Raw genomic sequence first — 121,896 nt, 5'->3', positions numbered from 1 at the left:
GCACTTAATAGGGACACTGAAAGATTTCTCTCCCTTGTATCTAATCCTGTCTGCATCCCAGCTTGTGCCGGTGAATGTGTCTGAGTGGGCCGGCCGTGAGGTGGAGGGCTGGGGGCTTATGGGGCGGCTGCCGGCTGCTGTCAGTCTCTCTCGGACCCCCTCCAGCACATCCTGCACATAGTCATCCTGCCACTCCCACAGCAGCACTGACAGATCAACCCCGCACGTGTCCCTCTGGAAGCTCTGCCAGTCTTGTCCTGACAGGGTCCTCCATACCTCACAAATCTTCATCCTGATGGAGGGCACGGTCCTGCAGCAGGGGGTGCTGTCTTTAACCGGGCCGGTGGCCACGGTGCCCAGCTCTCCCACCGACAGGAAGAACCTGCATTTATGCTGCTCCAGGGCCATGTGGAACTGCAGCTGGTAGTCCCGGATGCACACGGTGGTGTTGACCAGGCTGGAGAAGCTCTCCCGGTCCTCCCGCTCCTGGAGCTGCTCCCAGGCCGACGCGGTGAGGACGGCGGGGAGCTGGAGCTGCCCGTCGGACAGTATGAGGAGACCGATGGGACCCACGGAGCCCTGGGCCTGGGACTGAGACATCTGACCCAGCCCGGTGACATGAGCATTCAGCCGGACAACGTTGCTGCTCTCCCTCTGCTGGACGTCGTAGCTGAGGATCAGTTTCTCGATCCAGGGAGACGGGTTGTTCCCACCGGTTCGCGGCATGTTGATGTTTTCAAACCGTGTGTGTGGGCAGTTTTGTTCCGTGGGGCAAACTTGTACGACGCTTTAAGGTTCCTCCATCACAACAACACCATGGGAGCTAGAAACAAAAAGACACGGGCCACCATAAAGTACGACTTGGTTGGTTTAAAATGACACGTTTTCTTTCAATAGCAAGAGAAAGTTTTCAAACCTTAAAAAAGGCGCGTTGACTGTCAAATGACTCCCGTCGCCACTGTAGACAGCTTTACACGTTGTAGCCTACATCTATGGTAACTTAGCCTATTTAATACTTTCGCTAGCTTAGCATGAAAGTTTACACAAGCTCTTACCTTTGTGTGACCCTGTGTACGTTTGTGAAATATATGCAGTCAACTACGTTTAACCAAAGTCATGGCGGCGATGGTCAATTTACCGGAAAGTAACAAAGTAGTAGTAGACGAGTTTTTTCAAATTAAAAGCACGAAAGTCCGTCTATGTACCTTTGTACGGACTGGAGTGGTCATTGATATAAGCGATTAAAAACAACAACATTTAGTTATTAATCATTAAATTCCTGTTGTATTGAGCTGGTGAATATAACACCAAGGTTAGTTAGTTGGTAAAGAAGGCGTTGCTCACAACGGAAGTATTGTTTGGTGGTATCCTCGATAGCTTTATTGTAGCGGTTTGTTTGAATGGCCGCGTTCCATCTCGTTTACACACTCTCTTGTTACGTCCATTTCAAACTGTAAGAAATGTGTATATGAACACATTTCATTACTGTAACATCTTAAAAGTAAACCAAACATCAGCTATTCATATGATGTAAAAACAAAAAATCTATTTAATATTAATGTATTCACAGGTTTGTTGGTACATACTTTGCTCTAAAAGTGTTGGAACGGTGTTTATTCACACAGGTTTCGAGGTTTCCGCCTAGTCGATGTTGCGTTCATGGCCAGTTTTTTTTTTTGACAATACAGTGCCATAATAATGTAGGCTACATCATGAAACTTGTTGACATTTATTTCACGAATTGGTAGTCTTGGAAATTGTGGAAGATCACCGAATGTTGTCTTGTGTACGCATATTTATTTATTGTTTGTTTTCATTTGTGTACAGCACACACAGTCATATGCTCGTGAATGGAATTCTATTCCAACTCAAATTAGAAATATTTCAAATTATGCCTCCTTTAAACACTTGTTAAAAAAGTGGCTAATTAGTGGTCAAGGCTGTGAACATTAAATTGCTTGTCATGTTGTCTGTCAGTGTATTAATTGTCTAGTATTGTTGCTTTTTGTGCATGGCTTCTAATGTGTCCAATGTGTATAATGTGATTGTGTCTTGTGTACTTTTTTTTTTTCTGTTGGTGTTGCTGTTTAATGTTGCTTCTGTTTTGTCTGTAGCGGCTGCTGTTTGAGTTCAGTTTTATGTTAGTTTGTGTGTGTCTGCATGGACCTTCACTGAGCTCTCTGTCTTTTGTCCTCTATTAAGCTTTTTAATCATTGAATGTATTATTTGTATGTTGACAACCCAAATTTTTTTATTATTTTTCTTTTAGGGTGACTTTAAACATCAGTCCAGGGACAACAGATGCAAAATAGCCTTTTGGCTAATTCTGGCATGTTTACATTTGTTTAAATGTTTTTATTAATGTGCAATGTCCCTGATCCTTAAACCTTTAAATAAAAAAAATAAAAAAATGATTTAACGTCCACTGCTGGTATTGGTCACTTTGATTATCTGTTCTTCTTTTTCTCGGATAAATTGTTATTATGACGACCACCTCAATGCATTTCCAAATGATAAAGGTTGAATGAATACAGGAACACCATTATTTACTACATTTTCTTTGACCGTGAATGCAGCACGTTACGCCTCTTCCCATGCATTTGCAACATTCGCCGCCCCGGTGCTTAAATGTTGTCTTAATTGTTGCTCACTAGGTGCAGCCTTCGCTTATAAAACAGAAAAACGCATTTCACAGTCTTAAGGTAAGACTCTTGAACGACTAAACTCGAATTGTTTAATGGTAAAAACGTGACATAACAACTTTGGACCATTGTAAACACGCAGGTAGGGCTCGCTCTCTCTCTCGTCTTAACATGATTTCAGCTCTCCCTGTTTGCCAGTCATTTTCCCAGGCAACATTAGCTTCCCCCTTCGACGATGACTTGTCAGTAACTTTTGCGGTGACATTTCACAGTGTTTGTCAGAGGAATGTCGTCAGGCCACATGTCGGTTGTTTTGCTACTTAGCCTAGCTCGTGTGCACACACCAGCCTCACCTGCAGCTCAAACGTAAACCACAGTTACAGTATCAGACAGCTGGATCGTCTGACGAGTCTAATGCACCGTGTTGTGTCAGAAACATGCGGTGGACACGGCTCTTCCTCCCACAGAGGTGTGGTGCGGATCTCGGTAAAGCCCAGGACTCTATGGGGACAGATCCTGGGGAAAGTGAAGTGCGTTTCCCCGTCCACTGCCCCTTAACCTGACACTCAGCCCAGCCCGTTGTGTTTACGGATGCTCAACCAAACCCCAATCTCGCTTTAACTCTAACCAGTCTGCTTCCAAGCCTTTGAATTAATATCTATTGTTAATGTAGGGTAGGAGCTAGCTAGATCAGTAGCCTGCCAACCAACCATGCATTCATCTTAAATAAATCATTAAATGCCTTCCGGTAATTTGTCCCAAATTGTGTTTTATTCTGACGTCATGACTGACCGGTGCTCTCTGTTACAGGAGTGAACTGTAGCTGTAGCTATACTGTTCAACACTGTTTCGGGCTGTCACAAGACGAGACATGCCCGACCCCAGATCGACTGAGCCTGGTTCACGGGTTTCAGACCCGCAGCACTCCCAGAAACTGCTCCGGGTCCTCCGCACCTTCTGGCAGGAGCAAAGTTTTCACGATGCGCTGCTGGTGGTGGATGGAGAGGAGCTTCCTGTCCAGAAAAACATCCTGGCTGCTGCTAGCCCTTATGTCAGGTCAGAAAACTTGTCAGTGCACTTGTGGTCTGGTCACAGCCCAGATACGAACATGCACTTGTGCAGTGTCACCAAAACAAGGATTTGTCCACTAGTGGCACTGTTACTAGAAAGCTGCAGGCTTCCAGTGTTTTTCTCCCAGCCCGTGTTTTGTCATATTTATGTTATTTCCTTCTAGGACCAAGCTGAACTACAATCCTCCAAAAGAAGATGGGTCTACATACAGAATTGAACTGCAAGGGGTCTCCATGGCGATTATGAAACAGATACTGGACTACATCTTCAGTGGTGAAGTGAGTTTGTGGGCTTATAAAAAGCATAATAGTTCAACAATTTGGCAAATTGGCCCATTGCCATAATCCCTATAGTCATAGCAGTAGGTTCTTTACCTTTAATTGTCGGTGCAAGCTGTTTTTAGAACGGCAGAGGAGAGCCGTGAGCTGCTCAGAGCTACGCTACAAAGGCTCAGGGGATTTCTTGGTTTCCCCTCATCAAACTACGGTAATCAAATACACAATCCAACAACTCCAAAACGCTCTGGTGGACAAGTTGTGACCTGCACATTCACCACGCTATGAGATAATAACAGAACGTTACGAGACAGAGTTGTTTTCAAGGTAAATTCATGCAAAACCACTGATGCGCATTCCTGTCAAGGGCAGTTTTTCTGCAAGCAGCCTGTACATTTGCCTAGAAAACAACAATCTCATAGTGAGGTAAATGTGCAGGTCGCAACTTGTCCATGAGAGCATTTTGGAGTTGTTGGATTGTGTATTTGATGAGGGAAACCAAGAAACCCCATTAGCCTCCGTAGCGTAGCTCTGAGCAGCTCGCGGCTCCGCTCTGCCGTTCTAAAAATAGCTTGCACCGAGAATTAAGGGTAACAAATTTACTGCTGTGACTATAGGGATTATGGCAATGGGCCAATTTGCCAGAGTATGATAAGCCAAGTATGATAAACGCACACTTTGTCTCACCTCCTACATGTCCTACTCACACAGATCACTTTGAGTGAAGACACCATCCAGGACATGGTGCAGGCGTCTGACTTGCTCCTCATGACAGACCTCAAGTCTCTGTGCTGTCAGTTCTTAGAGAGCTGCATCACTGCAGAAAACTGCATTGGCATTCGGCTCTTCTCTCTGCACTACTGCCTTTACCACGTCCACTATGTCGCTACCGAGTTCCTGCAGACGCATTTTCGTGATGTGGCCGTCACTGAGGAGTTCAGGGAGCTGCCCCTGGACCGGCTCTGTGAGCTGCTTGCCATGGAAAAGCTGAACGTGGGCAACGAAAAGCACGTGCTGGAGGCTGTGGTGCGATGGTTCGCACATGACCCAGAGGATCGCAGGGTGGGTAACGCTCACTGCATGTATGTAGAGGGATAACCTTTGCTGTCAAACATAATATAAAGACCGAATCATCAACAACTTTAAAGCAAACAGCAGAAAGGTATGCACATAGACTACTATATTCTACAAATAGAGGAAAACATGATCTAAAATAGAAGATATGGTAAGGATTTTGTGAACTAAAAGCTTCATATGATTAGCTGATTTGCATTTGTGAAAATTGTGAAATTAGTTTCAGCCTAAAAAAACCCACCAGATTACAGGAAGTATTTCTGGATCAACACCAGTGTTAAAATACAGTCACCACAGATAACGAGTTTGCAGACAAGCTGTGGAATTGTAGAGATGTGATTTTGTTCTTCTATCCAGTGGTTTCCATTGATCACTGCACAGTAGGAGATTGGGCTGATAGTTGGAAATATTGAATACTGCTGTTAAACGGCAATAGGGGTATACTTCAAAAACATGTTTTTTTGCTTTTATGAAATGAATTTATCAGGTTGTAATGTTTGTTTCACTCGTTTTATGGTGAAAGCTACACAAATCAACACTAACGTTAACACTGGATTGATTATTGTGATGTGAAAGTAGTTGCTCACAATGTAGAGCACACAGAACAATTACCAACTTTAGCTCTCTGCAACACTTTAGTGTCTTGAGTCCTGCTTTATGGTTTAATATTCACAGCTGTTATGTTTTGTTTCACTCACTGTTACTGCCCTGTTTCTGTCAGGCAGCTGTTTTTAGAGAAAATCTCAGCCTCCATCACCTGCTCAGCACTAAACAAACAAAGTTAGGCATAAGCTGGTGAACATGGTTGAGCTTTCAGCGGATACTTTTGTGCAGTAGGTGGAGACTAAAAGGTGGGTGAATATTAGATAGATAGTAGATTAGCTAAGTGGAGAAACATGACTCCAGTGTGTTCATGTCTGCTGGATGTGTAAATGGACAACCGGTTCACAAAATAGATTTTCTACGGTGGTGATTTATCAGTGTTGGGTTTATAGCTTGTTCCCTTGCTCCAAAAAAGTGAATAGATTATTCCCTAAGTGCTTCAGGCTTGTGTTTGTTCAATCAAACATTAATGTGCGCCTTGTTCTACCTGTGGTTGTGTGTAGGTACACATGAGGGAGGTGACGTCTGCTGTTTGGCTGCAGGGCCTGGACACCAGCTACCTGAGAGAGCAGGTAGCAGCCGGCCTCACATTTCCTTCTATTTCCTGTCATGTTTTCAGTGGTGTATCAACAGAACCCACGAAACGAAGAGAAGGTTGATGCATCTGACATTGCAGAAGAGGGTTTTTAAAGGGATAGTTCACCCAAAATTCAAATTTCACTCATTATCTACTCACCCTCATGTCGACTAAGAGCTGTGAGAATTTTCAGAGTCCTCCGTCCCTTCTCTGAGTTACGGGGGGGTCGGCGCAGCAGTATTTGTCCATATAATGGTTGTCAATGGATACCAACTTTCTTTGTCCAAAAAGACACACCAAAAAACATCCAAATACCTCCATGCTGCTCGTCTGTAATGTCCCTCTTGTATTGAAGCCCCGACAAGAGAAATTGTTTCGCCGGTCAAGAGCAGTGAACCGAGACACTGGGAGCTTCCGCTACAAACAAGCTTAAAATACAGACTTATTTAATTTTTTTCGGAACAATTTCTCATGTCGGGGCTTCAATACAAGAGGGACATTACAGATGAGCACTATGGAGGTATTTGGATGTTTTTTGGTGTGTCTTTTTGGATGAAGAAAGTTGGTATCCATTGACAACCATTATATGGACAAATACTGCTGCGCGGCCCCCCCCGTAACTCAGAGAAGGAACGGAGGACTCTGAAAATTCTCACAGCTCTTAGTCAACATGAGAGTGAGTAGATAATGAGTGAAATTTGAATTTTGGGTGAACTATCCTTTTAGGGTATAAAGACTTGTCTAACCTAGTTTGTCACAAATGAAGTTGTGTGCTATCCCATCAGGCCTTGGGTGAGCCGCTGATGAGAGAGGTGATCAGAGAGTACTGCCAGCCTGCGCTGGGGGATGGCCAGTTGCAGGGGGAGGCTTTGCTCGCCGCCTTCAAACCCAGAGGTTACTCTGAATGTATTGTCATCGCTGGGGGAGAGGATCGCAAGTAAGTCCTCCATCTTCATTATGATTGCTCATGTTTCTGTTTGTCCTGTTTTTTTTGTCCTCAGCCCTGCTATTGTCATAAAGATCATCGAAAGCTTTTATGAAGATCAAAACCATGACAAAAACTCCTCCCTTTGACTACAAAAGTTGTGGAAAAACATTTAAAGGGACAACGAGGAGTTTTGGAAAAGAGAAGCGTTTTCACACTACATTTATGAGCCTCCGTGCACCGTGAAATTCTTTGACTGTGTGACAAGTGTGGGTAACGTAGATTCATCCACATTAACGTGAGACTTTTTTATAACCAAATAGAAACTCCTCGTTGTCCCTTTAACAGTGTAAATATACAGATTTTTTTCCTAGGCGTGGAAAACATGTACATTGAAGATATCACAACACGCCTTTGAAACTGTAGTTTATTGTGCAATAATCTTTGTGAGAACGTGTGAGTAGGTCCTAGACAGTGTTGGAAATTCTGGTATTTTAGAGTGAAATGTGGTCACGCCCGAGGGAAGAGGTTAAAGATGTGCTGAGTTCACACAGTCGCCTCGCATCCTGTCTGATCTGCTGGTTTTTATCCCGTGCAGAAGCAGGAAACCATCTGCTGTGACGCGCTGCATGTGTCCGCTCTACGACGCCAACAGACAGGCCTGGATCGAGCTGCAGCCCATGAGCCTCGCCCGCCTCGGCCACGGGCTGGTCGCTGCCGGTCAGTGCTGAGCAGGAAGTTCATGTGACTCATGCCATGTATTAGATAAAACTTCTGTCCAGTTCCTCTTCAACGCAACAGCGCACATCTAGCGCCTATGCAGGTCAGCAGTAACACTGTGTTTCCTGTCTGTCAGAGGGCTTTCTGTTTGTGATGGGTGGAGCAGATGAACACAATGCAATCCTGGACAGTGGAGAGAAATACGACCCAGACTCCAACACCTGGAGCCCCATACCCTCCATGCTTCAGGTATACTCGCCTCTTTCCGTACCAAGAAGAATTACTCCTGTAATAAAAGTATGTAAACAGCTAAAACTGATATTTGCAATAATTCTCTTTGGAAATTTCGACTTTTTTCATTTTTTACCATATGGTTAAATATTTCCTTCAAATAGACAATGAAAAAGTTTAAAAAATGATTCATTATGAGGAGGCCTGAATTACCAGTTTATCACTAGAGGTGCTGGACTGCAGCCATGGTACAGTATACAGTAATACACTGCTCTCTGACTTTTTCACATTTTTACTTTATGACCACTAGATGTCAGCAGTGATGCAATGCAAGCTCAGATTAAACCCTCGATGTTAGTTTAAAACCAGTTCTCGGAGATCAAACCGGTGCAATTCTCATTGTATGTTTTTTTTTTTATATATTGTTGAGTAATGTAGTAAAAAAGATGTAGTAAAATCATACTTTGATATATTATTGACTCGGTCATCAGCTATTCCAGCTTGTGTGGAGGCTGATGCTGGGAGAGAAGCAGGTCGACAGTCACATAGAAACACACAACCAGTCACAACTATCACACCTGTGGGTTTTTTAAAGGCGCACTTTGACCTAACCTGCCGGCCACTCACCTGGTTTGAGCCTAGGATGAACAATTGATGGAAATATACAAGTTTTCTTGATGTTGCCATGTGTAATATATATCCTAAGTGCTGCTATTTTTTGATAAAGGTCAAATCTGTCACACAAACCATAAATGGAGCATTTTACTGCTAGTAAAACAAACATAGGGAAGCACAATCACAACATCTGTCACAAGCGGGACAGTGTCCTTCTAATCTTTACCAGCCCGACCTCGACACTGTCTCAGATGGCGCCTTGCAGAGATGGAGGAGGCCTGGACCCGACACAAGCGTTTGCCCCCAGACCTCATCTGTTATTTCTAGATGTAAATCAGCCTCACATAACATTTTATTACTTCGGAGCGAGATGGGATTGACCAAACTGGATGGGAAAGAAGTGTTGGAAAGATGGAAATGTAGTGATATACACAAGTCTTTAAATGGTTTTATACTGTAAATATGCAGAGAAGAAGATGTTCTAGCAAGGACAGAGGTGTGGGGTGATGGAGAAGGCTAAATATTTCACCTAAAGTGCTTCCAAATCACATTTATTGAATAGGGAGAGACTTGTTAGAGAGGCTGATGGGAGTGAGAGGACGATAGACAGAGGAAAACGTCTCAGGGTAGAAGTCTCCATCTTAATCCGTGGTGGTGGAGACTGAGCGTCCTGCAGATAAAATCAAAACTGGACCACTGTTAAGTTTGAGGCCGACTAGTAAAATCTCAAATCTGGCGGCACTACCCCACCTAGAGATTTTAGTCTGTGGAGAGACTAAAAGTCTTACAGAGTGTAAGAGTCTTTTTACTCCAGATTAAGTCAGACACTAATTTGTCACTGTTACAGAAAAAAGGATTGCGTCGAAACGAAGAAGAAAAGTAAGAAGAGGTTTGCATTTTTAATGAATAAATTCTGGCTGCTGGGGATAAAATGAATGAAGAGCAACTGTTTAAATCACCCTGTGTCTTAGCAGCTAAACAAGGGAAGAGTTTAATAATATGATAAGGCGATTAAGGATTTACCAGCCTGATTTCCTGTGTAGTTGAGTCCACAGATTTGGACTGAACTCCATCACGGTGTGTGTTGGTCAGGACATGTGTAACGACCCCTGATTATGTCGCTGAAAGGCCCCTGATGTATCTTGATGTCACACTTGTTGGGTGGTATTGTCTGGTAGATTTGAGCCTAGAGGTGGTGTGGTGGGACATGTGGATCATGATCATTGTGTGTCTGGTGAACACAGGCTCGTCAGAACTTTGGCGTGGTGGAGCTGGACGGTCTGATCTACGTCCTGGGAGGAGAGAACGACGTGACGGAGCTGATCACCGTGGAGGTGTTCGACCCTCACTTCAGCACCTGGAAGATGCAAACCAGTATGACCATGATCCGCAAGGTACAGCACACACACACGTACTGTACATCTTGTTGACAGGAGAGTAGAACACAGCAGGAGTCATACAGAGGCACTCCATATCTACTCCACTTCCACAAGTTCTTTGGTTAAATGTACAGTCTATAACTTCCTCTAGGGGTCTCCCAACCGAACAATATCAAAAAACACTGTTGAGGGATCGTGGGAGTCATCTTTACCACCATTACTGTAAGATTCCTTTTGTTTATTGTGTCATTGGCTCAGGAAGTCAAACAGACTCAGTGAATATAACCAGTAGAAGCAGTTTCACTCCACCCTTTCTCCTTCCTTGACCTTTCTGTCCTATCACTGTGGCTGACGCTCTTCATCATGGAATAAAACTTTAGACTCATTTTTTTCTCTCTTATAACTTGTGAGTAGGCAGCTGAATTATCAGCAGAGGTGTGGGGGGATTAAAACCAGTAGAAACACTAATAAAGCAGTTTCACTTGAATTCCTTCATCCACAAATGTTCTTTAGCAAACACAGCACATCTCAGAGCAGCTGGGAGCTGAGCTGTCCAACATTTCTCAACTTTTATTCTCCGATCAGCCATCCAGACATGTGATGATGAAGTTCTTAATCCGATCCAAATATAAAATGAAAATAATTGGTAGAAAAAGACCAGGGTGTATCCCAAGTAATGGGATAATAATAAGTACTAATCTAAAAAAAAAAAGTGTGTATCCCAAAGATGTCACTTAAAACTGGGGTAAAACTTCATTTTGCTGGACATAAGCCATCACCATGATTAAAACCACACTGATTAAAACATTTGGGAAAATGTAGGAACACAACTCAACACTTAACTACCAACTACGAAAATGATATTTACAGTAGTTGTAATAGTTGTAAAAAAAAAAAAAAAATGACACCAAGAAAAATCATTTCAGATTTTTAACCTTTAATATGCCCATTACCTGTACAATTCAACTTGAAAAACAAACCTTTCAAACAAAACAGATCTTTTAAGGGATGGGGGGGGGGGGGTTATTTGCCTACTCTTCATTGCAATAGCACCTCAAGTCTGTCAGATTGTGAAGGCATCTTCTGTGCACAGCCCTCTTCAGGCCACACCACAGATTTTAAATTGGATTCAGATCTGGACTCTGGCTGGGCCACTCCAAAATGTAAATCTTCTTCTGGTGAAGCCAGTCATCAGTTGATATGGATGTGTGCTTCGGGTCCTTCTCATGCTGAGAGCTGAAATTCCTCTTCATCTTCAGCTTTCTAACAGATGCCTGACATTTTTGTGCATGGTATTTGGAGATTCCAAAAGTCAGAAAATCAGACTCTGTATATGTTTTTGTAAAATGAAGCCCAGACATATAAAGAATATAGGAGATTGTCCACGACCAATTCTAACTTGACAGAAATTCCTGCTGCTCCTGTTATGTTGCTGGAGGCCTCTAGGCAGCCTCCCCAACAGGTTTTCATTTTTTTGGTGTTTAAATTTAGGCCGTATTTCCAGTTCTTGGAATGTCACTGTTGTGCTGCATTTTTTCAAATCATTCCCATGAGATGTTTAATGTCTTGGAAATTAATTTGTTCCCTTTTCCATTCAACAGTAAGCTCTCTTTGATGTTTTCATGTCCTTTGCAGTAAGATGTAACTAAGTAAATGATAGATAAGTCCCACTAGTTCAGCTGAACTTAATTTGGACTTAAATCAAGTCACTTTCATCGATGGCAGGTGTGAAACTATTTATCTAAGCACATTATTGAGAGGGTGTGCACGCTTGTGCAACTACATTTGAGTTTTCTTTTTTAGTTTTTCCCACCCCGTAAAAGATTTCACTTTGTTTGTCAATTGATTTGGACATGTTATAGGTCACATTAATGATTCAGAAATTATTTGTCTTGGTCTCGTTTTTTTCTTTACATCACAAAAACTTGGTATTTGAGACTTTTTATAGGTTTCATATACAGTGACAAACGTTTATCAAACACTGTGTCTTGAGTTTCGTCCTTCAGCTGCCAGACTGGTCAAGCGAGGCTGTAGCTATTCTCAACCTCTACATGACTGTTTTAAACAAATAACATGGACATCAACTATTGTGTGTCCCACAATTGGTAAAGATTTAGTCTAAGGAAACATCTCAAAATTGTTAGTTTGTTTGACTGACAGTACAAAAACAAAGACAGTGAATGTAGCATCAGTGATGAATGTGTTAATAAGCGGTTTCAGACTGTGGTGGTAGTGGTGGTTTGGAGCTCATGGTATAACACAGTGACCCTGCAGTGGCCTAAACTAAAGTTCAGCTGTGGACCCTCCCTGCATATATATACTTCCTCTTTCTCCCTGTGTCAAATAAAAGCCAAAATGTTTGAAAAAAAAAAATGTCTAAAAGAAGCTGTTGCTGAGCAATCCTGTCATTGAGTGGTTTTTTTTTTATGCTAAATAAAAATCATAAACGTCACATCTAATGGACTTCCTCTTCCTTGTTCTGTCACACCAGTGATGGCTCGGCAGGATGGTTTGAACACACGCACCCAACACTAAAAGCGATGAGAGCGTGCAGAATGGGGCCTGAGGCCATAACAACCGTTGCTCAGACCAAGTGATTCATGTGTCTTTTACAGTAGACCTTTTCCACATACTGTGGTTTTGTACAGCTGTGTTTGTCTTCTCCCTCAGGTCGGCTGCTACGCCTCCATGAACAAGAAAATCTATGCCATCGGCGGGGGCTCCTACGGGAAGCTGTTTGACTCAGTTGAAAGCTTTGACCCCAAAACCCAGCAGTGGACCGGCCTCTGTCCTCTGAAAGAGAGAAGGTGAACCCAGCAGCCAGTGATTGTGTGTGTGTGTGAGCAGGACAAAGGAAAGAGGATGTGTGATCTGATCAGCTGACACGCACGTCCCTGTTCCTTTTTCTCATCATGACATGGTTCTCATGGTCTCAGATGATCTGCACCTTGTTTTGCTGTCACATGACACAACTCACCTGCAGCATAGGTCAAATGCTCAACTTGGTTTTTGTTTGTGTTGCACAACAGGAAATGAAACATTGGTTATTGTCGCCCTCACAGAGCTGTCAGTTTTAGTTTCAGTTTGACTTATCTCGCCACACCTCAGTCAGCCTCACTGTCACATGGAAATGATCATTGTGAGTTATGATGAAAGGTATTCTGATTCATCACACTAGCTAGCCAGACACAGAATGTGTTCATTGTGTTTACGTGTTTAATCCAGTTATAGACGTTATGACTGTACAAAATGATACGACTGATTACAAAACGAACTGGCTACATGTAACTGGGGCGGTGATGCTATGTGTCGTACCAGAATGTCCACGTGTAAATGGAATATGTGAATGAAGTCTCCTTGTGAATTGAGTGTATTGTTATTCAACCATGCCGCACTATGCGCCTAAGACAAATTTCCCTTATGGGACGAATAAAGATTACCTTTCCTTAAAACAATGTATACAGGGCGGATGAGGGGGATTTAATCTCAATTACTCATTTTATCTCCCACATTTCGTCCTACGTTCCTGTCAGGTTTGGGTCTGTGGCATGTGGCGTGGGACAGGAGCTCTACGTATTTGGAGGAGTTAGAAGCCAAGAGCCAGACAACCCCGAGCAAAGGCAAATGACCACCTGCAAATCTGAGTTCTACCACGACGAGATGAGGAGGTCAGTGTGAATTGCTCAGTTACGCAGTGATAACATTTTTCTATTTGATTCTATAAATATTTTTCCTATTACTTATGTTTTTTTCATTTCTATATTTTATTGCCCCAGTGTGATTCAAAGGTTGAGTGTCAGCCCAGCTTTCATCTTGGGGACAGAACCTGAGTAAACAGACTCATCAGAGGGACATGTAGCAGCTGTTTTGGAGCTTTTGACCAAATGCCATGACCGTCATCAACAATTGATTGTTGTGTTTTGTTTTTGAATTCCAACTAGTAATAGTTGTAGTAGTAAATATGGACAGTATGACAGTGGAGCCAGATCATCTGAATCGTGGCTTGCTGCAGCATAGATCATCAATCATCTCTTCCCCAAAATGTTAGGATGAGGTTTATTGAGGTGGTTGGTTTTCTGAGAAGTGGCATTGTGATGTCATGATCACCGGCAGTGACTGACTCCTAATGGAGGCCCCACAGCCCCGCCCACGCCACAGTCACCACTGCACAGAGTCTGACTCCAGCTGACGTCAGCACAGTAAGATGGCAGCGCTCGTATCCATGATATGAGCTTATTGGGTATGTAGTTGGCTTCATTTTTGAGCTGTGGGAGGAAAACCATTGTACTTGTTTTTGTTGGTTCTGCATGACATGACGCGTTAGTGATGATCAGATCTTCAAGGAAGTTGTTGTATGGTGAGTTACCATATAGGGAACTTTTCCTCAACCTGTGACGTGTCAAAGTGAGACTCTCTCCTAACCCAAGCATTTGCAGCGATTCACAGCTGCCTGAAACTGCCCCCGGGAATTACTTCAGCACACGCCTACCTCATGATATGGCACTTCCACGTCTTCTAGAACAAGTATCTAACTAATTTTAAACATACGTACTATATCTATGAGTCTGAAAAGCTGGAAAAGCATAGTAGGTCCCCTTTAAAGAAAAAGATACCTGCTGAATCACTCACGGTTCGAATCCCGCATCAGGCAGCCCTTTACTGCATGTCATTCCCCCTCTCTCTGCCTCCCCATTTCCTGTCTCTCTCTACTATACTATCAAATAAAAAGGCAAAAAATATACTTAAAGGGACAACGAGGAGTTTCTATTTGGTTATAAAAAAGTCTCACGTTAATGTGGATGAATCTACGTTACCACTTGTTAATGGGCCCATTTTCGATAAATATATCGTTTTGTCTCTATGGTTATTTTGTTATTATTAGTGGTGGTGGAAATGCTGGTCAAGCCGACCAGCGTTTCTTTACTTTCGGTTTCGTGGCGAGTCATGAGAATAACGCCGCCGAATCGCTGTTTATGGTCGATGTGATCGTCTTTGAACCTCTGACTTTAATTCTTGATGAATGAAAACATGAGTCTGTCTTGCGCCGGTCAAAGAATTTCACGGTGCGCAGAGGCTCATAAATGTAGTGTGAAAACACTTCGCTTTTCCAAAACTCCTCTTTGTCCCTTTAAATAAAAAAAGAGACAAATTGTTGTGATATTATAGTGAAATGTTGCTCCTTTATCTTTGTTTTCCATCACCATGGCTAGGTGTATACAGGTGCTGTCACTTGTTGAAGTTCCTAGTATTATGACAATCAGCACTATCAGATCACTAGAACACTTGTTGATGAAGATGCAGACACTTTTTCTCGTCATAATCCTGACACCTGTGACATGTGCAGGTGGATGTTACTCGATGACCAAAATCTGTGCATCCAGACCAGCTCATCCTTCGTCTACGGAGCCGTTCCCATCGGAGCCAGCGTCTATGTGGTGGGAGACCTGGACACAGGTCAGTAAAACAGCAAACAGAGCTTTGATGGAGTTAAATGAAAGTCAGTGTTTTAAATGTGTGAGGTTGGGTGTTTCCTGCGCTCACAGGTACGAGCTTCGACTACATCCGGGAGTTTCGCCGCAGCAGTGGGACCTGGCAACGCACCAAGCCCATGTTATCCGGCGACCTCTCCAAGACAACCTGCGCCGCCCTGCGCTTCGCCAACTGTCGTCTGTTCCGCCTTCAGCTGAATCAGGGCATGTTCAGGATCCGAGTCTGACCGTCTGCTCCACGCTCCTCCACTTGTGCACACTGGTACTTTTATGAACACTAAAGAATTATAATCACTGGATGTTGAAGATGGTGAAATGTCCGTTCAGGGGTTTAGACTCGACTTTTTTGTGTGTCGCTTGACAGAACAAAAGTTACTGTAATTGAAACACATTTTTTAACATTATGGGTTTTATTTTTTATTTTTAACATGGATTAGATTGTTTTTTTAATTTCTATTTTATGGACATTTCTTATTTGTAATGTTTACTGGTGAAGTGTTGCTTGGTGACGGATTTAAACTGATGAACTTACTGCCACACATGAGGAATTATATTATATTTTAGAGAAAACACTTCAACTATGCTGCTGTGGTGCAATCTGCGTTTTAGGACTTATTATGTAGTTTGGTGTGTTGCTCGTTTATGGTCAAATTTAAATGCCATAAATGTTTGTCCAGATATTTTGCAGGAGCAGAACTCGCTAAAAAAGTGTTTTAGTCACATAAATGTAAAGAGGGAAATCAGACTCCCAAGGAGCACAGGGACATTTTTTGGCTAGTTTATACTGAATGCAACACAGCCTCAACACAAGACACCTTGATACACTGGCTCCAATACAATCTGAATGTTACACTGGACAGATGCAAGTGTTGGGGTTATCCAACTATGTGATGATGAGGGCTGAATCATGATGAAAATAAGGGGGAAAAAAGCTAATAGTGAAATATTGTCAGCTCCCATCATCAATCAGTTTTCTACTTTGGAAGGGCACTGAAACAAAACCCACTGTGAGCTGTGAGCATGGCATGGGCACGTTGGCCAGTGTGCTCTTCACTCCTTTGTGTCATGTTCGGTTCGTAGACTCTGGCCATACTAGAAGTCACATTGGGAGAGGTTTTTTTTTAAACTTTCAGACAGGCAGAATTTTCACCAAAGTAAAAGGACGGTATTGCGGAAAAAAGCTAATGCTTGAACGCACACTATATATTGAATATTTTCAACCATTAAAGGTCCCATATTATGCTGTTTTTGAACCATTTCTCATAGGTCTAACTAAATGGCCCAACCACATTGTATTCGTAGCGTATTGCCCCCAAATCAATCTGCGGTTCTAAATCTCAGCAATCTAAAAGTGGCTCACCAGAGCTCTCCTGAGAACGAACCGTTTCTGTGTCTTCGCCTTGACTCCAGCCATTACCTCGTGCGAGTCTTGGATGTAGGAAAATAAATGTTCATGCTGCTTGTTGCAGCCGATAACTTCGCACTTGGGCTCGCTTCTTACTGTCGCTGTTACAGAAATATCTCAGCGGGCGGAGCTCACCTTAAATAAAGTGTGCAGTTAACATAATGTAGAGTTTCACCACATTGTCTCCCAGACGTCACATTACTCATGGACAGCACAGTGACACAGAGTGTGAGGACCATGTCTTTAACTGGAAACTCTTTGTCCTGTAAAGAGTAAAAACCTGAGCTATGCAGTCAAAGATCGTGTTGAAACTCTACTTGATGAAAAATAGGTGCATCAAAAGTAAATCACACAATAATCCCAGAATCCACTGGACAGGCTAAAAATCTATGCATGGGATGGAACGTGGTCTGAGGATGGACTTCCCATTAAAATCCATTGATTCAGTGTCATTCACTGAGTAACTAGCGACAGTAATGGCAGCTTCACCCCTGTATGTGGCTTTGTGAATATCCCTGGTCACATGACTCCACATTTTCACTCATTAACCAAATGTTTGTGCATTCAGAGCACCAGCGCCTTACTTGACCCCCAGTTGTTATCATTGTCCAAACTGTCTGCGCTCAGCCTTTTCAGAAATAGACGTCACTGCAAGTGACATTCTCTGAGTAGCTGGATGTGTCACTGCCTCCGTGACCTCTGACCTGGCTTTCCAGTCAGTACAGTTTTGGCATCCCTTGACCCCATTTGTTCTGTGTGAGTTACAGCTGCTGCTGTCGGTCCTCAGCTCAGCGGTAGCACAGACAGCGTTGATACAAACACAGTACCAGGAAGGCCGTACACACACACATCAGAGACACTGTTCACACTGACCAGAAAAGACAGACAAAAAGTCTTTAAACTGTAAAAGTCCATGGTCATACTAGAATGGAAAAATATATCGACAATCATGTGGAGAAAAACCTGATCATATTCAAACAAATATTCTATCTTCATATGTTCTCACATAGATAATGTAATTATCATGTAACAAAATGCCTTTAAATGTATGCACAATTTTGGTTCCAAATTCAAAACACAAGATTCAGCAGCTCATTTAGTTGCATCAGCTGAACTGATGTTTGACCCTCAAAGTCAGTATGAACTGATACAGTGTGAGTTTAGAGAAGAAAGGAGACTGTTAGGACCCACAATGGACTGTTCACTTCAAATAGAGAAAGTACCAAATGCTGTCACACTTGTTTGCCCATGGAACGTCACTCGATGTTTAATTCAAAGATCATTTATTGATTACCTCTGTTTGCCAGGGTTTACCAAAGTGTAAAGGACTGAACCTGAACAGTTGAAGGGACCCGGTAGAGTTTTCTTATCCAAAGTAGTTCTTTGGAGAAAACATTTACAAGTAACTCCCAGGTTGGTTCACATTACAAAAAGAAGAGTAGTGATTATCCTGTGAAGGCGGGAAAGAAGTGAGGTCATTTATCCCAAAAAGAGAACTGAATAGCGCAGAACCAAGCCGAGTTAGTTATCATACATTTATACAAATGCAATCTGATCCTCAAAATGTATTTTCAATTCAAATGCAGAGACATTTTCCCTCTGGTTGTGTCTCTGTTGAACTTAGGAACTTCAACAGCTGGTGCAGCAGGCTGCAGGTCTTATAGTACACTAATAATACAGGATTTACATTTGGCAGCAACTGAAATTAAGTTCTGCATTTTTTTGCTGTTTCAGTTTTGTTAACGAGGAAAGATGGATGACATCATTCGGTCATAGGTCAGTGTTAAACCACAGCTCAAGTATATTATACGCAGCACAGCAGTTTGCATACAGTGTATTCACACAAGGACTTCCTGGAGCTCTCCATCACTCTGCACACCAGAAAGCAGCAGGACCAATATGCCGAGGCCTGACTGTGAATATTGCGCTTTCATATTTGTGCAGACACTTGACATTCCATAGTGTCTAATCATTTACAGTAAATACTACAGTAAGTTTCCGGGCTGCTCTGTATCCTAAACAGTTGTTCTCACATGTGACAACATCTTATGACCATGTTATGATACACTAGACAACACAATAAGGGAGACTAACAGCAGTCTAAACTGAAAGCGGGCGAGTTTGAACCAAAGTCATGTTGTGAAAGACAGGGAGTGAAACTCTGTCTCAGTTTGTACTTTTGTAACTGATGCATGAGGAAGTTTTGTAAGATGTTGTCTATGAGAGTCATTCATTTACGTCAAAGGAATTAAAACACCAAAATTGTCGCCTGAATGTCCCTTTTGTTTCTATTTTGTCTTTGCTTGCTGCTGATCACAAGGGCTAACTCAGCATTTTGTTATTCAGAGAACTAGTTAAAGAATTCACATGAACTCCTCCTGTAGACCTTGACCAATGATTTGGACAAAAATATAATTTGGATATCATCTGATATTCTTCCTCTCTGAAAAACATTTCAATTTGTAACGTTTTGTTTAATTTGACATTGTCAGTAGCTACATCAAAAGAAAGAATTCACGCAGTTGTGTTTGTGAACCTTGAGTGTCCTCGGTTGATAAAAAGCATACAAGCAATAACACACATGATCACACTATTGTTTAAGTGTCACAGGAGTGAGGCTAAAAAAGTTGTACCTGATGGTGGCACATGAGTTATAATCACAAGATCAGTTTTTTTGTATTTCCACACAGGTTACATTTATTCACATATTGTATCAAAACACTCTAACTTTTTACGATCAGATGAACAAGATCATTTGAAATGTTTCATTTAAATTAATTTTTTTCTTTTTCAATTTATTTAATACTTGCATGCATAAAACATTACAAATATATATTTCTTTTTTAATGAGGTTGATGTATAGGTGGGAAACCCATGTAGGTCCATGTTAAGTCTCTTAATTACTTAAAAGAATATATAATTTTAAAAAAAAAAGATGAATTAAGATTAATTTTGTGAAAACAGGCCCTGAAAATACAAAAACACATTCGTACAGGAACTTCAAATATAAGGTTCACTATACTACATTTTCCGAAATGTAAACAAACGTGGGCCAAAAAACCCTGACCTCAACAAGACGTAGCACAGTTAAAGTCACTGTATCCATGGCAACATGTTTCCTGTTTGTTGGAAATGTTAAGTAAAAGTCTGTTGTGATATCATAGGAAATGACATCTACAGTTGATCCGATGTAATCAATGAGTTTCTCATCTGACTGACACATGACCAATAATGATTTGGTGTTAAAGCAGAAGTAAGTGATCCGGTCGTTTTGGCCAACTTCCTGTCAGCCGATGGAGTTAGCAGTCCCCGCCCTCGCCCCACGCGCATCCCTTGGCTGCACACACAGAGAGGACCGCCCCTTTATGCCGTTCTCTCTCCTCATTGGATAAAGGTTGTAGGATACAAGGAAAGTTTTCTCCTCGGCTTACAGCAGAGCAGAGTGACTGACAGACCCGTGTTTCAGACCAAACACTCTATGTAAGTGATTGCTGTCGGAAGATAGAACTATTTAAGACTTATATTAACACAAACATTCTGCTTACTTCTGCTTTAAGAGAAAGGCGTTGATCCTGTGAATTTGATTTAGCGTTTGAAACCCCAGCTACATTATACAGTATTATAGCTATGTAACAGACTTCAGTCTGGTCCTGAATATACAGTTCACAATAGGCCACTAAATGTGTTTTACAACATCACGGTTTCAGTCTCTGTGTAGAAGACGACACGGGAAAAAAACAGCTGGAGGTCGACAGGTTAATTCAGAGCTGTGATGTCCATTCTTTGACTTTAGATTATTGCTTATGAGCCTTTTAAGCTTAAACAACAATAGAGGATGTAAAGACGAAATGTCATTTAAGTTATTTTCTAGGTCCCAAATCACAATAAAGTAGAAATTTAGGGCATTGGCAAACAGTGTGTATGTAAAGGTTGATTGTCTCCCCTCCGTTGGCGCTTGTTGTCAGGTGACATCCAGGTGGATTTAAAGTACTCATCAGAGTTTCATCACAAAGTAGCATTGTGATGGTGGGAAATGGCATCAGAACTGAGTGACAGTGTCAAACTGTTTTTCTAAGCAGGAAAGAGTTTCTTCACTTCAACTACAGCCAGATTAAAGGTCACTGAGGGGTTAGACTAGAGCATCAGTCTCTGAAACACTTTGTAGAAACTGCGTCAGGCCAACCACAGGTGAGCCCACCATCAGAAGATCAACACATCAGTTATTTGAGACATGTCAAACTAAGAGACTTCATCACACCTACTGACTAAACAAAGACACACCAGAAACACTCAATAAGCAGAACTCCAACCTACAGGGAAGCGACCGAGGATAAGGTTGTGGCTGTGTGTGTGTCCAGTGGGTTCCAAAAGTTTATCTATAAGAGCAAGTATTTAATTATTGTGTATGTGTGCTGGTCAGGGTCAGTCTAGACAAGGGATTAACAGAACAGGATTTACCTAGCGTGACCAGAGTGGAGTCACTTCAGTAACACTGAGCAGCTCTCATGACCCCCTCCCAGACTCCAGCAAACTGAAGTCCTGTGACTGGAGTGGGGGTGGGGAGGGGACTTTGGAAGTTTCTAGGTTAACTCTGAGTTAATGCATGTGGCTCTTATTTGCCAAAACTGACTGGTACTGTGTAGGGATCAGTCATCATTCAGTTCTTTCACTTTCCACATGTGTCATTGCCTCTAATGACGGTATTTGTTGGATGTGTTCTAAAAATTCTACCTAAAACATTTAAGCCAGAAGATAAAACATTTTAAAGAGCAAATAACACATTAAAAACTTGTCAATGTAAAATAATAAAACACTGGACTGAGCCTTACATAGTCCAGTATGACCGGTATCTAATATTGACTAATGTTAGTGTCTGTGAATGTTTTTAGCACTTTGGCCTCTGGAAACATTTTTAATTCTGATTCATTGAAAGCATTGTGTTTTAAACTGAACCAAGCTATAACAAGTTATCAACAAAGAAACAAAAATATCCTCCTTCATTACATTACATCAGCCTGAGCTTTCTTGAGAAACTGTATGATCAAGGATCTTTATATAATATTGTATTTCACTGTCAAATATTTTTTAAATAAAAATAAATTGGGGAAATATGTGGGACTATCAACATGTATAAAAAAAATTCAATAAAAACAAATCTTAAAGTAAAGGAAGTTCTGTCTATAAAAAAATACACACAAAAAATCAGAGTATTGTGTTTACAATATCTGAAAAATGTGCAACAGAGCACCATCAATGTAAACAAACAGAGAAACAGATGTTAGCTTGTATAGGTGTCTATCCACAACGCAGTGTGTCCATAAATCATAAAACTTGTATATAGTTGTAAACAGAGATTTCATCATCGTCATTAAATATGTTCTGATTTTCCAGCACTGATTTATAGTTGTCAGACATTTCATGAAATATTGTCCAGTATTGCCAAATCACTTCTTCGGTGTAACTCTGTAACACGCCACGTTCTTGCTGCTCTCTTTCCCCTCCGGCTCTCATTGACTGTTGACACAACAGCAGATGATCTGCTGGTGGGTTGGCCGGCGTGTTGGAACATGTGTCCAGACTCCAGACCAGTCCTGGCTGGAGCGCCGCTGGTGTTGAGGAAGGGAGGACTGACGGAGGGGGATTGGTAAAAAAAAAATCGAATAAAAATAAAAAAGGAGGCTTTGCGGGGCTTCCCACAGGAACGTGTGTTGGTGACACCAAGGTGGTTGTTGTTGTGAGCCGGGACCCTTGAGATGAGACTGTGAAGCCTCTGTTCCCTGGCAGTTCAACTCAGTACAGACTGTTGCACTGTGCTGCGGCTGCGCTGCCATAACACTCACCCATGTTCCTACAGCCTCGCTCCCTCCAGCTCATTCCTCTGGGAGCAACGTCATCACACCCCAGATCTTTTTCTGCCTCCATTGGACAGATGATGTTGCCCCCTATGTGTATAAAATATATATTCATAATGTTTGACTTAGGTGTTTGTACAGGCGGTGTATGAAAATGGGTATAGCCTCTTAAAGACCCCTGCCCTGCCCACCTGTCCACCCCCTCCTCCCTAGCCTGTTTTTCTATATATTTTCCCAATATATTTGAACCTGCAATAACTTGTTATACATGGGTTGTGTATATTTCATGTGTCCTAAATCAAAGTACATTCTGGTTTGCCTACATTGAACTTTAGACATTGTTTTTGCTATTTATTGTTTCCTGGTCTTAAAAATATGGCTGGGAAATCAAAATGAGACAGGGACCAAAATAATAGAAACTGTTATAACAGAGGGAAGCTGAAAAAGGAGAGGACTGAAGCATACAGTACAAAACATGAGCAGCCTGTTTTATGAAGATGTGCAGTAGCCTGGTATTACAGGCCATTGTCTTCTGTGTGTATTCCCTTTATTGCCAGATTTTACTGGCAAAAGGGATTATTGTTACACTTCAGAAAAACCACAGTTACCAATGTCAGTATAGCGGGCCACGTGTATATTTAAGCATTTCATTATTCGGTAACACTTTACTTGAATACGTGTTCATAAAACAGACATAACACTGTCATAAGAATGACATGACACCTGTCATAAACATCAATGAATACTTATGACAGCTGTCGTTAAGTGTCATTCGGTAAGTTATGTCACTTTTAATGCAAAGTTGACATTGTTTTAGATGTTTTTGTTCTGACAACTTGACATAAAGACAATTTAAACTGTCATAGCAGACCTAATTGCCAAACTTTAAAAATTATGTCAAGTTGTCATAACAAGGACATCTCAAATAATGTCAACTTTGCATTAAAAGTGACATAACTTACTGAATGACACTTACCGACAGCTGTCATAAGTATTCATTGATGTTTATGACAGGTGTTATGTCATTCTTATGACAGTGTTATGTCTGTTTTATGAACACGTATTCAAGTAAAGTGTTACCCATTATTCTTTTGTAAACGTTGACAGGAAACACAGTAAATAATTCCAATAGTGGCCAAAACGCTGGTCCAGTCAGTCAGACCGGTCAAAGCAACGACCACAGGAAGCCCTCCCATACTTGAGATGGAATAGATGGACTATCTGATTGGAAAGTGAAAGAGTATTAGCGGTGCGATGACTCTTGAAGTGGATGACTTCAGAGCCCTGTATTGTTCAACGTCATCCACCCTTCTGACAAAGGCAATACATCTCTACCAAGGTGTGTCAAGGTGTGCTTCTCAGTCATCATGCCTGAGTCCAGTCTTGATCCGCTGGATTTCATCATCCAAACAAGACTAGCAGCCTGAAGCCAGTTCAGCCTGCAATATACATTACACACTGAGTCAGATATGACTGAAAGATCAAATATGTAGATAATGCTGTTAGGTCTTGCTGCTGGGTGACAAATGCGTTTAGTGTTTAGTTTTGTTACAGATTTATTGATAAGGCACACAGAATCACTAAATTCAGGGATGCTTTCAACCTAATTATTAGTAATCAGTCTATATGTCCTACATATGTCTTGAAGTCCTGGGAGCACCACGATCACAAGGGCTCACGTTTAAATGTCATGGTGTCCCTCCTATTAAATCCAGCCTCTGCAGTGCACCTTTTCTCCTCTAAGAGGTCCTTCAACAAAATAAAAGGAAGAGAGAGCTCCTCGTGTGTTATACTATATTTACTTTTACCCATCCAAATAATAATAAAAAAACGCCAAACCAGCTGTATCAGCTGATTTTATGTGACCAGTTCTAAAATATCAATATATTACAATAAGTACTTTAAACTGCATTATAACACATTATATTATACAATATAATATATTTGAACCAAAACTGAATTTTACTTTTTGTAAGAAATGTAAGTTACATTAAAGAGTTGCCTGAAAATCATCATGTTTATTCAGTGTGTGAAAACTTCCTGAGAATAATAGAGAATGCATGATGGGAGATGGTGTGTGATGAAAAGTGAATGGGATTTTTCCCAAAGGCTTATGATACAGACTGGTTAAGGATCATCCTCACTAATGAACCACTGTATGACATTTGAATGCTTAATACAATCAACCTGCCAGAGCGCTACTACACAATATGGCTGTTGACTGGTGAGCAGATTCATTTTCATGTTCGGTGTGAACCAGCTTCTTTTTTTTTTCAGGAATGGGGTAATAACTGGTGTATTTTCTGTTGTACAATTAAACAAGAACATTTATTGAGCTTGTATTAACCACAGACCTCTTTCTGTCATTAAACCAAAAACACATCTCCAATGGGACAAAGGAACTGAGCTGCGCTGGGGCTAAGAACTCAGCAATCAGATGATAGGTAGCACAAAGATCCTGACTATCTTACAATAGCTTACCCTTTTTTTCAGTTTAAGTACCACTTGAGCCATTTATTTTATTTTTCATTAGATGGGTTGTTATTTGTCACTGTTTTGTCCTTGTTTTATGTATGTATCTTAAATTATTTTATAGATACAGCACTTTGTTTAAAAAAAGGTGCTATATAATGTTTATTATTATTATCATCACCATTATTGTATCCATGTAGTAACACCCTCAAGTCCAACCAATTCTTCACTAGAGCTGCAAGATTCTCCATCTTATTATCCACTGATCTCAGGTTATAGTTGGGACATATGCTCCTCTCCAGCAGTCAACTCTCTTCCTTCATCACTTCTGTCTTCCTTTCCACACCAGCCAGTTTCAACATAATCAGTTGGCCCCTGGTTAAACAGTGTGACCCTCCGTTGCAGTTAAGAAACAGAGCAGAAATCTCTCTCTGGCAGACAGAAATGGTACAACTTTGAGCAGTAAAAATTCAAAACAATATGAAAAAAGACAACAACAACAAAAACTCAATGATCATTTAAAATAATTGTGTGGTGGACACTAAAATCCCAGCTACGGCCCTGGTGGACAAACAGTTAAAAAAATTCCAGGTGGGTATTTATTTATTTATTTATTTATTTATTTATTTATTTATTTATTTATTAAGTAGGGTAAACTATAGGGAGCGGTAACATTTAACAATGCACCCCCGGAAATGCTTTAGTTTTATATCTTTTATATCTCTGTCTAATTTCATAACGATAATTTATGATACCACAAACCATAGGTCATGCAAGTTAATATCAGCCCTTGGGGTTGGTAAACTCTGACTGTAAATGACACGTTTCCTCTTCATTAACTCACCCTACACACACAGTTTCCCCCGCTCGCTCTCCGCGCGCACGGCATAACAACAGATTCCAGCAAACTTCATCATTTTCCAAAGAAAAGAAATCAGAGGAGGGTTCCTGCTCCCAATCGCTGCGCCGTCCTCCATGTTTCTGCGCACACGAGGGGGAGGAGGGCTGTGGGAGGTGGTGAGCGTGCGCCCTCGGCAGACAGTCAAGCGCAAAAGACACACGGCTCATCCGCTCGCCTCCCCATTGACGTCAGTCCGGTATCACATGAACGAGCAGGGACCAATCGGCGCGGCGCTGCCGAAGAGTGTTGGCTCTTGTACACCAAGATAGGGGAAAAGACTGAATAAAAGGAAACCGTGCCAGTCAGCTCGTAATGACCACAAAACCCCACGGAGGAGCCTAGAGCCGCCGCCATTGGATATCGGCACCGTGTTCTCCTCGTCCGCTGCCGTCCTCGCTGTGGATTATTTGTGTTTGGCATCGGGGCGGACGGAATGGATCAGGCCATGGCCCTAACATATTGAATAGCTCGCTGGTGGTGGAGGGGAGGCGAGACGCGCACAGTGGAGACAATTCATGGGGCATTGTGCGGGGTAGGAAAATGGTGGATTATTTGCACTGTATCGTGAAAACCTCCCCCCGCCTGGATATCCTGCCATAAGACAGTGTCTGGCCGCTGCTCTGCGCCTGTCCTGGCCTTGTCTACAGTAACTGAGGTCGTGTTATAGCGGTTGGTTGGTAGGTAGGTCCCCCCCCTCCCCATACCCCCCCACTACGGCTCGATCCCAACGACCTTATACATTTCTAATCTTTATATAGCCTACATGTAGGATCCTTGCATCGCTGCGACTCGTTCACCCCCCTCCTCCTCCTCCACCTCCACCTCCTCCTCCTCCTCCTCCCCTCTCTGATACTAACATTTGGAAACAATAAAAAAAAAAAAAAAACTGCTGGATTACTGAACCATGGATTTCAACAGCGGCAGCGGCGGCGGCGGAGGAAACGAGCTGCACAACAACCAGTTTTATCAGTGCGAGGAGAACAAGCCTCTGCTGGGGGAGATGTCGGAGGGGAATAACAACACCAAGCTGGGCGCAGGGCCGTGCAAGAGGTCCCTGCACCACTGCAGCAGCAGCGGGATGCGATACAAGCTGCTCCACGAGGGGGACATCCAGGTGTGCGTGGTCAAGCACCCCCGCACCTTCCTCAGCAAGATCCTCACCTCCAAGTTCCTGCGGAGGTGGGAGCCGCACCACCTGACGCTCACAGACAGCAGCCTGACCTCGGCCACCGTGAGTTGCTTTCTAGCCTCCCGTGTGTGTGTGTGTGTGTGTGTGTGTGTGTGTGTGTGTGTGTGTGTGTGTGAGGGAGATAGAGAGAGAGAGAGATAGGCCATATAATGAAACGTTTCACATTCCACAGGCAGCTTTGGTGTTTGTCTTTTCTTGTCTGGACGCAGCAGACGCGCACTGAGATTACGCACAGTCTGTTGTTGACGCAGTTTAGAAGGCAGCGTGTCGCCGCTTCCACGGGCCGCTGTATTGATATTATTACAGTCACATCTGTAGGCTACCCCCCCGCCATCCCATCACTTCCTGGTCCATCACATCCTCACCTGTGACCTGTGTGAAGAGGACGCACAAGATCCATGGATGGAGGAGGTGTGTGTGTGTATTTTGTGGGGCCATTGTTTGGCTCCAGGAGGATTTATTGTGATCTAAATAATGAACAACAAAGGTCCTCTCTCATTAGGACTAAAATCCATCAGAGGGGCATGGGGGGGGGGGGGGGGGGGGGGAGTTTGAGAGGCCAGTGACATGAAACCATGCAACCCTGCTGCAGCATCTCACATCAACCTGGTGATTATGTGCTTCCTGTCTATCAGGCTGAATTCAAAGGAAGGGTGCTGCTGTGATCATGCATCATCTTCAGTCATACCGGCATCATCATTATTCTAAATAATCTGACAACCCAGTGTAGCGTTGGTGGTGGATATTTCCTCTGTTGATGATGTGGCGGCCGAGGTCCTGTTGATGATGTTGTTGATCAGTCCGGAGCCAGCAGGCCTGTATGTCATCATAAACATTACGCATGGATATTTAAATACACTGTAGAGTGACAAATGAGTAGTGATATTGTATGTATGTGCATTAACCTAACCTTGCACAGACAATGTGATTGATAATACCATCAACCACAACAAGATACATGTTGTAGCGATTGATTGTAATTGTTGGTAATTCTGCAGAATAATGCAGAAATAATAAAAGCCTTTATTTCTCCTTCTGTTATCATCAACACGTGTGACATTTCCCAGAAAGCCAGGCCCATTGTTTTATCAACACACCATGTTAGAGGGTTTTTTGGATGTCTGCCTATCACACCCACACTACAGGAGTGTGCTGAATTGCTTACTGCAGTGTGCTGTGCAGCGTCTTGGAGACTGTTTTTATTGCAGATATGAGGATATAGTGAAGGGTGAACTCACCTCAACTCGGTTCGCTTGCTTGTTTACATCATGTCCACGTCTGTTAGTCCACTGCAAACTTGAGTAATATCACCTCAATTAATGGTACACGTGTCTACCTGCATGTGAACATTAGCTTGTTGTTGTGGATATAACATGATGATATAATCCAGCACTGAAATGATATTTCTTATCAATCAATGGCTGTATGAAAACATGCTTGGGTAGATAACATTCGATCATGAAGCATTCTATAATGGTTACTTCCTGATGGCGACCAGATAATAGTCAGAGATGTTCCGATACCGTTTTTTCCTTCCTGATTTAGATACCTGAACTTGTGTGTTAGCCAATAACTTGCACCAATCCCACATTGGTTCACTACAACCCATCAGTGGCTCACAATAAAAGTATTTGACTCTTTGCTTACAGTTCCTGTTTGTTGATACACATTACAGGCTCAGTTTTAGTGCTGGCTCTTTGGTGTCGCCACCCCTCAGATCAATCATATGCTGCTTGAGCAGGTCATTATAGCACACAGTCCACTGCTTATCTCATTATCAATGGGATAGCACCGACTGGCCATATGCTAACATTTTAGCAGTCCAACAAGAGCGCCGACTGAAAGCATAAGGTCATTCATTGCAACGTTGTGATATGAGGAGCTTTACATTTCCCTGTAAATTAATACATGAGATTCATTCAAATCTATTGCCTCATTATCAAGGACCATAACCTCAGCATCATTGACTTTCAGTGGAGAAATCTCCAGTGTAATGTTATGACTGGACCAATGAAAACAGTTTGATAGTGTCGCATTTCCAGGCAAAATGAGTCAACAGATCAGGACTGATAAAAAGAAATCACTGGAATTGGTTAAGTATGAGTAGATGCAAGCGTCAACTCCCATAAAGATTGCAGTTCCGACAGAACAGGTCTGCTTCTAAATGTGATATAAAAAAAAACACACAGAAAAGGTACAAAATTGACCTCATCACTGATTCCTTTAGATATACCCACAATGCATTGCTTTCTGGCCCTTTGTCTGTGAAGCTATTGGAGCTCTGTATACCGTCTCCTTTGTGGTAGCTGCACAAGTTCAGCTCATTCCAGTCGTCATGTTGGAGAGAAAATGGCAGTATGAAACCAATCAGCATCTGCATCAGTCCCACTCTACGTGTTGAGTCATGTGTGGTAAAGAGGAGGCTTTTTACATTTACTGTAAATTCGTTCCTCACCGCATTGCATTTAAAAAATAATAGCAGGGGTCATGCCTACACTTGAGCAACCATAATATGGACAGGTGATGCTCTAGGTGTGGGTCTGTCATAGGCATTTTGTAAAAAAAAAAAAAAAATCTTTAGAAAATCCCAGTTCCACTTAAGTCCAGTATAATTACTGTTTGCCGTTAAGGGACTTTTTGTGTTGCTCTGATCACGTTTCCTACATGTGGTTTTTATGGTGGGCTGTGAGCTCCATTTAGCATCTGTGAATCTTTATTGAGTGTGGTTTCAGTAAGAAACAGGTTCAGCTGTTGAACTTTCTCAACAGTCCTAACCGACTAGAACCTGTCTCTGTGGGGGCAACAATTTCACATCTCACAGAGGTTTCATGAAGTGGGTGTGAGTGGAATCACCTTTGTGTCCTATTAAAAGATCAAGTAACACCTGTACAGACAAACGCAGTTCAACACAGCTCTGCTTAGCTTCATAGTAGAATATGTTTATTCCCCCCCCCCCCCTCCCCCCCCCAATTTCAACACCGGTTGAAATCACACCTCTGACATTGTCAACAATAACTCAACATTATAGGATTAATAAAAGTAGAATACATGACAAAGCTGCTGGATTGCATTTGAATGCACGGATTTACCTATTAAAGGGACAACGAGGAGTTTTGGAAAAGCAAAGTGTTTTCACACTACATTTATGAGCCTCCGCGCGCACCGTAAAATTCTTTTGACCGGCGCAAGACGGACTCATGTTTTCATTCATCAAGAATTAAAGTCAGACGTTCAAAGAGGTTCACATACCGTCGTATAGTTCCGACCATAAACGGCGATTCAGCTGCGTTATTCTCATGATTCGTTGCGAAACCGAAAGTAAAAAATGCTGGTCGGCTCGACCAGCATTTCCGCCACCACTAATAATAACAAAATAACGATAGAGACAGAACGATATATTTATCGAAAATGGGCCCATTAACAAGTGTGGGTAGCGGAGATTCATCCACATTAACGTGAGACTTTTTTATAACCGAATAGAAACTCCTCGTTGTCCCTTTAAAGTGGCAATTGAGCGTAAACATTTACATTTGTTACTGTGTCAAAAAGCTGCCAGTCATTATCAGAATCAGAAAGCCTTTATTGTCATTGTATAGGGGCAAACAATGAAATTAGGGATGCAACCCCCTTGGTGCTTAGAAGACATCACCTGTGGTTAGTACTCAGTGACGCTCTGTGTGCTGTGTAGTGTAGTGTCCAGTGGAAGATGATCAGCAGCATCCAGAGGTGTTTTACTATCATCACCTGATGGTCAGACTGGTGATCTGCAGGAATGAGGTTCACACTGTATTAGAGGAGTAGTCACATCACAATTAGGTCCATTGTACAGACTGCAGCACGTCCTTAGATGACACGTCGTCATAGATCTGCAAGTGAGTTGCATTTGATTTTTGTTAAAATAATAACAAGTCTTTGCTCAACCATCATTTTCTGTTCAGTATGGATGGAGAGTTACGTCTGGCGGCTCAGGTGTGCGTGGGTCGGGAAGTTCTGCTATGTGGCATTTTGGCCTTTATTTGAACATCAGTGGTGAAAGATAGGAAAGACAAGGACACAGAGAGGACACATGAAAGGCTCGGGCTGGGTTTGAACCTAAAACCCGAACCTTAAAGTTTATTCTCGACTAAGGACAGTTTACAAGCTATTTCCAGTGGTTGTGCGTCAGAGTTCCAGTTTTCACCTTGAGGTAAGGCTCCATACTCGACACTTTCCTAGTGTTTTATTTGAAGCACTTTTCCATAAGAAGATACAGTACATTCATGTTTTGTTTTTTTAAATGTCAGTGTAGTTTTACATCTCCTCTCTTAGATTTCTCTCTGCAGTAACAACAGGTCAGCCAATCGGAGGAGAGGAGGCTCTGGGAGGTGTTGACCGATAAAGCGTATTTTTATTTTCATTTTTATTGTCGTTGCGATATGAACTTGCGCAATAAACACATTGTAAAAGTCTGACTGAAATGCAATGAAATGGGAAAAAAGTAATAGAGTTCACATGCACTTGCAGTTGCAGTCACACTTGGAATTTGTTTTTGTTTTTTTAAACCTATTGGGTTTTTAGTGAAACTACTGTATGTATGAGAAGCCCATAAGACATTTGGTAAATTCAACTTCTTTCAAGCAGCATGGCTGTAATGGTCTCTTGTGCTTCTTAAAGCTGCTTTATTGTTGTCCAGTGTATCAGTCACAGACTCCCCAGGACCAGCTGACCCTGTAAACCCTGTGACACCGTGTTTCATTCTTATTAAGGCTTCGATTCAATTCCTTCAGCACTGCTCATTTTGTTAACATACATCAAGGAAATACTAAAATGCTGTAATTTATCCTAAGCTGTCCTTTGGTGAACCTAGCCTGGTCTGAATTGATGGCAGGAAACTGAATCTGTGGTAGAAATCACGATGCTGGTGCTAATTCTTTTGTTTTCACGTGTGCGTGTGTGTGTGTGTGTGTGTGTGTGTGAATGGTGACACCCAGTATACAGCGATCATGTGTCTACAAGTCAGCTTTGTTGAGGCTATCACACATTCTTCTCTCTGTAAAGGCTGAAATATGAGGAAGAGGGTTTTATTCAGGGTGAAGCATGAATGTGCATTTCCTGAGTGGAGTTGTTGTGCTCGGTGTGGAGCGAGCGGTTATGTGGGCAGAGGAACAATGCTGACCCATTTGCTCTGCTCTCTCGCAGAGAGACTAACTTCCAACAAGGAGCCAAAGAGCGTTGACTCTGCGTCTCCACCATCCCCACGCACAGCGAATAACTCAGATGACTGTGAGAAAAGAGCTTTGTGAAAGTGAGCGAGGCTGCCAAGAGCGTTCATTTGTTTCAGTGACAAAAATCACATGAATCCCATTTAAGTCAAAGCACTGTTCGTTAAACAGCTTAAATCCTGCTCTGCCATTTGTCTTCTGTGGAAAGTTGTGCAGAAAATAACATTATTACTCATTTAGAGAGGAATTGGTATGATCTGTAATATATTAGTGTGTTCTGAGTGTGTTTTTATTTCTATACATGTAAGTATAGGTGTGTGTGTGAGAGAGACAGAGTGGGCAGGAGGAGAATTGTGACTCACTTGTCTTTCCTTTGACAGACCTGACTGCCACAACTGTAGTCAGAACCCTAACCTACATCACATTTGCGTAAGTACGGCGCCAGTGCAGCAAGCACTTCCTGTGTTGTGCCTTACTCACAAAAGGCCTGAGATGAAAGGAATCTGGTTGCGGCGTGAGCGTGAGGGGCTCATTACAGGTAGAAGGAGAGAGACCGGCTGTTTGGAAATCATCTGAAAGGGGGAGGGGGCTCACAGACATGAATCTGACTGACTGAATCGAAGTGACACCATTGGGCGAGTGTTGGGGTTTTCCCATTGGCTATTACTCTTTCATTATGAATAAGTAGGCTATGTTTCTCTTTGCAGTGGCAGTGTCGCTAAGCTCGCATTCTGGTTTTAGTGGCAAGGCAAGGCAAGGCAAGGCAATTTGATTTGTATAGCCCGTTTTTACAAACAGTTTGTCTCAAAGGGCTTTACATGGCATCGTAGCAACATCCTCTGTCCTTAGACCCTCACATCCACTGAGGAAAAACTCCATGGAAAACCCTTTTAACAGGGAAAACCAGGAGAAACCTCAGGGTGAGCAACAGAGGAGGGATCCCTCACCCAGGACGGACAGACGTGCAATAGATGTTGTTACAGACAAGAAAACAGTTTACAGTTTGTCACAGAATGTGCGAAATATGGAAATGTGTGACTTTTTTTAATTTTTTTTTTTTTTTTTTTAACAAATCTTAGCTTCTTCCAGTAGAAGAGAGTTGCCAGTAACTACTGCTCTGTTAGTGGCTCGGGAGCGGCTGCTGGTTAAATGAGAACAGAGTTGTTGGATTAAAATACAACACAGGAGGAGAGGAGGAAACAAAGATACAACATGATGACGTACTAAATATATATAGGACCTTCACTCATGCTGTAGTTGTTTACTGAGGTTACGCATCATTTCTCAACCTCAGTTTTGCACATTGACCACAGCCGCCAGGGTTAAGCTCAGGTTCATATGATCCTTGCTGTTTGTGTTGCTTTAACTAAGGGTCATTGGGTGTTTGACTTATTGAAAAATAGTCAAATTGCTCAGAAATGTTATTTGGTATTAAAATGATGTGTAGTATTTGGTTATCTGAAGTCTCATTTAGCTGTCCTCAAGTCCTATTAGTTAAACAAAACAGTGTGTCTGTTTGTGTGTGTACTTGAGTGTGTGTGTGTGTGTTTGAGCTCACTGTGGATTATAGGAAGGCACTGACTTTAATCTTTTCTCTCATGCCCACAGTGTTGCCCTTATGAACTCATGCCAAAACAATAAAATATGTTTCTGTTATTGCATACAGACACTGTGAGACTTTACACCACCTGTACACTGCGTCACTGCTGTATTTAAGTGTCACCAAGTCTCGTCTTCACTCCATAAAGGAGCCTTAAATAAAGTGGAGCCACTGATCATAGTTCAGCATCACACCCTTTAAAGCCACAGGTTGTTAAACACCGGCTGTGTGTGACATCAAGTGAGAAAGTGCTGAGTCTAAAGCAGTGATGTTTGTTGTAAAGTAAAGCAGGATGATTTGATGAATAGTTTCAGTTTGATAATATTAGCCACCAAAAGCTGCAGATCACACCCGACCAAGTAAAGCTGTAGCATTAAAGCAAAGGCGCAAGTTTCTGTTTATGAATTCAATGTTTCATTTTGTAAAGACAAGGAACGTGTTGGTCCTTTTCTCTGTGAAGTCTCAGTGTTACAGTAACTACATTCTGCTATATTTGAATGTGTGTTGGTTATAGCTCTGTTATCACAACTCCCCTGCTTCTTGAAAAAAAAAAGCATTGACAGTATATACAGCTTGGCTTCCTGATGCGGTTGGATAGTGCGTCATATGACCTTGTTCTCTTTTAAGAAGGCTTCAGCCCAAACTGTGGCCCTAGTTCTCATCTCAGCTATCTGAACTAGGCCTGAACACAGCCGTTTGATTGGTTAGGGGCTCTGCAAAGACAGGAAATGTTTCAAGGCACAAATGCATCTGATAAGCACAATATGTCAAAAACCAAAAACCAAAACATATATATATGTATTTATATAAACACAGCTCTGCACGGTCAGTGTGTGTCAGCTGCAGGATAGTCTGATCTTTTACAAGACGGCCTCCAAAAAACAATCCAATATTTGTCTAACTGTATGCTTCATGTGTGATATTTAAAGTGTTTTATCTTCCCATCAAAACAAAGTGATGTTTACTCTTATCTGATTGACTCAGTTGACCTGTGTCTGCAGCATGACACAGTGCCAGTTGTAGATTTGCTTGTGCGTAGGAATACAATACTTTAGAAAAATGTAAAGAAGAAGAGCACTGTTTGGATGGAAAGGTAACACATTGAAATATTCTACATGACACATTCATTAAAACAGATACTGAATTGTTTTGGTGGAGGCAACACATCACCGGTGTTCCCTGTTTCCCCGCTGTAGGTAACGCGCTGACTACCTCACACAGCCCACGTCAAATAACCACAACTAGCCCTTTATGGAACTGCGAGACAAAACCCTTCAAATATAGGTTTGGTTTGTGAGTTTATGATGTGGACGGAGGTGGTGGAAGAGGGGAAGTTTCCTCTGAACAATAAGGAGACTGTGCGTTGTCGTTGAAACAGAACCAGAAGATTATACATGTACTTCCAGGACGGGTCAGCTGATCACGCAGCACGTCACTGCTCGTCAAAGCAGAAGAACCACATGCAAAATAAAGGGAAGAGAAACAGCAGGCGAGGACTACGACCTGCAAGCTCTCTGTCACACACACACACACTCACACACACAGTTGGGCAGGCCTCCAGACTGACTGCAGTGCATGCATGCTCAGGCTCATATTCAAATATTGGATCCTCCCAGTTGTGTTTGAACATTGCAGCTATTACTAAGAGTTGAGTTCTAGTTGGGGATGATAATTCTCTCTGCCATATTGATATTGATTGTGAAAATCAGAATCGACTTAGTTCTGTATTTCTTCGGTGTCGTGCAGACTGCTGGCCTGACACGGTCATTCTGCATTGGTGATTGTTTTCACATCCATCAAGGGTTGTTTTTAACCCCACTCAAAAAAGCGGCATTCAGTGTGAGAGCAAATGAAGTGACATACACAATACTCCTATAGGTTTTTTCCCTTCAGTAACAATTTACATCCCCTATAATCTTCTTTGCATTTGAAATTTCATTGATGTCACACTGTGACACCTTGGCTACCAATTTGAATGACTTAGTGATTCATGCACAGCTGCTTTGTATTGCCTGATGGTGGAAAGATAACACACACACTGCCATGAATTAAATGTTTATATGACACCGGCACCTCCTTCTATGTGATAGCATGCTATGTTTATGTATCTTTGTTAATGTTACAATGTGTGTGATGGCTGCCTCCAGATTTCACTGATCAACATTTGATATTATGTTTTAACTCATGAAAAAAGGAAAAAAAAAAAGGAAGTTGTCATTAAAAAGGGAAGTTATGTGCTGGAAGTATTTCTTGTCATTGGAAAAAAAAGAAAGTTATTGCAACCAAGCCAAGAAATAGTCTGGCACATAACTTCCTATAAAACTCCATCACTGAAAACCACACAACTAAGCCACTGTTAGGGTTTCTCTAGCACATTTGGCCATTAAAGATTTTCTGAAACATATGCAAATAATGTGATATGTGTCATTATTCACAACCAACTGTTAGATTAAAAAACAATTCATGACTTTAGGATGTACAGTAGAGCAGTCAATTAATTTATTTAGCAGGCGATTGCAATAAAAATGAGTCCAATATAATAAATTTACCATGTCTTTTCAGTAGATGTCTACATAGTATACCCATCGGCACTGTGCACAGTATCATATTGATATTCACTTTCCTCTCTCCACCACTGAGTAAACCACTATGGAAGTAAATCGCAGTCTTGTTGGGGCTGTGTGTGTGTGTGTGTGTGTGTGTGGGAGTCGCCCCTGACATTTTTCATCCAGCAGCTGTGTTCACTTTGGAGCTCTGGAAGAGAGCGCAGCCAGGCCAGTAATATATGACATTAAAAAATATTTAAGGTTCTCTCATCTTTTCTGCTCCACGGTTCAGCATCAGGTTCAGGGTGTGAGCAGATGACGAGAGCCATGGGACACCTTCTCCTTGACTCCATTCAGCCATCACAGCTGCTCCACTGCAACACTTCTGACAGCACCGCAGCCCCAAATACAAGTTCTGATAGTATATTCATCTCCGATGGTGCCCCCCTGCCCTGGCTTTTACATTTATTATATACTGTAGGCAATGGCCATAACTATTGGCAACGGCCTTGTTGTTGACTGGATGGCAACAAAAATATTTGTCACATTCAGACAAAAATGAAAGAAGTGCTGGAGTGCATGGACTAGTTATTTGACTCCTTTCCCTCATCACGGCTCCTTAAGTGGAGGCCTTGTTTTTCCAGGAAAGACAACACATTTGATCTCCTCATTGTGCACGTCACTGCTCCTTCTTCTCTGCTGAAGGTCAGACTCTGCAGCCCACCCATACTCATCACTGAACCACCATGTCACCATGCATTTGTGTGGCGCTCCGTATCGTCTTTGCCTTCTCCTCAGACCGTCGATGGAAAAAATGTCATATAAATTCTAAACATCATCCATGGATTTCCCCACTTCAACCATATCCACTAGCAAAACAAGTGGAGAAGCTGTAATAAATTAGTTTGGATTAATCTGTATATTTCTTTGGCCATGATGATGTAATATTTAAAAATGAACACAGAAGAAGAAAGAAGAAAGAGTTAGTAAGAAACTCATATTGAGGCAAAACAACACGCAGAATAAACTTGTTATAACAGGATGCCGTGTTTTCATCCTCGGCTGCAACTGTAGCTGTCGTTTCTTTGCCTGAGAACCAACATGAGATAAAGTTGAGTCATTTAAGAAGTCATTTAAAGCCCAGAGAAGCTAAATTTTCCATGACACGCTATTTTATTTCTTTGTGTTGTTTTGGACTGCAACCACTGGAAACAAGCATTTGACATTCAGACAGGGGTCAGAGGTCAAGTTGTGTTTTTAGCTTGTTTGCGATTCCACAGATTGTCTCCTTAATCCAACAAGCTGTTCTTCAGAGGCACAACTGACGGGCGAAGAAGATTTTAAACAAGAAAATGAAACGGAGACATCAAGGCGGAGGCAGAGCTGAGTTAGAAACAAGAGGGTGAGGATATGAAAAACGGTTAGGGAGAGGTTACACCATGTTCAGCCCGTGGCGTCATGTGGGAACCGTAACTAGTTTATTTGAACCTTCAGTTTATGATACAGTATGTGACAGATAAAAACTTAACACATGTCAACGCAGGTCTCCTCTGATTGGCCGCCTCTTGGAACAAGTCTGTCATTACCTTTGGTAGAGGTTTCAAATTCCTCATTGGCACCCACTTCAGAAGGGCCTGTCTACATCCTGGACCAATCTGAGAGCCCTGAGTGTGTTTACATGATGATCTGTCACCACACTTACTGCCAGTTACCATTTTTGATCCAGTTTTTCTACATTTGAAAGTTTTGTATGTTTAACAAATCAGTTTTTGATGTCTGATGGAAACTGAAACCGTCAGTGATGATGAACAACAGCCCGCGTTATGTCACACTGACCGAATTTACACTCTCAGAGGTTCTCAGAGGTGTCCAAGTTAAAGCAGAAGTAAGCAGAATATTTGTGTTAATATAAGTGTTAAATAATTATATCTTCCGACAGCAATCACTTCTATAGAGTGCTTGGTCTGAAACACGTGTCTGTCAGTCACTCTGCTCTGCTGTAAGCCGAGGAGAAAACTTTCCTTGTATCCTACAACCTTTATCCAATGAGGAGAGAGAACGGCATAAAGGGGCGGTCCTCTGTGTGTGCAGCCATGGGATGCGCGTGAATGTGGTGACGTAGGGACGAGGGCGGGGACTGCTAACTTCATTGGCTGACAAAAAGTTAGCCAAAACCACCGGATCGCTTAAGTCCAAGTCTTTACTTTCTGTTATTTCATTCAGGTTAAACTGTTAAACTAACCCTAATGCAAACACACAAGTCTGCATGATTGAAAAGACATGCATATGAGACCAATGCAAAACAAAAAGTTCTGGACTCACTCCTTAGTTTCTCTGTTTTTCTTTTTCTTTTTTTTTGTCTGGTGGTTGTATTTGATTTGAAACCAGACAGCTGGGATAAGGTAACCTCTTTTCGTTTCCATAAGATAACTGATGTTCACCATGATCTTCCACATCCAACTTGTTGTTGTTTTGTTTTATCTTACGCCAACAAGAGGTGAGACAGCAACGCCCAGGTCTCCTCTGAGAAACACTTACCTTCTCAACTGCTGCCCATACAGAGCCTTATGTTTTTCACTGTGAGAACAAACCAACCTATCAATTCTATATATTTTTTTCAAATACGATTCAAAACAGAATCGAATAATCACATCTTGCTGTATTTGATATCACCTTGTTTTCATTTGATCCAGACAATGATTGATTATGATTGGATTTAAAGCACATAATCAGTTCCAGCGTTCTTCCCCCGGCTCACAGACGGATCTCATTGTCCAACCTTTAGTGGTGCCAGTGCTGTTGTCACGCATGTTCAGTAGTCAGCAGTGCGGGTGCATGTGGAACCACTGTGGGGTTGTAGGTGTGTAGTTTTGTACATTGAGAACTGAAGCTGAGAGGGTTTACTCACCGAGTCCTGCTCCTTCGAGACATTTTTGTTTAAATAAGTGAAGAACGACTGACGTGCTTCTCAGATGTGTTTGTGTGTTTGTCTGTGCACATCTGCCATGCTGTGTCATAGCACTGAGCGTTGACCGGCTATTGCAGAGAATAAACCCAGCAGTACAATTTACAGGCCTATTTTCCACTGTAACTTGATAATCAGAGGTGCACACGTGAGATTCATCTCGATCTGATTTATAGTTTTGTTTGGGTTAATGTTACATTTGGAATGACGTGCGCAGCTACTTTCAATTTTCCAGCTGTTACACTCCCCCTCGCTGTGCTGGTGGACAGAGTGAAGCCTATACTCCCTCTACACCCGTTAGCATTGTAGTGATGGTTTTGCTGTCACTGGTGTATACTCTATGTGTATATATATATATTTTTTGCTTGTTTTATTGTTGATGTGGTTTTAGTTTAATGTTGCACTTGTTGTAGCAGTTGCTGTTTAGTTTTTCTTTTGGTCTCTGACCTTTTAGGCTGTTTGTTTATTGTGATTTTTTAGTACCCGTTGAAGTGTGCAGTTGTCCTCTCTCCACTCAAGGCCTGTAATAGTTCACTTATCAACACATGTATTGATCATAGTCCAGCACCGGCATAGATTTGGGTACAGATGAGATCATCTTAACATTGTGACTCCTCTTGTAACTCCGCTTCGGTTGGATGGTCTAGCCAGGGTTAATGCAGCACCCAGTGTGTTACAATGGGAGTTTTACACAACATTTAAAAAGTAAAGCATAACCCATGAAAATCTGGAAACATTTAAAACAAGGGAGGGCTCCTCTCATAATACATATTTGATCATGCTCATATGCTGTGAGGCAGGAGAATAGTAGAGACAGGCTGTCTGGATCTTGCACGGCTCACTTGTCTCTCTCTGGAAGATCCTCTATGCCTCATACCAGGATCCAGTCCCGGCTGAGTGGAGTGTAGTAGCACGTGAGGCCTCTTCACTCCACCATAGTACATCAGCAAACACAAATTCAATTCAAGTAAACTTTCTGCAGAGTCAGGCTTGTGTTTGTGTGTGTGTGTGTGTGTGTGCGCGCGCATGTGAATGAGGAAAGAGTAAGAGGAAACTTGAGCATATTACTTTGGCTGCATGACAAAAAAGATAAAACCAAACCAACACCCTGGCATAAGGAAGAAGAAAACAATATATTTTAATCATTCCTTTTTAAAACCTGTTGCTGGACAGGAGCGGAGTAAATAATTGCTATCATCATCATCAGTGATCCATCATTTATATCAAACCAATGTGTGTTATTGATCAAATAGTCATTTAGTCTTCAAAAGTCAACAGACGCCCATCACCAGACCAGAGCCTTAAGTCACATCTGCATCTCTGCAGAAATGTGCCAAAGGCATTTCCCTCCTGAAAAACACTTGTCCTAACTATATTTTACCTGCATGTTTGCTAGCTTGTGGTATTTTGCTTCATTAGTTTTGTTAGTACATTGCTGCATTACTTTAAAATATACATGGTGAATTTGGTTTAACTAAAGAGGCTCTAAAAAATTGAAAATTAAGACCGAGCGTCAAAGAATTGCAAATTCTCACATTGGAGCAGAAACCACTGTATTTTACTTGAACAGTTGATGAACCATAACCATCTACTGTAAGTCTCATGTTGAACATTAGGGAGCTGCTGGATTACTACATAGTTTTTCTCCACTGCTCTAAAATGTACATTCCCACATGCATCATCATCTTGTTCCATCGTCATCTAGTGGTGACTGGAGACATCATCACTCTCTTCATTTGAGTGACTCAAAACAAACATTTTGGGCTTGAATTCTACTTGGAGCTTAATATTCTTAGAAAGTAACTGTGTCAAACCACGAAGCTCCATCGGCTCAGAGGTGCTAGAACCCCACAGAGGAGCTCCTCCAGTTCACATGCAACATTTGACTTGTTCCTAAGCTATTAGAGAAGTAGAGTAGCTTATCATTCAGGGAAGTGACTCTATGCAACGTCACAACTTCGCACACAAGTTCCACATTGTGACTAAGTCCCTCAACGGAGCGGCTGAGTTGTTTACATTACTGTGTGATCAATCTGTTGGTTCCAGTGAGGGTCAGCAAACAAACAGGGCGATCACATCACCCATCACCCTTCAAATCTGGGTCACTGCTCAGTGTGCCTTTGTTTGGGAGCTACTGTCGTGTGATTATTGGTAAATATGAGAGCGGGGGAACACAGGATGTGAGATGATAATGTTGGCCCGATGACGGGAACAGGAAGAATTGTGTGCTCTGATTCCCTCTTATCCTCTCACTATCTGTCCTCAGCAGGAGCGTTGTGGTTGTGACTGGTTGTGTGATGTGAGCAAACACAGTTTCTGCAGAAGACCAGGAGGATTCAGCATCCACATCTGATTTTTTTGCATATACAGATGCTTATGCATATGTTTGTGTTACGTGTTTTGCGACTTTTCACAGCTTTATCGTGTGAATCATCATTTTATGATAATAATTAAGAGAAAAAAATGGAACAACATGAACAAAGAAAGGAAAAAAAATGTAGCGGGGAAAAGCTGAGGAAGGAGAGGAAAAAGAAGATGAGATGAAGAGGAAGGAAGAGTCATGGGAGAAGGGAGATAGAGAATTATATAGAAGGAAGGGAGATAGCAGAGGTGCGTGGGAGGATGGAGGAAGGGGAAAGAAACAAGTGCGGAAGTTAATGCAGATGAGTATAAAGGGAGGCAAGAAAAAAGAGAGGGAAGGAGAGAGGAGAAGAGGAAAATGATCTGTAAAACAAGAGGATGGAAGGATGAATGAAGTGAAAAAGTAAAAAAGGATGATTATACAGGGCAGAGCTGAGGCATGGTTTGAAGGGAGGGGGCGGATGAAACGGAGGAAATGAGCTGATAAGAATGGTAAGAGGGAGTTAAAAGAGAAGGGGAGGATGGAGCAGATCAGCAGAAGAAGAAAGGAAAATGTAAGTTAAAGAAGTGGAGAAAAGAAGTAGTTGAAGAGGAAAGGGAAGAAGGGAAGAAGGGGGAGTAGGAAAAAAAGAAGGATCAAAGGAAAGAAGGACGGACCTTTCAGATGAAGTTCGGTGCCCTAGATCTCTCATTATTAAATAAAGCACAGTTCACTTCTTCCACACCACAATAGACACTGATGTGTGTGTTACTCTGAGTGTGTATGTGGCGGCCTGACCTTTAAAATGGCTGCTTGACCTTTTCAGAGCACTGACCCCGGCAGCAGGAGCTGAGCACCTGACAGGTGTCTCCTCAGACTCACACTCAGCTGTGTCCCCCCCCCCCCCTCATCGTCCTCTCTCTCTGTCTCTGTCTCTCTCTCTCCACCTGTTGGTGTTTCCTGCAGCACTCGGTCAACATCATCAGGCAGCTGATTGGCTTGTTGATGAGTGACTCAGCATTTACACGTGCCGGCGCTTGTGGCTTTTCAAAGTCACGTCTCTCCTCCCCCCTTATATTTGTCTTATTGAGAAGTTGGTCTTTGTTTCTCTTGTGACCTGGTGCTGGTGTGATTGTGGCCTTAAAAAAACCCACTGTTTTCCTTCTGAAGCTGCGCAGGAAATGGTCACAAACGTCATCGAAGAAAGGCAGAGTAAGCTGATGAAGCAGCTGGGAACTGTGTTTAGTGCAGCTGCTGCCGATTGTTTTCAGGCATGGATGTATTACAGAGCTCTAGTGGGTATTTCTGGCAGCAGGACTGTGTATGTTGGACTGAGTCAAAATAAACTACGGTGTGTGCTCATGCTAATGAAGGAACATGTCACCCAGTGGATCCGCGTGGCTCATCGATTTGTAGCACTGGTTCGTCTTCATTGCTCTTAGAAGTGTTATTTCAAACATGATATCACCAACCTTGGCCTTTAACTTGTCCAAAATTGTGTTGCTTGTTGTGTTTGTTATTCAGATAGCCTAATTGTTGATTGTCTGGTTATATCTACTGCAAATAATTAATTATATGAAAAGTTGCATTCATAGTACTCATCGTGTTGCTTGCTAGTGCTTAATAATAATAATAATAATAATAATAATAATAATAATAATAATAATAATAATAATAATCGGTCATTAATAGGCCATTAGTTAATGATAACTAATCCCCAGCACAACAGTGTAAAAAATGAGTGTGAATGATCAGCAATAACTAGACATGACTTACCAAGCAGAATTTCTAATAAATAACTGGAAGAGACTATATTAATATTGATATTAATTTCAGGGCATTTTCATAAAATGTATTTGTTTAAGCAAATAAAAATAAAGAAATGTAAACATCTTACACGCTGCCACTCAAAAGTCTTACAACAGTTTCACCAGTTTTTGTCAAAAATTCAACTCAAGTCCAATGAAAAACCATAATAGAGTTATTTGTAATCTGTTTTCTCATTTAGCCAATGTTAGCATCAACAGTTGTATATATTTACCAGATTAGAAGAATTAATGGGATTCAGCTCAATATTTCCTCCTTTTACATTCTGAGAACTGGAAACATTGCTCTGTTTTACTTCTATTTTTATCACTTCTACTTTTCTACTGCTGATGTTAACAATGCTAACACTTAGCTCCAGCCCAATCATCCTGTGTCCGAGTCACTGGAGCCTCCAGTCGGCTCTGAAACAGGGGCGCATGACGTCTGTCCGACTACCCATTTCTCCGACCACCCATTTCTCCGACTCCGACCATACATTTCTTTATTTTTGCGTCATCAGTCCGACCTCCCACTTCTCCGACTTAAGTAGCCCTAACCCTTAACCTTACCCTAAACCTAACCATAACACTGTAGAATGGGTAGTCGGAGAAATGAGCCGTCGGACTTGTGGGCAGTCGGACTGACGTATGCTCCCCCTGTTTTATAACAGAGATGTTATATTGTACCTGGAAGTGCACCAGTGGATGAAGCTTTTAACAAGTCAAGTCAGAGCTGCTCAAAATATGTAGCAATAGAAATGCTTAAAAATGCAGGTACATAATCTAATGGATTTCATGGAGATCAGGCTTTTCAGGTTTCAAGAAGAAATGTGTTCAATCAATTTGCATGCATCGATGGACGTCAGTAAAGGCTAAATGCAAACAATTCCTGCAGGTCGATGACTGTGACACCCTCTCTGTGTTGGGAAAGTCACACCCTCTCTTACACTATGAGGAGAATGTGCTGCAGGAAGGACGTTGCTGCAGAATGGTGAGAATAAGACAAGACTTCCAACACAGTCTCCAGACCCAAACCCCATGGAGCAGCCTGCAGTTATAAATTACATTTAGATCAACAATTCAATTCAAGAAGATTCTATGTTTTTAAAAACATAAAGAGTTTGTTCTGAGTGGTAGTGCGATTTATAGTAAATGGTTTAAAGCATTTTCACATCAGCTAAAGGATGAAACCCTGAAACAAATGTCAAGTCTTTAATGCTGAAATGTGAAATGTGAAAACAGCTGCATCTGTCCACATGCAGACAATATTATGCACAGCTCTACTACTTCCTGAATTAAGCCAGCTCCTTTATTTCCTGTTTTACATTATTGGACCAACTGATTAATCCAGGTGTGTCTGACCTGCCAACAATGGTCAGACACACCTGGATTAATCAGTTGGTCCAATAATGTAAAACAGGAAATAAAGGAGCTGGCTTAATTCAGGAAGTAGTAGAGCTGTGCATAAAGCCCATTCCACCTCATAGTTGCTTGCAGTGATGCGATATGATCAGTAGGCCTACTGGTGTACTGAAAATTACAGTGCTTACTCTCTATTTCTTCTTCTTCTTCTTCTTCTTCTTCTTCTTCTTCTTCTTCTTCTTCTTCTTCTTCTTCTTCTTCTTCTTCTTCTTCTTCTTCTTCTTCTTCTTCCTCCTCCTCCTCCTCCTCCTGTCATTTCACTCTGCTTCTCCCTGGAAACAAAAAACATAACATACATCTTCATCCTCTTGTTTCTATGGCAACACAGCAGTGAAGAGAAGAGACAAGAGGAGCTGTAGCCTCCTCCAACCTTCCTCCATGATGAGAAGCAGAACAGAAAGAGACAGAATGAGAGAAAAAGACAAGTACAGGCAGCAGGAAAATCGAGGAGAGGAGAAAGAAAGAAAGAATGAAGGAAAGGAAGATGGAGTCAGAGTGAATAAAGGCGAGATGGAGAGTAAGGTTGAGGGAGGCAAGCAATCGCTGTATGCTCTTGTGCAGGATGGAGTATCTATGGTAACCTCGGCTGGTTATCAGAAAATTGAAGTTCCTTCTGTTTGTCTCCATCCTGTGTTGTCTCTGTGCGTTCAAATACATAACACCATCCACACACACTTTCTTATATATTTGCTCTTTATTTTGCAGTTTTGTTTCATTTGTGTGGTATGTTCATTCAAGTCAAGCAACAACACTATTTGGCTGCAGACACACACACTGAGACAGACAGAGACAGAGGTTGACGTTTGCTCTTCCAAGGAAATGAGACATCTCGCCCAGAACCAATATTTGCCATGGATGTTGTCCGTAATGAAAATCCTGTATGCCTGCAGTTTCACAACAGGGATTGTGTGTCTGTGTGTGTGTGTGTGTGTGTGTGTGTAGGGGGGGTAAGACAGAAGAGCCAGCTTGCTGTATCAGCCGCGGAGGGAGGTGTAAATAAAGGAACAGCATGTTTGTTCTTCAGTGGAAGGAGGAGGGAGGGGAGGAGCAGAGCGCTGCCTGTTTGCTCTATAGCGACTGACATGGATGCAAATAAAGAGAACCACCTGTCTGCTCCACTCTGCTGCAGAGGGACGCCAGGCTACAGCAGGCCTTCGCTGCTGCCGCTGCTTCCATGTAACTACTTAGATGTGTTTGTGTTGAGAGGAGCCGTGCCTCAGTGTGTGTGTGTGTGTGTGTGTGTGTGTGAGGCCAGAGACAGGCTGTTTATCTGTCTGGAAGCAGCAGCAGCAGAGGCAGTGGAGTGATACCAGAGCAGCCTGTGGGAGCCTGTTTTCCTCAGACACTGACTGTAGCTTGACACTCCTAGTTTATATTATAATGAGAGTAATTATCTGGATGTGATGGATACTATATATTTACATTTATATAAACAAGCGACAGTGTGATGTTTAGGTCAGATTTTCCACAGGTAAAAAAAAAACAAAAAAACATAATTAATTACCATTATCAGTGATTATTCTTCTCATTAGACAATATTATAATTATCCAGGTGCAGTTTTCTCCAAGTCTGTTTGACTCTCAGTATTGAAAACATTGGCCTCAGTTAAACAGCATGTCTGTTTTAGTACACGCTGCTGGGATCAGCAGGTCGGCAGCAGCTTCACTGTCCATTTTGGACAAATCATCATCTCATTGTAAATCTGGACTTTTTTTTATCTAATCCCTTGATTGCTGTTTGGATTTGCATATCCATGGTTACAGCAAACAGAAGGAGTCTTCAAGCCTTCAGACGTGTTGTAATGGGCAACAGTGGGTGACACGGCAGGATTACCACCTTTTCAGCAGAGTCTTTGTGCGTCTTTGTCTTGACGCGGTGAGTTTGTGCGGATCTTTGGAGGTGTTTGTGGTGTTCAGTGGGATGTTGTGTGAAGAATTAAAGAAGGCTGTGGTCTAACCTGCGCACATCTGGCCAGTTGTTGTGTGAAATGGGTGTGAATGTCACAACCACAACTTGGTATTTAATGTTTTATTTGTCTATGCACAGATGAAGCTTATTTAATAAAGTGTTGGACGATATTTGATATTTAAGGATATTTGACTTGACCATTTTAGCAGGTGTGGCTCTGTACACACAATGTGACTGACTGACTGACTGACTGACTGACTGACTGACTGACTGAGTCATGAAGTTACACCACTGGTCAGACTCAGTGGAGTTTCCCTGACGGAAGTTCCTTTTTCAGAATGAAATGTTGCCAACTTAATGCATTTGTTGCTATATCAACCACATTTTCGGGCATGTACTGCAGTTTCACTTGAGCCAGTGTGCTGGCTTTGCGGACTTTGTCACATGACGCCACTGTTAATAAAATCAGGAGTTCAGCTGCACTTTGGAAGTTCACATGTTGGGTCAACATCACCTTCAGGCTCCGTTTCAAACGGCCCCCCTGCCTGTCTGATAACAAAAACAGAAAAACATGTCAGATGACAGATGAAACCAGATGACACTTGGCAGAAAGCAAACACAAGGCGGTGATGTCCTCAATCACTGACCCCACACTGTCTGTTTCCAGTCCCTATGTTAAATTAATCTCTCATCTAACAGTCAGTGGAGAAACAGACCTGTTCATTTACAATTTTCAGTTTTTTTCCCCCAATATTTCAAGACTATTTCTATAGTAAAACTGCTGCTTCATGTCATTAGCAGCACTTTGCTCAGTTCTCTGCTCTTTTTATTGTGGTGACAGAAACCTGGCACGTCCCAGTCATGTTCCCATACTAGATAACAGTTAGTACTGTTAATAACTGTTTGCAGGCCCAAAAAGACCAGTTTAAATATTTTAATGCTTAGTGTGTTCACTCAGAGTCAAAGCCATTGGTAGGATGTCGACCTGCTTCTATTGTCTCTGTGCCATACTTCATTGAGAAGAGTGAAGCACACAAACTCTGCAAATAACAAAAAAAAAAACATTGCGATAATCAACATTTCGTTAAACATGACATTTACACATAAAAGTAAAAACCAAACCTGGTGGCTCCAGGGTGTCAGGTACTCATTCAAGGCGTTGGCTGAATATTTGTCTCTTTTATATTATATCAACATTACATAGATGGTAACAAGGTGAAACTGTTGATATACAGAAGCTCTTTAAAATCTGTGATTGTCCGCTGATAACAAGAAACACAAGTATGCAATAAGCTTTCAAACGTCTCTTTTTTCTTTTCTACATTACTGTGGTTGGCCACATCCAGCTGAAACATTCTACATGCACTCAGCCACTGAGAAAGTTTATTTTACTCCTCTATAAAAAAAAAAGTCAGAGACACATAAGCCAGCGTAGCTTCCTCTGAGTGACGAAAGCAGAGTTTTCTAAATGAAAATGGCCTCCGAAAAATAGAAAGTAAAAGGGAAAAAAAAAAAAAATGCTGATGAATTCCAGAAAGCACTGCTTCCTAATTCGGGTGCAGCGACAGCCACTTCAGATGACGTCTGCAAGGCCCATTTGTGTGGATATACAGTTAGTCTCCCATCAACAATAATTGCTACTAAGTCATGCAGTGACGCTAATGTCTGGGAAATCAGCTGGTGATTCATTTACTGCCATTTCTGCCTTTTCTGACAGACACATGTCCCAGTGGACACACACCGTGGCATTAAACATCTCTCTGCTGCTAACTGCTCCCAGGGGTTAGAAGACACACAGGCTCGCTTTCCTTGTGGCTTCGTTATTTTTATCTGTTTAGGTTCTTTTTTTTTTTTCTTCCCCCTCTTTCTCTCTAAAGACTCTTCTGTTCCTGAGTCCGGAAACTTGTGGTAATTTGTCAGCCTTTCTGTAATCATTTTGAGACTAGCAAACAGGTTGTGGCCTGTAACTCAGTTGCATCTGCGTCCAGCTCTCACAATGGTGAGACTGGGATCACACAGCAGACTGCTCGCTCTCTCTCTCTCTCTCTCTCTGTGTGTATGTGTGTGTGTGTGTGTGTGTGTGTGTTGACCCAAAGCAACACGAGCAATGTCCTTCTAGGTGATGTTTGTGTAATTGTGTGATTAATGGCTTTTGCTAAATTGATTTTCCACTTTGTTTCAGCATTCAGTGACTATTCACTTGGAGCGACATCAAATGTATCCACAGCTGATAAAGACAGCTACTGTATGTGTAGTGTATAATCTGCTGTATGTGGAGGTGTTGTGTGGCCTTGTGTTTACCCAGGGCAGGTTAGCCCAGGATATGTTTCTTTTTGTCTTTCCAGCTGACTGCCAGTAAAAATAATGGCCTTTTTAATCCTGCAGCTCTGTTTAAATATACAGTATGTACTCTAAATGTTAGACAGCGGCAGACTAATATCCTCTTGCTTTCTTTCTCTCACAGCCCACCGGTTACATGGAGACGTCATTGTCATACAGCTCCATAGAAGACCTGCAGCTCCTGTCATGGGACAATGCTCCAAAGTACTGTGTGCAGCTGAGCTTTCCTGGTGGCACCGTTCTGCTGCAGGTAATACACAGGTCCCAGTTCATGTTGATGTTGATGTTGATGTTGATTTCATTAAAAAAAACAAAAACAGGACAGATACAGTCAGCTGTCTATACAGATAGGAATAACACAGGCTATAAAATAAGTACTGACAATAGAACAATACCATAAAATGTAGGCTAGCCAGGCGGCTACTACAGTTAACATACACTGCAAAAACTCAAATATCTTACCAAGAATATTTGTCTTATTTCTAGTCAAAATGTCATTTTTAGTCAAAACTAATCTCATTCTACTTAAAATAAGACTCATCACATTAAAAGTAGCTTGTTTTTAGACACTTTTTTAACTTCTTTCAAGGATATTTTCACTTGAAATAAGTAGAAAAATCTGACAGTGGATCAAGTTTTTCTTTCTTATTACAAGCTCAAAAAACTTGCTTTCACTGGCAAATTTTTCTACTTATTTCAAGTGAAAATTTGTTTGAAACAAGTGAAAATGATCTAAAAACAAGTTAATTTTTAGGTGATGAGTCTTATTTTAAGTGGAAAGAGATTAGTTTTGACTAGAAATGAGACATTTTGACAAGAAATAAGACAAATATTCTTGGAAAGATTTTGAGTTTTTGCAGTGTACAGTTATGTTTTGTTTATAAATGTAGTGAAATGTGAAAGTTTAATGACTAAAAACACTGAGACCTACTGTATATCATCTATGTTGTTGAGTTGTTTCAGTTGTTCAATCAGTTCTCAAACCAGAGAATTCTGTGACTGTCAATGACATCATATCCTCTATGATTATGTGTCAGTGTTTGTCTGTGTTTTTTTTAACCACAAACACTTTTTAGACCTTTAACTCCATGTTGTAACCAGGGCTGACTTCATCGCAATATTAACATGCACGATAAACACATCGCAGAAGGTTGCCTAGAATGCTCAAAAAGTATGCTCGAAATATATGTATTTTTATTTTATTCTATTCAGTGTTTGAGGTACCTATTAAAGCAGCAAGACACAGGGGCTGTATGGTTAATGCATACTTAAATATTTGCTTATTTATCTCAAGTCATATTGTCATCACAGTATTGACCAGTGTCATTGCAAATCGCACAATTTGCTCATATCGTGCAGGCCTAGCTATGACCAGAGGAAGGATTTTAGTGGCCAGACGTCTTGGTCTGAAGTTATCAGAGAAACGAGCTGAGTAACTGTTTGCCAGCTCAGCTCCCAGCTGATAAAGACATCCTGTGTCTGCTAGAAAAGCATCTTTGAAATACATTTTTTTCTGTCTGTTCCTGGATGTATCAGCAGCAGAGCAAAGGACACAAACACAATGATTACATCAATGCAGAGGCATCAGTTCAAACTGTAAGCTTTGATGCAGTCATCGTATCGATCTACCATATATCTTAAAAACTATAAGCGAATGTAAAGTCTGAGGCACGGCCTGTTAACAGAGCAGCTGAAGGATTAGAGCAGTGAAGCGGGAACCGTGGCCCTGATTGGTCCCTGGTGAGATGTATTTATTTGGTTGATGTTAATCGTCCATGATGGTCTTACACCGTCAAAAAAGAGCTTGAGCGGGCTGTCTGGTTTGGTGGCTCAGGACAATAGCAGATCCTGTAGCAGATCCTGTACCAGACACTTCCACCGTGTACCCAGTCAACTCTCAGAGACTGTCCTGAATTCCTGGGAAAAATTAATCTCCACATTCACCAGAGCGATTCAGTGAGAACATTCGGTTCTGTTACCCACTGGCCCAATTAACTCTGATACACAATTCAACCCATTATAGGCACTGGGGGTCAACACTGTATACCCACCTCCTCCGTGGTGTTTGCTTATGCCTGCTGCCAGCTGTTTGGACCACTGCCAGACAGAGTCAGTTTGAGCTCCGAAGGAAGGAAAAGCTTCTCTAGTTTCTAGTGACCGGCCTATAGGGATCATGTGTAAAACTAGAGAAACTGGTGTAGTTCTCCAGTGATTGGAAGAAGCTGGAAAACTAGAAACTTAGAAAAATGTAACTGAAACTTCAATCTGCAGACATTCTGGGCTTGGCTACGGCTATGCTCATCAGCGCCAACTATAATGTAAACTAGAACGATGAGAATCCACAATTAAAAAGACGATTTAACTGCAGCACATGACAATAACATCCTCCAAACACACACCACGGACTGAACGCCTTGTTTGGTAGTGATCATTTATTTTACTGTGAACAAACACTGGCACAGGTAGTAAAAAGTGCAAACACAGAGGAAGCAGATGGGAAGAATGGCAGCGTTATTACTGAGCCTGGTTCTTTGCTTTAAAATCCATCTGCAGATGTTGTCATGTCAGTTTGCAGTGGACTGTGGCATCACAGAGGTCACAAGATCATTTTTCAGTGATATCAGGGAATTTTTTCACCTTGGCTCTACTCTACTTTGTAACCCTTATCTTGTTTGAATCTGCTTGTCCCTTGCTCCAAATATGATAATGATATTAATGATTGGCTAACAATAAGGACACACCAGCGTAGGCTTGGGCTGATATGTAATAACATTTGAAGATCGCACTATATCCAACCTCATGTGATATCCTCTTATATTTCTTCCTGCCCTGCTGCTCCAGCCCTCATTTCTTTAATTACTGTACTACATTAAACCTTGAACTGCAGTTTAATGACTGCATCACTTGCATAATGAAACATAAAATGCAATAATGTGTGTGTGTATGTATGTATATATATATATATATATATATATATATATATATATATATATATATATATATATATATATATATATATATATATATAAAAATAAAAAAAGCACCTGAAACAAAAATCCCCCTGTTCTGTTTGCATATCGCCCAGTGTATCACACAGCCTGTAAGAAAAGTTACACAGTGATCCACCAGGGGACTTGATATAAATGTGTTCCTAATGTGTGAGTCGACAAAAATAAAACCTCAGTTAATGAAACGTGAGATGAGCTGCATTCAGGTATCTGAGGGATGTGTCAGGTTTGGCTGAGAATGAATGGATGATCATGTTATGAGATGAACACACCACTACAAGAGGAAGCTCGGGATGAAGCTCTTGTTTACTTTAAAGTGACAATTACTTCTACACTGTGTTCTTTTAAGGGGCTGCTGCAGACTGTTTGCTTTTTCACCTTCTTACGCTCAGCCATGATCACTGGGGTCGAGTTGTATTCAAGCACCGTCAGACTGCTTGTTAATCATGCCAATAATAGGTGTATTAGAGTTATTAATAATAACGGAAACAATTATAGTGGCACCAATTACAGTAATCAAAGAGGACATGAGGCTCTGCCTTCTTAGAAAGTCTAAGAACCACAAGTAGAGCTGCATTTAGAGAGCTGCTGAGAAGAGGAAGCAGAGGACAGACTCAGTCTTCTACTGAGGGCTGATACGTCACTGTGTGTGTTCCCTGACACTGTGTAGAGATGACTGTAAACCAACCAGTTAATAGACTACAAGCAAATGTGTGTCTGGTATGTGAAATCACCATTTAACAAAGTGTGTGTGTGTGTGTCTGTGTGTGTGCATTCATTTCTTTAGGCTGCAAACAGCTACTTAAGAGACCAGTGGTTTCACTCCCTGCAGTGGAAGGTAAGGTTACACTTTGTCTTTAACTATTAATTGATTTATTTCAGCAGCTCCATCAAAGCATTGTGGTGCAGAGACCTTTAACCCCCATCCCCCACATTCACACACACACACACACACACACACACACACACACACACACACACACACACACACACACACACACACACACACACACACACACACACACACACACACACACACACACACACACACACACACACACACACACACACACACACTCTCTCCCTCTTTTCCACTGTATATTGTCGCTTCTCTTTAAATGTTATAAAGCTCACCCCACACTTTGAAGTTTATTGCAACACGATGATGCTGAAACACTGACAATAGATTTTAGTTGTGTTACTAAACTCTGACACACAACTTTATGGCATTTTCACAGACATTTATGAGGTTCAGACCTCCAAAGGTGTCATTGTCATTTGCACTCACTGAGCTAAATAAAGCAATGCAAAGATGTATTCCTGTAGTGGCTCAGAGTTCACAGTCACTTCCTGTCAATGAAAGAAAAAAAAATCCTCCTGTGTTTATAATTTCCTCCACTCAGCATTGTTTCTCAAGCAGCAATGAAAACGCCGTCACACAGAGAGCACTGGTGTCATGATAGGTGCTTTACTTTACCCAGCTCTGATTCTTACACAAACATTTCCTGTTTGTGTGTTTTCACTGCACCATGGTGAATGAAAAGTTTCCAAGGCAACGCAACAAGCATACAAGAAATTGTGACAATTGTGAAGGAGCGCAGGTTTCACAGTCTAAAAACACTGATGTGTTGGTTAGTGACCGAGGAGGAAACTCAACCTGTGTTTCCTGCAGAAAAAGATCTACAAGTACCGGAAGGTCCTGAACAACCCGAGCCGCTGGGACGTGGTGCTGAAGGAGATCAGAGCGCTGGTGGACATGGCTCTGACCTCGCCGCTGCAGGACGAGTCCATCCATCAGGCCCCGCTGCACATCATCTCCACCCTGCTGGCCGAGGTACAGTACACTCACACTCACACACATCTCACCCAGAAATGGCTTTACTCAGCCCATACCATTCCCAGCTGAGGCCTGATATTAGTGTGTCGACTAATCTAAACCTAATCCTAAAAGGGTTTTTTTCTCCAGTGTCTTTCCAATGTTTCCATTTTTCTTTTTTTTTGTAATTTTAACAAAAACGAGATTAATTTCTTGTGGTTAAACATGAATTATATTTATTAACGCTTTTCAGTTCAGTTCTGCAATGAATTAAAGTTTAAAGGCCCACATGTTGATAATAATAATAATAATAATAATAATAATAATAATAATAATAATAATAATAATAATAATAATAATAATAATAATAATAATAATAATAAATGATAAATAATTAACAAAAACTTTATGAAAGTTCATTTCTTTTCATGGTTAAAATGTTTTAGTATTTGTTCTCTGTGCTCTCCGTTTGTTTTTAATTCATGAATTCTTCTTTTTATGTTTTCTAGTAACTGTAGTTGATATTTTGGTTGTATGCTACTTTATATCTCTGCTTCAGCACTGTAATGTACTGTATGTATGATGCAGCCTAGCAAATTGAATGGTTTATAAATAGGTACAGTTTGCTTCAACTTTTATAATGCAGGACTTGTTATGTTCTTTCTACAGTGTTGTGTTTATCTTATATACAGTATGTCATAAATACTGCATATATACTGTATATATAGAACGAACACTGACATATTCTGTAGGAGGAACACAGGACACGCAGTTAAACAATAAGGTCCCAGAGGCTGCATCCAAAGTTTTTACAGTCAGTCCACTGACTGCATTGTTATTTTTAGATCTTCAGTAAGTTTCTAGTGCAGTGCTGGAAGAAAGGTCAAGATGTCACCAAAATCATTAAAGGAACAGCGACTTTTTGGGCAATACTAAAATAAATCTAAACACTATTTTCTCTTTCTCCTTTTACAGAACTCTAATCTAAGCACTCAGGACCATGAGAACATCATTGTGGTCAGTATGAAGTTCACTGTTAATATGAACTCTGTGAAATCAGGCTGAAGTTAATAATTGACTCCAGAGTCCAGCCTCTTGTAGTTTTGATCTTGAAACTGAAGACAAATATAGATTCCCCTCATGTATGTTACTCTTGTGTATTGCTATGGATAGGAATGATACAATAGACACTCATATGGCCCTGTCTGTGCAGAGCAGAGGGCTGGATGCTGAGAGAGGCTGTGGTGCAGGTGTAATTCACCTGATAACCCAGATCTACACTTCTGGCTCCCAGCCGGGGTGAATGACAGATAGGATATTATGGAAATATTCATCTTTGTGTTTGTGTGTGTGTGTGTGTGTGTGTGTAGGCCATTGCTCCTCTGCTGGAAAACAACCACCCACCACCTGACCTGTGTGAGTTCTTCTGTAAGGTAAGATCATGTGCTCCAGTCGTGAGCTCAACCTGTGTGGAGAACTGAAATAGCTGTGTGTATTTAGAAGTGTCCTCTTGCTGATGCTCGTTGTTGTGTGTTGCAGCACTGTCGGGAGCGGCCGCGTTCAATGGTCGTGATCGAAGTTTTCACTCCAGTGGTCCAGAGAATCCTTAAACATAACATGGTGAGGAAGGCAGCACTCAGGAGACAACCAGAGCGCGCACTAGTACCGATGTCTGTTTGGTGCATCCTGTTTTTCATACAAATGAGTGTGGCTGAAAAATACGATCTAAAAAGCTACAAATCCTAAAGGCCATAAGAGAGGCCTTGGTCAACCCAGTGTAGTGCTAACATACTCAGCAATTAATCATATAATGATTGAAAAGGGAAACTGGCAACAGATCAAATATTGGATTTCAAATATTAAGTAGAAGAGACTTTAATAAATAAATATATCGCAGGATAAATTCCATAAGACATTTCATCCAGATGAAATATTTCACTTTTATTTTTCATGAACGGCTGTTTAAGAAGTGACATAAGCAGAATAAAACATTAATGATGCTCCAGAATCTTTTGATTGTTGACATTGCAGATACATTACCACAATCTAAACCAAATGGACATGGAAAAATAGTTTCAAACATGTATATATTTCTAGCTGACTGCTTGTTTTTGTGTGTCCATGTTTCAGGATTTTGGGAAATGCCCTCGACTGCGTCTCTTCACTCAGGAGTACATCCTGGCTCTCAATGAGCTGAATGCCGGGATGGAGGTGGTGAAAAAATTCGTCCACAGGTGAGAAAGTGCTGCCTGTCAGGAGGCCATTAGCGTTAGACAGAACTCCTCATACTTTGCTCTACATACTAACAAACAGTGTGTGCGGTGACGGACACTGGACCTTCAGTAAATAGCCGGGGCCGAGGTATCTGACCTGTGTCTGTGTGTTGCAGCATGCATGGGCCGACCGGGCAGTGCCCTCACCCACGTGTGCTGCCAAACCTGGTGGCGGTGTGCCTCGCCGCCATTTATTCCTGTTATGAGGAGTTCATCAACAGGTTAGTACCATGCACACACACACACACACACACACACACACACACTGAAGCTTCTCTTGTCTGAGCCTGAAGGTTTTACAACAGCTCCACTGCCTGTACAGTATCTTGGCTATCTGAGTGCACTCCCCATCAGCTCACCTACTTACAGTGCTGATGTGCTCATCTATCAGCTCACTGTCCCTTCTCTTTGACAAGTGTGTATCTTAATGAATAAATGCTTGCCTGACTGGAAACCTTAATGCTGAACACATCTTGTCACACAAAAAACCCCTATCACAAGCCTGAGAGAGAAGCTTCACCACAGCAGCCATTGTTTTTAAGGTCGACTCCTTCCTCACACCCCACCTGTTTATTCAGCTGTTGTCTCCGTTCTTTTGTTTGCTTCTGTCCATTTTTTTCATCGATTAGACAAACACACAGCCTGTAATTTCCCCACATCTTGAACGAAACAGCACAAACGGCAATTTACAGATGTTACCGGGAAAGCAGAACCATGACTGTACGGTCAGACCACATGATGCCAGTTAGAGCTCTAAACTGATTAGCAATGTCCCAACATTTACAATGCAAAACAAACACACAGGCTAATATATAAGGGTCAGCCAATAAAATACATTATAATATCTAACATGATTATATTGTATCTGGATTTCCCCATCAGGTTTATTACACCACAGTACGGGTTTGTTGCTATATGTCATATGTAATCATCTTTACATTTAGTCTTTCCATATTTATTGATTAATTAAGTCACGGGTTAAGTGGCCTCTATCAATCATACCTTTAAATGAATTAGGAAAAACCAAAAACATTTCAATGAACAGCAATGAAACCAGCTGCAACTGTGAATTCATTCATGGCAGCAGGTGCTCTTCCTGGGTGATACTGCAAGAAAGATGTGTAAATAAAGAAAAAAGAGATAGGAACAGAAGCCAAAGAGTAAAACCACTGATAATGACAAAACCCCCACATTGTATTGGTCAGTAAAGCATTTGACACAGCTCAGAAATAGTACTAACACCACTATAAACTCAGTATACAGTGATTAAAGACAAAAAGGAATAAAAAGCATTTAAAAAATGAAGAAATTCCCCTTTATTGAGTCAGTTATTATATAGAAACAAATGTTTCTTTTAAACCATTTTTTCTTGTTAAATGTAAAATCATTCCATGTTTTCATTCCTCGACATGTCGTTGTGCATTAGAGAAAACAAAACATTTCACAGATAAGGTGTTTTTTTTTCCACTGTTGCTTTCTGACTTACCTCACTCCAGTGATTTCTAGTTCAGTGGTCATGTTTCCCTCTGGTGCTCCACAGGGCCTTTTTGTTGACTCCATATGTGTAGCAGAGGCTATCTCCACTCATTAGCACCATCTCTTCAGCCTCACTCACCCCAGAGAGGTGACACTTCTTACCTCATTTTTCCAAAGCTCCAGCTCACAGAGGAGCCATCGCTCTGGTGGCCTTCTCTCCTGGCCCTCACCTCTCCTCTCTCCCCTCCGTCATCACACGCTTATTTTTAGGCCTCTTGTTATATTTTAATAACCGTTGTGCTTTGACAGGGCCGTTGTATAGGGGAGAAAGGTGATGATAATTCTAGGGGCCCAGCGCCCAGTGGGGCCCACAAAAAACCCCAGTAGACTAATCTTTGTATGACTGAATTATTCTGCATAAGACCCTGACTAATATTATAGTAATGCTGCATTAGTGTCAAAACAAAGTAGGCTAAATAAAAAATGATAATACATAGTCTAAGAAAAAAAACTGGAAAAGTCAAGGGGTTGGGGCCCACTTTAGTATTCTTTAAAGGTCCCATATTATGAAAAACAGTTTTTTTCTGGTCTCTACCTATATAAACTGATCCTCCCTGAGCCTACCAACTCCTAGAATGAGGAAAGCAAACGGGTCCTGCATCGACTCTGCAGCCCACCGACTGGTAAAACGGCGCTCATACAGGCTGTTCAGACTCAGCTCCTGTGGTGATGTCACGACGGGAGTGAGGCCGGCCCCTCAGCGCGATAAAACGCCTACCACGTCTATTTCTATGGCTGCAGTGCACAGCAAGAAACTCCTGAGCTAAATTGATGAAATACTGACCAATTTTAAGTCATAAAGTGGTAATAATCTTTGCTATGTACAGTAACCATGTTACTTAAAGGTGCAGGCACAGAAACAGCTTGTTCTCAGTAGAGCAACTTTTAGACAGCCGACATTCAGGACCACGGATCAGTTTGGGGCAATACATTTACAATACAGTTTAGTTGGACGTCTGACAGCTGAGTGAAATTGAGTAAAAAGAGTATAATATGGGACCTTTAAGGGGACACAGAATTCCTAGCAACGGCCCTGTGCTTTGGTAAGTAATGCCTGTGTTGTGTATAGGTTTTGTTTGTGGGTCCAGTCATCTCACTCTCCCCCTCCCCTCCCCCCTGCAGCCGGGACAACTCCCCCAGCCTGAAGGAGATCAGGAACGGCTGCCAGCAACAGAACGAGCGTAAACCCCCGATGCCACTGCGTCTGCTGCGCCCCGAGCCTCCCACGCCACCCCCCCTCTCCACCAGCCCCAACCCCCCTCAGCCGCTGCCCTCCTCCCCCTCAAACACCAACCCCTCCATCCCCATCACCTCCCCGACACCCTCCCTGCCCCTCTCCCCTCCTCCCTCAGTGGTCAACTCCAGCGAGATCCTGGTGGAGCTGGAGCGGAACAACTCGGCCAACACCAGGCGGAAGAGCGGGCCGTCGGGGGGGGACAGCGAGCCCAACCTCATCGACTGTCTGCTGGTCAGCCCGGCCGTCAACACCCTGTCCATCCAGCTGCCGGCACAGGCTGACCGGGTGCTGGGCTGCTTCGCTCTCATCCTCAAGATGCTGTGAGTTTGGTTTTCTCCTACTTTTTTTTTTTCTTCTTTTTTTTTCTTTTTTACTTTTTTTATTGGTGAAGTGATAGACAAGGTGACATGAGGGACAAATACCACATAGACAAACATACAAACAATCGACATAAGTACAGACAACAACAGGAAATGACATGCCACGATGATACATGAATGTAGTGTTAAGTGCGTGTGTGTGTGTGTGCGTGTGCGTGGATGAGAGGTAAGTGGAGTGCTATTACTTGTATACAATATGGTATAGAATACGGTAATAGTGACAGTAATAATAATAAATAAAATAAAATAAAATAAACAAATAATAATAATATTAGGGATAATGAATAGGTAATAAGAGAAAGGAGCAATACATGTATATAATAATGAAATAAAACTTTGAAAATAAAGGGATATTAAAGGAGCAGAGCGACATTTTGAATGAACTTTTTTTTCCCCATAGTCAGACAAAAAAACACCAATATCAGCGTCAGCTCTCAGAGATGAAGGGATGCTGCTGGTAGTTCAGCTAGTTTCAGTGTGCTGGACCCTCACACATGGTGTCATATCAGTCTTTTCATCTCACTCATCAGAATGGACCTGTTGTATCATGTTTCACTGTTTATCTCATGTACTATAACTACCTGAATATAGGCCACATGTGATACGACAGAGTAAAGCAGGAATCCAACAGTAACATCTAGTGAGGATGCAGTGGAAGCTGCATGAAAGCCGTAAGTGGCGGTGCTTCAACAGGCATCATGTATGAGCACTAAAGAACTAGAATTAGAGTGATCATCAGCAACATCAAAAAGTAAACGCAGGTTTTGCAGACTGCAGATGGCTCCTGCAGGTAAAAAGAAACTAACAGTTTTTTTTCATCAATCAGCAAGAACAGTCAAACAGAAACTGATGAAAGCCCGATGTCTTACATTAGTCCATAAATACATGTTAGATGTAGTGTGTAGAGAATTTCAGTATTCATAAAATAACCTTTATTAATAATTAATAATAATAAAATAACCTCTATCTATCTATCTATCTATCTATCTATCTATCTATCTATCTATCTATCTATCTATCTATCTATCTATCTATCTATCTATCTATCTATCTATCTATCTATCTATCTATCTATCTATCTATCTATCTATCTGTCTATCTGTCTATCTGTCTATAAATATATGGCGTAGTCACCTACATGTAAGGTACACACACACACACAATTAGACCGAGACTGAACTGAAATGTATTACTGATTATGTTTTTGCTTGATGTGTGTGTCTGCATGTGCATTTGTGTGCAAGACAGCATAAATGAATGAAGGTCTGCCCCAGTGTTGAGTGCATCGTGTGAAAGTAGAGCAGCAGTTATATAGAGGTGTGTGTGTGTGTGTGTGTGTGTGTAGGTCCATTAAACTGATCAGTGTGGCCTAAAAAGCGACAGTGTCTGTGTGTTTGTAACAAAGCCTGTGTTACTTAACTCACAGTAATGTGATGCCGCTCCGGCTCCTGTTAGATTGACGCTGCAGCTTTGCGTCATCTCTGTGCTGCTCATGTTTCAGCCGTCCCTCTGTCTCTTTGTCCTGCAGTCACATTTAGCCGGGCTACGTCCCCGTCTTTACGTCCTTCCATTGACTGATGTCTCTCTGTTTCTTTTCACGACCGTCTACCTCCGTCAGGTCGGACTACGATGACTGGAGACCTGCTCTGGCCAGTCTGCTGCAGCCCATCCCCTTCCCTAAAGAGTGAGTATTCACACACACACACACACACACACACACACACACACACACACACACACACACACACACACACACACACACACACACACACACACACTGAATTGTATGTAATTAATCAGAGTATTCTATCGTGGTAGAGCAGGTTGGCCACCGATTCCCAAGGTTGGCAGTTCAATTGATGGCTTCCCCATACCCAGGTTCTGTCAAATATCAAATGACATCAACAGATCCGCTGAGCCCTCACAGGAGCAGCAGAAAAACAACCACAACAACAAATCAACAAACCCTAAGATAAACAAAAACATCTTCAACTCTTCGTTGATTTACTCCTCATCCTCTTATTGTCTTGCAATTCAAGCCAAAGCAGAGAGGTTAGTGAGAATATAGATACCTGCAGTGGTTACATCAATTCAGAATCAGCTGTTTAATGTATACGTGTATTTAGACATATGGTCTCATTAAATGTACCGTGCTCCATTAAGCACAAGTACCACAAAACCTTTCTGGGCTAAATATACTCGTTTATTTTCCACCAAAGTGAAAAGTGAAATGCTTCCACTTCTTATATTTCCTTCCTTGATATAAGAAGCTAACTTGTGAAACTAAGCGTGGCCTGCCACAGTATGGAGGTCTCAGCTGCTCCTTATCTCTCCTGTGAAGATGTAGTTTGTCATTGAGCTGCACAGTGTCTTTGCAGCCTGTGCAGTGAAAGCATCACAACAACACAGCGGCTTCACTTCTCCGTCTGTGTCAAACACAGGATGCGGTGAGGCGCTGTATCTGGTGTAGGTCACTTGTGTTTTAGCAACCCAATACAAACTCAACACAGGCTCGCTGTAGCTCTGCAAGGAACATGGAAGAAAAGACAGTGGGAGAGAGTGAGGTGGTGTTTTTTTTTCTTTTGGTAGATGGAAATGTCCAATATGTCACTGGTTCTGCTGTTGGAGGAAGTTGCAAAAGTACCTTTTAAAGTTGGAAGCAGCAGTGGTTTTAGTAATGGAGGGTTTTTGTGACAGTGTAAAAGCAAAACCAGACCTTTTGGTCCCACAGCAGCCAAAACCAGAATGCTACCCACAACCCCCCTGCACACTCTTCCCACCTTTCTCTTTTTCCGTCACTCTTTCATGTCACTGTCTCTGGGGAGGTGTTCATGTTTCTACAGGGTCCTAATGGAGCCGGGCTGCTGACGTAGATGAGGCACCTCACCACAGCTCCTCGGGGGGTCTAGAGCTCTCTGCCCCCACAGGGCCTGTTGTAATTGGCTATAAGCAGCCGTGGGCCTTGGGTGTAATTGTCTGGCCATACTGTAGCAGAGCTTCATTAGCATGGACTGGTTGTTTGTCCCGACGCGGGGACGCACCTGTTGCTCACCTGAGCCGCTGTTGCCGTGGTTGATGTCTTCCGGCGTCATTAGGAAAAGCAACAATACTCCCAAGCAGTCTGTTTCTGAGGGTATAATGAGTCACATCACACGCTCAGATTACTTCATGTACATGCACACACAACACTAATTAACACATTACACCTTCTCTGCTTAATCCAAAAGATAAACTATGTTTAAAAAGACATTTCAGCCTTTTACAGGGGCTAGATGCCAGACTGTGCGCTCTCATCTAACACTCAGCATGACAGTGAATTTGTTTTTTGTATCAAATATTCCTTTAATGAATAGATTTATATAATGACAAATGGTTTATTTTTTTGTTGTTTTTTAATAAAAAAAACATTTGTCACAGAGCTTAATGGGTATTTCACCATCCTCATGTAGCAGCTCACACAACTTAAATCCTCAGAGTGGATTTCTTCTAACCTTCTTCATTCCTTTTCTTTATAATCACAAACACATTTTATGAAGCTGAACTTTGTGTAAACTCCAAAAATGTCTTTAAAAATCCAACTGGAGACACTGAAGTTCCCACAAACACCAAAAATGGCAGATTGAGCCACAAGTTAACTTGTAAAACCATGAGCTCTTCTCAAGCGCAGCTTCAATTTTGATTTGTTATTGTGAACAACCATATAAATGATGGCGTAGTAAATATTTCACACCACATGATCCACAGTGTTGGAAAAGACTGACGCAGAAAACAACATGAGAAGGAAATTGAGGAAACGATTTCATTGAAATTATTGATCATTTCATTTCTCACGTCACAGCGTCCACCTCTTACAACTCCCACTGAAACATAATTGTGATGATTCTCCACAGGGATCATTAACATGTCTTCCTATGAGACAAACAATCCCTGGAAGTCCACGTGCAGATGTCTTGTGTACATGTGCTGAAGAGGTCATAATGAGCTGTGCACTCCCTCAGAAACATGTTGACAGCGTCCGCCGCTGTAAAGTAACATTGTGATGCCGTGTCATCAGCCTAACATGGGTGTAAGAGGAGGCGTGAAGTGGAACTCCGACCAAAACATGATCATCTGAGGCTCCAGAAATACTTAGACTCACAATAAACATAACATGTGTGCTGTGCTGCTGCAGAAGCAAACATGGTGCTTCTGAGCTGTAATGTCTAACATCTCCCTTTGTCTTTCCTCTCAGGGCTCTTGCACACGCCAAATTCACAAAGTAAGTAAGTCACACATCACAATCTGTCCTTCACACACTTTGTTAGATTCCAGTTTGAAAACAATCTGACATTTGTGCCTCGATGTTTCTCTGTCTAAATAGGGAACTGAAATATGTTATTCAGAGGTTTGCGGAGGACCCGAGGCAGGAGGTGAGTGTGTGTTTGGGCATGTTAACCACTGTTTAAGCAGCTCCAAAGCTTAAATAAAGTCTAAATGTCCTAGGACTGATCAACAGGAACATCTTGTGAATGTGTGTGTGTGTTTTCCAGGTTCATTCCTGCCTCCTCAGTGTGCGCTCGGGTAAGGATGGCTGGTTCCAGCTCTACAGTCCTGGGGGTGTTGCCTGTGATGACGATGGAGAGCTGTTTGCCAGTATGGTGAGTGTAGACACACACACACACACACACGCACGCACACAAACACACACACACACACATACACATACTGTAGAAAAACACACACCCTGACCCCTTCTCCTCCTCTCATGCAGGTTCACATCCTGATGGGCTCCTGCTACAAGACCAAGAAGTTCCTCCTGTCTCTGGCTGAAAACAAGCTGGGGCCCTGCATGCTGCTGGCCCTGCGTGGAAACCAGACCATGGTGGAGGTTTGTTCATGTTCATAATACACATCTTTTTGATTTTTTTTTTTTTTTGATCCCTTGGCGCATTAAATGTGGCCGACGACTTGTTGAAACAAACGGTTTTATTCATGAACACTTTTCATATACAGTTCACAGCATCAGCAGCAGAAACAGACATATATTAACTGAAGTAAACTAAATCACATTTATCATTCATGTGTGTAGTATGTGAACATGTATGAGTAAAAATAAGTCAACCAAAAGTCCAACCAAACCAAATCCCCTAAGAGAAAGGCAGACTGCTCAGGCACCCACAGTATTAATAGGTGAGCCGTCACTAGGTGTCTGTTATCACTCCCAATGATATTTTTGAAACAGTGATAGAAGTAAGAATTGAAATACCGTTGGGGTTGTGCTTACATTTATTTCAAATCGATGTCGATTTGAAAGTTATTTCTTCAATTAAAGAGTAGTTTATGTCAGGATATAGAAACAAACTGTCACAAATGACCAGGACTGATGTTTTGTCCGATTAAAAATCCAAATACACTCAGAGCAGAGTCACATTATGTTACATGTTGAATGATTTAACAAATCAGACCTAACTGAGGGACTAGTCCCCAGAACAGTGGATCCAACATTAAGGGTTAAATTGACTGAATTAAAACTATTCTAATGAGCCAGTTTTACATGGGAAGACATATTTTGAAGAACTGGTCAGAATCAAAGCAGCAGAGGCCAAAGTATGTGCTTCTGGTAGGAGTCCAGCCACAAAAATGCTGGACCTTACATTTCCCACAATGCAACCAACAGCATTTTCACTGCTTCCCCCCCCCCCCTCCTCCTCCTCCACAACCACAGCAGTACGACTGGCTCTCTGCATAATATGTAAACTGATGCTCGTATGTAACATCCCTGCTGTGGCTCGTTACAGTTCTCTGTATGTGTGTGTTGGTGTGTGTCCAGATTCTGTGTCTAATGCTGGAGTACAACATCATCGACAACAAAGACACGCAGCTTCAAATCATCTCCACCCTGGAGAGCACCCAGGTGGGGCTGCGCATGTACGAGCAGCTCTGTGATCGACAGAGAGAACTCAAAGAGCTGGTGAGTAACAGCTCCAACACACACACACACACACACACACACACACACACACACACACACATACACATGCTCATGCTATTACAACCGCTGGTCACGGGTAGTGATGTCATGAATACTTGTTTTCACAATTAATCGCGGTAACGCCACAATTAATTGATCGTAAAGATTCCTAAATACCGTCACTTTCCGAAAAAGATTATGTCGGAACTATATCAGCAGATGTGGCGCCAAAGTAAAGGAAAATGCACAGATACTGGTCCATTTACCTAATGTAACATTGAATTTATAGGAATTTAAATGTTAGCATATTATTTGTAATTAAAAAAAAAAAAGATTAAAATGAACTGAAGTATTTGGTATAGATGACAATTAATGACTTAAATATTTCAAACACTTCCCCTGGGGGTTAATAACTTGTCCTATATTGAGAGATTAGTGATGTAATTATATTTTGACTATATTTGATTTTACACATTCATAGTGTTAAGAAATCAATTGATGCATAATAATCGTGATAATCGTAATACTGTACCGTGATTATTTTTCTGACAATAATCATACCAAGAAAATCTATAATGGTGACATCCCTAGTCACAGGTCCCAGTAGTTAAACCAATGGACATCATGGGATGAGAGAACAAAGGGTCATGTGTTATCGACCCCTGCTCCTCCTGCCACATGTTGTAGTGGCCTTTAAAAAAGGCATCAAACCTCAAACAAATCTAATATGTGTGAGCTAAAAATGTGTCTCTGTACAGACATATGAACCGAATGACTGTCATGCAACATACTCTTTGAGACACGTAACATGAACCACAAGTACAGAGGCTTTGTTGCTGATTCAGACTTTTGATTTTACTTTAAACTTGACTTGACTTTATAGTAAATACATTTCAACACGCAAAGCTCCTGACATGAAGAAAGCAACTGTATTTAGCTTTTTTTTTCAAGCACAGAGTCCCATGATTTACTCTGAATTGGGCCTGACCCCGTTCAGCAGGAAGTGTGTGAGATCTAACATCATCATACGATTTAAAATGTTCATACACAACACATCTGGATCCTGTCTCAAATCAAGCGTACAGGTTTCACATGTGATCGGTTTCACACTAATCCTTTACCGATTAACAGTTGAAGGATCTGAGCAACAAACAGGCAACATTTGTCTTTCAACTGTCTTCTATCATCACATCCAACACAGCGGGACAGTTGACACAACTCTATTCTGCCCTCTTAGTGTCACATTCACACCTGTCCCGCTGTAAACATCACTTCACGATGCAGAGGGTTGTAAATGATCAAATTAGATCTGTCACATACAATATGTTATGTATAAAATGATACAGTGCTGCATCTGATATTATATAATAGACTTTATGAAGAAATCATAATACTAAACTCAAATTGTATTGCACCACTTAATGACACAGATTAAAATGGTAAACTCACTGACAGTCCTGTATTTTTTCCACCAGTTTATTGGTGTTGGTACTTGTGAACTTTAAAACTAAATGTGGTAGTCATGTTACTGGATGTATTTTTTGGCATTTACTGTACATGTAATAATAGATAACAATTATTATATTATTACAATAATAAATCTGTCTGAGAAATGAGGATTTATAACCTAATCTCTCTAATGAGTCTGTGATTACTGGTAGTGGTTATTTGAATTATTAATTGATGTTAGTGCAGCACAAATATCCTCTGGCAAAAAAAATTTCCTTCAAAGACATTGGTGTCATGTAGGAAAATAAAGAATAAACCTTCCTGGATTTTCTCTCCCAATCCACAGTGAGGGATAAAACATGTGACATCATGTTTAAAACTGTTATTCTATCAGAAATAGGTAAATGAGACATGAGACTGCTCACACACTCCATCTACTGTCTGAAAAGCTTCCTGCAAGGCCTTCAGCTAAGACGCCATCTTTTTTTTTTTGTCTTCTCCTCAGCAAAGAAAAGGAGGCCCCACCCGGCTGACTCTGCCCTCAAAGTCCACGGTGAGGTCACGCTGACGCCTTCTCTGCCACACACAAACACACTGTTAACCTTTTCTGCCCTGACTGACCAACATCCGTTAGAAGACAGCGCACCAAAAACACTTTGAGTGTTTCAATAATGAATGTTCCTCCTCACCGTGCCACAGGATGCAGATCTGGCCCGCCTGTTGAGTTCAGGATCTTTTGGGAATTTGGAGAACCTGAGCTTGGCCTTCACCAACGTCACCAGTGCCTGTGCCGAGCAGCTCATCAAGCTGCCGTCGCTCAAACAGCTCAACCTCTGGTCCACACAGGTAGAAACACAACACACAACAAAAAGTCAAGTAGCCACAGGAAGATACACATAACAACCACTGGGTTAGAAGATGTAAATGTTCAGTGTTCACCCTTTATCCCTCTCCGTCTTTGTTCAGTTTGGGGATGCAGGGTTGAGGTTGCTGTCGGAGCATCTGGCCTGTCTTCAGGTTCTGAACCTGTGTGAGACTCCAGTCACTGATGCTGGTCTGCTGGCTCTCAGCTGTAAGAAAACACACACACATCAAATAACAAATCAATTGCATGAAATGCTGAAGTATAATCTGTGAGAAAACAATAGAAAATAAGCCTCAGACTTGAGTTGAAGTGAAGTTAACTGTAGCTGATTGTAAGTGTCTGCCTGTTTCAGCTATGAAGAGTCTTTGCAGTCTGAACATGAACAGCACCAAGCTCACAGCGGACACATACGAGGACCTCAAGGTAACAACAAGGCGACTCGCACCAACTTTAAATAGGTCGTTGAAATGAAAATAGACATTGAATCTCTATTGTGGCTCTCAAGCTGGACCCAAAGACTGCAGTCTGTAGGCTATTCACATAGTTGAAATCTGCATATTGTTTTAATGAAATTAATTAATTAACTTGATTTATAAAGTAGGATTTAGACACGGTGTGTTTTTATGGGTCTGTAATTTCTGAATGACTCTCCTCTCACCCCAAAAGAACAAAGTGCATTATTTTGGCTCTCATAACAGAAAACTAGAGACAATTAACTGAGTTCTCATTAATTTATTCCATGTATCTTTATGTAAACTGTACATGCAATTTATACACAGTTCAGTTTCTTCTTCTTCATTTTTTTTTTAAGGCAGTGGCTGTGGTATTGATCGATGGTTTTGTTCCCAGCACCTCTCGTCCACATTTCAAAGCATTCCTTGATAAGTGTGTGTTAGAAAAGCAGTACATTAATGGGCCATTGTTTGTTAATACAGTATGTTACGATGTGTGGTTTACATCTTGTAAAACGTCCCCATGAGACCTGTAATTCTGACCAGATGGCATAAATCTTTCTGAAGAAGTATGTTTAAAATGATCAGGAAGTTTTTTTGCTCTCAGATGAGAAGAGTGATGTAACTTTTTCTAGGCTAACCAGAGCTGTGTGCATGACTGTGCACAGCATCTTTAAAGTGCTGTCCAGTACATCTTGGGTACCATCAGCACACAAGGTTACATCATTTTAACTTTTCCACCTGCTGGCAGTCTGAGAAAGGTCTTAGAAATAAGTGACACTCTTGATGAGAGGAAAGAAGCTTATTTTTGTTAAATGTCCATGTTTCAAGGTGTTGATGCAGTTTCCCTTTGTGTTTTGTTTTTTCCTGCAGGCCAAACTGCCCAACTTGAAAGATGTTGATGTTCGGTACACAGAGGCCTGGTGATCAACCAAAACTCACACACCCATCATGCATAACCAGACACACACACAAACATTATGCACACATAACATGAAACATACATAACATGAAAATTGTGCGGTGATGTCATCTCCATCATCACTATCATTAAACGAGGAACTCTGACATCATCCCAGCGCGAGGATCACCTGATGTAACCGGAACAGCTCTGACAAATTTGAACGTTGTCGTGGTCGGAGGAGGAGACTTCGTCACCTTCAGGTGACATCACCACCTCCCGTAGTGATGTCATCACCAGGAAGGAACTGTCTATGTCAGCATCGCTTTTTTCTAAGTGGAAAATCTTTATGGACCTCATCGCTCCCCTTAACTTCTGTCCCCAATGTTCCAAGGACCTTGTTTTTATCAATGTGATCAGAGGACATGCAAGGACCCACTATGTTGTGGCTGTACTGGGACCCTTTACTCTCTCTGCCTTTATCCTTCGCCCTGTCCTTTGATATCTGGTCTCTCAGTTTCCATATTCGGTCTAAATCCAGCCCCCCAGCTGCCGACCCCCATCTCTGTGTGTCCGTGTCATGAGGAAACCCTGAATCCACCCCACTGCCCTCAGAGCCCCCACTCCCCCATGCGACGAAGGCTGGATACAGCAGGTCACGTTCCAGTTCTTCTCCGACCTTGTCCACAATGTAGCTCTCCAGAAAGACGTGTTGAACTGTTGAACACTTCAGTCCTCACTCTTGTGCTCTTTGGCTTCAGTTTTTAGGGTCAAAATTCTTGCTTTTTCAAAGTCTTTCATTGGGAAAATGAGGTGCTACCTCCAAGAAAAGAAGAGTTGCAAGACTGTGCCTATTCCTCATATATAACACACTCACACACAAAAAGAAAAAAAAAAAAGGTTTTTATCAACTTGAATGAACATATTTTTCCAAACATCTGTGCTTTCATATACTGTGTGTTTCTATATAAAACATGAAGAAAATCCCCAATACTGACATTTCAGAGATGTGTCTGTCGGAAAGTTCAACAGTGATGGCAACATTTTTCATTTGTTTTCAGTGTACATACATGAAGATCTCCCATGACTATTTAATTGGACAGTTGTGTAGCTGTAGCTGGGTGGTCTGGGACTGCCTCATATTTATAAGTTGTATCCTTAAAGCCTCCTTAACTGTGTCTCTCCTGGATTTTGTCCTGACTAATGAAGTACATTCACAGGCCCTGTTGTTTTGCAACATATAACACGAGAAGCCAACGAAGAGGGTGCCCAGACATGGATCTCTCTGCACCATGCCATGGTGGTAACGTAAACCTGTAGATTGGACTGCAGTAAATCTAAAGTGGACCTTTAAAATGAGACCCATCACCAGCTGAGAGTTGTATATTTTCATATCCTCTGCTATTTTTGGCTCTTTTGTACAGACGGTTGAATTGAAGACGGTTTTGAAAAGAAGAAAGGACACTTGCCAAACATCATCAGATTTTGTCTTTGTTTTGTGATCTAGTTTCATCAAGCCAACATGTGCATTGGTTTTAGGACTGACTGTTGTTGTAACCTGCCTGTGGAGAGACACTGACACCGTCTGTGTTCACGTCTCTGCCCCCCCCCCTCCCCCCTCCGTGCTGAGGTCTGAATGAAGGATCACAGTGCCTCTAGTGGAGCTGTGGGCTGCCTATTGTTGTCTTTTTTTTATCTTTTTGTCACACCTCATGTTTTAAATGGTTCTGCTGTAATGATATTACACCATACGTGGGTGACATTTTTAGGCTGTACGGATAAATACTTCTCATCAAAAGATGAGACAAAATTATTGTACATACTTTGACACAATGGGCTATAAGGGACAAACGTTTGGAAAAAAAAAAAAAAAAAAAAGGCACCTTTCAGCCATATCTGCCCATCTACATTCCCTCAAAGTGTTGCCTGTTTATTGTGGCAATATTTCACATGATGTGGTAACTGCCCTGACACTGCAAATGTCAGAATTTCTTTCCTCTCTTTATGTGGTTTGGGTTGGATTGTCCTGTGTCGTGGCCCCGTAAAACACAGGACAGGTCAGATTTCTCCCCCTCATTTCAGTCGGCCTCGCTCTGACTGCATCCATCCATTTTATTTATTTGTATTAACCTCCAGAATCCTCCAGATGTTTGTTGATCAAGGCAGAGGCTGCAGCAGAAGACAGATGCCGTCCACTATAAGATGCTTTGTTACCTATTTATTGAGTGCCATGACAGTTTTCTGTTTGGCCTGTAGACTTGGTTTGTGTACGGCCATCTTTGGGTCTGGCTTTAGGACCTTGTGCTCTCTTTCATATCCTGTATGATGTATATACAGTGTATATAGTCGTCTCCTCCTTTCCTCTTTGAACCATTTTTGAATCCCTCCCATTTTTCTTATTCTTCATCTCTTTTCTGGATATTTCTCGGCCTCCCATCATGGGCAGGCTGCTGTTGCCTTCATCTTAATGTGTGTGGTTGTTTTTTTCACACAAAGTGCACTGTAATCTAAAAAATGATGTTTTCAATGCATAATATCTTTTAAGTTTCTGACATCTATGATTTGATTACTTTAATCAAACATTTGTTTCCTGTGTTCTTGTTTCGTTGTTTTTGTTGTTGTTTTTTTGTTTTTGTTTTTTGCATGTATATGTTGCTGCATCATCTGGTATTTTTATTTTGTAATTTTGTTTTATAAAAGGTTTGAAATATAATAAAGGGTCTGATCACTATCTCACTGAGGTTAAGGACTGAAATGGAGAGAGGCCATCTAACTGTTTTCTGATTGGTTGTTGCCAGGTCTACCCATGCCTGACACAGCCTGTTGGTCGAGGCATCTGGGGTTTGATTGATATTGATTTTTTTTTTTTAAAGCCAATACCATACCAATACTGGTACTTTTAGACTGAAGCTGCCTCAAGCTGAGATTTCATTATTTAAGTTTTCATATCAAAAAAATGCAAATATTTCTTGATTATCCAGGAATTTTGTTCTAATCCTGCCACATCATCATAACGAAGGTGTACCGGCCATTATCACTGTATAAAGTTCAAGTGGTATCAGCACATCAGGATACTGATGTTTCAGTTTGACTTTAATCAGTTTTGTTTTGTATATGATGTTTGTTTTTTTCCAAGTCTGAAGGTCTTTAAGGAATAGTTCAACATTTTGGGAAACATGTAGCCTACATTACAGTTTTTGAGAAATCATATGACTGAAGATTGATAACAATGTCATGTCTGTCAATTTAACATTAAGCTGCAGCTTATTTGAACACAGATACTGGAAACAGTTAGTCTGGCATGTTATATCTGATTTGATGTGCAAAAACTGAAGGGAAGAAGTCCCAACAAGATTTCAGAAAGTCATGGCATCAGCGAAGGAGAAGTCCGGCACATAAACCTCCTTTTTTTTTTATCAAGTTTAAAATAGCTGCTGGTTGCCAGGTTTCATACTTGGACAGACACTTGGATGTGGACAGAGCCAGGCTAGCATTGTACTTTATGTTAAGCTAAGCTGACTGGCAGCTAACGCACAGACATGACAGAGATATCACTTTTGTCATTTAAAGCAAACAAAATGTCCAACTCTTCCTTAAAACCAGGTGGTAGTCTTGGGGAAGGCCTGTCACTGAGATGGTCCCATAGGTTTTAGTCCTTGATGAGCTGCCACTCGTCCAAACTGTGAGTGTGGGGACCAGCATGTTGACTTATAATGGAGGTTTTTTTTTTTTTTTTTGTATTACTGTAGAACATCCAATGGTTGAATAGAAACACCTCTTCTGTTCTGTCATGTCTCCGTATCCTGTGGAGCTCACTGTGCTTTGCTTTCTGTTCCCATCCTGATTCCTCCCTCATGTCTCTTTTCTCTCTGACAGTTTTTTTTTCTACACAAACTGTAAAGAGTTTCTACCATGTCCAACTTGTGTGCGACTGTGCTCATGTCTTATGGAAGGAACAGGTTCAGATGTGGCACAGCCTGACAAATCTGACAGACTGAAAAAACAACAACTCTATTTCCCATGATTCCTTGTAGTCACATCTTTTTTGGCAGCTGGAAAAGGAGCGCTCACCATGTTTCTCTCTTTTTCAGTCTTTCTCTGCATTGATCTGCTTCTCCTGCTGGGTTATTATTATTGCTGCTGCTGCTGCTCTGTGGCTGTTGTAATAAAACTACAAAAGATCTTCAACAGGAAAAATAACAACTATGATGTTAAATAATTTCAATCAAAAATAAATTGTCTGTGAATATGTTTCAGCTGTGTGTGACATGTGTTCTTCTTTACCGTTACAAGACCAATGGTGGAAATATACAAGAAAATGTGAGTAAAACTAAAACAGCTTTTGTGTATGAAGACACATGTTGCAGGGTTTATTACAGTTCTGTGCAGTAATACAGCAAACTTCTGATTTTTTGAAAAAATGTTTATGGTATCTTACAGTAAAAGGTCCAAGAAATGTAAAATGCATCACATTGCTTGCAGTGAGTGCACATGCACCAACAATATAGCAACATGCATTTAGACTTTAAGACAGGGATCAAAATCAACCCTAACAGGTAGTAGCAGAAAGCTAACACAAGAAGAAGGTGAAGTTATTGCTTGCATTTCTTCTTACAGTGCAAAGTAGATTAGAAGTGATAGCCTACTGTATGTATGTCAGTACTAATACAAAGGCGAAGCAGCACCCAGGCTTTTGGCTGGACTCCAACAATGGAGGTCACTGACTCACTGACTCACTGACTGACCAACCATATTGATCAGCTGAATGATAGGTTTCCCCAGTTGTTGTTGCTTTAACCTGCCACTTAAATATTACTGTAAGCAGCAGCAGCAGCAGCAGCAAACAGGCTATATTAAATGTTACCAATCAGTGTATTCATTGCTTGATTTAGAAACTTGGACCCTTTTTTTCTGCAAACCAGACATGGTAAAACCCAATTATGAAATCAAAATTTTGGAAATCAACAAGTCCTAATGTGAGAACAGCAATAGAAAAAGATAGAAAGGCAGATAAATAGACAGACATCTGTATTTTAATTTTTATGTATGTGAGTTTGTCTGTATAATGGAGGTTGTTTTTTTTGTATTACTGTAGAACATCCAATGGTTGAATAGAAACACCTCTTCTGAGAGGCAACGTCATCACTGAAGCTGGATCTTCTTACTAAACTTGTGTAGTTCAACGAGTCACAGTCATAGGTGGTGGCCCAGTGCCCTGCTTTAATAAGTGGTGGGGCAGTGGGAAGTGGGTAGCTTGCACCCATTGTGGTGCACTGGCTTCCGCTGGCACTCTGTTGCCATGCTGCGCCTGTTGCTCAAGTCGATGATGCAAGTGAAGACAGTGGTTGCCCTTGCATTATGGCTATAAATATCGGGATATGCCTGTATAGACTGCTCATATATCTGGACCTCTCACCCATGTGACAGGTGATTGGTTTTAATGTTCTGTACAATGTATGGGCTGTTCCCAGGACTCCACTCTCCTGGACAGAGACGTCCCATGTTGAGTCTGGAGTCTGCTGGAGCGGTTGACACAGCACCTAATGCTGTTCCTGTTGTTTCTTCAACACACTGCTGCTATGTCTTGTAGGTGTAGCTGTTCCTACTAAAGGCACGAGTGAAGTTACTTTTAAAACTTATGAAAGAAAGATGAAATGGAGCCGTAGGTGACACTTAGCAAACTTTATTGACTGGAATAATTAGAGGGTCACAGAAGAATCACAGGAAAGCTACAAGCATCAGCTCGCTTCCTTGAAATGCCTTCAAATTAAATATATGAAATGATCTCGTTAAAGAGTCTGCTTCTATTAATCTCAATCATAAGTCAACTTCCAAGGATATGTAATGTAAACCACACTGATAAAACAATGTCACTGGTAAAAACTACCAAGCAAAAACAAACCTTTCCACGTCATTAGACTCACAGGAGCCTGCGCAGTCCACTCCATCAGTTTTTTTCTCTGTTTTAACATAGTTAATATTCTAAATGAGACTTTAAAACTCAAGCTCTCTGACAGATGAACAAACTTCTGCCCTGTATGAAATGGTGAAACTGTTCAACTGTTACCGCAGTCAGCGAACACTCATCTCTACGTAACAATAAATACCAACCAAGCATCAGTGTTGCAGTTTGATTACAGACTGAATGCATATTTATTAGACACGACACTGGGTGTCTATGCGGATGCCTCTACCTGCCTGAACCAGTTCAAAGTATCAGTTTCCCAGAAGACCTTTGAAGAAATCGCCAATCTTCCAATATTTACATATTTCAGAGAATGTTGAACACCAAGTTTAATAAATAGGAAGCTATCTGGGGGAACAGTAGCTGCTTGACATTTTTGGTATAAAATCAAAATTTGAAATGTCACAAGGGGAAAACTGAAAAAAACTCTGTTCCGATAACAAATCCTTGGAGACAGTTGAGGTTCTGCTGCGTCCTCAGGAGTAGAACTTACTGTTGTTTATCTTCTTTTCCCTTGTCCTAGGACACAACAGAAACACAGAGGAAATGATCAGAATAACATCAACACCCGTCTCCTCGGCACAGTGCGAGTTTGAGGCGTACCTGCTTTTGTCGCTGGTGCTGTACTCTCTGGTGAGGCTGTTGTGTTGGCGAGGAACGGCCGTGCGCTGTATGTTGGCGTGGGTGTCGTACAGGAAGGGTTCGTTGCTGACCTCGGCTTGTTTTTTCTTCAGCTGGCTGGAGGACGAGTACAGCTCCTCCTCTGCTTTCTGAGGGACCAGAGTCATGTGATCACAACAAGTCAAGTACTGCGTGCTGCAGATACACAGTCTGTAAAGCAACACTGATGTTCTCTCCCCCCCGTGTGAGAGTGTGTGTGTCAGTGTGTCCTCACCGCAGCTTGTTGTACGTTGATGTAGACCAGTAGAGATGCTAGCTCTATGTTTTCATTGTAGCCGTTCTTCAGAGGAACAGAGCGAAAGCCTGTTCAATTTATAAAAAAAGACATTGAATCCACTGTGTTGAACCAGTCAAATCAAACAACAGAGTTAAACGTCCACACTGGTGTTTGATTGTTGCAACCCAGTTATTTTAAATTGCCATGAAATTACATAGTAACCCCTCCAGACCTAAACCCAGAGATGGACAGAGTACTCCACCCCAGTACTTGAGTAAGAGTACAAAGACTACTGGTCAAAATTTACTCTGTTACAAGTAAAAGTAGCTCAGTCGACATGTTACTCCAGTAAGAGTAAAAAAGTACTTGCTTTTAAAGGTACTTAAGTATCCAAAAGTACATGCATTTACATTTACTTTAAGTAAAAGTAAGAGTAAGAGTAAATTTCTTATTTTTCACATCAATGAATTACTATATTTTTTTCTAGATGAATTTAAGGAGCTTTTAACTCTTGTTTCTGAGAATTAACTCTTTGAAACCAGCTGCACTGATGCTTTTATGACCACAATGTTATATAAAGCTGCAGAAACACCTAGAAAAAGAGTGTGGCTACTTTGGCGGTATCCTTATGGGGAGGGATGACGTATTTCTGCTTTTACCTAGATCCCAGTGGAGAGCTGCACTGTGATAGGGTTTCCTTCTTTGACAAACACAGCTTGTGTCCAATAGTATTTTAGAAAAAAAAGAGCAGACCTGAAAGTAACCAGTACTTTTAAGCCTTCCTAGAAATTAACTTGAGTAAAAGTAAAAAATATTAGTCTTGGAAATGTATTCAAGTAAGAGTAATAAGTACCAAAGAAATCTAATACTCAAGTAAAGTACAAATCCTCTGGATATGTACTTAAGTACAGTACTCAAGTAAATTGACTCCGTTACTGTCCACCACTGCCTAAACCTGTCCCCACTGATCACCAATTCATCCCAGTATTTGTGCACTTTATTGTGAGCCGTGCTACACTGAAGTATCCATCAGGTAGTGTACTGTACATGACACGTCTCCACTGTCTCTTTGCTGGAATACCCTCCGTCTGCAGGGCTGTCAGCATCTTTATGCTCATTTGATTGGATACAAATGAAATGAGGAACATGTCATCTCAGAGCAGAGTGAAGCTTTGTGATGTCTTATCAGACTTCATGTCCCTGGGTCTTGTCTCACAGGCCACACACAGGCTGTCCTGACCCTGTGATAGGTGCTGGGGCAGCATGCAAACAGTACTATGCTGTATGAAGCTCTGCACATGCTTCAATGATTATAATACCAGATGCATTTATAAAACCATGGTATATACTTTTATTTTTTTCTAATAAAGTCAAAACTAAGGAGGTGTGTTGCAGTGGTGGTGACAAAGACCACAAGTAAGTACATTTACTCAATGTGTGCAATGAATATCCCAGTGCGCTACATTAATGAGAACAATACTACTAATTATAAGCAGGTTAAGGTTGAATTAATCCTCTGTCACATGTCACAAGTTAAACATGTCTAATTATTGTTAGAAGAGACATTTCCCCTCTAAAGTGCAGACTCCAAATTTGCGTATCAGAACTTAGATTTTTCCTCTCTACTCTCCACTCATCATCTCATCACCACTCAGACTTATCTCATGATACTGTAACAGTGTAATGTTTCTGACACAGCTGAAGGAACAATCTAATAATGTATTGTGGTCAGAGTTATGTTGTTGTTTTATAATACAGACTTTCTGAGGCACATTGGGCTTCATCAATTTGTAACAGAAGTTTTAAAAGCAGGCCCGATGTTCACTGAGATCTGAGATTACTTTTCACTCTGCAGTGAAGGCCACATGCTGTGTACATCATTAGAAATAGCTGATATTTCCTGTGTAAAAGTCTTTAGACTGTGTGAATTCATAACCTGCAATAATCTGAACTATCTCAGACTCGAGCTGAAAAACAATAAGCTACTGTAAGTAGAGTGAAAAGGAGATATATTAGTGTGTGTGAGTGAGTGTGTTCTCACCTGAGCGGATGCCTTTGACAGGAAATGTGGCCTGAGCCAGGAAGTTGGGGTCTGAGAACATGTCCTCCTCGTTGACCACGAAGCGCAGGAAGGTTAGCTCGGGCTCGTACACGGTGAAGATCATGGGCTCTGCTGGGGCTTTCCATGTCGGGTTCAGACCGTTGTCACCTGCAGGTGGCAGGACAGCAGCGAGGTTTCAACAGGAAGTCCTATGAAGCCTTTTCTTATTTCTGTCTGTCCATAGACCTCCCACTCCACTCCTCCCTTTTACTTACGGTAGACGATGGTCTTGAACTTCTCATCTGTGTGTCCACATAACTCCACCTCTACGAACGGACTGGCGATGCTGCGGCCGGGCTTAGGCAGGTGTCTGGCAGCAATCACCTGCAGAGGACAAACGCAGCTGCTGTAAGGAAGTTGTCTGCAGACCAGCCACCAAAATATTCTTCCCGTACTAATTTTTACTAAATAAATATCAGTCACTCAGCATCTGGCCCCTCTAACAGGATGACTGTCACAAAATACAGTTAGTACAGAGAGTATAGACGGTATTCACCTTTAATTTCTCAAAACTTCATTGTAGATTCAATTTTAATCTGTCTAGACCAAGGTTATTATAGTTTTAAAATGTTCATTAGTTTTTCAGTTTGCTTAATTTCAGTTTAGTTCTAGTCAGTGATCAAGCAGTTTTATTTTATTTATGAGGAATTTACTAGTTTTATTTAGTTTTTATTAGTCTTAGTTTTTGTTTTTCAGGTTTTAGAAGAATGCCTCTGTGAGGCTTTTTGAAGATGAACTTCCAAATTTGTGAGATTTTTCCCTTTTAGTTGCATCCCATAAATGTTCCCATCAGTCTTCATGTTACCTTCACTCTAATCTACCTGTGGGTTGTACTAGCAGTAGTCCCATGTTACTGTAAGCTGTGGCCTTTTCTTCCAGCAACTTTAGCCATCTCTAAGAAAACTAAAACTAAGCTAATGTTATCTGCAATTCAGTTTAGTTTTAGTTAGTTTTGCATTGTTCGTTTTTATTTCTCGTTTTTGGAAAAATTGTCTTCTTTTTTTTTCAGTTTACTAAATTGTTTTTTCAGGGCTAGTTTTAGTTTTAGTCTTAAACCTGGTCTAGACTCAACTACCAATAATGACAACATATTATTAAATATTTTCAGAAGAGTTATCAAAATCCAAACTTATCCTTGAAATGATCTGTGTGCGTGCGTGCGTGCGTGCGTGCGTGCGTGCGTGTGTGTGTAGACATACCCTTACTACAATGTTGTACTTGACGCTCTTCTCCTGGTGAGGGTCGAAAGTATCAGAGCGCATGAACTCAGGCTGCAGCACGTAGCCTGTCCGTCCGTTCACACTGAAGAGGGCGCTGTTCAGCTGGGTGTATTTATCTAGGTGGACACACATACACACACACTCATTTTAAGAACCTCTGCTTAGTTTCATACTGGCCACGCCCCTTATTCCCATCCCATTTGCCAGGTTCATACATTGCTATTGCAGATCCACATTTGGAGACAGTAAGAAAGACACAGTTTGTCTTTGTCAGTTTGCCTCCATGTTGGCTCACTGTCACATGGCCATGGCCTACTGAGACACTTGAACAGAACATCACAATTATGTTACGTGGAAGATCTTTAATAGGTGTTTATCAATCAGGCCACATTCCTGATTAGGTTTTACTTGTTTCCAGTGAACTATACAGTACACAGTTAGACCACGCTCATGCCATTGGCTGTCACTAATTAGGCTGATGACCAATGAGGAAGTAATGACATAAGACCCAACCAGACGGCAGCTTTGTATGAGAAGTGCAGGTGAAAGATGAAGCAGCTGACTGAACTCCAACATAGTGAAAGAGAAATCAGCCAAGGAAAACATTGAAATTATAACTCTTAACCAAATTAAAGCTATGGTCCACGTTGTGAAAGACGACGAGAAAGATCCCCCCCCCCCCCCCCCCCCGACATTGGTCAAGTTCTTTGCCGCTAGAGAGAATGGATTTTTTCGTTCCTTTTGCTCTTCACATTGTGTAGGTCCTACTATTGGGCCATAACCACCATCTAATCTAAATGATGTTACAGTAATAATAATGACCAATCTTTATCAACGTCGACCATAGCTTTAAACTAAACTAAGCTATGCTTAACTAAACTAAAATAAGCTAAACTAAGCTAAGCTAAACTAAACTATGCTGAACTAAACTAAGCTACATCTGGTCTGGGAGCTCAGTCCAGATTAACTACTGCACCTGCAGTCTGGTAGTTGAGAGCCACCATGTGGCAGCCAACACTCCACAATGGAAAAGGGTCGTAGTTGGAGGACTCTACACGCTGGCCTTTTGGATAGATCCGACTCAGGGCCTTGCGGTTGTACTGCAGGAAGTCCTTGGTGCGGCTCTTTCCTGGTGTCTTGTTCTCCACGAAGGAGCGGATCTCTTTGTAGCTGTAACCGTCTGCAGAGACAAGAGTCAGGCTCAGACACAACAAGCTGCTTTCAGACTGGATCAACACACAGGACACAACAGGCCAATCAACTAGACTAAGCTTCACATGCTTTAAGCTGCATGTTGGTGTCTGGTTGTTAGTTGTTAACATTTTTATGTTTATATGTTGATAATAATGTTATAGAATGCAAATACACAGTTGCCCATAAAATTTGTATTTCTTTTTTTTTTGCCTCCTCCCATGAAATAACTGTGACAATGTGATTTTTTCTTGATAGACAAAATGTACATCTTCTCAAAACTTTATTGATCAATCTCTTCCAAACATATCACTGTGAGAATTGAACCACAATTAACCTTTATATTAAGAATAAAAAGAGGAATGTTTCTGAAAACCAATTATTCAAACTTTATAGACAACCGTGGTGTGGAGTATAAAGGGTTGAAACACTGTTGAGCCATTTGTATCATCAACTCAACAGAACTCTAGTTGCTCAGATGGTAATGTGCGTATTTACTGCATGTGTTTTTACAACTTTCTGTGGGTTTGGACATTTCTGCGCTGTGCGTCAGCTACACAGTTTATATTCAGCTAATTAACCGACAAAGATAACAAGTTAAACATTTAAAGTCTCGTATTTTAGACATGTTGTGTTTTATTTTGAAGTTTGAATTGATGATGTTCTATTTGTGTTTGTACTGGAAAACTGTACAAGTCCCCATCTATATGTGATACATAGCTGAGCAGGCTCTGTGTGTGTGTGTGTGTGTGTGTGTGTGTGTGTGTGTGTGTGTGTGTGTGTGTGTGTGTGTGTGTGTGTGTGTGTGTGTGCTGAGAGACAGCGTGAGTGAGAAAGGCCTCTCGCTTCAGTGAAAATGTGTCAGTGAGATAAAACTTTTACAAATTTTCTTAATTTCTTTGCAGTTTATGGGATTTATTGTAGCAGAAATTCATTTCTAATCAAACAATGAACATTAGTGGTTGACTGACAGGCTGGAGCTGGCCCACATGCAGCTTGCAGCGGTCTGAGTCTTTTTCCACTGTGGAGGTGTGAAAAGGTCTTTGTGTTGAGTATGTGTATGTGCATGTGTTTACCAAAGCGGTCCTTCTCCTTGCTGCGAGGCTGACAGTAGACCACCAGGTCCGACATCTCCATAGCAACTTCTGCCTTCTTCTCCACTTCCACCTGCTGTCTCATCTGACATTGGACGAAAAAACCACTTCCTGTTTGCTCAGTGATGCCGACAGAACACCAGTGAAACAGTCTTTTGTGGTTGTATAGTGCGTAGTCTATTTCAGTCACACGCTGAGCTTTGAGTTGCTTTGAACTAATGTTACATGGACTAACAGTATGCAAAACCACAATGTGAGCTGACTGACAATGAGACAACCTCATTTTCCAGACCGTCAGAGTTCTTGTGTAACAACACGGTGCAGATGTCCCCCGTGAGTTCCCGCTATTCAGGTGTCTCCCTCCAATACACATTTTGTCATTCACAGTGACATACCAACCTCTTGTTCCCTATTGTACTGCTTGCTCATCTCTCTCTGAGTGATGTCCCAGGCCACCTGGTACCACTCAAACAGCTCCTCCACCGAACCAGCTGCCAGATCGAACTGCAGACTGTCCTGCTCCTTATCCTGCAGGGTCAACACATGGGGCCTGCAATTTTTACCGCTCTTCACTAAAAACAAAGAGGGAGGGGAGAGGCACAGTGAGGTGAAACCATATAAAAACCTCACTTGGGTATGGTGTGGCCTAAATGCCATGGTAAATGACAAGGTCATGAAGAAAATAAGCCACTGGAAAGCCCCATCTCTCTGATCGACTGTCCACCACTAGCTGACACACAGTATAACAGGTACCTATGTATGCACAGCGTATCAGAATGATGATTCCTGTTGTTTGGAAAACTTAAGCCTGCCCAGATATACATTGCTTTGTATTCAGCACTTATTTCCCCACATCTCACAGGTCATAATGGTCAGATGTGTGAGACAAACAGTACAGTTAAAAATGAAAGGTACACTGCAGTGGGGCTTAGCTGTTGATGCATAGATCATATACTGGGATATAAAAGAATTTAAAGGTTTGTGACCACAAGCGCAGCAAAGCTTTGACAGGGTTGTTGGTGCATGTGCATGAAATTCAGATACCGGTACAAGGGAAAATCACAAGTTAAGGCACAGTGATGATGCGACAAATGCTCCTTCCAGTGGGTTTGTGCTGTTTTACTGACTGACATACAGCATTGTGGTAGAGGTGTCAGGAAATGAAGCAATGTGGCGGAAAATGACAGGGAAGAAGAAGCAACAAGTCTTGTATTTTAGAGCTTAATCTAGAAAAGTGCAGGGCTTTAGATTTGACAGTATGTGTCTAGGTAACACCCAGCTGCATTATGATCATCTAAAACATATTCATATGATTAACTACTGTAGTAACAGACACAAAAATAATCTGCACTCACAGTTTTGTATGTTGCACTTGGAGATGTCCACGACACCCTTACATAGTTCACCTAGTGGATTATCTTCCATGTCCTGTTTCAATGCACATTACAAACACATACAAATTGTTTCAGTCAGTTTCCATGCTGGTTAAAGTCAAATAAAGTCCAAGTTCAACTCTGAGTTTCACCTGTCCTCTGTTGTCAGGTTGTTTGTTGTTGGAAACTTCCTCTACATAGTTCGACGGGAAGAACAGTTGTAACTTTCCACCATGGTCACCTTTCCACCTGCAGTAAGTAGGACGCACGTCAATGTGGATGTCTGTGTGATATTAGTGTGTATCTGTGTTAATGTAAATAAAGATAAATGTGATAAGGAGATACCAGTGTGTGTGTGTACTCACCATCCATTGTTTCCCTTTGTTACATTGTGTATCAAAGCTCCTTTATTGAAGCTGAGCTCATCTGGCCTTTTAGCCTGGTAGCTGTATATAGCCTTGACTGTACTTTGAGGCTAAAGGAGACAAACACACATGATCATGAATGTCTTTATCTGAGGAAACTGTATATAGACAGGTCAAGATATACAATGGAATACAGACCAGTGAAGGTTCAATCTCATTGGGTTCCACATATGTCTTCACCTCATAGAGAGAGGCACAGTCTTTCTCCTGGGAAGAACAGTTCACTGTTAGGTTAAGTTACAGCAAAAGTTACAACCAGATACATCCACCTGGTATTTACCTTAAATGCCAGAAGATGAGCCAAACTAGTGTACAAAATAAAAAGCCACTCATTTAAAGATCGATGACTATATTACTGGTTACAACATGTAAGTACAGCTATGAAGACATCACAGAGTTTCTGTTTTTATGATTTTAAATGTACATTTTCAGCCAGACTAGTGGTGTGGTTACTCCATCAGTTGGTTTGGATGACATTTAAGGCTGATATCCCAGAGGATCAATCCTCCGGACTTTGGCAAGCCCTTGAACATTCCTCTTTTCCTCTAGTGCTGCCACAGCAGGTCAAAGTTTTATCTAACATCGACTCAACATGTATGCACAGGGCTGCTTCCCCCACTGCTGCCTGTCAGTGCAGAGTTATGAAAATGACTAGTTATTACGGTTATAGTAATGTGATGTGTAATTTTTCTTTTGTAAATTTGTCTGGTTGTGTCCTGTGTTAGCTGTCTCTCGTCACTGAACATGTTAAATCATTCCAGATGCAAGCTCATGGTACAGTAGTTGGTATTATTGCAGAGCGTTTGTTTTCAGCGCTACAAGTTGAACTCTGAATGCCTCTGTAACACGTGCATGTGCACTCACTCCACCCATAAAAGACGTGCTAACCAACCCGCCAAGTGGTTGTCAACCTCTTGGCGAAGAGGTTAGCATCATCGCCTCCGGTGCGGGAGGTCGTGGGATCGAACCCCACCTAGGGCAGGCCGTGAGAAACACAACGCAGAGGGCCAGATATGACATCGGCTACACCTCCGTCTTCTCAATAGCTCTTTTCTGAGGAAGCTGCTAATAACTGGGCAACTACAAGATAAAAAAGATACACACTCCTTTTCAAACCAATCAGTGGAGTTATAGTGACATGTGCCTGAAAGAAAATGGTGGGCTAATGTTAAATGTTTGATTGCAGTCATTCAATTTTATGTTAGGCAAGTCGATTTTGTTCTTGCATTAATGCTGTGTAAGTATTCATTTATGTACCTTAAAGCAATTTGCTTGAGTATAAAACCTCTGTGTTCTGCTCATTCCCGTCAGACATCGGGGGAAAAAAGCAGGCAAATCAAATTAGCCAGAAGATTTGCCCTCATCTTATCAGACTTTGTAGATTCAAGAAGGAAAATTGTGTTTGTTAAGACAAATACACACAGAGAATAGTGACCTGGAGTGAAGGGTGTGCTGTATGCTGTTGTGCAGTCTACTTCTTCACTCAATTTGCATACAGTAGTGAGGAATAGGGTTGGGCACCGAAAAACGGTTCCAAATAGGAACCGGTTCCTAACGTCCGGTTCCGGAATCGTTAAGAAGCCGTTTGCATTTCGATTCTTTTTATCGGTTCCTAAATGTCCGCACTAGTTTGTTTGTTTTACTCCGCTCGCACTAGTTTGAAGTAATTTGACCCGCCCCGCACCACCGCATCTATTTTCACAACCATCCCCGCCGCTATTAAACGTCAGACAGCGGCGTTTTACTTTGAAAGGGCAGACAGAGGCGCTGTGTTGCCGGTAGCTTGTCAGTGTGGAGCTCGTGAGGAGTGAGAGAGTCACAGTGCAGCGAGTGCAGCCGCCGCGGCCGCCGCCTCTCTCTCTCCCCGGTCTGCGAGAGGGCGAGAGGGAGAGGGCAGAGAGCAGGCCCCCCGCTCTGCTCTCTCCTCTCACTGAAACCAACCCCGCTCTGCTGATGCTCCCAGCCGCCGTCTCACCGGTTCCCTCACACCTCCGCCGGCTTTCCCGTCAACATCAGCGCGCCCCTGATAACACACTCTGGACTTCATCATCAGTGTTTTTAATGACCCGCCCCACCGCGCCCCGCACCGCAAATAAAGTAAACATTTCTTGACCGGCACCGCGCGTCACTAGTGTACAGACCTCCTCAGCCTGAGAAGGCAGACATAATTATCTTCTTAAACAAAAACAGTTTTTGATTTGTCATCATGACTGCTCCAGTGTTTGTTTTATTTTGTTGCATATACAGTCACCTGTTCTGCAGCTCTTTGTATGTTAGACTGCTTGCCAAGTTTCAGTTACAGTTAGGGACCCTCCCTTTTAATTGAATACCATAGTTGGCAAAATCTATTTTTGGAGGCCTTTTGGAGGTCTTACAAGCTGTGTAAGATGTATGTTTGAAGTCCAAGCATGCATGCAAAAATGGCCTGTGTGAAGAGTTTGTCAAATAAAAAAATATCCTGTGAAATAAGTTGTGACCTGTTGACCTGCACCTCAAAGAATCGGAATCGAGAATCGTTTAGAACCGGAATCGATATAGAGAATCGGAATCGGAATCGGAATCGCTAAAATCTAAACGATGCCCAACCCTAGTGAGGAAAGTGTAGAAATGCATGACATGAAGTCAGGGAGATTGGGATGGGGGGCTCAGTGTCGTGCCAGCGTGGATCTCTGTTTTCCTGACTGCCCATATTGAGTATTATAGCCTGGATAATGGCTCCCTGCAAGTCCTCATCCCATCTGTATGTAACATTTGTATAAAACGCAGCCTCAAGCTCGCCTCTCTTTCTAGCTGATTGTAGCTGATATGATTTGTAGTCTGTTTTCCCCTTGAACTCCATCCTATGCACAGCACGGCCCATAAGCAAATGTCATATGACTTCAGACCACGGTGGCCGAGATAAACACAAGATAATATCACTGCTTTGCCAGGCTGTCATCAGAGGGAAGTGACATCAACGCAGTTCATCTTATCACGTCGACTTCTCATTTTTCTCATCTCCACAAAAATGAAAGCTCGGTTTTTGTTAGATAAACAGTCCTCAGTGGAATACATTCAGTGGATTGTATTCATTTGTTCTGACTTGTTGGTCACTATAATAAATATATTTCAGCCATTTGAAAAAAAGTTTCTATCATGTCTCAATTTTCTTCTTCTCTCTCTTAAAGGTACACTAGGAATTCCTCCATCTAGCGTTGTGGTTGTATATCACAAGCAACTCAATCGTATTTTTCATGCTGCATTCACGTGAAATTGGGCAGACGGCAGACGGACAACAGCCGCTGCACGTAACGGCATAAACAAGCCTCTATGTAAACAAGTGGTCCGTCAGCACGAGGCAAAACAATACACGTGACAATATGTTGTCATGGCGATGTGGTATTGTTGACCTGACCCACGTTTTACCGTCTTTCTCTGGACTTCTGTGACTAAAATGACATCTGGTTTGTTAGCGACGGCCGTCTGCCCGACTGCAGGTGAATGCAGCATCAGTGTAACGCTCCATTCCTCCTCACTGCGTTACCGCGGTGACTTTTCACAGATGCTACCTCGACCTGAGCCGACAGCTCCGGTGTCTCCGCTGAGTTTCCGTGGTTTCCTACCGTCACGCTGCCACTGAACGTAAAAACATGGCGACACCACATGGCAGCCAGCACCGAGCTTACCCGCTCCATGGAGATATGAATGATATGAACGGATAATTCAGAGCTGACTGGAACACTTCAGATTGTTGATGAGGGGATTACTGATTAATGGAAAAACAGACTTTTGAACCAAATAATCAATTTTCGTGAATAGATAACAGGAGAAGTTACACAATGTCCCTTTATGGTTTCTTTTGGTCTTTGTCTCTCTCCTACTGTGACTCACTGTGCTGAAGCGGTCAACCAGCTCAGGGGTGACAGGATAACGTAGCTTGATCTTGCGATACAGCGGCTTCTTCCTGAAGTAGTTGACGAGCTCCACCAGGCTCTCAAACTCTGTAGTGGTGCCCAGCAGGTACATGCTGCCCTCCTTCTCTATCCGACAGTGCTTCACCTTACCATCACCCCTGAAAGAGAGATGTCTCGATTATTACAGAAACAAACAGAGTCATGACAGAAAATAGTCAAAAAATCCTCTCTGCACCTGAATGTGATGGCGTATGAGTCAGGTTCTCCTTCTCTCAGTCGAATGAGGAAAGCTCCATCTCTGGGAATCCTCAGCAGGTAATCCTCTGCCTGACCCCGGCTCAGGTTGCTGTAAAACCACCTGCACCACACACACACACACAACAAGAGTTACATTATGCATGTTTGTGTCTGTAGGAGATGTTATCTCCTCCAAGATTATCAACGCTGGTATGTTACAAGTCAGTGGAGAGTCGGGTGACATAACAGAACTGAGCTTTAATACAGGAGCTGTTTTGCTCCATACACTGGTAAATGATTTCAAAAGCAACTGAAGACAGTTGAAAGGAAAAAGTTACTGTGTGTCTGTGGGTGTTTAGGTGAAAGTGAAAAGTGAAAAATAGAAGCCCTGCATGCGTGGTTGAAGAGTGTGGGGGGGGGGGGGGAAGTGTGAGACATGAATCCAAAGTAACAGTCAAAGACTAAACTTTCTCTACTGGACTAGATTCTACAGTATCACTATAAATATCACTTAACCTTTGAACTTTGTCAGGGCTTGGGTGTTGTTCAGAGTGATGAGGAAAACAAGTACAGTATATGTATATACTTAGTATATACAATTTTTCTTTCCCCCTCTCGACACCTGCCATTCTCTGATCCTCACCTGTTCCCGGTTTCCCCAGCAACCCCAGCCAGTATTTAAACCTGACATTACCAACAGCTTGTCGTTGGATTGTCAGTTTTTTGTTCTCACATTCAGTGACTTGTTTCCTGTTTGCCCTCTCGTCTGCCTGGAAGCCTCTTTTCAACCAACTTCTTTGCATCAGCCTGACTTTGTGTGTCTGTGTCTGGTTCTCTGGGCCTGAGCTGCTACTGGCAGTGAGGCAAGAGGTGAGATAAGAAGATTCATATCTACACTCTGTATGTCCTGTAGAGAATGATAACTGCCACATTCATAGCCTCGCTGGGTAGGATCCATTAGCAGCTGTAGCATAACATGCTGAATTGTAAAACAATGTGACATCTGTTGATTTGCATTGTGGGTAATTGTGTGCCAGTGACTGACAAGGAAGAGAAATGTGTAGAATGATTTGCTGCAGGAATAAATCCTATGACAGGACATAAGATTTTTTTTTTACTCTTCCACTTCCTGTGTCCCGAAGTCAAGAGGTTTTGGTTTGATTACACAAACTCAGGACATGTTCATGTTTGCTATATACTGACATAAAATGCCAGTAAATTGTTCTGATTTGCTTATGAGTTCTCACATCTCTTGAGAAGGCCCATTCAAATGAGACCACAGAAGTCGTCAGGGACGTTAAACAAAACAACATGAAAAGCGATGCACGCAGCAGTCGCCTTCACAGCCTTGCTATGTTCATACCAGCACTTTTACAAACTGTTGCAAACTTTGTGGAAGGAAAGGAGGAAACTGTGGTGCTGACAGTGAAGTCATGTGACCGTGGAGTCGTTGGTTTATGGGCTAAGCTGTTCATTCCCGCTGATTGTACTGAAGCTTCAAGAGCAGTTGTGTTCATTTGTGAAGATTATGTCACTGAACAATGTCAATATCATGACACTTTGTTAATCAAAGAGCTTTGTTTCTGCAATAACAGGCAGGCATCATGTAAAGCATGTATTTTCCCAGCTTTACTTCTGTATCCTGTAATTGTTCATATTTGTTGATATTCATTCATGTTATTATCTGAGCAATTTCACATCAAAATCAATGTATTTTCTTTTCACTTCGTTTCACTCAAACACTTTCAAACATTTGATAAGGCTGACACTGTGACTACACTCACTCTGGGGAGCTTCAGCTTAAGTCTGCATCTTTCAGTTCCCAAACATAGCAGATGCTCCAAAAACCTTTCACCATTTTTATCATCTTCCCCCATTTCATCCCCAGCCGACTTCTTGATGAGGTCAGCAGGAGGAGGTGACGGTGAGGGACAGAGCCACAGTAGTGGGTGAAGAGTTGTGCTAACTCTAGTCCCACAGATGGTGCTTAAAGGGATAGTAGCATTTTTTTAAAGTGGGGTTGTATGATCTACAAATAGCCCCTAAGTACTTTAATTGCAGTAGAAGACTGAGTTGGTTAGGTCCAAATAAAAACTGTGTTTTTCCTGCACTTTGAAGGGCTGGAAAAAATTATATTATAGCAAACAATGGAACTGTGTATTTTTTTTTAGGTAAAACCTCTTTTAGGCCGCGAAAATAGGCCGTTTCTTTGGGTCTGTTCACAACACTGTATGTAAATATACAACACAACCCCACTTTAAAAAAAATGCTACTATCCCTTTAAAGTACATTCACTGCTACCATAGACTGCAATATCCCTCCCAAGCATCTTCATCTTCAGACAATAGAAGTGTTTTTTTCCCCTTAATGGATCTTAATAAGATCCTTTATCTACCAGACTTACTAACTCACTAGGTTACATTACACGATGGCTTATATACGATGAGTATATCAGGTTGATATGAGACAAACCCTTCTTGTAGATGTGGGTTGGGCTGTGGCACAGTGTCAGTGAGGCGCAGGTCGAAGTCTTGGCAGCGCAGCGGGTTTTCTCTGTAGTGCTGGATCAGGGCGAACACGGTGGGAAAGTGCAGGTTTGGTGTCAGGTAGTAGTAAGTATGTCCTCCCTCTGAGCCAGAGCGAATACGACAGTGCTGGGCTCTCCCACTGCGCCTGAAATATGTGCACAAGGTGTGTTTACGCACACAGTACATAAATAATCAAAAATATGAAATTTTTAGAATCTAAAAACAGGACAGGAAAGTCTGTGTCTATGTTTAAGATCAGGTTAGAGATAAAAACATTTCAGAAATAACTGATCTTAGTAAATATTTTCAATGATAACACATAGTTATGTCTACAAAGGCTGTTACAGAGCTGTTACATAGTGCCTTAAAGTCCATATTTTCCTGTGTGTTGATCTAAAAGAAGACTGTCTGGAGCTTTAGTAAGAACAGGTCAGGGTCAGCCAATCAGAAGAGAGAGAAACCAAACCATCCTGCAAGTGGTGGATGGTGGGTCCAGATGGGAAGGGTTTGGGGTGTGGCTAAGTATAGTGAGTGTTTTGTCATGACATCACAAAGTTACAGAGGTCCTCATCGATGGTTTTGACACTCAGGGCCCTAGTTTTGTAGACGAGGCGCAGTCTAGGCGCAGCGCAGCTTCGCCACGCCAACGGGGTGTGTCCAGGCGCATTTTGCAAGATTGGTGCACGGCGCAGGCCCTCCCCTCGTCCCTCCTACCGGCGCAAATGGCAAAGAGGGAGGAGAGAAGGTGGGAGTGGGAAAGGAGGAGGAGAGAAAGGCGTGAAGTGGGATTAACACAGCCGATTCAGATCTTCACCAATCAAATGAGCTCCTCTCCTCACCTTTAACTGCGCGGCGGGCGATGCGCACTGCAAGTTTGTCATTTTATACTTCGACATGGACAGAGGAGACAGCGACGCCAGAGGCCGAACCTCTCCCAGGAGGAAACTGTTTTGGTCCGGGAGGTCCGAGCTCAGAGTGGCCGAATAATGAGTTTACTAATATCCTTAATCAGGTTTGACCTGATACACTGAGAACCGCTGCCCAGTGTAAAAAACATACTAATAAAGAATTTAGTATGACCTCACAACAATGGATTAATCAGTTTGTCCAATAATGTAAGACAGGAAATAAAGGAGCTGGCTAAAGTTCAGGAAGTAGTGGAGCTGTGCATAAAGCCTATTTTGGAGAGAAAATTATAAATATGTGACACTGTAGTGAATCTTATTTGAAGAGGAGCCTTGGTCCAGCCACACTTTGATCGGCCACATTGTTAGGAAGAGGCAACCCCAAATGGGACTGTACATACACAGAAGCTTCAGTCTTTCAGTTTTTGGCCATCAAGAAATGGGATGCTGTACCAGAAGGAGAGGGTGTAGTCTGTTACATAGGTGTCACTCTCTCGGATCAAGAAGGTGCCATCTCTTCCCCCAGTCTCTGCGCAGTAATCATAGATGAGTCGCTCAGCCATCAGCCTGCCCTCCCTCATCCGGCCATGAAACCACGGCTCCATGGTGTGCAGCTCCTGGTACTGAGAGAGCGATGGGACAATACATAGTATACATACAGCAATGTGAAAAACATTTCCCAGTAGCTCATTATCAGAATTGTTCTTTTCATTTATCAAAAATATTTGATTCTGATACCTTGACTTTGATTCCAATTTTTAAAACTTTTTTCCATATCAATTTTATCAAACCCACTTGACGAAAAAAAGAATTAAAGTGCATATTCCAGTACAAGTGTTGGTTTTACTTTTAAATTTAAGATCAAGTCTCAACACACTCTTTTATTGACTTTTTTATTGAACCACTTCAGGCTGATTGATTGTGAATCAAATTTCCCCATCCTTTACCTTCCTGGGATCTTCCTCCTGCTCCTCGTCCTCCTCTGCATAGTACAGATTGTCATCACGGAGTACGCAGTAATGCTTGTTCCACCGCTGAGACAGAGAAATGTTTTAGAGTGTAAAACCAAACAGCAGATTTCATTTAGACAAGTTATTTCTCCGCATCCATGAGTAAATGCCAACAAAATGTTAGATTTATTTATAGGAAATGTAAAACTCATGGTAACACTTTACTTGAATAGGTATTCATAAGATTGACATAAAACTGTCATAACATCAACATCAATGAATACTTATGACAGCTGTCGTTTCGTGTAAGTTATGTCACTTTTGATGCAAAGTTGACATTAGTTGAGATGTCCTTGTTATGAGAACTTGACATAATTTTTTAAAGTTTGGCAATTAGGTCTGCTATGACAGTTTAAATTGTCTTTATGTCAAGTTGTCAGAACAAAAACATCTCAAACAATGTCAACTTTGCATTAAAAGTGTCATAACTTACCGAATGACACTTAACGACAGCTGTCATAAGTATTCATTGATGTTTATGACAGCTGTTATGTCATGGTTATGACAGTGTTATGTCAATCTTATGAATACCTATTCAAGTAAAGTGTTACCAAACTCATAATGTCATGTAGCATGTAGCGATGATACCCTTTAACAACAGCATAGGCCTAAAGCTACTAATGCTGCTCCTATAGCTACAATGACTCCCATTTATAAATGAGTCATGAAACACAAATCAGGTGCAGACCAGTGAGACTTCATGTATTCATAACATAAATCAACTCATCACTTCCCAGCAAGGTCTAAGCCAGGCATTCGTTTGGGTTGTCTGTCTGCATAATGAACGCCTTTCATACTTTGGGTTTTGTGATTATATTGTACATTTTTACTTTGTTGTGAGTATTTTTATTTACATCAACCTTATGTGAGGAAATACAATTTAGCCCCTTTACTTAGTGCTGGTCCCTGACTATAACTGCCATGTTTGTCGCAATCGTTTGTCTGTCAAAATCCTTGTTATATTTATGTAAGTACCCCATGTTACCCCATTTCCCCAGAGGACTACAGATGGAAATTAGCGGCTCCGCTAAATCTGGTGCAGCCATCTTTTTATTTTTCTCAATAATTAATGTCACTGCACACTGTCCTTTTTAAATAAATAAATAAAACTCCTCTGACATTACCTTGTCCACAGGGTCCCAGATCTCCAGGTCTCCCTGTTTCTGCCCCTTCCTCAGGTCTTTGCTGCTCCCCCCTCCCTCCACACTCAGCTTCTTGTGCTGTACAAAGAGAGGAGAGCAATCACAACCAACACTACGACAGCAAATCAAGACACTTTGTTATTCATATACCATTTCCACCACAGAGAGAGAGAGAGAGAGAGAGAGAGAGAGAGAGAGAGAGAGAGAGAGAGAGAGAGAGAGAGAGAGAGAGTACCTTGAGTATGATCTTGCCCTTCAGCTGTGTAGGTGAGGGCAGTTGCTCAGCCATCTGCTCCACAGGTTCAGTCAGCAGCTTGTTTCCAAATACGTCTTTGAAGATGCGAGCCATCTGACGCTGCTGTTCCAGCGGACAGTGCTCCTCTATGGACAGAATCACCGGAAAGCTGAGAGAGAAGAGTGTGTGTCAAGATGAGTTTAAGAGACTCGTCACTGTGAGACTTCCATGTGAACAGGCAGATTTAAAATAGGACTAACTAGGACTTGATACAGCGATTAAAATTCTAACTTTTCAGTTTTTATGAGGAGTTTTCACTTGAATATAAAGCAAAAAAAAAATAAAATCATTCAAGTATGTGTAGGTGATTCACACACATGCATTCTGATATGCTGCTTAGTTACACACTGTTACCCACAGTTATCCAATATCAATAAGTCTTACTCTGAGGTTACGAATGCGTGCTCGTTTATGGCTTTGACCACATCCTCAAACTTGATCTTGGTGGTCCTGGTCCAGCCGTGGTAGATGATTGGCTCCCCAGGCCCTTCCCAGCAGTCCACTGGATAAGATTAAACACCACACACACAATGCACATGATGCATGACGCACAAAGCAACATAGGAATACAATTTCCACCGCATATGTAGGCCAATCATTGAACTACAAACAACGGTTGTTAATCAGAGAAATAAAACAACCCTCAACCACTCCCCAGAAAATAAATGACAATAAACATCCATCCAAGTGGAGTGTTTTATACTGACGTTCTACGCAACGGCATCCCAGACGGAGACAGCGCACATAAGCCTCTGTAGACGACTCACTGCGAAGCTGATCACCTGTCAGGTAACTGTGGAAACACAGAACAGGAGGCATGGTGGGATACAGGCGTTTCACAGAATTAAAACCCTGTTTCTGGTCTGGTTTGCCTGTTCAATTGGAATAATATTAAGAGAAAGTTCTTCTAATGGCTAAACTTAAACAAATGTTACACATATTTAACTACTAATTAAGAGACCGTTATATGTAAGGAATGAATACAACTTTTGAGTTTCCCTAAGTTAAAACTTATTGTCTAGATTTTATGTTGCGATCCATAAAGTTGTATTCGCAAGTGTTTTACTAAAATAGAAAATGTTCTTGATGAAGATATTCACACATCCAAATGTCTTAGAGGAGGGTGCTCTGGAAAATGTCAGAAATACTCTCAATGAGATACTTCAGGCCTAAATATTCAGATGATCAATGAATCATTGTGTTATCAACAGCAGGATAGTCTTCAAAAAAGAAAAGGTGAAATCAAAGCAGCAGAAAATATCTAAAAAATCTAAATGGTCTAATCATCTCATAATTAGACTATTCTTGTTTGTTAAATGCCACATCATCTGAGTTATTGACTCAGATGAGACAAACTGGTTCCACGGCTGCACAAAAAATGTTATAAGTGGTTTCAAAAGGATGAGTAATAATTCTCATAATGAATAAACCAACTTTATAAAATTGGCAGAGAGCCCCCTTAATAAACCTACAAGGATAATGGGTCATCAATCAGTGTGTTGTACAGTAAATGTATTACCTATGAATTTCACAATTGTTTCTCTAACCATCAATGTGTACATTTGAAACATAATCACCCAAAAGCTGTTGATATGCATGAATGAATGAATGAATGAATGAATGAATGAATGAATGAATGAATGAATGAATGAATGAATGAATGAATGAATGAATGACAGCTGAACTGCAGTTGTATTAAATCATGATTTGAACCATTATTGAGTGTGTGTGGATGAGTGAAGCCATACTGACGTGTTGTGTGAGGAGCTGATCCAGTAATGAGACAGGGGATTGTTCATGTCCAGGTTGCTGATCTCTGAGAACTTCTCATCCCACACAGAGTTCTCCTTGGAGAACAGGAAACTGAGGAACTAGAGGACATGAGAGGTTTCAGAGCTAACAGTGGCTTAACACAATCACTGCTGTGATACATTGAACTGAGCTGCATTCATCCAAATTAACTATTGAACCTGCAGTTTCCTGTCGGAGTCAGTGGAACTGACACTAAGACTGAAAGTTCTTCCTACACACATCTCAAAGGAATTTTAAATCGATTTAAAATTCCTTTGAGATACTATGACCTGGACAAATGAGAATATGCACAGGCCCCTTCCTACACACAGTTTGTTAAGTCTTTGAATACTCTGTCACACACAGGCTCAGAGCAGTGTACCTCGCTGACAGTGAACTCAGGGTCATTGGTTTTTCTCATGGTGTCGTCAATAAAGGTGGTCATCAGCTCTCTGACCTGGTTCAGATCACTGGCCCAGGGTTCCTGAGGGATGAAGGGAAGTTAAGATTATTACAGTAACTCTAAAGGAATTAGATGAGATGAATAATTTGTGGTGCTATTAAATAATCAATAACAGGAATTAATTGAATAAGATAGAACTGATTCGCCTCTGAATTATTGCTATTTGTCTTGAAAAAAACAACAAATCATTCAAACTGGCAAGAAGAAATTATTTCTGCCTTTTTAAAATCACAATAGACTAGTCTCCTTCACTGTGAATCATGTAATGACATTTACATACAAAATGTGGTGCAAATGTTTTACATAGGCCTGTATGTAATGAAAAGGGAATGAAATTCGATGTAAAGAAGCATCATTTGTGAGACAGATAAGCAGAGGCAAGAGAGAGAGAGCCACCATGGTTAGGACTGAACCTTAATGGTACTCACTCTACCACGTGAGCCAAGGCTTCTTAAGTATTCATTTGATTAAACATTCAGTCTGTTTTTAAAGCCCATTAAAATATGAAAAAGGAAATACTTTATTGCTTTTCCAGTTACATCCCTGATCGTGTCCTGCTCCTGAGTGTGGCAAACCACTTTTTCAATTTTGAACATACACTAAATCAAACATTTTTTTTTTTTACAGCTGTGCAAAATGGACAGTAAATACAGAGGTTTGGTGGAGATTGAGTTTGATGGACTAAACAGTTTTAACATGGTGAACTTAGTACGAAGAGACCTGGGACCCAAACTGCAGTCGAAGTTTGTTTGTTTTGGGTTTTTTTTTTAATTTTTATGATTTGTGAATAAACCAAAATCCTCCATGACAGATGTATTCAGTAATTGCAGCTCTTACTTGTTACCAAACAAATTACTGGGAAAGTAGTTATCTAACGTGCGCAAATAAAAAATGAGTCAGATATGCAAAAAGTTGGACATGCAAAGTTAAACAACAGCTCTGGTGTCAGGTTGACTAATCATTCACTGAAGCTCATTTCACCTTTTGCTCGTAGATGAGGAACCGCTGGAAGTCGTGGAGAAGAACTGCTGAGGCATCTGGTTTATCTGTGTTACTGTGTAATGGACAGGAGCAAACACACAGTCAAACACACAGTCTTTACAGCCTGCCTCTCATTCACATCATGTGATTCAAGTGTTTAGTTAAGATGAGGAAAAACTAGCGCTTACCCCAGAATAAAAGCACATGATTCCTTTTTGAACTCATCAAGGATCTGAGTTTAAAAAATAAAATGAATAAAAATGCTAGAAGAACATATGCACAGTAATTTATACGATTTATATTTGCAGTGATCGATTTTAGACTCACTTCATTCTGTTCAAACATTATGAGGTTGTACAATTTATGAAACTGCTCAAAGTCCAGACGATCTTTCTTCCCTCCAACTTCCTGTGAAAAATAAGTAAATAAACGCAGAGTGAGAGTGAGTTAGACTATAATTAATTTCCAAAAATGATTTTGTCAAATTAGTTCATTTCTGGATATGATATACAGATACAGTTTGTATTGTATATACAGTAGACCAATAGTTGGTCACTGGCGGTCCATGTCTAAGCTAGCCCTCTTTCTAAAGCATTTCATTCAATGTCAACAATGAGGAGAACATGGCACAAACAGAAGAAGAGAACCTGGAATTTGTCTTTGAGAGCACGAGTGCCGGGAGCTTTGTAGTTGAGCAAAGGAAGCAAAGCCTTCAGCTCCTTCATGGAGATGCTGTGGGAAGACACAGAGACACCATGTGAGTGCGGTCTGTTATTATTGATTGTCAAATACATGAACCTTTAGGCGTTATTGTATGTAAAACATATGGAAGAAAAACACCTTTTAATGCACAGATCATCTATATGTACGTTACCTGTTTGTTTTGGTCTGATTGACAGAATACATCTGCTTCCTCAGCCAGCTGTGGAACCAACAACAACAACAATGAGTCTTAATCCCCGATATACGATACCTGTGTGTGTGTGTGTGTGTGTGTGTGTGTGTGTGTGTGTGTGTGTGTGTGTGTGTGTGTGTGTGTGTGTGTGTGTGTGTGTGTGTGTGTGTGTGTGTGTGTGTGTGTGTGTGTGTGTGTGTGTACCTCTCTATAAGAACCGGGGTCGGAGCTACCACTGTCTCTTCCCTCAGCAGTTCCAGTCCTATCAACCATTTCTGAGCTTCATCCGCAGAATCAGCTGGAAATGAGTGGAACAGAAAGATCAACATAATATTAAACAGACTTTTATCACTGTGGGATAATAAGTGCAACAGGTGCCTAATCAAAACATGTGAACATGAGCTACTATATCTATATCTAATAATCTACTGTATGTTTAATATGTTGGTGAGCCTAGCTTAGCACAAAGACAAGGAGCTCAGCTAGCCTGGTCTGCCAATAGAGTAAAAAATATGCAAATCAACTCAACACAATGCATTTTGTTTGTTGAGCATGTAACCAAACATGAATTTGAAAACCACAATTAGTCATTGTAGTAGTAGGAGGTCGTGTGACAACAGGTGGAGGCACTTTCAGTGTGCAGTTTAGAGGAGTCATGTCACCACAAGTGAGGTTGCCAGATCTGGTACCATGTGAGAAACTACATCCAGAAGCTGTTGTGAGCAGGTGGTGGGTGTTTTTTCTGAACACTGGATGGAAACAAGACAAGTATTTTTCCTAGCTTCCAGTCTGTATGCTAAGCTAGACCACAACCTTGTACTGACTCACACAGTTCACACAGACAGACAGAGAGAGAGAGTATGGTGTCTTTGATCCATTTCCCATTGATCGACACAAATGTGCTACATTTCGTCTCTTCTTAATAAGTTGTTTTGCAAACTGTTGCTGGGCTCATGGTCACCAGTGTTACTCAGTTGAGCATACAGCCATACAGCCAACACTAACCAGAGTCTCCTGTGCTCCTGGGAACCCTCCGAGCTTTATACAGTTTTGCTTCCTTGTCCTGATTCATTTCTCACCACAGTTTACCACAGAGAGTTCAGTCAACTCCATGGTTTGGCTTTTGGTGGGACATTATCTACAACAAGCAGCTGTAACTTCACTAGAGCAGGAATGTTTTATTGTTGGGCCAGTTTGCTGAAATCTGTGGGTTGAGGGGATGATTTAGCAGAAGTAAGTGATCCGGTCATTTTGGCTAACTTCTTGTCATCAGATGGAGTTAGCAGTCCCCGTCCTCGTCCCTACGTCACCACATTCACGCGCATCCCTTGGCTGCACACACAGAGAGGACCGCCCCTTTATGCCGTTCTCTCTCCTCATTGGATAAAGGTTGTAGGATACAAGGAAAGTTTTCTCCTCGGCTTACAGCAGAGCAGAGTGACTGACAGACCCGTGTTTCAGACCAAACACTCTATATAAGTGATTGCTGTCGGAAGATATAACTATTTAAGACTTATATTAAAGGGGACATATTATGCAAAACTCACTTTTTCATTGCTTTAGTTTGTGTATTTGCGTATCCCTAGTGCCTCCTCACCCCTTAAACGTAAGTTTTGACAACTAGGTCAACATTTTGTAAACTGCCATAGTAAGAAAATGTGTCTCTTAACAAGCCGTTTTAATTTTCACCCGGCTTATTACATCACAAGCCGGGTGATGTGAATATTCAAGCCCTCGCTCCCATGGTTACCTCAGCTACCAGAGCGAAGGTTCTAAACCGACCGTTTAGAGCAGGGCTGTGAAACTTGTGTGTAGAGAACTCAGCTGTGCGCAATCTTTTGGCTTTTCTGACCAAAGCATGTTATTTACATTACTTTTAGACATCAAGGTACCATGTCAAGAAGCAGAAATGAGCAGAATATGTCCCCTTTAACACAAACATTCCGCTTACTTCTGCTTTAATATATAGATTGGAAGACTTTTCTAAATTAATTACTAAGTTTTGATTCATAATAAATAAGTATACATTTTCAAATGCATTTTCAATTGCACATTTTATAAATTAATTCTACAACACAATCAAGTTTGTAAAGCAAATAAATGAATAAAAACGGGTTAACACTGAAAATAAGCCTACCTAGACTTTTCATTCGCAACAGTTATTAATCCTCAAAACATCAACTATGTCCAAGGGCCTACAGAGACGCACAGAAATATCAAATAAAACTTCAGTAAAGCACTCACCTCCCAGACTGAGGGTGTTGAGGACAAACTGTGAGCCGTAGAAGATGGTGAAGCAGGTGCTCTCATCGTGTTTGTCTTTGCCGTCTTTGAAACGCTCAAAGTCCTTAGAGTTCCTTCCAGGACGTATCTCTCTGATCTCAAACAGGTCCACTAAAACACACAACACACACTCATTGTGGTTATTAGTTTCAAAACCGACGCATCATCTGTGCTCGAAATAACAAAACACAAGTGATGCTATGTAGATGTAACCTGTTTTCTCTTTCAGTTTCACACAACAGCTCTTCTGCTCTCTGATCACTTGCAGTGATCATAGCCAGTCAAGATATTTCAACACACACAGGAAATATATAAATATAGATTAATAGAGACAGACACATCAGACACATGTGAGATACAGCCACTTTAAACCACTGTGCCATTATCAACGCTGCATCTTTTTTATAGAGGTTGATTTCTGTTTCATTAGTCCACAACAAGCTCCAGGCCTCTACCACTTTCTACATTTTTATCAAATGTGTTTTTGCCAGCCACCCTATTTTGATATCTCTCCATCATCACTTGCATGGTCCCCTCTATGGCCTGAACTTGGTTTAAAGGAAACGCAGCTTTAGTGGCCACGTATGTGCTGAAGAACAAAAGAAATGTGTACGTGGACTGGACCAGGGCTAAACAATGCATTGAAATCTTAATGAAACTGGAATGGCTCAGGTTCAGGTTCAGGTTCAAAGGGCAATTTGTGTTGCAGCTCATAGGATCACATAAAAGTAAAAACATAAAACACAGGAAACATATAGTGACATAAACACGCATCAGAATAAAAAACAATATAAATAGTATGGCGACTGCATTATCCAAATTTGAGGGAGTTCTTTTGAGGCATTGCTGAGACATCTTGTTGATGAGAATGGGACTCTCTGATCGCCTTCAGCATGAAAAGCTGAGTTAAGAATCACATTTGTTTCTAGCTGAGAACATGTGGGGAAGGAAATGACAAGAGCAGCTTTCTCTCCTCGCTGTCACAGAAGAAGCTGGGCAGTGGCCAGCAGCATTAATGATAAGATGAAGAAGAAAATAGCAAGGATGAACATGCAGTGCAGAGCCCGTGTGGAGAAACCTGACAGTGGAGACCATCACCAACATACACTAGCTCTCTCTGAGCCTCAGTAGTTTTAAAAGACTGTAGCTGTTAAAACCATGGATTCTCTTGGCCAGTGTTCTTTTTTGTTTCTTATGACAGAGGACAGTGTTTCCATATTGAACGTATAATTAAGTTTTGCTATCAATACTGTGTTAGACATGGAGACTGGAGTTTGTGACTTGAACTCAAGTTGCACACACAGTGACCTGAGACTTTCTTTTTCTTTTTAGTGTCTTGTGGTCGTTTCTTGCAAACATACAGGACTGTCTACTTCCATTGTGCCTCATCGAAACATCCTGTGAACCATGAGAAACCACTTGAGAGCACCTTCTATCACATGTCTATCATAAATCCTCTATTGTTTATATCTAGAGTATGACTCGTTATGCTTGCTGTGTCTTCACCGAGCTACCCCCGATCCACCAAACTTGCTGTCATCACCAGCAGCCGTGGTTTAATCTGTGTGATTTCAGGACATCCCTGAACAACATCTCAGGATCTGTCTATAGCATGGGTAAAATGTGATGTCAAAGAGCAGTGAACCTGGAGAGCAATGTGCTCACAGTTATGACAAGCGGATTTAACATTTTAAAAGCTAAGTTTGACTATCCGGAATTAACATTGTAGCTATCAACAACGTCTTTCTGACTAGTCGTAATTACATTTTGAATAGTTGGATTTTTTATTCAAGATATCTGTAATTCAGTTTTGCCGAGTCAAAAAGAACATTTCAGATATCCGCAACTACATTCTTCCTATCCTAAATTGTGATTTCAGATATCCACAACAACGTTCTTCCTCGGACAAATGACGTCACTTTTGCCATTTATGTGTATGGGGTTTGTCATTACAGATATCTACAATTCAGTTGTGGATATCCACTATGTGAATTACAGATATCTGTAACTGAAATACGACTAGTACGAATTCCAGTTTGAGATATCTACAACGTCATTTCGCCTAGTCAAAACTTAATTACAGATATCCGAAAAGGGACATGTAGATATCTTTAATTGAGGTGTATTAAAGATATCTTCAACTGGAATTATGACTAGTCAGAATCAAATTGTAGATATCTCAAACTGGAATTAGTACTAGTCGTAATTCAGTTACAGATATCTCTAATTCACATTGCGGATATCTGCAACTGAATTGTAGATATCTGTAATGACAAACCTGACGTCATTTGTCCTAGGAAGAATGTAGTTGTGGATATCTGAAATCACAATTGTGGATAGGAAGAATGTAGTTGCAGTCTGGCTTTTAAATGTTAAAATGGCTTGCCATACAGTCAGCAACATTCACCAACAGAGCAATGGTGAAAGAAAAAGTGTGTTTATCATGTATATAAAGTTTAATGTAACTATACGATACATTACCAGCCCAGAATTTATGGGCAAAACAATATTCTCAACCCTACATAGAGGTGATGATGATGATGATGAGTTTCCATTATTAATATACTTTACTTACAGACACCATCAGTCTTGTCTGCAGTGCGTGTCCATGCCACCTGCCGGGTCTCCATGATGACTTGTACGGTGAGCCGCTCCAACTTCTGTCGGAACACCGTCATGACCACGCCCATCTCCAGGTCCCGTTTGATCAGGATCTTCCTGTACTCCGTCATCTCGCCCTGCTGCCCAGAACGAGCCATCTCTGGAGCCCAGACCGGATGGGAGACAGAGACACAAACATTCATCCACGGCTAACACACAGCTGCTGCCAGTGTCAAGAAAAACAACACTTCACAAGCACTGATGACGACTAACTACCAACTTTCACGAAGCCAACTCAATTCCTTGTAACTCATTGTGTTAGTTTGTGTTTTATTCCTCACATCTTTCCAAAGGTTTGAGATGTCAGAGGTTTTGCTCCACAGCAATGCGCTGATTTGAGACATGAATATCAGTTTAATCCTCCTCATCCTGAGGAAACAGCTGTTGAATGTCTTCTGTGGTCCTGGAGGAGCCTGAGAAAATGACCCTGATGATGTAACTACTGTGTGGCTGCTTATCACACGGGAAGCTCTTAACGGTTGTATAATGAGAAATTTATTATCTTGCGATTTTAGAGATTAACTCACTATTCACTAGAAAGTGAAAGTGTGGATATCTGCTGCATCAATATCGATCAATCGTGTTCTATATCTACGGTGGATTCAGAAAGTCTTCAGACCCGTTCACTTTTTCTGTATCCCTAAAGGACACACATAGCTGACAACGAGGAGCTGCTGAGGAGCTCAGAGACAGGTGTCAAGGCTCAGATATGTGGAAGGCCACAAAAAATGTAATTTATACTGTATAATCTTGTGGTAAAAAAAAAACCCTTAGAGGCTCTGCTTTCTCTTAGTTGTGGGGTATTGAGTTCAGAGCGAAGAAGAGGACAAGATATTTCAAATTCTAGAGTAATTTTAGAATTTAAGAATAATAACAACATAAAAAAAATAGGTGTGAGAATATAAATTTAGAAATGCACAATGCAGACTTTTGTTTTGACTGAGCCAAGTTATGGAGCCGTAGAAAATAATTTCAATTACACATTACATTACTGATGATTCAGAATGAACTCTGAAAACAGGCCATGATAAACACCCGTCTGTTATAACAACAAAAAACAGACAGCTGTTTTAATGTTATAGCTGATCGATGACCCAGATGAATAAGAAATATGAACATATTTTTCTTAAAGTAAATATCCATTGTCTACTTTCATAGACACTAACGTACCAAAAAACCTGACATACAGTATAAAAGCAATAAAATGTTGTTCAGTGCTCTCAACTGAAGTTGATGATTAAAAGAAGTCTTATATAACCATTCCCCTGCTTTCCCTGCTGCAACCTTTAACCCTTCGAGGGGAATGTCCCTGTTACTGCAGCTTTATTTAGACTAACTAATTTCCTCATACTGCTGCAGCGCCAATACATAATACAGATACTGTGTCAATACATCCATGTATGCTCATGCCATTGGTGCACAAACACCCCTGCTTCAGGAAAATCGGTGTTTTCTGTTGGACAAACCAGGATGTAATAATATGCCATGCAGAATGACAGTGTTTGCCCTGTTTCTGTGACAGTCCTTGGTTACACCCTGTAACACTGACCCAAATACAACAAGCATTTGTCTACACACAAATACATACACCTACAAACTCTCTGGTTCAACTAAATGAGATCGGGTTTCATGGATGTTTTTGTTATTGTTTTACTGGTGATAAACGGCACCAGGTCAAACAGCACTATTAGAAAAGTAAGGTGACAGAGGCTGAACTATTGCAATGGGTCAAGTGAAAAGGCCAGAAGGTTACAGACAGTGAGTTTTGAGGTTTGCGATTAAAGATGACAGTAAGTTTTGCATTTAACGCATGTTTCAGATATCCATGTGTGTTACCAATATTCACAAATCAAAACAGCTGTAACTACTGTAGGGCTATCACAATGATGACATTTTAGTTGATGATTAATTGCCATACAGAAAAACTTGATTAACATTTTAATTGTCTTTTTCTGATCATTTTCTGCCAAATAGGCTATATAAGCCTATAGTTTAATGATATATACCTTATGAATAAGAAGAGAAATTTATTGGCATTAAACATTGAAACATATATATATAAACTGCATTTCTGTTTGCCTTTAGGCTGTGCAACCTAATCTTTGATAGATGCTCATCGAAATGCAGTCATCGAATATTATAAATGATGCGTCTTGAGATAAACAGTTTGTGGCGCTCCATTCGTGTGCCATTAAACCACAGCAGAAGAAGTGGGCGCAAGGTGATAATGTCATTAAAAGAGCATTCAAATCTCAAACGGTGAAAATGACGAAGAAATAGTGATGGAAACATGACATTTCTGATAGTTTCGGGCAGTTGTTTTTATACAGATGTATGGAAATGATTTTAACATTAAGCAAAAATAATAACGTTCAGGCAATAATGTAATAATTGTGGCAGGCCTAGCTGTAACTAGTGCTTTACAAACATACTGTAATCAGAATGAATCACAAAGTTAGATTAATTATTACTTTAGGGAATTCAGTTAATGTAAACATTGAATATGACTGAAAAAATAGCACTGCCCTCAAACAAAGAGAAAATTAACTGCATAGATAAGCTGTTTTTCGGTAATTTGTTTGTTGTTACAAAACATTTATTTTGTGCTCTAATCAACAGTGTTTTGGCGGCAGGTGAAGAAAATGAAGATGAGCCATAGGCTATAGCCTACTATTTCTCAGATATTGGTTAAGATCAAATTGTAGCTAAAAGAAAACTGAATATTGGACTCAAACTCATAATATGGAAAGAAATGTCACATTATATATGTTCATTAAATTTAGTTTAATGTGTTTCTGCTGGATGTGAAAATGGTTAGCAGAAGCCAAAACGTTAAAGCGCGCAAACATGTCAGGACTGGTGTGTTTGAGGTTTCTTTTGTAACTGTGCCTCCTTCCAACCAAAAACTGATCAATGTCTTTAACAGACTCACGTGCACATCATATTCCTCCAGATTAACCAAACACCTCACTGCACACTAACCCACATCAAGCTCATTTCAATAAAAGTTATGATGACACAAGTAGAAATGATCTGCAATTGTGTATATCTACAATTAAAATAAGAACACACTGAGCCATGAGAGTTAATAATTTGGTTCCTACCCACTTTGAGACGTGTTAACAGTCAACAGATGTGTAGGCTCTTTAAACCATATTAGTCAGTAAACTGACTCTTGACTGGTCCCACTTGATGTTGAATTCAGTCAATGGGATGAGCAGCTCCACCTCAGTTTTTACTTAATGATCTGACCTTTAATGTAACACTGTTTGTTAATGACATGGAAACATATAGGAATACTGCTGACATTTAAGAGGAGGAGGAGTCCGTTAGTCAGCAACATATCACTGTAGATTGTATCAGTCAAAGCCTGACACTCAGAACAATGGTGACTGTAAAACACTTGGAACAAAAAACTTCACTTTAAAACCTTCACTAAGGTTTTCACAGGAGTCAGATACTATTTTCTTTTGGCCCAAAACTGGCTCACATACAGCATGACTGCGATCTGCTGCAGGACTCTGCTTCTACATGTGGCCCAATTCTGAAAAGCTTCCGGCTCTCACCAGCAAATACCTGCAGATAACAGCCGATGTGGAAGTAACATAGTCCAGATTCGAGCCCAGGACCCAGGGGGACATACAGTAATATGTTGGCTCAGATGTGTCAATACGCCGAGCGCGTGGTAGATGTCTGTGACGCTTTGTCATAAACTCAGCAAAAAGAATAGACCCTATATGGACCAGGACGGAACGGATGGTTTCCGCGCGCTCTACTGCGCCAAACTACACCCATGTGTCACCACACTTTACCGGACTGCACTGCTTATTCTGATTAACACTTGTTCCATTGTAAGTCTAAAGCCTTCAGATGTTTAGTCCGGAGGAAAGCCATCAGTGAGGCGGCTGAGCGGAGGCAGCAGGTGGAAGTAGACCGGCAGTTCTCCGCCTGCCGCCGGTGGAAGCATGGACCGGTGCATCAGCCCGGTCTCACAAGATCCGCTACTGCTGCTGCTGCTGCTGCTGCCCGTAAAAGGCTCAGGCGAACCCCCCCTCTCCACCCCCTGTCGCTTTTTACCTCACCCCGACAAGACAGACTGTTAAACACGTCCAAAAAACTGCTTTTTATCATGAAATAAGCGACCTTACCTTGCAAGTGAGTTCGATTCTCAATCAGCTCCAAAAAGTTGCGGCTTGTTTTCTATATAATCATGGTTTGAGAGTTTTGAAATGAAGCCGGAGAGGATGTAGAGTGTTGACAAAAAGGCCAGCCGCAAAACGGTCAGTTCCTCTATCTGTGTGTACAAGGAAGTAAAAGTTAACTTGCATTATAGGCATAGCCCTCAAGTTTAAAAAAAAAAAAAAAAAAAAAAAAAAGGCCGGAAGCAAGGACGGTATCTATGCAAACTACACTATGCAAGTGACATTGGACGGAAAGGGTATAAGAGCTGCCACTTTGACCTGTCAGGATGAAAACTAATATGGTATCTTTTTTTTTTTTTTTCTTCAAAATAAAGTGTATAGGGCCGGGCTTTACAGCCTTTAACTGTGTGAGGAAACATGTCCACAGTCCTGTCTGTGATGCTGAGGACACCAGACTAGATCCATGGGCCAGTGTTTGACTACTTTGTGTCCATTAAATTGGTCCAGAATCAATTAATTCACTGGAAATTGTCACAGAAGAAAGAAAAGAGCTAAGTTATCACTGTGGAAGGAATATTCATATTGAAATATTTTTACTAGTAACGCTCACTCTGCTGAGTAAAAAGACAGCTGTCATGTCGGAGTAAAAAATACAGAATCTCTGTGTGGTACAGTACACAGTGAACACTGAGTGCTCAAGGAACTAGTGGGAACTTTATCTACTTTAGTAGTTAAAATTTACTTAGTCACAGTATTTACAGAAAGTTAAGTTGTTCAGTATCAAATATCAAACCTCTTAAATGTTGTTTAAGGAAATACTTTTAAATATGTAACCGTAGAAGAGAAATCCACTTATTTCCTGATTCCTCTAATGCCTGCCTTTGTCTCGTAAATTATTGCATGAATTTACATCTTCAGGACCTTTAAAATTATTCAAATGACACAACAAATTTGGTATCCCTGAATTCTACTGAATCACACAGAGATTTTTAGGAAATAAGGACCTGATAACAAGGGGTCTCTATTGTAAAAAGGCAGCGACAGCACAAAATGAAGTAAACAAAGGGTTGAGGTCTGTTGCTAGATTTATTGAAATATATTTATATAATAAATACTTCTTTTGAATACACTGCACTATGTATGCATTACTGTATGTATGTTTATTGGTCTTCCGCTGTTTTCCTGTTGACAGCATTTCTCGGCTTCTCGTCTGCTTGTCAGTGGCCTGTAAACAAGCGGCCTCTAAAGACCTTGGCCCCTGACATGATAAAGTGGGTTAAACTCACTGACTTGACCATCTGTACAATATACACAAGTAAAAGTGTATACAACTAGGTGATCCTGAGGTTCAGAGTGCCGTCACAGCTCTGCCACTAAAAGAATAAAATCATTTCCATACACAAATAAAAAGATGAGTATAAACATTCTTTATGGAACCATGTCCATCATGGCACTGTGTGGATTGCTGTAAGATTATATAACAGATTTGCATGTGTAACTTGCCTCAGTAATTTGCATGATAGCAGAACAGAAGAGGAGGAGCAGGGTGAATACAGAGTTACCTTTCAGCCTCTGAGCAGGTGTTTGTATTAGTACAATTAGCGATGCTGAGGCCAGGATCTTATCATTTATGTTTATGGCAACAGTTTACAGGCTGTCTGGCAAAGTCAGCCTCGATCCAACCAAGACAAACCCCCTGAGCGAACTGCTACACTTCATTTAAGGGAAAAAACACAAGTGAAAGTAGGCACACCCTCCAGGCGCACTCTTACTTTAATAAAATCAACTTTACAGGGCAACACAAATGCACAACCGCAGACAAACACACACACACACACACACACACACACACACACACACAGACACACACATACAGTATATATATATATATTATATATATATATATATATATATATATATATATATATATATATATATATATATATATATATATATATATATATATATATATATATATATATATATATATATACAGTATTATATACATAGGTTTTCCTGTACTTACTTTTATCTGATATACATTTTGCTCATGAAAGGAGAGCTTTTATGTGTTGCTCAGTCTAACTTCTCATTTGATGTCTAGCTCATGATGTGGGTGGACATGTCATTGACTCTGAGCAAGAAGCAAAAATAAATAAAAATAATAACCAATGCGTCCAGTTTGTAAACAAAAATAGCTCATCGGAGGAAGTGGTTGTCTCTTGTGTCCATTTATGTACCGTAAGCAGTTTATTCACAATTGTCAAGTACTTATCATCCTTAGTATTGAAAGAACAGTCACTGAGTCATCTTATATCTTTTTATAAATTCTCTAAATATGTCATATGTCTAAATATAAAGATGCTCACCACCCAAGGGTCTTGTCATTAACTGCCATCAACCAATGGTTCAGAAGGTGAATCAATCAGAAACAGAGTGACTAACAGCTCAGCTATTATGTCTCGGAAACATGAAGGAATTTAAATTGTGTAGCAATTACATAATCTATCATACAATAATTCACACTTATACTATAAGTGAATTCAAGAGGACCCCCCCCCCCCTGTAAAATCTGATAGTACCCTGTACTATTGCATAAATATAATCATTAATGGTGGAATTAAACATTTTATTGTGCCTACTTTCTTCATCCTAATACGTGGTCTGAGGCTGCTTCTTGCTGGGTAGCAGTGGAGTGTGAACACACCCGTGACATGCTTGTTTTTTCACACTTGAAGGCTGCACAGTGGTGGATGTTGCTCTAACTGTGTGTGACAGGGTCAGATCAGACTTTACAGACCTATAAGCAGCCTTTTCAGACTTCCTCAACTTTTACAGCTGGATGATGTACACCTGAGGACGACGTCCATCTAGTGTCTTGTGGATCCACGGAGAATTCCAAGAAGGGAAAAAGAACTGTGATGTCACTTTGTGTGTGTACTGTATGTCACGTGATAAAATCCCACCATGTGTTAATACCAGGTGAAGTGGGAGTCTGTTGTCCCTCACTGATCCTCGTCTTCCTCTGGCTCCCTGAGGCCCTGACTGTGCAGAGTCTTCCCTGTCATCTCCATCATGGCCTGGACTTCTGGATCTACATCCAAGATACTCTTCTTGCCTTGTCCCTCCTCGCCCTGAACCACAAAGCAAAGACACATACAGAAATAGCCCGGGTTTTACTCACTGCACATTCTAAAGGAAACAGCTGTAAAATGTAAAAAAGCAAGGATGTAAATGAGGTTCTCCATTTATGGTGCATGGTTGGGGAGTTTGCCGTAATTCTGCTGATTATGCATCTCTGTGGGCGACTGGCTGTACTTCCAGCTCAGTGCTCAAGCAGTACTTTTAACTTGAATTTATAACTATACTGTACTAGACACTTGCAGGATGAATAATAAACTGAGAAATGTTGGCTGTTGAATGTTTACTGTAGAGATTTTGCTTGACATGATAACATTGCCCCTGCTTCCATGTAGTCAGGCGGTGTTGTTGCGTTTCTGCTCTGCAACTACAGCATCTAATATCAAATGAATAAATAAACAGAAAAAAAAATCCTCTGACCTCTTCTGGTTCTGGAGGTTTTCCGACCGCCCACACTTCCACTGAGTCCAGGGTGAAGTCCTCCTCTCCGGACAGCTGAGGACTGCCGTAGGTGGTGCACTTGGGCCGTGCACGACTATGACCGCGGCCAAAGTCACTGTCCAGCCACAGGCCAAAGTAGCCATGCTGACCGCCCATCCCCTGATGAAGACCAGAAAACATCAACAACAAAAGATTCAGAGAAAAGAAAAAAAAGACAAATGTGTAATTCCAGTAAAATGATCTATCATTACATTTTTTAATTTAACAGCTCATGTTTTTATGTTTTTTGTCTCCGCTCTGCAACAGCCTAAGCCAGAGGCACTTTTTAGGGGGGTTGTTTATCCATCTATCCTATTCTAGTGGACGCAATATCTCAGTGATGCCTTGAGGAAACCTCTACAAATTTGGTACAAATGTTCACCTGGACCCAAGGATTAAATATGCTGATTTTCTTGTGGCAAAAGGTCAAAAATCAAGGTCACAGCGACATCAAAAATCAATGATTGTGACCTTGTCAATGCAATATCCCTCTTCAAGGAAACCTCTTTACATACAGAACAAACATGAACTAAGCCCATAACACTTTTTAGCCATAAATCAAGATTTCAGTCAGGTATGAAGACAAAGATTACCACAAAGATTAATTTGTTTTATGACTTGACTGAAAATAGTTGAAGTGGCAGAGGCATGAAACCAACTCTACTTTTTCCTTATCTTTGAGCTGACACCAGCATTTTGTGAAATCATACCACAATAAAAATGGGACTATTTCAGATGCTAAATGTTTAGTGCTGAGCAGGTCGTATACAGGGGATTACAACAGATAAAGAAGAGTTGCAGGCTGCTCATAAGTGTCAAAACAACAGGCTGAAAGCTAAAAAGCTCCATAGAGCTGAGGGAACTGGTGATAATTCTGTGCAGGGAGGTCAATACAGTGGACCACTAATTTAGTTTAGTTTAGTTTAGTTTAGTTTAGCATTAGTTGATCCTAAAATCTTGATTTTTGAAGCTTTTCCATTGCATCTTCACGTGTCCAAACAGTGCCACATTGCCTCTAAGGCTACATCATAACAGGAAAGCTCAGAGACTCTAGGTGACAATTAGGCAGTTTTTAATAACACGGCTTTGTTCCCTAAATCAGAAACCTTCTATACTGCAGCCCCTTTAAGCACTCCTCTGGTAGACTACGGTCTCACCAGTCCGTTGGGCATGGTCTGCTGATTCTGGTTGAGATACATGAAGTGTTGGTTGTATCCTGTTGCTGTGTAAACTCTCAGTCTGGGGAACACAGTGAACAGGAAGCATCTGGAGTCACCTGCACACACATACACAAATATACAAATTAAGAAGATCTGAGAGAAAAGTCAAGTGACAGCCTACAGTATTCAAACAAGTGGTATTACTTCCTGAATGAGTCATTTTATCAGTGCTAGTCTTGATCTGGGTTCTGGTCCACACTAACATGATAGTACAGTTTCTACTGCTATACTCTGCACTTAAAACAATTCACCATCATCTATCAAACACATTTCACTCATCTGTTGAGCTTTGTTATCGTGTCGTGTTGAAATCCTCTCTGTTCTTTATTCAGTATTACAGAATCAGCAGCTTCTGTGTTTCTATAATGGTCTGTGTCTATAATGCTGCTGAAGATCGGTTTCAGTGATGGTCCACAATGAGGGAAATACAGAGATGTTAAAAAATCAAGAAGTTTTCTCAATTTAATAGAACTTCCTTCAAATATTTAATTATTATCTTTGTTTGACCTTAATTTCACCAAAAGACTGAAGAAGAATTACTCCTAGTCATAGTGCAGTGGTGGTTCAACATGTGCCCGTCACACAGATGAGGAGTTACAGTTAGGACCAGACTCTTGACAACTGATTAGACTTCACTTCAGACGATGACATTTCATGAACCACTGACACAGTGTGTTATAATCACTCTGTCAAAATGACTTAATTGTAGTAATATCAACGATTCACATGTTGCTACAGATAGAGCTGGTGCAATAGAAAGACTGAATGTCTTCGTTTTACACAGAACCTTGTCTGAATAAGTGTTATCTGAACTCCTTTTATCTTTTCTGACTATCAGATTTCAAAACATTCAGTTATAACAGGTGAAATCAAGGGCAGAACACTAGAAATAAATGTATGCACAAACTAAATGTCAGTAAGAGCTTATGTCACTCAAAAGTAAGGGCTTATTTTTGTGTGTTTTCGTTAACAAAGTCTCGTCAGCATCCTGTATCAATCCGTTTTTGTTATGCACTAATATGAAATAGTGAACCATGTGGATTAAAATGGCTGTGCTCTCTGTGGAACTGTTGAAGTTAGCTGAGACAATGACTAGTCAGTGTGAAACTGCTGTAGGATCAGTGGGACCAGATGGAGAGGTCACGTCTCTCACCCTGGAACTGAGGCCTGACCTCCCAGCCGTGAGAAGCAAAGCTCCCAAAAACATGTCCCTTTGTGTCTTTGATGAGCAGCACCGTGGGCCCACGCTTCATCAGGCCAGACACCATCCTGGAGAAGCTCTCCCCATGCAGCTGTGTGGAGAACACCAGCCTCCAGGGGGCGCTGCAGCTGTCTGGCAACTGGAGAGATTAGAGGAGAGTTAGGGAAGGATGGAAGTAAGCAGTACAATGATAGTGTGCAAAAAAGGAACAGTGTTACATGTGTTCTGGCTGATTAGGACTGTACTCAGGCTGATGTTAGGCAGAGGTTTGGAGCCACCAAACACCAACACTTGAATCCCATTGAAATAATAAAGGTGTACATTTTTCTGCCAAGCAGGAGGGAAACTAACAGTGGAATGAGGAAGATGGTCTGTACACAAACACAGTCCTGAGTGTGAATGAGTTGTGGTTGTTTTAAAATATCAATCATCCTGTAAAAAAGTCGTATTAATAATATTTATTCCTTAACATGAACTATTTTCTATAATTATAGATTAATATACAACAAGTGTGTGGATACTAGCCAACATTTTACAGCACAATATAATAGAGTTGTGCATTTATATAATTCATGAATAAAAAATATTGAGGAAAAACTAATAAGTAATAAGTAATTTAAATATATACAGACCTACAGTTGATTATTTGGAGCAGCTGGTTTTAAATAAATACATTCAAATAAAGCTGAAGATAACAAATGAAAGCAAAGCCGTAACAGCTGCACCCAAACCATATAAAGTGAAAACTGACATCACAGTTTAATCATTAAGTCCATTAAAGGATAATTTCCGTTTTTTACAACCTGGACCTTATTTCTAGCATAAAATAAGATCATTTTACTCACCCAGAAACTTTGGTGTCATTTGGAGTTGTTTTGACGAAATTAGCCCCAGTGGAGCGGCGCGTATATCCGTATAATGCGAGAACACGGGGCACCCAATGCAGCCTCTAAATAACACATTATCCGCTGCAAAACTCGTTCATTTCGCCAATATTTTGTTATGATACACTAGTGCTATTCCCCTCCGAGCCCGTGGTGGCATGTTATCAACATGCTGCGCCTGTAGGTTGACTACTAACCTCCGACCTGGATGATGTCATCTCCGACCGCTGCCCGGCGCGGCTAACTTGCTACCGCTAATGCTATGGTTCGTTTCTGCGTGTTTCTGACTTGTCAGAACAAAATGAGCAGCTGGATGAAGTTCAGCTTCCACAGGCTTCCTCTCCTCAACCTGGACTCACTAAAGCTCCGGCTAGTTGAGCTAAAAATGGACCCGAATGGCGAAGCAGGATGATTATTATCAGAATGAGCCGGGCAGCGGTCGGAGATGACATCATCCAGGTCAGAGGTTAGTAGTCAACCTACAGGCGCAGCATGTTGATAACATGCCACCACGGGCTCGGAGGGGAATATCACTAGTGTATCATAACAAAATATTGGCGAAATGAACGAGTTTTGCGGCGGATAATGTGTTATTTAGAGGCTGCATTGGGTGCCCCGTGCTCTCGCATTATACGGATATACGCGCCGCTCCACTGGGGCTAATTTCGTCAAAACAACTCCAAATGAAACCAAAGTTTCTGGGTGAGTAAAATGATCTTATTTTATGCTAGAAATAAGGTCCAGGTTGTAAAAAACGGAAATTATCCTTTAAGTGTATGTGATTATTACATTAGAGGACGACAACTCCAGATCACACATAGGACTTTGACCCATCTGACACTGCCTACAGAACAGCACTGGTCTCAGAAGAAATGGTTCCTTTAAAATTTGACTTTAAAATAATTTTATTTTACCTTTAAAACATTGAAACTGTGCCTTTAGAAAGACGTGTGTATTGAAACTGTGTGTGAAACTGACACTATAATAAAACTATATGATAACAAGCAGGGTGGAACTGATCATATTACTGCTGAACATCTAATATATGACAGAGAACATGTTCCTCTTCTTGCCACTTGATTTCCTGGGTCTCTAGCTCCTGACACAACGCTGTCAATGCAGTTAGTTCCTGTTCTAGAGATAACTAGTGACGAAACAAAGAGTGACCTGTCAAACTAACACCAGCACCTGAGCCATGTAAACCTTTGCCTTTCTTTTCTTTTTTGCTGCTTCTCTTCTTCATTTGTCTGTTTTTCCCGTCTTTTCCCCGTTATATTCCGCACACATAACAGTGAACACATAAGTATTCTGACCTGTGGTGCCAGAAACATCAGGGTGGGAAGGTCCAGAAGACACTTTAAGTCTTTCCAGGGTGTTTCTCTGCAGGGGGGCAGCAAGGTGGGGGCTGGCCGGCCCCCCAGGGACACACTGAGGCCTTCAGCTACCAGCATCTCCAGGTACAAAGACACCTGGGACACTCTGAAGATCCAGTCTTCCAGACAGGACACATCACAACCTCCCTGATCTGAAAAGTCAAACTTTGTCAACAATCACATTTCTTCACTGTCGACAACATGTCCTAAAACCTTCAAATCACCTCAGTACCTGAGGGTTTGAGTTCAGAACACATTTGCTCTGCAAGGAGCTGGACACCGAGGGAGCCATCACCCATTCTCTCCGGCTTCCAGCCCTGCAAGCGCCCTCTGTGGACCAGAATCTGAACTACAGCAGAGATTAGGTCCTGCAGGAACTGCGGAGAAAAGAAAAAAAGGAAAAAGTACAGTGGGATGTCAGTAAGATACTGTAGGATGGAGGCAGCAGAGTGTGAAGTAAACAAAGTAAAGAAGAGAAACACAACACATACAGTACTGTATTGTAGGGCTGGGACGATATGCTTTTCTTCCAATTCGATTCTTCTACAATTTTTTGGATGGCAATTCGATTCAAATTGCGATTCTACGATATTGCCGATTCTCTTGATTTTTAGTCTGCATTTTTAACATTTATCTGCACACAAATACTGTAGGAGCTTATAAATTAACATACTCCATTACAAAGTGAACTTAAACCCTTTTCAAAACCTGTACTCTCTGTATGTAAAAAAGGCTAACAAATGCACATTGCACAATATTTTAAAAAATTCATAAAAGAAAAAATGTGAATCCAATTTTTTCTCCCACCCCTACTTGTATTGACACATTGTTTCCTATATACATTTGTTTTGAAGTTTGAGTTTGCTCACCTCTGCTACCTGCTCACATGAAACAGCTGTAGCAGCCGCTGCTCCGTGCTGCTGGGACATGGCCAGGACCAGAGGAGCCCGTTCCTCTGCAGTGCCTCGCAGGGTGTCGGCCAGAAAGATGATCAGCTGCTCCCGACCCACAGAGGCAGCAGACGCACCGCTCTGCCCAGACGCTGTAGGTGCTGCCTGTCCAGCAGAGTCGATACTGCACATGCACTGGTAGATCCTCTTTATCATGGAAGCTGATGCCAGGCTGCCCATTGAGGACTGGCAGAGACAACAGGTGAGATTCACTATGACACTATAATAGCACTTCCTCAGTGGAACAAGAATATAAAACATCGTCGGTGTGAAAGTTTATTCCTCACAGTAAAAATCCAAATCAACAATAAATTATTTATATATCATGTCAAATCATGATAATCCATACTAGACTTAAAATGTACAAATGATACAGACTGATTCATAGTGGTACCACTACCTGCAGCATAGCAAGTGTTAGAGTCTTCCCTTGTAGTGTTTTCTCGGGGCCTCCTGAGGGCCCCCCAGCCCCCTGCAGCCTGGTGAAGACCCCCTCCACCACAGGCCGCTCATCGGGGCGGAAGCGGGCCAGCCGCTTCTGCACCACCACACTCTCAGTGTTACCCATGGTGCTCTACAGTCCAACACTAAAGTATGGAACACACTCAGTGTTATTATATTTCTATACTGCGACTTGAAATACTACACAATACATCTTGTGCCATATTTATTTTAGACAGCATATGTGTATATATATCAGTATGTAGAATGAATATTGCACAGCAATATAGTATATAGACAGTGGTGATGGTATAAAAACAAAAGATGACCATCAAATGTCAGTAACAATATCATAGCTGCTATATTTGCTATTGTTTATCTAGGGCACTGACTCATCTTTAACATGCGACTCTGTAGTTTCATTCTTAACGGCTGTTACTCCTTGTGTAATGTCTAAACAAAACTCTTTTGCTTTCTTAACCATCCTGTGACACCCTCAACTTTATCATATGCTTAAATGGTGCCTGAACTATTTAAAGGGATAGTTCCCTTTAATGCAGCAATTGTCTCATCTCTGTTGACACAATTACTGTGAAAATTATTCATTCCTGGATGATGATGTGACAAATAACGCTGTACCATGCTGTGTGTTGCTGCTTCCTGTGTTTTGTTAGAGGCCTTTAGTCACAGCTAATAAAACAAGCAGTTTTTTTTTTATGAATGATGCACAAACGCATCTTCTCACATTAGACCTTCATTGGCAGCTAACGCTAGCTAGCACCATCTAGCTAGCATATTGTTTCCCTACCGGAAATGTCTGTGAATTAAACACTTTGATTGTAATAAGTATATCATGCACGATGTTCTCAAAGTCAGGTAATTTCACAATAATGTGTCTGTGTGTTGCTGACCTGTTAAAACACAGCAGCTCAACTCTCCATCCTGCTTCTCCTGACAGCACAATGTAAACTTCCGGGTCTTTGTCACGTGACGCTGAAGGCAGCCAATGAAATGAGCTGGATATTCATGACGTCTGTACTTTGTCTTCCTCTGCACCTGCATCCATTAACTCTGATACTGCCTCTCTCTGGTCTGAGCGTCCACTACAGTCCTGTTCTTTGGTCTTCCACAAACCTGTCATCCATTTTCTCCCCTCCATCTTGTCCCCCCACCCAAGCACATCTTTTATCTTGTCTTGTAAACATTGTTTCCTCTTTATGTTTCCTGTTAGAATAAAGGACACACTTCTCTCTTTTTCCTGACACTGTCACTGATTACAATGACCTATGGGATGTTTTCCTCCTTCTACTCCTGTATTCATTTTGTCACTCTTTTCCAATACTCTGTCCATGGTTAATTATTTCCAACAATGGGTTGATGTTAAATATTCTCCTACACCTGCTCCTTCACTAACTTGTCTGCTTCCTCATTTCCCTAGATTCCTCTGTGCAATTTGGAGCTCACACCTCAAGGTGCACTGAAGATGTCTCTTTTAGAAAAGCCATACAAATTTAGGACATCTGCAAGTTAGATATATCAAACATATAGAAATGAAATGTTCATGTGGGTTCAGATTACAATGGACCAGTCTCATAATGATGAATGATTAAAGCAGTTGGGCTGTGCTGTTGAAATAAGATTTAGAATATGAAATTATGATGTTAAGCAATATATTATGCATACATGAGCATGAATAAAAAAAAATACTCATCTTTTAGTCACTGAAATGTTCTTTTTCTTTTCTCCAGAAAATGAGTAAATCAAAACAGCCTGAATAATGTGTAGGCTATGTTCAAATTCCTTCTTTAATTGTATCTTTTATTGACTTTAAATGCAAGGATACAAATTATATACACAAAACTATGTATAAAGTCACATGGAGGCCTGTCATAAAGTGATACAGTCACGGCCCACATTTCACCAGTAGAGTGTGCACAGGAGCAACCAGAGAGAGATCGAGGACCCTTTGCAGAAACAGCAGGCAGTTGAAAAAACTCCTTTTAAGGGCATGAGATTTGTGAGTGCACTGAGCTGGGTGTGTTGCATTGTAATGAAGCCTTACAAGACAGTGGATGCACCCACATCAGCACTGTGTGAGTGTGAAGGTGACGTGCAGCCATTTGCCCACTGGTGTAAACAGGATACCATGATGAATCAGTGTTTGCTACACAGAGCTAGAAAATCCACCAAGAGTTTCTCGAGTGCAGTGACTGTTAGCGTCTCAAAGTTAAAAACTAGGTCATAGCTCTGAATGAATGAACGAGGTGGACCGTGTCCCTTTTGAAGCTCGCAACTTTTTTTTTATTCCCTGAAAAGTAACTGCTAGTCAAGATCCAATATACTGAGCCCTGTGTTAGTTTTCATGGAGCTGAAAGCTTGGCCCTCTTACTGTTGTTTGTATGATAATGTGCTGATAGGCCTATGTATCTAGATAACATGCTGCAGCTTAGCCACATAGTTTACTTGTACTTTCAGTCTCCAGCTCTCCAGCTCTACACATCCTATGAGTGCTGCATCGCACTTCCAACTCTCTGAAAGAGTGTAACCTGATGCAGGATGTGCAAAAGTTCAGTGTGTGATGTGTTGGTGAATTCAAAATAAGGTTTTACACTGAAAACTATGCAAACTATACTATTACACTGAAAACTATGCAAAATAAATAAATAAATATATATGTATTTATTTTGCATAGTTATTTAGCATAATATTGCAACATATTTGTATTTTGGTTTGATTAAAAACACATCATTTGCATAAGAAATGTGTTGTTCCATTACAACAGTTTAAAACCTATGTGTGAGAATCTGCATGTTAAAGAGTGAAGTAAAAATAAAATAACTGTACATCATTTCACAGTTTAGCTGCTGTGGCTTCTAGTCAGTTGACACCCCCCAACCCCAAACTGAATCAAGTTTGCACATTTTTCTTTATACACAGTAGACACAGGAGTGTGGAGGACTATGAGATAAAATAATTAGATCTTTTATTAAGCTGTTACACTCAGGTAAATGGCTCACTATGAAGAGATTATTAGAGGTGCATTGTACAACAAGATGTAGCCTACTGACATTAGCAGGTGATGTGAGAAAATGAGAACTAGAGGAAATAGCAGAAATGTGCTCAATGAGAGAGAAAGAAGGAACTTCCTCATTGAACTTTCGATACTGGGTTCACATTACAAAGTACTTTACCAAGAATGTATCTGAATGACCAGTGCAACACCTCACCTGCTGCTGTTACAATGCTTCGCAAAACAAAAGATGAACTGGGTTAAGAACAGAGCCTATACGGCCATAGTCAGAGGAGAATGGTAAACGCTGATGTAACAGTAACATGAGTGGATGGGTTTCTCTGTCATCTAAATATATAATGACACCTATCAATATTTATATTGACATCAGCAGCCAGTCATTTTAGACTCAGTCAAATTGCAATTTGTCTGAGGTAGAGTGTTATTTTCTCTTAGACATTACATAGTCTCACTAATATGTTTGTTCAATGTGTGTTGTGTGTGTGTGTGTGTGTGTGTGTGTGTGTGTGTGTGTGTGTGTGTGTGTGTGTGTGTGTGTGTGTGTGTGTGTGTGTGTGTGTGTGTGTGTGTGTGTAGTGTTCAGTGTTCAGTGTATCTGTGTATCTGTGATCAGTGTTGTACAGTTTAGACAAGGCTCTATCTATCTCCTTCTCCTCAGTTTTCTTCCTCTGTTTGTATCGCTTCTCTGGTGTTTCCAGCAGGTACAGACAGAACCAGGCAACACACATGGTTCACTGATATACGACTGTGTATGCGCACACGCTCCAATAAAAACAGGGAGACTTGGCTTTATCAGTATCTCTGGCAGTCACTTGTGTTCACTTCACTATAATGAATCAGCTGTCAACAAGTCAAGACTTGAGAAGTGAGTCTCGTTAGTTCTTCTTTTCTCTTCCCTTTGCTCAATACCCCTCCTCTCAGCTGCATCCCTATATGGTAAAAGTCTATTGCAGAGTAACTGCACAGGAAATCCACCATTTGAATGCCCAAAAAAAAAAGAAAAAAAAAAAAAGCCACACACCACATGTATACTCTGACGGCATGAAACTGTCACACAGCTTCAAAGATTTCTTGCATATTCATTTCAAGAACAGAAATTCTGCTCTTGCTTGCCGCATGTAATTGTAGTTATTTCTACTTTTTCTATGTGGTCTTTATTCTCAGTCCATGGGCCAAGACCACAAACATTAGAACCCATTATCCTTTAATCTGTTGTATAAAGAAATACAATGACATACAACTGAATTTGTAAAATATATATATATATATATAATTTAGAAGACAATTAGGATTTCCCTCAAGGGTATAAATAATCCCTATATTAGTTATTATCCTCTTTGTGTTGAGTTTTTGTCATAAATGGCAGAAGATATGAGGTCATTCACATTCACCTCTCCTATGTCTGGCGCTGCTTTGCATGTGCTAACTAAAGGATTTGAATGATGTTCTTCTGGGACTAAGACGGTTTTTGGTGTCTTAAAACCTGATGATGTCCTCTATGTGTATTTGAATGCAATGTACCATGTCAGGCTTCAGCTAAACTGATCTTAGGTTGGCATAAAACTCCTTCCACAGCTATGTGGTTTCTTAGAGCGTGACAAATAAAATACAGCTTGGTTATAGGTAGAACTATGCTTTGGTTTCTGCTGAGTGCAGGGGGGCATAGTCATGACATGGCCATGACTGGTGTTTGAATGCAACGTGACCTGTTACTGAATCATTCTTGTGAAACTGAGACCAGAGACCATTTCAAATTGCACAAGGTGAACGGAAATACTTGCATGGACCTTCAAACAAGCAAGTAAATATAAACTCATACTGTAAGACACACTTATTAAGAAAGAGGTGAAAAACAGCTTCCTGATTCAGAACTGAAAGAATGTTATCACATCTTTTATGTGGGTGTTGGGACTTCTGCTCTCTGGTCTTGACTGTAAAGTGCAACCTTGTAAAAAGGAAAAAAAAAAAAAAGACATGTTACTGAAAGCAGCCCCTGTGCATCGATAAGACAGAGGAGCTTGAATGTTCCAGATTTTGTGTAACTCATTCTGTCAAATTAGTTTAGGAGGCATTAGTGATACAGTATATGCAACACCTGCATGTTCCTTTCATGATAACATTGCATGAGTATGCTATACAGTTGATGGATATTGATATCCAATCAAACTTGAACAGTTTAATTATATATATTATAGCCTATATATATATATGTTTTATATATTTGTTTGCCTTGAAATGTTTCTGTTCACCTCTCATGTATCATAAG

The 121,896-nt window shown here is 41.2% G+C and overlaps 4 protein-coding genes across 8 annotated transcripts; 2 read left to right on the top strand and 2 right to left on the bottom strand.

Moving 5' to 3' along the window:
- Positions 1 to 2,610: 2,610 nt before the first annotated feature.
- gan (gigaxonin) lies at positions 2,611 to 19,321 on the top strand. Its single transcript, XM_083974063.1, has 13 exons — positions 2,611 to 2,702; positions 3,453 to 3,698; positions 3,877 to 3,991; positions 4,700 to 5,050; positions 6,169 to 6,237; positions 7,028 to 7,179; positions 7,766 to 7,887; positions 8,024 to 8,136; positions 9,978 to 10,127; positions 12,783 to 12,919; positions 13,646 to 13,780; positions 15,457 to 15,566; positions 15,656 to 19,321. The coding sequence occupies exons 2-13, from the start codon at positions 3,514 to 3,516 to the stop codon at positions 15,826 to 15,828; spliced, it is 1,812 nt and encodes a 603-aa protein (XP_083830189.1). The 5' UTR covers positions 2,611 to 2,702; positions 3,453 to 3,513; the 3' UTR covers positions 15,829 to 19,321.
- Positions 19,322 to 26,489: 7,168 nt separating this feature from the next.
- On the top strand, positions 26,490 to 73,672 carry cmip (c-Maf inducing protein). 4 transcript variants are annotated; one of them, XM_083973353.1, is made up of 21 exons: positions 26,490 to 27,462; positions 49,674 to 49,799; positions 53,345 to 53,395; positions 54,230 to 54,391; positions 55,349 to 55,390; positions 55,744 to 55,806; positions 55,913 to 55,993; positions 56,504 to 56,607; positions 56,763 to 56,867; positions 59,305 to 59,739; positions 61,418 to 61,483; positions 64,031 to 64,057; positions 64,160 to 64,208; positions 64,329 to 64,436; positions 64,550 to 64,666; positions 65,609 to 65,749; positions 67,704 to 67,751; positions 67,898 to 68,044; positions 68,165 to 68,270; positions 68,416 to 68,486; positions 69,389 to 73,672. In XM_083973353.1, the coding sequence occupies exons 1-21, from the start codon at positions 27,136 to 27,138 to the stop codon at positions 69,440 to 69,442; spliced, it is 2,430 nt and encodes an 809-aa protein (XP_083829479.1). In that variant the 5' UTR covers positions 26,490 to 27,135; the 3' UTR covers positions 69,443 to 73,672. The 4 variants fall into 4 exon arrangements, with proteins under 4 accessions (XP_083829479.1, XP_083829480.1, XP_083829481.1 ...); XM_083973354.1 differs by lacking the exon at positions 26,490 to 27,462 and adding an exon at positions 46,355 to 46,476; XM_083973355.1 differs by lacking the exon at positions 26,490 to 27,462 and adding an exon at positions 46,493 to 46,771.
- A 1,426-nt stretch (positions 73,673 to 75,098) lies between these two features.
- On the bottom strand, positions 75,099 to 107,058 carry plcg2 (phospholipase C, gamma 2). 2 transcript variants are annotated; one of them, XM_083973351.1, is made up of 33 exons: positions 106,916 to 107,058; positions 102,682 to 102,867; positions 100,068 to 100,217; positions 98,028 to 98,121; positions 97,803 to 97,850; positions 97,576 to 97,660; positions 97,256 to 97,336; positions 97,117 to 97,160; positions 96,929 to 97,001; positions 95,867 to 95,968; positions 95,446 to 95,564; positions 94,401 to 94,486; positions 94,078 to 94,195; positions 93,634 to 93,802; positions 93,381 to 93,476; positions 92,194 to 92,280; positions 91,700 to 91,869; positions 90,286 to 90,486; positions 87,812 to 87,934; positions 87,554 to 87,734; positions 83,822 to 83,890; positions 83,624 to 83,733; positions 83,411 to 83,507; positions 83,241 to 83,313; positions 82,285 to 82,457; positions 81,868 to 81,970; positions 80,577 to 80,780; positions 79,580 to 79,716; positions 78,596 to 78,704; positions 78,321 to 78,488; positions 76,277 to 76,365; positions 75,985 to 76,151; positions 75,099 to 75,900 (listed from the first exon to the last, which is right to left on the bottom strand). In XM_083973351.1, exons 2-33 carry the CDS (start codon positions 102,863 to 102,865, stop codon positions 75,858 to 75,860), a joined length of 3,753 nt encoding a protein of 1,250 aa, XP_083829477.1. In that variant the 5' UTR covers positions 102,866 to 102,867; positions 106,916 to 107,058; the 3' UTR covers positions 75,099 to 75,857. The 2 variants fall into 2 exon arrangements, with proteins under 2 accessions (XP_083829477.1, XP_083829476.1); XM_083973350.1 differs by having other exon boundaries at positions 75,099 to 76,151.
- Positions 107,059 to 108,938: 1,880 nt separating this feature from the next.
- On the bottom strand, positions 108,939 to 117,569 carry meak7 (MTOR associated protein, eak-7 homolog). Its single transcript, XM_083973358.1, has 9 exons — positions 117,511 to 117,569; positions 116,559 to 116,732; positions 116,078 to 116,344; positions 115,441 to 115,585; positions 115,149 to 115,360; positions 112,904 to 113,090; positions 111,688 to 111,806; positions 110,471 to 110,650; positions 108,939 to 110,043 (listed from the first exon to the last, which is right to left on the bottom strand). Exons 2-9 carry the CDS (start codon positions 116,724 to 116,726, stop codon positions 109,915 to 109,917), a joined length of 1,407 nt encoding a protein of 468 aa, XP_083829484.1. The 5' UTR covers positions 116,727 to 116,732; positions 117,511 to 117,569; the 3' UTR covers positions 108,939 to 109,914.
- Between the last annotated feature and the right edge of the window lie 4,327 nt (positions 117,570 to 121,896).

Source organism: Trachurus trachurus (genome assembly GCF_905171665.1).
Source record: "Trachurus trachurus genome assembly, chromosome: 6".
Taxonomy (NCBI): Eukaryota; Metazoa; Chordata; class Actinopteri; order Carangiformes; family Carangidae; genus Trachurus; species Trachurus trachurus.
The sequence above is the reverse complement of the archived record's forward strand: the minus strand, read 5'-3'. Positions and strand labels throughout refer to the sequence as shown.

Coding starts and splice junctions, on each gene's coding strand:
- plcg2 (XM_083973350.1), bottom strand. CDS start 102,865: ATGGCTCGTTCTGGGCAGCAGGGCGAGATGACGGAGTACAGGAAGATC. Junction 95,565..95,866: donor CTGAGTTCACTGTCAGCGAG/GTACACTGCTCT, acceptor CATGTCCTCTAG/TTCCTCAGTTTCCTGTTCTC. Junction 76,152..76,276: donor TCAACGTACAACAAGCTGCG/GTGAGGACACAC, acceptor CTGGTCCCTCAG/AAAGCAGAGGAGGAGCTGTA.
- gan (XM_083974063.1), top strand. CDS start 3,514: ATGCCCGACCCCAGATCGACTGAGCCTGGTTCACGGGTTTCAGACCCG. Junction 3,992..4,699: donor ACTACATCTTCAGTGGTGAA/GTGAGTTTGTGG, acceptor CTACTCACACAG/ATCACTTTGAGTGAAGACAC. Junction 10,128..12,782: donor GTATGACCATGATCCGCAAG/GTACAGCACACA, acceptor CTTCTCCCTCAG/GTCGGCTGCTACGCCTCCAT.
- cmip (XM_083973353.1), top strand. CDS start 27,136: ATGGATTTCAACAGCGGCAGCGGCGGCGGCGGAGGAAACGAGCTGCAC. Junction 61,484..64,030: donor CCCATCCCCTTCCCTAAAGA/GTGAGTATTCAC, acceptor CTTTCCTCTCAG/GGCTCTTGCACACGCCAAAT. Junction 65,750..67,703: donor AGAGAGAACTCAAAGAGCTG/GTGAGTAACAGC, acceptor TCTTCTCCTCAG/CAAAGAAAAGGAGGCCCCAC.
- meak7 (XM_083973358.1), bottom strand. CDS start 116,726: ATGGGTAACACTGAGAGTGTGGTGGTGCAGAAGCGGCTGGCCCGCTTC. Junction 110,651..111,687: donor AGACCATGCCCAACGGACTG/GTGAGACCGTAG, acceptor GGTCTTCATCAG/GGGATGGGCGGTCAGCATGG. Junction 110,044..110,470: donor AACCTCCAGAACCAGAAGAG/GTCAGAGGATTT, acceptor TTTGTGGTTCAG/GGCGAGGAGGGACAAGGCAA.